Source organism: Semicossyphus pulcher, unplaced genomic scaffold, assembly GCF_022749685.1.
Source record: "Semicossyphus pulcher isolate SPU_LCO1_2020_fin unplaced genomic scaffold, fSemPul1.0.p SCAF_20, whole genome shotgun sequence".
NCBI lineage: Eukaryota > Metazoa > Chordata > Actinopteri > Labriformes > Labridae > Semicossyphus > Semicossyphus pulcher.
The window spans coordinates 7,542,529-7,686,161 of NW_027211694.1; the positions used below are offsets into that span (position 1 = coordinate 7,542,529).

Sequence of the window (143,633 nt, forward strand, 5' to 3'; positions counted from 1 at the left end):
AAACCAGACACCTTAAATGTCTTTTTACAGAGAAAATAAGTACATGACCATTCTTGAGACTTTTTGTTTGACATATTGCCCTTGATTAATGACTTTCAGCTCTACAGTCACCACGTTTATACCACACAAGGCAGCCACAGAATGATTATAAAATTAAAGGCGACTGCTCACTGCAGCTCAAAGAATATAGACTTAAGTGTTCTGTTTACAAGTGATTCTACATCTACTTGTAACTTCAATAGCTTCAGTTAAGATATTTAACCAGTAATAAAACCCCCCACTAATGACCACTTATGATCTTAATGACTGTGTAAATAAACCACAGACAGAAAACATGTTGAAATTACAGGGCAGTGTAGACAGTTAAACATGCAATATTTGACTGTGACTCCAATAAGGTTTATTAAAACTCTCACATGCATCTGTGTCTCTAAATGATTTAAATTTTATTTCACTCACAGTTTGTCCTCCAGGCAGACTTTGGGCCCCACCACACTGGCTGCTCCACTTACTATTTTGAAGGCAAAGTGTCCAACAGGACAAGCCTTCGACAGCCCACATTTGTACCTGATTGGTTTTGTTGCTGTGAATAGAAAACTCATTTTAGACACCAAGAGTCAGGTAGGACAATATCTCTGAGTCTGAACAAATAGCAGCGGTCCCACAGGAATCTAAATACAATGCGCCTTTCTATCATCTAGATAAACACAACACTTTACGACTTAGGCTAGGATTACCATTCTCATTCTGTTGACTGGTTTGAGATATTTTTAAAGAAAAGGAGGAAAATGTGTTTAAATAGATCAGTAATTTAGAAAACCAAAACCAAAACTGCAACAATAATAAATTAGGAATACTTACGGCCTTCATTCCCTTGCATCGATCCCGCTGGAAAGCAAAATTTATATAAATATATTTAGGAGTTTTTCAAACAAAACATCGTGCAAGCTGATAATGAGCAGTGCTGGATTGTTAACAGAATTACATGTTTGGTTTTCTTTCTTTGACAACAACCTACAGGACACAAAAAGGCAAGACCTTCTATCTATATTGCAAAATAATAATTAGCTTTACAAATACATTAAGCGTGATGTTTCTCCTACAACTGAAACTCTCACATTTCCTGCTCGGGGACATATCTCAAGCTGTATGATGAATTTAGTTTCCGCCACTTATACTCACAGATGACACTGCTCAGTTTAAAATCCAAGTTAATCTCAAAGAGTTGAAAAGCCAGAAGAACAGCGAGGAGGAATGCAAAGATGAGCACTGCCAACTTCAAAATACCTGAGAGACAGGTAAAACAGATAAACAGAAATGAGTCATTATTTCCCACTTTAATTCCGAACAATAAGATGAAGTATATCTTCTTTATATTCGTCAATGTTTTTCAAAGCTCCTGAACACATCGAAGTTGGAAGTTCCTTAAATGGGGCCAACCGAGAAGCACCTGAACGCAGCATTAAACTTGAAACGTATAGATTGTGGAGAATACACTTACCGCCAGCCCTGACCATCTTAGCGAACCCCCAGCTATTTTTTGCACAGCTTTCAACCTGTGGAGATAAAACACAATGATTTTCTCAGTTTGAAATATTAATCTGAGTCCCAGCGGTCCCAGAAAGGTAAAGAGGGGGGGTCTACAACAGCTAGCCAGTTTTTGTTCGCTGACGTTTCATTGCAAACATGTTAAATTAACACATCTTTATAGTAACTAAAACTGTTATTACTAGCCTGTATGTCGTTATGATACACATACTTTGCGAATGTTGATTATACAAGTTAATGTATAGCTTGGAGGCTACATTTTGAAAAGCTAACTAGCATTAACTCTAGCCTTAAAGCTGACGTTACGTTGTGACTTCCTTGTCTCTGTCCATATTCGCTAACTGACACCGAAAATTCAGGCGCAAATTAATTGGTAGTAATATTCTTTTTAAGGCAACTTTGAAGGTAAATTGTGGACGCACTTCCACACCTCACTTACCTGTTCTATTGCCACAGCAACCACCAAACCTGGCGTGGTTTATGATATCATAAATTGGTACAAGTGATTCCTGTGTTGACAGTTGAGCTGGTCAGCGGGGAATTAAAAGGTAAGAGGCTCCACTCTGTAGAAAAAAACTGAGACGAAATAGCAGGCTGAGACGAAACGACAAAGAGTATGATAGTATGTTAAAAAATGCAAATTCAACACACGGCTTAATTTTTTTTCTGTGAGACTGGTCAGATTTAACAAGTTAGTTATAAAAAATAGGTTTACGAAATCTAATCTTTACTTTAAATAATACATCTAATTTTGTCTCACTCATTGAAAAAAAAGTTTTTTTAGGGGTTATTTCACCTTTATTAAATTGATTTTGTAGGATTGTATTAGTTTTTTAGTTTGTAGGCTATTAAGTATCTTAAATTTACCAAATTATTGACAAAATGTAAGTACAGTAGGTAAAGCAAATCGAGTAGATGCATTTTTTTTCTGAGTAAGACATCACGTTAATATATTATCTTTGTGTTCGTCACCAACTTCCTCCTTTTTCTTCTTCTCTGTTCCATTCGACACAGATGCGACACGTTATAGCGCCACCAGTCTTGTGATGGAGAGATGCTTTATTTGAAAGTTTATTGCGCATTTAAACGGTTTGAGGCTTGTCTTCAACTATAACATACACAATAGAAACAATACAATAATATGGTCATTTTGCTGTTTAAGAAGAAACGCACATTTTCAGGTTTGTTTTGTTATCACATTGAACAGAAAGTAAAAAAGTGGTACAACACAGTCTAAAATTAAAATAAAACATACTGTACAAATAAAAGAGTTAGCAAAGTAAAGCCATGAAATGAAGTAAGGTCAATAAATAAAGACATTTCATGTATGTCATTAAAATCGTCATGAAGGCAGCTCCCATGTAGATATCAGGGGTAAGTCCATCAAGTCTTTTTCAGCACAGCTGGTTTCAACTGTGAAGGATTATTAAATCCATGAAATTGTATTATCCGTCATTCAAGAAGATCCTGTCAAAGGAAAGGAAATAATAGGACAATGCACATGACAAAATCAAACCATTTGAAAGATTTTGTAAATTCATTATAATACAAAAAAAAGGAACAGTGCTAAATAACTCTTACATCATCTGAGTCCTGTTGGCAGGCGGTGCCGTTGCTGCTGGTGGCGCTTTGAAGATCTGCTGTGATGCTGTTTTCATCATCCTGAAGCTGGAGGTTGGAGAAACGATACGCTGGCGTCCTGTATAGGGTGAGGTAAAAACCACAATCATCAGCTACTACTGATGATATTCACACAGCAGCCATTTTCCTCTGACGTCATGATCAGGGTAGGAAGCTCAAAAGCTGCCATGCTGGCGTACCGCTGTGTTTTAAGTTGAAAGTGGTATGAAATAAAGGTGTCTGATAAATTGTGACACTGTCATCGCTTCCAGATTATTAAGCAACTGAAAAGACATGTGAGGGAACATTTGGAGGGAAAGAAACAAAAGAAACAACATATTTGATAACCTGTTAGCTTTCGTTAGATGACAGCTAATTTTAACAGCTGTAACAGTAGCTAAAGGGTTTTTAATCATGGCCAGACTTCCCTCTGGATTTTAAGCTATTACTGTTAGCCAGGAAGTGGCTGTTAGCTTATATTACCATTTGGTATTATTACAGTTGGATAGGGGTAAATTTGTAGCTAACTTCTAGCTTTTTAGCTTAGCTAATGTAATGTTAGCTAGGAAATTGCTTTCTAGATAACATAAGGTTAGCTCATTTGTTGAAAAGCAATGAAAAAGCTAACATTTTGTTGCTCATTCATCTGGATTCTCTACATGTATACCTCTTATATCATGGGATACAGCAGTACGACATTATTACAGCATTTGAGCCTTCCACCTTGAGCCTGACGTTGGAGGAAATTGGCCGCCTTGTGTGTGAATATGGTGTATTGGTTTCAAGTGTACATGAGTCTTGCTAACCTGTTTCTGTAGACAACCCTCTTGACAGCCAGGACGGCGGAAACGATAGCTACCAGGACTATCAACCCTGCTCCTGCACACACCAGGATCAACACCAGCCGCTCGCGCTTCAAAATAAAGCAACATTCCTTAAAACTTGAACTTCTGAAGATACAGAAACGTACATTATTAAAGCAGAAATACCGACCGGTGTGTCAAAGTGTGTGACAGGAGACGAGGACCTGGCAGGTGGACCGGCGCTGGGTTTAACGCCGCAGGGTCTGATGACCGTCTGCATTGCTAGCTGAGGAGAGAATCCCCCCTCACACCTGTCACTCGGGACCTTACGATACCTAGAAACACAGTTATGAGTGTTTGGATTTGTACAGGGGGTGTGTCTCTTTGATTTTATTAATGGTGTAACTATTATTACCCTGCTGTGAGAAGCTCATCCTCCTCTCCGTTCAGACAGAGCTCCAGGGTTTTATTTGGAGCGCTGGATTGTCTCACACAGTCTGAGGTGTTGACATGACGATAGTAGCCGTAGTCGCTGTTGAAAAGGACAGATGTTTGTGGTTAGGTTAGACTATCCTCAAGGCTTCCTTTATAATCCTTGACACATGTCATACAAATTGACGTACCATAAGTAATCTTCTCTGGTGCACTGGCACGGGCTTTGCTTCTTGCTCACCACAAAGCCTTTCCCGTTCCTGCACACAGATTGTTTCTTCAGCCTCCTGTACGTCTCTTTGGCTCCCAGCACGCAACCGTTTCTCTCCAAGTCCTTTTCATCTGTAGAATGAGCCAACCACTCCTCATAGTCCTGGTCATTGCCTGTGAATAAGAGGACGAATAATCAGCACTAGAAACAAGACAAGGTGTGGAAGAACAGGAGCATCGAAGCATCTTGACTCACACTCTCTTGTAATGAGGCTCTGGAAATCAATGGTGACAGCCACCCACATGGGCTGGCCGTCTTCCTCTGGTCTGAACCCCCACACGCTGACGTTCATCGCCTTTGTCCCTGGCTCTGACGCCAAGCCGGCGAAGAAGAACGGCTGCTCGGTGAAGTTGTAAGACTTCCAGCACTGGCCCTCGTCTGTGGAGAACCTTGTGACGAGACATGAGAACAAACGTCTGGTGTCATTCGGAGCAAAGAAAGTTTAACCTCCATTGTTTCTGTAAGTAAAATGTCTGCTCAGTACTTTATAGTCTTGACTTGTCCTTCACGTTGGGCCTCCACAGCCACTATTAGACCCCCAGAGTCCAGTATGCTGTAGTGGTGCGTCCCCCTCAGTGTCCCTCTCCAGTTGTAACCTCCGTCTGAGGACACAAACACATCTGGGTGCTGCGATGAAGACAGAGAGTCGCCCACTGTACCTGGAGATAAGAGGAGATCACTTAAATAATCTTGTAATCATGATTACATTAGATTTAGGACGAGGGAATAAAAGGTGGCCGACAGTTACCATGGGCGATCACCAGACCGATAGCAGTGGGCTCGGACAGAGCCAGCATGGGGACGATGCGGTTGTTGCGACTGTGTTCTCCATGTATGTGAAGGTTGCACTGATGAAAAACAAACATGGTGCTTCAGTAACACTGAATAACTTAAACAATGTAATGTAAGGATGTAAATCTTTCTGGACATAACATACATTCTTGACTTGCTTTCCACATTCCACATTGTCCGGTTTGTTCAGCTGTCGCCACGATCCTCCTCTGTTGAAGGAAATGACGGATCTGATACGTCCATCTGCGAGAAAAACACCTTTTTTAGATTAATCGAGTAATGACCTGTTGATTAGATTATATATCATCATAGAAAATGTGCCTTTGTTTACGTATTTAATGGTTAAAGATTAGGCAGCAATTTCCTCAAATAGTTGGATGCTGTAGGTTTTAGCAAACGCGACTCAAACAGAAAGAACAATTGCATCTGTTGGGGACTATTTTCAGCGGTGGAATAATTCATATTTGGTGCCTTAGCTGGTTTTTATGGCAGCAGAACATGCCGTGTGCTTTTAACTTGATATAAACTACAATGTCCATGATCATCACAATAAAGGAACATGTCAGCGTAACAGCTTTAAGGCTCTATGTGACTTTGGATACACACACCATACATGTTAGCGGATCAATTCAATGGATGTTTCTTTTACAAATAGAAGAAAGAATATTAACTCAACATTTTCAGAGCTGATCGGACAGGAAATTGGGAGGCGGGGCTAATAGATTAGCTTGTAGCTCAGCTTTATGAACCTTGGTTAGGCTGCAACAGAACTTATCTACTACTGTTAAAATTCAACCCAGGACACGCAGCTTGAAATCTTACCCTCGTCTAGCTTGTTGGTGAGGTAGACTCCTCTCAGTGAGGTGATGTTGGTGAAGTCGCTCTTCCTGTGACCGTCAAACAGGTGGCGCTCCAGTGATTTGGAGAAAAGGATGCCTCGGTCATCTGACGTGTACATGGTCCCGAAGAAGGTGTCTGTGGGGAGACTATAAACATTATTACTCTTCTAATGTCAAGGGTCAAATTTAACCAGGAGTAAGTAGCATATTTTGTAATCTGATAGGAACATTCTAGTAGTTCTTGTAGCATATTTTATCATCGATACTAAATTAATATTGATATTACCAAGCAACCACTTCCTGGTGCAAACAGGAAGTATTGTTCTTTATCTACCTGTCTTTATATCAAATGCCAGAGTCAAATCTAAAGTTTTATTCGGAATCAAGCTGATTTTTTTTTAAAATCAAAAACAAACCGACTTTGTAAAGCTCACGTGCATCACTTTCAAAGAGAATCCGCACCTGGGAAAAACTTGAGTCACGCTGACACACACCTTTCAGCATCACCACAATACCAACACGTTACCATCAATCATATTTAAGCTGTGTGAAGCTCACACATGTGTCAGCTAAAGCCATGAAGGGCAAGTTTGCCAAGGCTAGATGATGGACAGGGTTAATGTTTTGTGTGTGTGTGTGTGTGTGCTTTTGTTACACCCTGATCCTCAGATATGTTTGTCAGCTTTTGCAGTGTAAACTAAATCTCCCTCCCCTCCAGCCAACAAAAGATAAAGCCCCTTTACCCCATATCTCCCCTATTTATCTCACAAGTGCAAAAGTCCCATCAGCTAACTAACGAGGGACAGAAATATAATAATAATAATGTGAGAAGAAAGTGAAGAGAAGGAGAAAGAAACGAGACGAGGGGGAGGGAGAGAGAGAGGGGAACAAAGCTGGATTTGCATGCGCAAACACTCAGTTTGATGGAATGATTTGTCAGCACCAAGAACTTGTGAAACCAGTCGGGCCTCCGCGGTTAAGCTTTTCCATTACAACAAAAGGGGCTGAGAGAGCTGTAAATTCTGCCATGCTTTCTTAACAACATGGGTCTGTGTGTGAATATGTGTCAGGCATGTTTTAAAGGTGTTACCTCCGGGGTTGTCCACGTGCATGAAGAGCATTTCTTCATCTCCGTCGAGGATGGAGTAAAACTGCAAACACACACACAAACCGAGAGAGGGGGGGGGGGACGTGTGGGCGAGAAAATCTGGGATTGCAAATGAAAAACAACTTTGTGATGACTAATTTAATCTTTGACATAATCCTCGTCTAATCGCCGTGAGAGAGAGCGCGTGTTTGTGCTGTCAACAAGATACAGTGGGTGTGTACGTGTAAGTGTAAATGTGAGTGCGGGGGTGTTTCAACAGATGAGCTGGTGTGGAAAAAATAACTGTTACCAGCCATGTTTTGACTTTTACTTCTTTAATCTTCAGCCACAAAAGCATTTGTGTGACTGTTTGTGTAACTGAAGGAATTTCCCAAACACAGGTTTTACTTGAAGTGTGAAAGACTCATGTAAAAAAAAAAGATATGAATGTATTTATATCTAGTGCAACGCTGGGTATACGTTGATGTTTATGTTACTGTTGTTTTGCAGTTGTGCTGTTGCAAGGTGTCCACCGTAGTGGGTTATTGGCTGAGAAGGGAGTTATTGTTATTAAGCTACTTTTAAGCAGGAGTCTGGGACGCATGTTAAGCCAGCGAGAGCTTAGCGAGAAAAATAGTTAGCCAACCTGTTTGTTTTTTCCGGGGACACCTCAACCTCGGGTTAGCCGTTGAGCTAGCAACGCACATCGCGTCTTCCTCGTTCTTCCTCCATCCGTCTAGCTAACCCGCAACGCTACAATACATATTTCCTTTAGGAATGTAATATTTCAAGACGAGTGCTAATACTAAACCTGTCAAAAGAAGCTTAAGAGCTCCAATAATAACAGAAGCAGCTGCACAAGAGGTTGCGTAATAAAAGTCTTAAATTGGCAGAATTTTGAATGAAGTCTGGTACGGTCTGATCAAAGATTAAGCGCCGTTTAATTTCTCATTAAAATCTTGCTTAGCTCTTGATACTCTGTTTTTTTATTTACTTTACTTCAAGTTTTCTATCCAAGCTTAGCCATTTTAAAATAACATGTAAACTCAACAATGTCACTCACCAACCAATTAAAAGACTAAAATTTCTGTTTTCAAGACGAATAGAAACGATGGACAAAATTACAAAAATAAAGCCCAACTTTGTAATTCACAAGAAGTTTTGAACCTCCTAAAAGTCTTCACATCTGACTCCATTCACAACAAGAACATGCTTTTATTATTATCATTAATAATATCATTATTAGAGGTGGGAATCACAGGGTAACCCACGATACGATATGCGATACGTGGCCTACGATAACGATAAATATCCCGATACAGCGATTGTGCGATAATTGATATATTGCAAGACAATCATATAATAATACATCACGATATCTGATTAACTGAAGAATACAAAATGCCCCTAAAAACGGTGACTCAAATAGTCAGCGAGATCTGTTAGAGCGCTTTTTATTTAAAATATCGCTATTTGGCGCCAACTCTGTACAGCAGTCTTCATTTTAAAAACATACATTTTGAACTTATTATATAATGTATGTTTCATGTTTTTATTGGTAATTTTTTATTATAATTTTTGGCTTTTGCAGTTTGCTTAGTTTGACTATTTCTGTCTCTTTATATGTCTTGCAGTGACCGTGATGTGAAGTGCAGCTATGAGGCTAAGTGGGCTCGAGGCTGTGACGCGTCCAAACAAAAAAAACACAATCCAAATGTCCAGGCGAGTTTTTATTAAACTGAAGGCTGAACTGAATTCTAATATAAAAAGCTTAATGTAACATAGCGTGAAATGTCTGAGCCTAACCCCCTCTTTGTCTGAACACCCACCACCCGACTTAACAGGTAAACAAAGGTGAAACCACACCCAGGTGCCAATGACAGGAAGGGATTAAACCATAAAAGCAGCGCAATGAAACAAAAGATAATCAACATCACTTTATGGCTCTTACAACATCTGATTCTCTTCTTCTATTATTCTGTCTGAGCCAGTCCTGACTGTGTTCCTCACCTGCTCAGTGGAGGCCGAAGGCAGCAGCGCTCTGCTGAAGGTGTCACCCTGGTCTGATGAGAAGTACATGACACGCGGGGATCTCTGGGAGCAAAATCAAAAGCATCACCGTGTCAACATGACGAGCAGATAGATATCTGGACACTTAAATGTGTGCGAAGAGGAAGCTTTGCGTTCATCCGTCTCACCGGATCTTCCATGACAGAGAAGAAGAGAAAAGCTCCGATGTAGCCGAAACTGAAGATGTCCTCGTGGATTATGGTGAAGGTCTTCCCGAGGTCTGTCGTCCTCTTCAGCACTAGATCTCCACGCTCTTCTGCTTCGACTATGGCCACAAAAACAAAACACACAAGACACTAAAAACTCTTTTTAAAGATTTACCTCTACTTAATTCAATAAAGCGTTTTTTACAACCACTTATTTTTGAGCGTATTTTGAGAAATGACAGGAAAGCCGAGGAAAGGAAGCCGATGATTCCGTCCTAGAATCAGTCCTGACCCTCTAACTCAGTTTTGATTAGCTGTTATAGAAATGTACATGCACAAAGGAGAAAATCAACTGGACAACTATGTGAACTTGGGCATGAAATTGTTGTTAAGCTAAGAAGAATACAGACCATTCCTTGCTTCAAAAGTTCGACATGCTTCTTCTGAAAACGAGCGGCTAAAAGCTACATTTTTCATTTATTTTCATGTGTCGATACTGATCTAAACTGCCCTGTGATTGGCTGGCGACCAGTCCAGGATGTACCCCACCTCTCGCCCAATGACAGCTAGGATAGGCTCCAACAGGATAAGCTGCATTTCTTCCAGCTTCTTACCTGCTTCTGTTCGACTGTAGCTGAAGAACAAATTAATGCCAGCGCCCCTGATGGAAAGAGGAAGGTAAAAATATGTCACAATTTCAATATAAACTGATTCCAAAGTCTGCCATTCTTCTCATGCAAAGCACTTTCACACAACATGTGCTTTGTGTTAGCCACACTCTGATTTGGTTCAGTTTCCTGTTGATGCTCACCATGAGAAAGAATGCACTCCATCGTGAACTTTTGTCCACTTGGCGCCAAAGTCCAGAGAGAGCCACAGACCGCCCTGCGAAGTCAGAGGAGATGTTTACCTTTACTTTAAGGTGTGTGCTCGGCGTGTGTGGGAATAATGCTGCAGGGTTTTAGCCCAGGATACGAAACAGAGCGAGGAAAACAGGCATTACCGTCAAAATGAAAAGAAAAAAGAGGACAGAGTGCGACTCACGTCGATGCTGAGGGCCACGAGGTAGTCCGGGTTGAGGAAGTGGTACGTGACTGGCTGAACCAGGTGGAAGGGCAGTTGGATGAACTTGAAGGTCGCGCCGGCGTCCGTGGAGGTGAAGATGATGCCGCCTCGGTGGTCCACGACGGGAATGTCTGCTGTCAGAATCACCTGAAGATGGAAAAAAAAAGAGATTATAATTATTTTTGGATGGAGAAGATGCTGTTTTTTATTTCAAATTGCTGCGTGTAGACGGATTTCTTTGGGTGTATTTTCACGAGGGCTTCAAAATAGAGAAAAGCAGAGTCTTCACACTACTGTGAGGCCACAACATCACACACAGAAGGAACAAGCAACAAAGATCCCCCACTCTGCTCTCTCCCTTCACAGACAACTTACAGAGCTGCCCGGTCCAACGCTGACCCCAAACTCCTCCCTGATGAATGTGTTGTTGATCCGGTCGGAAATGTCATGGAAGGATTTTCCATAATCGGTGCTGAAGAGAGAGGAGGAAAGAAGTTCTACGGCATGTTTGAGGTTGGGATGATCTAAACAAGATGCTTAAACTCACCTTCGATAAACTCGAGAGGAGCCTCCTTCTAGGAACGTGTCTATTGGAGCGCTGAATGTTGACAGCACCAGGACGACCTATACGAGAGCAGCAATGCGGTTGAAATTTCGACACGGGATATTTTTTGACCTTTTGTCTAGTCGGACTGAGATACTCACTCCTGTTCCATCGCCCACCCATGTGAGAATGACGTAGGAGCCGTCATCGCCGTTAAACCCTGTCTGGGAGGAAGAGAGAAGACAAACTCACACATGTGACAGCTTCGCCTCAATTTTTTTGGTGATGGCCAAAAACTTCTTGACCAAATGGGGTACATGAGGCAGATAACTAGATCATCAGTTGGCTAAATATAATAATCATGCTAATTTTGGGTTTTATAATCCAATTAGTCTCTGTTAAAGTGTCGCTTCTTCTTTTAACCTTTCTTAAATAATGCAAAAAGAAGATAAAGCAAGAAATAATCATCTCATAATAAAAGTTTATATGTTCAGAAATGTATTTTTAAAGTCTAATAAAGATCATTTCTGGAAGATTCTAAAGCTTAAATGACGTCTCTGGTGGACATCACCAAACCCTTCCCACCTCAGAACAAGCACTTGAACACACCTCACCTCATGCGTGTTGTCATCCAGAACCTCGTGCTCAGCCGGGGTGAGAGGGGTCCGGCAGGATGTGAAGGGGGGACCGTGAGAAGGCCTGGGGGTGCCTGAGGAGCTGGTGCTTGTGTCCCTCCTGGGGCGTGCGCGCGCTTCGCCCTGGCTCTCATCCTGCTGAGTCCGATGGAAAGTCACCGTCCTCCCCTCGTAGCTGCTGCCTTCAGCACCCAGCAGAAGAAGGACGCACAGCCCCCACAGGACCACCAGTCTCCAGGTCATAATCCGATAGGAAAATAAGAGAAGCTCAGTACAAATTTGAGACCCAGTGATCGAGATGTTTGCCGATACTGACTCACTTATTTGTGCTTCTATTGTGGTAAGTGGGGGTGGGACGTGCTCGGACGGGTCATTAACATAAAAAGTGCTGTGTGAAGTGGTGCGTCCTCCAGCAGGTGTTTCTGCCCGCATGCAGGTGACCTGAGCTGCGAGGTGGATTTACATTACAGGTATATTTGATGGTGACGCACCTTGTGGCCCATGCAAAGACAGCAGAAAGTGGGATTACGTTTAAAGAGGGCTGTGCAGATGCGAATTGTAGAAGAAAACGCGCGCAATAGCCAGAATGGAGAAGTTCCAGGAGGCGCGAATGCATCATAACAGTCTCACTAAGTTTAGTTGTAGTGCGCACAACTGATCGCAAGAGGGCGCCCTTACTCATCTGTAATGCTTCCAGCTGGGTGAAAAAGTCTCCTTCTCAATCCAGGTGCCAGTGTGTCAGGATAGACTCATTTTGACCATTAATCCTGCAGCACCATCTTTCAAATCAGTGAGTGACTGTTTGCAGTGGGCAGAACTGAACGCAAGAGGTCGTCGTGCACTCACCCTTTATGCCTCCAGCCGAGTGAGCAGGTCTCACGGTCAGTTAGGTACAGAAAAAGGGGGTCTATTGTGTGCTTTTACGCACGGCATTATTCCTGCTGTAGTTTTCATACCAATGCGCGAGTCTGCGCAGTTGCCACAACTGAACGCAAGAGGGCGTTACGTACTCACCTGTAATGATTACAGCTGGGCGCACATATCTCTTACTAGTCAGGTGCCAAAGTGCGACTGGATAGGCTGGATAGTTCCTGCACTATAGTCTTTCAGTGGAGTTAAATGAGCCGCCACTCTTTACCAAGAGATGTCAGACAGCCGTATGAGCTACACGTGGATGAAAAAGAGGCTCATCTGGAAACCAGCTGAGACAGCAAGACTCATCCCACTACATTGACAAATGAAAACACAGTTTGATGAACGTGTGTGCTGCAATTACAACACCCTGTGGTGTAAAAGGAGGACTAGAAAGGGACACCAGAAGAAGAAAGAGAGGCCTCTAAACCTTAAAACTGGAACACAGACTCTGCTGCATTTTACACATTTTAATTTAATCCAGATGTTTACTTTATGAGACTTTTACATGACATCCAAACAAGGTAATTACAACCTGGTGGTCATAGTGGCAACATGCTGACTAAGCGACTGGAAACCACACAGAATAAAAGGAGGTCAAATCAGGCGAGTAGAGATATGCAACTTTGTGGGAACTTGGGCGGTGCGCTGCATTAAAACATGAAACATAATGCACGTGTTATGACTCATTTCAGTTGGCTACCCTCCTTTCAGTGTGGGGTGTGTGTACGTGTAAATTCTCAACCCCTAATGCAGAAAATACCTCTGCTACACTCCCTCTCCCCCTGGGGCAGAGGGGTGAAATGTGTCCACTGGGAAGGGCTTAATTGGAGGATTAACTGTTGCTCGACTGATCTAATCCAACACATTGCCCTTTTAAAGGATTGTTCCTGTTATGGGTCAAGCTCGAATAATGCTGAATCATACACTTCCCATGATTCCTGCAGTTTGAAGCAGGCTTGTTTTCTGTCCCAAAGAGTCTTATAAAACATGCTGGAGTTCTGGAAAGCACAGGCCGGCTCTGAGAGTGGCACAGTAAGAGGAGACAATCAGGTTTACGTAAAAACAAAGTTATGTATTTACAAAAAAAGTATCTAAATTAATTGTAGGCCGAATTTGGATGAGCAGATCTAAAACCGGTTTAAGAAACAAGCAGGGACTCATCATGAATAGCCGATTTTGTCACCATGTTTGGAAAGCACCGAGCCAAATGGAAGCAAAATTGATTCAGGCCACATTTCTGAACATGTGACGATCAAGAGGGAAATTACTAATAAATTTGCCGAGTTCAGGGCCAGTTCGACATTTGAAAGTCACTGCGTAGCCTTTGCAGTTTCCTCATTTTCTCCATGCTAAGCGATCTAAGCTTCTAGTTCCGTTTATATTCAGTTACAGTTCACTTCCTGGTTGTTTCTGTGGCTTTTAATGTGTTTTAACCATCAAATGACAGGCAAGAGATCACATCAGTCATTACTCGAACTGCTGATTTAAATCGGTGCTATTGATGATTTATACACAGCTTGAAGATTCAGTTAAAAGGTTTGTTCCGAACACTTTGATCTGAGTAGTGGAGAATTAACCTTCCCGCAATCCCTCATCTTTTATTCAGACAAAAAAGACCAAGTTCGTACTTGCTTTGTCTGTTGTTGGCTGCTTCACTGTGAAAACACCTTGTGCGTCAACATAATGTTTTAAATCTTCCAAAATATGGGATTTTTTTGGCAATACTGTGATACTCTGTTAATAAGAAACTGACTTTCCCCTCGAAATTCTAACATCAAATGAGTCACCTTAGCTTGAAGCCATAAAAGGCTGCCAATAAAAAGACAGCTTATAATCTATGTCCTTATCTAAGAAGAGGTAGCAGTAGGCTCATTTCCAACACCATTCCTTTTATTATAAAAATTCACATTGAAAAATACACCAATAAAATGTTATTAAAAATCCCACTTTTAGTGCAAATTGTTGTTCAGTAGTGCTGTGACATTTCTCATCACATTTGTAGTTGCCTGTACAAACCTAGCTGCCAAAGTGGATTTGACAGAGCTGAACGAACATGCTGCGGGTCGAGCGCAGAGGCTTGACAAAATCCAGAACCTGTCGAGCAAGTCGGACAGACCAGTGCCATTAGAAAGTCTCAAAGCCGGTTGATTCATCGCCATAGTATCCAGCGTGTTCATGCGGCTGCCATGTCTCCCTCATGAGCCGATGTTTTTAGTCACAGACGATCCTCTTGGCTGGTTACTGGAGGAGAGCCGTCTCTGTGTGTGGTGGTCCATCCCCAAGACGTAGTCATGGTCCTGGACGTACATGAGGCCGCCAAAGGAGTCCATGATTCCATAAAAGACAGCGAGGACGCTCAGCGCTGTTCCGATAAAGTAAATCTTAAGGACGGCGGCCACCATGGCTCCTGAGGTTGAGGGCGACTGGCTGCAAAAGGATAAGAATAGGTTAGGTACAGTTCTGGTGTGTGCTTGTGTAGATTTTTGTAGGAGGAAAGCTTATCTTCAAGGAAGCGACAGTTATCAGATTACATCAACAGGAAGAACTGAATTATTGTTGCATTTACATGATGTCGGAAATATCAAAGTCAAAACAGAGATACAAAGATAGCTTCAAAGTGTGTGTGTGTGTGTGGGGGGGGGGGGGGGGGGGAGAGTAGGACATATTAAATATTGGTGTTTCAAACAGATGCATACGACTCCTTTGATTGTTTCTTTCCTACTCTGGCTTCAAAGCATCTAAAACTCTGTTACTCTTACAAAATAACAGACAGTTCACATCAGATTGGTTACAAAAGTTATTATGCTTACATCATCTAATTTCTATACTTTACCGGGTTGACAAATTCGACTTAAAACGTATGAAACTCAAATGTTGGCGCTGAAGAAAGGAGCCTGAATGCAGCAGCAAAACGTACCAAGACCACATGGCTTTGAGGAAACAAAACACGAGACCACACAGCGTGAATAAGCATTCATCTTTTCTTTCCCCCGTTTGTACAGCATTAAAACACGGACACTCTCATTCGTTAGTTGAACTTACCAGAAGCTCGTGTTATCGTCGGTGTCTCTCTTTTTTTCTGTACCTCTTGAAGCAAAAGGCTGGATCTTTCCGTCCACAAACAACGCACACACAGATTAATTAGCGGATATTTGACGGTTAATGACAATCACCGACGGCTTTCTCGTCTTTAAAGTTTAGAAAGTCTTCATCCCAGTGAAGCTCAAGTCACCCAGCTGCTGCCTGTCTCTCTCTCTGCTTCTGCTGTGTGAACTGCGCATAAAGCTGTTCTTCATTAAAATGCGTAATCGTGACATCACGTTGTGATCTGCAGCAAACCATTTCCTGAACCTTTCAAGTAGCACTTAGCCCGAGGGCTGTTCAGGGCTTTCCATGGGGTGGTTATGCTAATTTCATAGTTAGACAGAATTCAATTCAAGGACATTTAATTTGATCTAATTAGAAATAAGTGCAAATCAAAGATAATTTGATCAGATAAGTCTTTAAAATGTTTTAACTATTTCAACTGAATTTTATGTTCAGTTATAGTTTCTGTATTTAGGTCTTATTTCCTTAAAGTTTTCTTCTAAGACATTATCATACAAAAATGTAAACATGTTTAATATTTATCTATTAATTTGTCAAAGAATGAGTCCATTTTTGCCAGACCTAACCCAAAATGTAGGCTATTTTTTTTTACCATCAAATTTAAACACAGCAGTTAGCTCAAAGTCTAACCATAAACAACAGTACCTAGCTAGCTCTTCAGAGCAGCAGTGCTTAAGCTAATGCTTAAGCGAGCATGTTAACATGCTGATGTTAACAAGTAACCTTAGTTTAGTGTTGCCTTGCTAACAATGTCAAATTAGCACTAAACAAAGTTAAAGGGGGCCATATCTTTTAAAGGGATATTCTCATATTTTGCACAGGTTTCACATTTTTAGGTGTTTATTGTTCAAGGTGAAAAAGTGAAAACTGCATAATTCTGTTTTTCCAGAGTGACTTTTTTAAAAAGGTCGCCTCTGAAATGGGCTGTTCAGAACAGCTGCAGGTTTCTACGTAGAACCTTGCTTTCACTGAAATCGACCAATCGTCATTCTCCTCAGGCTGCCTTCGTCGTTTCAACTGACCATTCCGATACCTCCTGGCGGTTCTGGCTCGTACATTTAAGGCCGAATAACTGATCCCAGAGCAGCCATGTTTTCTACAACTTTGGAGTGACAGTGCGGTGCTGCGGCCGCTCCCCCATGTGGGGTCGCACACGTGGGGGAGGGGCTATGCGGTTGCTCCAAATACTGTCAGCCAATCGTGGCTAAGGTCTGACCTTTGAACGGCAAGACGGCTTGTTCATTTTAGGAGGAAGGAGAGGCTCCGTAAAATAATTAAATTAAATATGAACACTACCACTTACCAACGTGATTCAAAAACACATTACAATGATAGAAAAGAGATTGCATAGCTAAAATGTGTCCCCTTTGATTGTTTGACGTTAAAGAGGATTAGAGATTAGTCTACAGGTTTACCTGCCTTAAAGAGAAGGCTACTACTGCCTGTTGAAAAGGTAATATGTTTTAGAAAGCTTTTGTATTTCCAGAGATAAGTGCATAAGTCTTTCTTTGAATCTGCCCCATGTGATGTCACTTGAGGCAGTCTATGATCCGACGGTAGGAGGTTAAAAAGAAGTGAGTTCACCAAACCTCTGTCGCCCACTTCCTACTACTTGCTTGAGGGTAGCAGCTCGAGGCATCATTAACTGCTACGAGCATAACTCACTCAAATCTCAAACAGAACTCTCTGCGTTTTAGTTGCATTGTGGGTAACGTAGGCCCCAGGTTTTGCCAAGAAAGGAGAATGCATGGAATAAAAATGTTGTTGAGATAATTTCTTGCTGGACAAAAGGGGTAGACAGAATGATAAGCGAACTAACATTGCCACTCATATTACTGAGATAGTTATTGCCTCCTTAATGAAACCATATCATGCCTGCAAAGCTAATTGTTTCCAAGAGGGGAAGCACCATTAAGAGTGAGATGATATCTCATGGAATATATGTTTTCACTTCCTTATTTTGGCTCTGGCAACATGAGGTCTTTGTTTTAACCTTTACGTTATCATTTGAAGTTGTGGAATGTGTTGAGAAACGTATGTGATGTTCTTTTGAGTCATAGAATAAGTAGGATTAAGCATTTATAATGAATTTTCTACCCCCACACACACTGTGGGGAAACCTTAATGGACTCGTTCAGACCTGCTCTTCACTAACATACTTGTTAGATGAACTTGTTGTCTTGTGCCATTACTGAACTGAAGGGGTTTCCAGTGCCAGAATGGAAATTCCAGATTTCCACTATGGAAAATTCCCCATTCAGAAGAATAAGCAGAGAAAAACAGGAGTGAGTGCTGTAATTTTATTGGTCGTGTTTCACTTCCACTGAGGCCTGGCTGAGTTTTTGAGGAAACTCCAGCACAGAGAAAAATCACAAGAACATTTAACTGTTGGGAAAATAGCACAGACGTTGGCCTAACCCTTAAATAATCTGTTTTCTACTGTCTAAAAAGTGTGACATTATCTGACCGTTAAAGAGAATACAACTGCAAGACATGACTCAAAAATGTTAAACATGTTAAAATGTTTTACCGCAGACAAGCCTGAACAGCTGGAAATTAGGCTATTGTTAATGGTTCCTTTCCAAAGAATACAGTCTCGTGATTTCCTAAGAAAGAAACAAAAAGCACACATAGTTGTGTAAGCAGCTTTTAGAGTCTGGGACTTAAAGTTGAAACGCTGCACTTTTTACAAACTTCCTGAAATATCCTCTCCCTCAGCAGCCAAGTAAAAGCAGCCAAGAGTTCAGATTACTCATGTAAGCACACACACGACATCCTTTTCTTTTCTTTTCACTGCCTGGATTTAAACAACTGCCCCTGAAGGAGAAACAATGGTATAATTCATACCATTTAATCCTAGGCTATTTAACTATACAACTATGTAAACACTGAAAGGCTAGTCGAACAATGGGACAGAAAGATAGGCACACCTTGTTCTACTGTCTCTGGTCTTTTTCATATGAACTGCTGATAAGGTCCAGAGAATGGGGTCATGGCATGTCTGGAGTTTCCACATCCAGATTGTCTCCAACTGAACAAGGAATATAGAGCTACAACTTGACACAGTAGAATAGAGATGGGAGGTTGGACTTGAGTTTGTATGAGTCACTCACTAAAGGGAGTCGGGTTTTTGAGTCCCTCGAGTCAGTTACGCAGAGCTTGAAACCCCCACCGACCCAAGCCCCCGTAGAGCGCACTAGAGACTTCCGTCACCCGATCGGGCTATCTTCCAGCTCAGCACTCCACTAACATTAATGGAGATTAAATGTAATCGTGCAGCTCTTCTAGACCTTCTCATTGTTTTTGGGCCTCCATTATCCTCCGTCTATCCGGGGCCAGGTCACGGCGGCGGCAGGCTAAGCAAGGTGACTAAGGCGCGTCCCTCTCCCCAGCAACGTTTAACAGCTCCTCCTGGGGGATTTCTGGGCATACCCAGGCCAGACGGGATATAGAATCCCTGCAACGAGCTCTGGGTCTGCCCAGGAGTCTCCTCCCAGTTGAACGTGCCTGGAAAACCTCCAAAGGGAAGCGCCCACCAATCAGATGCCGCCTCAACTGGCTCCTTTTGATGTGAAGGAGTAGCTGCACTCCGAGCTCCCTCCGGATGTCTGAGCTCTTTACCTTATCTCTAAGGCTGAGTCCAGACACCCTTGAGGAAACTCATTTCAGCAGCTTGTATCTGCGATCTCATTCTTTTGGTCACTTCCCAAGGCTCATGACCATAGGTGAGGGTTGGTACGTAGATCGACTGGTAAATCGAAAGCTTTGCCTTTAGGCTGAGCTCCCTCTTCACCACGACTGTCCGATACAATGCCTGCATTACTGCTGACGCTGCACAGATCCATCTGTCAATCTCACAACCAATTTTACCCTCACTCTATTTTTGGACCTAACTGGTCAATTTCTGATAGTAAAGTGAGTCATTTCGCCGGGTTTGTGGCCCTCGTTTTCCCATGATTGTGTTCGAAAAAAGTTGGGAGAGCGGGGTACTGAGTGAATGATTTGTGTAACCCCTCGATCCCACAGGATCCGTCTCCGGCGCGTTCCTCCATGCGCGTTTCTGGCGCGAGCCCTCGCCCACAGGAAGCGTGTCTGGTCCACAGCGCAGCGGCGCGCTGGCCCAAGCAGCTGGTTTTGAGAGATCACAAGATCGCGGGACAACTACATTATTGCGCGAGAACTGAGAAATCACGCGATAACATCAATGTTAGCAGAGCAAATCATTCCGTGATTTTTGTGCTTCCACCATGGAGGACTACACTACTTAAATAAAAGTGTTCTTTTTTCCAGATTTCTGAGTGTTGATCTTAAAATAAACGAAAAACAAACAGGAGTCTGTACCGGTCTGAACATGGTGTTTTATTTTGAAATGACCGGATGCTGTATGCTGCTTTCGTGTGTGACGGAGACGGATCCTGTGGGTTCGAGGGGTCTCTCCATCAGACCTTCAGTTTCGGGCAGGGAGCAAGCTCCATGCGGCGAACTGTGTGAGTGAGAACCGAGTTGAAACAAGAGCCAAAGTGGTTGTTGCTCACAGGACTAGGCTTATACGGTGGTCGAATTCGCAGTTTGCAGTGGCTAATAGCAGGTAGGAGGGGCAAGTCTGTGAATGAGTTAGTGGAGGTGAGGACTTGTGACTCCTGAGTCAGTAAAGAGAGTGGTTACTTTCGATGGATTGACTCATGACTAGCATATCACCAGAGTGGAAAAATACAGTCATAATTGGGACCAGTCAGTAGCTTACCATCAATAATTATATCATTAAATAAGCATGAGTTACACCTACTTTGGCAAAACCAGAATAGCATCAGGGAGGTTCAATCTGTCAGTGAATGCTCTTGCAATGCAATGCAAAGGAAATTTCATAGGTCATAGTTTCAAATCCAAAATTTGATAGTGTCATCCAGCCCATTACGGTTTAAGGTAGTGAGGTACGGGATATAAGTTATCATAGTTTTACCTGTTGGGACAAACAGAATCTTTACATGCAGATACAGAGAAAAACACCAACATACAGGCCTATATGTGGAGCAGAATTAGGATACCCACTGATTATTAACATTCAAAAGAGAGCATTGAAATATTTCATCATCTTGTATCCAACACATGAGGCGACCTGCATTACAAAGCCGTCCAGACTCGAGCCACACCTGAAAAGGCAATTAGTGCTGAGGCAAACTGTCCCCTTTAAGACCAGCCTCACAAGAACCGTGCTCTCCAGTGACAGATCAGAGTAAACCAAATTATAACTCAATTTAAGGAAACTTGAAAAGAATCTGACGTTATTTGTCCCCAAAGTTCAACTCTATTATTTTGTATTACAAAGAGTCGGCTCCTCAAGTGTACAAGTATAAAAACACATTGAGTTGGTATTAAAGTTGCATATTTTAATATTGCGGTATTGCTGATATAGTATGATATGATGCTGTTTTTGTATTGTATTTTTTGTGCATAAATTTAAACGTTTTTGAACCAGAAACTTTCACGCCAATAAAGTTATTGAATTGGTTTAAATTGAATTGAGAAGGCTGTGAGTCTAAGGCAACTCTTTAAATATCAGACAGAATCTACCTGTGAGTTGTAAGATGATCAATAAAAGTACAGAAACTGGCAAAGTAATGGTTTCACAGAGGCTATTTAGGGACCGGCAACAAAGATTTCTCTTTTCTCTGCGAGAACAGGGTGAACAATTACATGTGCAGAGCAGTAAGAAAACTGAATCTCAAGAAATCCCTGACTCAGGAGAATATAATTATGTATTGTGTAATAAAACATCCCACCACTAGATGTCAGTGTAGAACAGTTGAGAACACTGGCACACATGCTTCAGGCATGCAGAGTCTTAGATTGCATCATTTACGTTAGACGCAAAACTGAACCCATTTAACACACGAGCTTTAGAACGCGGTTTACATTGTATTGTATTTACACTGTTTTATAATAGGCGTTTTCTTAGAAGGCTTTCCATTGTAGAAAACAGCACAGGCTTTACTGATAAGGATGGCTATGCTTTATTCAAGGGTCAAAGCAGGCGGCGGGGAAAACAGGACCCTGAAACTGAAGCAGCAAAATGGAACGATGCCTTTATTATTTTCTGTATTTTCACCTGTGCTTTTTTGGTGATGTGACGATAGTTCATTTTTAAAGAGGCCTATTGTATCGTGTTTTATAATAATATTATATTAAATGAAACTTAGCAGGTCTTAATAGAATATAAATTATAACATTCATGGCTGCATTCCATTTAGGTGCGTCAGTTTGAGGGTCCAGGTTTTGTCAATGGAACAAAGACATCCTTAACGATGTTCGGTTCACTTGTGCTTTTTCTGCTTTCACAACTAAGCAGCATAACACACATTTAGTGAACCTTCACTTTAGTTTTGGTCTCTCATATTGTGGTTTTCACCTTTTGAAATCTGTGTCCTGCATTATACTTTGTTTAATCAATTTTCCTCACGCACTGGAGCACCGGTTGGTCGTTGGAAATATCCTGAACAAGCTGCCATGTATGGTCTTTAGTGTTCTTTGTACCTTCTGTTTAATGTGTGTGACAGGGTACATACAATGAGGATAGGGGATGGTGTTTGGCAGAGATCAAACTCCAAATGATGACATCATATTTGTTCACACACTGCAATTACTGCTTCTTCTGCCCTGCTTTTGCAGATCCAAAATGGTGCATTTTATCATTATATAGTCTGTCTTCTTTCTACTTAAATGGACAGAAGTCGTATAAAAAAACAGGACACTTCATTTCAGTCTCTTAGCTGCAGTTTCAGTGTTGTATTGATTTAAAAGAGGCCTGCACTGTGTCAAATAAGTGTGACTCAATATTAATCACAGCTCTACTGTCTTTTCACATTATCTGAGAGATAGCATCTCCAGTATCTGATCATTAACACGCACACAGTAGGAGCGCTCTTTTGTTGGGAATGGTTCCCCTTGTGTTCAATCTCATGACTCTGATTTGTCTCAGCCGGTCAATGAGCGTCCACACTGTGCACATGACGTTCATTATGATTAGCGCAATCGAATGAGAGGAGGGGCCAAGCTCGACCTGAGGACACGCACGTGAGAATTTGCAAATGCATGAGACACATTTAAGGCCAACGGTAACATGATTTAAAGCGCAGAAATGCTCCGAGCTCGTCTCACAAATGTACATTCAGATCGTATTTCGGGTTGTGAGGGATGCTTCCTTGTTTGCTATCCTCATTGTGTGGTCGAGGGGTTTCCGTTACCATGTGTTCACGATGAATGCCAGTCGTAAGTGGGGAAACTTATGAAAGCCCAGAGCGCAGGCTAAGAGGATTTTCCAACTTAACGTCTCAACAACTGTCACAAACAGGCGGTCACCTGGAGGTGATCCCTTTTGAGTGCGTGGAGGGGAATCCTTCCCACTGTCTTAACAGTACACACAAAAACATGCGAGTCAAAACATACATTCAGTAAAGTGTTTGTAAGAATGCATGCAGACCATCAGTGACTATGTAACACTGTGACACTTTGGTGCAAGCTTCACTCAGCAGCGTCAAAGTACAAGTACGTGTTGTGTTAGATTGTGGGTCTAACCTCGGACTCTTCCTTTTTTAGGACGCCGAGTGGTTACACCAGAGCTCCATTTCATGTGCACTTATTTTCGGTGTGTAATTTGGTTTCAGTCGAGCCCCCTGAGACAAACAAACAGTCCGGTAATGAACTTGTGCTATTAAAATGTGCTGCTCTCTTTGCACAGCTTGTCTCTACTCCCGCTCATTCTAATTCTGAAATCCTCTTTGTGAAAGGGCCTCTAATAGAAAGCAGGATTAACCCATACACAGAGAGCTAGCAAGACATAAAGAGAGCTTCATGGAGCACCACTCAGTCCATTCTACTTGTGCAGAAACGCTCACGGCCATGGCCGCTTTATCCCACATGTAAGTACAGAACAGTGCAGGGCCGTGCCGTGCTAATCTACCCCCCGTCCATTACCCCTGTAAAAAATCCTCCTCCAACATTTCAAAGACATCAGCACAACAGCCTCTCCACAACAACGCTCCTCTGCTGGCATCATTTCCACAGCGACACCCTCTCAGTGGGAGAATCTCCAAGGTGACGCCCTCTACTGCTGACACGCCTAGAGGTGCTGGTGCCTTTTTGTAGGCAGGTACACCCTGAGCGGGAGGCATACGGAGTCGTCTGAATCTCGCCCCTTTTTTTTCCCTGTGGGAACACCTTGGCAGCGCCATATCTACTCTGGGAAGCGGACACTGGAATTCAGATAAGAAGTACTGAGAAAGGAGTTTGCATTTGTTTTCAAATTGTAACTTTCACAACAACTTGACGTTCATGTAAATCCAGTTTTCAGGAAGCTTGTTCCGACTGAAATGTTGCTGTCAGCTGGTTGGTATTGCCACTGACTTTACAAATTCAGTTTAAAATCAAGCAACTGGCTAAGGCTAAAGGGCCACTGGACTCAGAGACTGACCTTGTGCGGACGATGGAGGGGTACGGTTTGCAGCACTTTGCTGCAGATGGAGCGAGGGAGAGCCAGCAGGTGGATTATCGCAGAATAGTGGGAGACACTCAGCCCCCACGCAGCAGTGGTTCACCCTGGGAAGGGGCGATTTATGTCCAGCAAACCTCCCATGGACATGGACATGAAACTGCAGCTCAGCGGTACAGCGCCACGCGCATCCAGGCCGGTCTAGGCCCAGAGAGGTGAGGAAATATATGGAGAAAGAGACACATTTTAGGTTCAACTCAAGCAGCATTTGAGTTAAAATACTTCTATTTGTTTCATTATATTTGCTGTTTTGTTTTTTTAACTGCTGCAGAACTAATTTCTTACCATCAGGTGTGAGAATCCTGCAAAATCGAACAAAAGATCAAATTTGTAGACTGTAGATTTGTTGTAAAAAAAATGTGTTCAGTCTGCAGAAGTAGACAAATTCCAACAATATCCAATGTGAAATAAAGTGACTGTACTTTCACTGGCCAGGAAGGCAGTGCATGTAAATAAGAGTCATGCCGTTGGGTCAGCTTACACGTCCACACACATATGCATGTAGACCTGTTTGCAAATGCCAGTGAGGTTCAATCCCCTGCTTTGGATGCCACACTCCTATCTTTGTTTGAGGCTTTTAGATAATACTTCTGGCTCATGGAGTAGATGCCGAATCAACAGAAAACGTTTTATCTCAACTTGTCAGGTGCTATTTTTAACGCGGCCCCTCGTGTACGCCGAAGTCTCTGCGATGCAACACCAAGGCAGGAGCGACCGGCGCGCTGCGGGGAGGATAAACAAGGCTGAATCAAGCAGCTCAGAATAGCTCCAGTGCATTAAAAAGAACCACTGACCCATATCTGCAATGACCCACATTTAATTTGACACATACACAGAGTGGGAAACGGATCCCCCTGAGTCACCTTGGCAGACATATCTAGAAAGCTGAGATTAATATAGAACAAGGGAGGACTTAGACGCTTATTGGGTTACAGGAAAGACTAAGTGGTTCTTTATTTCATTCAACATCTAAAATGTCAGATACGTTTCTCTGCAGCCCCATGAATGGCACACATTAAATATTCTTTGCATCTGTAAACTTTACTTTGCAGGTTCAACATATATAAACAGTCTCTTATCTGGCACATGCATAGCTGACATATTGTGTGCCAAAGTTGAAGGTGGCAGCAAACTAAATAAACTCCATATTCCCAACTCTGAGTCATAATCCTTAACTTCTGACAGGTGTTTTAAGTGTGCCATCTTCAGCAGCTCCATTATAAATCCAATATAAACCATATATTTGGCTGAACTGCAAAGAATATCCGCGTCACATTGCAATTGGTTTAGTCCGAAATGCAGGATTATTTAGAGTGATATCTTCTGCTTCATGAAGCTGTGAAAGCGGCGATAAAAGTCACTGACGGTCATGGTTCTAGCGGTGAGAATGCAGCACTGAATTTCTGCCTGCGACTCGTGCCAACTGCGCGTCCCGTCGGCAGCTCGATGACGACAGCAGCGTGCTGATATTGTGTCAAGTAATGTGAATGTGTGTGCGCTGGAAAAAGACCGTGTGTGACTGTGTGTGCGGTTTTATGTTGCTTATCTTGGAAGCGACTGCCGGGAACTTACTGTATCTTCTGCAAGCATAAGGGGGAGTGCACTCAGCAATTTTATTTTGAAGGACTACAGCTGAAAAACTTTAGACTTCACAGTAAATTATTAAAGAGGCTATAAAAGATATGTTTTAATTTTGACATGTCATTCTCTTCAGTTCGGCCGTGTATTCTTGGTATAGCCTATAATAGAACTGCTTTGTACAACACACTGAAAGCAATGCTCGGGATGCACAATTTATGAGGCTATTTTATTGCTATATCAGCTTTTGTACTGTATATTTAGGCATTAGAACAAAAAGGGGTCATTAAATTTGATCCAAATCAAGACATTGTGTCACTCTGCATAAAAATAAGGAGCTATAGGATGGTAAGTTATAAGCTGCCTGAGCTACGGCGTGTTACTTGCTGCTTCTCTGCACACCGATCATGTGAATAAAACGTGGTTTCCCTTGGCTCTTCATTACACTTAATCCACTTTAGACGATTGGCATATGACCAAAACTCAGACAGTGCTGCTTTAAATCAGAAGTTTCTCATTAGTTAAGAAAAATTAAGACATGAAGGTTCTCAATGTAGGCTACCCATCTGCATTCGACAGTTGGTCTGATTGAGTTGCTTAGCCACAGGCAAACACATGGGGATGTATTATAAATAAGAAAAAAAATATATATAAATAAAAATATTATAAATATTAATATCATATAAAAAATCAATACCCTACATCCATTGACTATATAAAAAGCTATTCTGCAGTATACAAGTCCTATATTCAAAATGTTACTGGAGTTAAAGTACCAAATTATTATCAAGAGAAAGCACTTTACAGCTCCTGTGAGGGACTTTCAGTTTGTGTTGGCGCCCCCTGTGGACAAAGCCGTATCTCCAATCTCTTTGCTGATTTTGTCATGCACGGTGGTTTAAAAAAAATAATCTCATCAGGCTTTGTTTTAACAGTCACATGTATCACTCAATTTAGATTTTTGCCCTGGAAAATGTAAACAAAGGCAGCGTGCAGTTAATCACATCATCTGACACTAAACCCCCACCCACCCCCGACAGCTGATTCAGGCCCCACAGATAACTATATAGAAATAATCAATCTTGTTGCTGATGGTCTGGTTTGCTTTTGTAGGCCATATAGAGTAATCAGAATAAATTCCAGTCTGTTACATAAGCAGATAAAATCTCCTCACAGTAGCTTTTAAGTATGTAACATGCTATTTGAATTACAATATCATTGCAGCATTTTAATGTTGTTACAGTTACAGGGGACATATTGTAGCTACACAGACTGTTGGAAAATAGTATTTTATAACAAGGCAGAAGGGTTGGTACGTAATTCCCTAATCTGAAAAGTACTACTTAACTACTTAAGACAGTTTAATATGTGTAAAGTGGTAAAAAGCACAGCATATCCCCCTTTTAAATGTAAGATATAGAAGCATCAAGTCAAGTACCTCAAAACAGTACCTAAGCACAGTACAGTTCCTAGAGAACATTTACAAAGTCACTTTAAAACTAGATTGATAAATAGCTAAAAAAGGGAACCATCTTAACTCAAATAACCTTACCACATGGTGCCAAATATAGCCCATTGATTTGGAATGAGCTGTTTTTATAAACCGGTCTGCCAGCATTACAGTCATGAACTTTCACGTGAATCACACTTATTGCACACACAAGTAACCAATTTCGTTCCACAAATGGTCCTAAATATCACAGCAGCAAATCATAGGGTTAAACCCGCCTCTGTGAGGAGAGGGGATGTGACGCTGCTGGTACATAACACCAACACGCTCTGTCTGCTGCGACAGGCAATCACTTCTGACACACTTTGCTGCTGACCTGTACTTTATCATCTTGGAGCCACGAACGACCAGTGTTTTCATCCAGTTTCTTTTTCAAGGTAGAGGAAAATACTGTGTCTAGTCTATTCTCGTTGTTTTCATCCCGACGTCTGTAGACTCACAGCTGGAAAGTTGCTTCCCTTCAGCCAACGTGGGCATCAGCTCCCTAAGGTAGCTAGCTAACGTTACTTGGTACAGGAAAAGAGGTCGGAGTTTACGTTAGCCAAAAAGTTACATATTTTACATATTACGTATATAAGACTGGAAACGGTTGCTTTAAAGTCTGGTGAACGTTTTACATCGGTCGAGCTAAAAATAATCAAGCCGCTAATGCTAAATGCTAACATGCTTCCACATGGAAGTACAACGTTTACGTGGTCAGGACCCAGCTTATGTCTCATCTTCAGAAAGTTCAGTTACATGCAAGATCATCGGGTTATTAACACAGATAGAACAGTTTTATAGTAGAGTCTAAGGGACAGATGTAGCCTACTTATTTATCCTGATATCAAATTCGATGAAGTAAAATCACAATTGTATCTTAACTTAACCAAAACGACATAAGTAGCTTAAATTAATCTGAGAGCTTTAACGCACTGGAGCCCTTAGCGGACATGCATCCATACATTTTATTTACGAGTAATTTCTGAAATGTATAGATGCATGTCCGCTAAGGGCTTCCGTAATAAAGTATAACTATGAAGACTTGGATAAGGCAAACGTGTTCACTATGTAACATCTGTGCTTGTGAAAACATTGACACGTCTACACGAGGCCTTGGTTAACGTGCTTGTGAAATAATCATTTTACGTTACTTAACTGGATGCTGGTTTTGTGAGTACCAGCCATATTTTCAGTTGGCCGTTATACCGTGTCCTATCTTGTGACCAACGGTTATCTAACATTCATTTATTATTAGCCCAGGCTAATGGTGTTACATATTAAACTAGCTTGTCGTTATGGTGACTATGTAAACCTAAACCGATGCTGTGTGTAATGAGGTTAAATAATAATGAAATAATGTTTATTTCATCAAATTTAATGGCTGGTATTCTCCTTTAACGGCTGGAATTCTAAAAATAACGTACCATCATCTCTCCGTCTCGTTCCCAATGATGCTCATGGAACATAAATGTATGATGTAAATGTATGATACAATATCAACCTGCATGCACTCACATGCTGTTGGCATGACTCCGACCTGCAGCGGAAAGCAAAACCAAACTCGCTTTAAGTCTCTGCCAAAATAGTGTTGAAGAAATATGTTATACGTGATAAACAATATTCTAGATTCTGAGCTACATTAAAAGAACCACTCCTTAATTCGGCATATATTTAAGACTCTCATTGTTATAAAATATGCGATTTTATAATTGATTTAGCTATTATTCCCAAACTATTTCTCTAAATATATGTATAGGCTTGCTAAACTCTAATGTGTGGTGACTTTAAATATAAACAAATTTTTAAAATATAAATTTATGACCTCCGAGTGCTGCTTAGTGAAAGTATCTGCTTACGATTTACAGTGCGTTGACCAGATGCACTTGTGAGGCAAGAGATGTGGGACATGGATACTAGCACGGATAATGTTTCACGGATTACCAGCAGTGAGGATGCTGCGTTGTCGTTTGACTGCACAAACAACAAAGACAGGTCTGCTCTAAATTAACATTTTGTAGACTACGTACGTGCAGAGCAAGCTGCTAATGTTTGCTAGGTAGTGATAATGAAATGTAGGTCACGAGGCCAGTTACTAGACAGACTGATACGCTCGAGCCGAGGCAATACGATATTTTGAAGCTATTGTGCTCTTATTTAGACAAGGTTTTAATTAATATGCTCTTATAAACCTGTATCAACCCTTTATACAAATCGAAACTAGCATTAGCTTAGCTGCAGTGGTTCAGTTCTATGTTAGTGGGTCACGCGGCCATATTTTGCTTCACAGGCGGTCGTGTGAGGACTTCTGCACTGTTGTCATTTGCCATTATGCGCTCAATTTACGTGTTGAAAATATTATGGTTTAATTTTGTTGACATGCAGACACTGAATTTAGGCTCTGTTTCTTTACCTGCAAAACACGGATTAGGATTTATACAGTGACGTATACGTGTTTGTGGTTCTTTCAGTGTGGTAACGGTAGTTTTACCACGTGACATCGCAGAAGTTTTCACAGAATCAATGTCAGTTCAACATTGTTACTTATTTATTACTAGAATGATAAGAGCTTGTTTTTTAAAGCAGAGGAAGCAGTTGCATCTTGCACCTGCCACGCATGCGCACTGACCTATGTCTGGCAGAGACATGTTCATGTTGCTATGGTTATGTCTTCCTGTGAGAAGGTCACTTAATCTCTGCCTGCAGAGTGGATGTCTAGTGTTCTTGCAGAGCATCATTTTCCTGTTTCTAGGTAAACATCTGTAGCTGACTCTCAGGCTGCACAGTTAATTGAAGTTGCCTCTTATTGTCATTTGGCAGCATGGCGGATTACTTAATCAGTGGTGGTACAGGCTACGTGCCTGAGGATGGACTCTCAGCTCAGCAGCTCTTCTCGATTGGAGACGGCCTAACATACAAGTAAGTTTCCCTGCATCAAAACTTTGATTTATTTATCCGCAATCTCAGTAAAGTTATGAAATTAATTCAAAGTAAGGCTCCTGATTTTAAAGCCTCACCTGCGCGCTATAGTGGGTGAAGTGTACGCAGCAGTGCATAGTAATGGCCAACACATTTTGAACCAGCAGATCTGACCAACAGTGCGTTGTCTCCGATGGTCATACGGCTGAAGAGCTATGCTCTAAAGGAGATGGGTTGACTTACAAGTGAGTAAAACAGTCGTCTTTAAATCGTTTTGAATCTGTCCTGTTAAAAATCCTTTGTCTCTCCGATTAGGAAATTCATAAGGGGGAAGCAAATGGCTGTTCTTCTAAAGACACTTTACTATGACTGAACAAATTCATGCCAAAATCTCAATCTGATGTCATGAAAGGGCATGAATGCAGAAGATAAATGGAAGGCTTGTTTGAATGCTCTACCTGATCTTTGTCATGGGGATCAAATTTGCTTCCTGTGCTGCATAACTGCATTATTAACTTCATCTATCCATCTTAATGCACAGCCTGTCCTGTGAATGCAGCACGCATGACAGAACAGCTCGTGCTTTTTCTTATAAATACTCTTCTTTGATTAAAGTACTAATCATGCACTAATTTCTCACTATTTACTCAACCCAAATCAACTCTAAACATCTTTTAGTGCTTGAACTCATCACTGAGATGACTTTCTTTACTTCTCCACGAAATCATCCTTTAATTTTCTCATTTATAAATGAAAAGCTAAGCATTGTGCACCTCTGTTGTAATGGTTGTTGGACACAGAGAAGCTTTTTCTCTTCTAAAACTTCCTCCTTAATCCATCACAGTCTTTTACCTCTCAGCCAAAATTCCTAACAACCACTACAATCAATGCTTAACATGCCATGCTTTCTAACCCGCTTCATCGTCTGCACAACAAAACCACATTTTCATGTAATGACTCAACCTCAGCTGGAAGAAATTGCCTGTTAAAAAAGCACAAATTCATGACCTCTAACCATGCTGTTCCTGCTTAACACAAGCTAATCGAATAGAGAACGTGATTGAGTGTGTCCGCGTGTGATTGAATAACCTTTCCAACAGCGTAATGAAGGGCATCACGGTCAAAGGAAAGTTTGCGCACATGATAGCCTGCACTGACATCATGTGGGTTTCAGGATGAATTGGGGTGGATGGGGTTTAGTTTGAGGACTTAAGAGATTAGCATTACAAATTTTAAGCCATTTATTCTCTGTCCTAACCCGTTAACTTAGTGTGATGGCAGAAAATAGCGATTGGGTTTCACTTATTGCTAGATTTCTTATGAGCAGATGTAAGTTTCTGGCCACTTTTTCAGCTTAAAAATCTATACATTACCAAATCGTCTTGATCAAAACACCTCTACTGTACAGTTTATCTCTGTGCTTTTGTCAGTTAGAGATAAGCCACCAAGAGAAAATGAAAAACAGACACAGGAAGACGGCTTCCTGCGCTATTGACATTGTCACCTTCAACCAGGTGCAGAAATCATGTCCTGGGCATGAACATGAACTTCTGTTTTTTACCTTACACTTCTGGTAACGTTCAGAAAATGTCTCTAAAGTGCACCAGAGTACAGAAAAAAATGTCTCGGAGATTTCTTAGCTGTTAACTAGGATGAACTGCATTTTCTACACGTAGACACCTGTACAAAAAGGTGTGTGTAATCAAAGAGTGGGCCACTTTCTCATCAAACAGGTTTGACCTTTTTAAAACCTTAAAGGCAAACTCCTTGACAAACATTAAACAACTGTTTTTTAATCATAATTAAAGTTAACTACTCCAGACACAGGGCTGGGTAAGTGCAGATATTTGCGCATATGACAGAGCTTCTCGTAGCATTTCTGCTGCTCACTGTAGTTTAATGATAATCTTTTGTCTAGACGTACCAATGAAAGTGATGCGAGTCAGACTTACAAATGTTTGTCATTGACAGTCATACTGTTTCAGTTGCACCTTCAATTATAAATCACATGGTGCCACACCCGTAGAAGCTTTAATGTGAAGTCCATGCACAGACGGGTATCTGCACAAGCAGAGGAAGACCAGTCGCGGCCTTGAAACACTCCCGCTCGGCATCACCTATTTGGCTACATTTAACATTCAAATTAAAACCATAATAATGCATCAACAAACCAGAGTGTTTTTCTTAACAATTCAAACCAGCACAATGAGCTCTGGTGCAGTCAGTAGATCCAGCCTGCGCGCTGCAGCCGTGGTTTGTGGCTGCCGCTAATTGCTAGCAGATGTCTGCGCGGCTCCCTGATTGTGTTTTATGTTGATGTTTGTGGGTGTTTGGGCTCCGAAGTGAGGGGAAAACCAACTGGACTCCTCCTTCGTCTGTGTCCTGCGCAGAGTAACTATTTCAGTGCTTTTATACACCCACACTGAGGCAGCAACGTTTGTTGACTTGCCAGCGCTCCAATTCTCATTTTAACCTGAAGTGATCAATATAAACCTGTTTCACATGTTCTCATTCTGTACTTTCCCCTGCAGTTTTCCCCGACAGGGCATACAAAGCTCCCCTTATTCGTCCATGTCTCACTCAGTCTTCTCCCCTTTCCTGTTTTTTTTACACCCATCTGCGAAAAACCACAAAATACTTAAAGGCTCTGGTTGGAAAACGAGCGCACCATTCCTGTGTCTAGCTCTGCTTCGCCGCACATTTTGTTTAACCTCTCGTGAAAGGGAGCTGAAGAAATGCGACTGTATCTTTTTTCCAAGTACAGAACACACCCAGCTCTTCCCAGTGTCAGGCACTTGGAAATATTCTGGGAAACATGAGGGGACAGTAAAGTGTATCTAACAATAGGCTGCAGGCTCTAAACTGTGACATTGTTTAAACTGTTAAACAGAGAAAGTTATCCTGAAGTCATCAACAAACGTTTTTTAATATTCTAAATCAATGTTTTCTGCACCTGTCTCACCTTTGCTCGCCCAGTTATCTTGCACAGAAGATCTCCGAATTGATTGCGTTTCAAATCTCCACACGCATGACATATGAACATTTGTATGCTCTGTTTTTCTTGGAGATAAATTACAGTTTTGGGTAACTGTTAAGGTCCTGGTATTTATATGCAGTGTGTGTGTGGATGCTTTAAACATTTAAACAAGTTGCTTTAGCCCCTAACTCTGCATCTTCTTTATGTCTTTCAGTGACTTCCTGATTTTACCTGGCTTCATCGACTTTACCTCAGACGAAGTGGTGAGTATTGCCATGTGCATTGAAATATTAAAGACACAATTTAGAGTAGAAAAGTGCAGGAAGCTCTATACTGCTTAAAGGGCCAGTTTGCTGATTTTCAACCTCAGTCCTATCATGCTATTAAGGGGAGCTAATGCCATTATGCTAGGACTTTTTTTTTCGCTCTGTGGCTTTGGGGGACGCTATCTGCTTCTCCAAAGACCAGAGACGCCCGCCGCCGATGTCATGTGTCGTTCAAAATCGTCAGGTTTGAAATGTAGACTGCAGACCTGAAGATTTTTTAGACGATCCCCCGGTATGTTCTCGTCATATTTCGGATTCTGTCCCGCTCTGAGCCGTTGCCTGCAGCGAAAAACGGTAGTATTTCACTCCAGCGTCTCTCGCTTGGCCTGTTCTTTCAGAGGGAGGGGCGTAATGCACCCTGGGTGTTGTAGGAATGTAGAATGGGCTAAACCACAAGCTGCTTGGACAAATTTCTCCACATCTATGGCGCCGATTTCCAATATTATTGCTTCTATCGATTACAGAGAACACCAGCTTTGACTGACAGTGGCTTTTCTGGGCCGTTGGTTTAGCTCAGTTGGTAGAGCAGGCGTCCCATTTAGAAGAGTCCTCAATGCATTGATTGCAGGTTTGACTCCCGTTCTGCTGATCATTTGGTGCACGTCATTCCCCACTCTCTACTCCCCACATTTCCCGTCTCTCTTCAGCTTTCCTATCAAATAAAGGCAAAAAATAGCTTCACTTAAGTGTCACATTTTAGGAGCTTTGCTCGGTATTTTGTGCGACAAGCCAATCAGCCACTCAGATTGATGAAAATTGTAACATCCCCGTGTCTTCATCCCTCCCACTTTCTCAACCACCAGCTTTACAACAGAGTCTTACAAACTACTCGACTCCAGACCTCAGCGTCATTTCATAACCACGTCTTGTACCGAAATAGTCTTGTTTGTGCCCGTTGAAAACAGTCTGCATCACTTCTTCTCCCCTTCGCTGCGCTGCTATTTTTGCCCGATGTGGTCACCCACCGGCTGCTCCCTCGCCCCTCGTGTTTACTTTTGTGTCTGCTCGGTTGCTCATCCAGCTCTCCTAACAGATGACGGGAGAGTTAATCCCTTGGCTTTGGATGAAATCCCTCTTTTCTGCTCTGTCCTTCTTTAATTTAATTGATATCTGTAATCTCTCTCTGTTGCCTTTAGTGTTACGGAGTGAGATGCTTGTCTGCTTCATCGTGTTGTCATGGGTTAGTTGTCTCCACAGAGTCTTGCTGCCCTACTTTTTCACTGCATAGTGAGCGTATTCAAGCTTGAATAACGCAAATGCTTCCACATTTGGCCCGAGTGGCGACTCTGAATGAAACACAGTCGTTTGTGCTGATCACTTTCTAGCTTCCCTGTACCGTGTAAGGTGTTAGAAACACAAAGTGTGCGTCGAGCCGTTGTGGGAAATTCTTCGGGCGCGTGATGTTTTCGCTCTTTCCTAACTCTCAGTTGAATTTAGCAGGTGAGTGCAGAAGTGATGTAAGCACCTTCTTCTTCTTGTACCTTCACCGTGAACCCCTCCTGAGAAAACGTCCCTAGTTTATGTCTGTCTCAGATAAAGGAGGAAAAGCTTGGACACTGCAGAGCTCGTTTGCTAGTTTCCCATGTGCAAGGAATGTCTTTATTTTCACACACAGGGGGAGATAGCAGAATCTGGCGCTGGCTGTTGTGGGAAACAGTGAGATGTGAGTGTTAAATGTGGTTGTTGGAGATACAGTAGTACGGCTCATTTCCATTTTAAAGATAGGGTTCGGTTTCTGTCCCTGAGAGGAAGCAGCGTGTCTCTGATGGACTATGTGTTTTAATAAAAGGAGCATAACACAATAACCTTTGAACCCTACTAAATTTAGCTTCCTCTCATTCGAGGTTTGTCCTTTTTAGTGTCAATAAAAAAGACCAAGGTATTTTACACTTGGCATACATATCTGCACAGCATCTCCCAGGTTCAGTCTGCCCCCTGGTGGTGCATGTGGAAAATAACAGACACAAATTCCTCTTCAAACTGGCCTTCTCCTCTCTCAGGACCTGACATCAGCGCTGACCAGGAAGATCACATTAAAGACCCCTCTCATCTCCTCCCCCATGGACACCGTCACAGAGTCGGCCATGGCAATCGCAATGGCGGTAAGACGCACTTCTTTGCCTCAAGTGAACTATTACTGATTTAAAATTTTTAATAATTCTAACTTATTGTTGAATTCTGCAGCTAATGGGAGGCATTGGCATCATTCACCACAACTGCACGCCGGAGTTTCAAGCAAATGAAGTTCGTAAGGTCAAGGTAAGCTGTCTTTATGCTACAAACTTCTAAAGTATTCATGTTGGCTGCAGTAGTAGTAGCAACAGTAGTAGTAGTAGTGTTCTAATTGTCTTGTTGTCATGATTGTTCTTTACACAATTAAAGGATTAAAGTGTTAGCCTAACAAAACCGGATTAATCTCCTACATCAGCCACACCTTTGACGTGTCCTCTCATCCTGTCCCCGTTTAGGTCCTGGTAATTGTCTTCCATCTGTGTGTGTTTTCTTTGTAACCTGTGTTTTGTTGTGTGTGCGCTTATTAATGTGTATTCATCATCGTGTGAGGGTTTTGCACGGCTTCTGCTGCTTTTGCACAAAGAGAGGGAAAGACATAAGTAATGACTCGGTTCGGTGTGGTTCGTCTCGGTTTTTCAGAGGTTCGAGCAAGGCTTCATCACGGACCCGGTCGTGATGAGTCCGCGCCACACGGTCGGCGACGTGTTCGAGGCCAAAGTAAGACACGGCTTCTCCGGTATTCCTGTCACAGAGACGGGCAAGATGGGCAGCAAGCTGGTGGGCATCGTGACCTCCAGAGATATTGACTTCCTGTCCGAAAAAGACCACGGCAGACCTCTGGAGGAGGTCCGTATTTCTTTGCGTTTTTAAGAAACCATACATCCAAAATGACTTATTGTTTGCAACATTAATCTAGATTTTTATCTCCAGGCTATGACAAAGAGGGACGAGTTGGTCGTGGCTCCAGCCGGTGTTACACTAAAAGAAGCCAATGATATCCTGCAGCGCAGTAAAAAAGGTGAATATAATACAGTATATCATGTGTCACAGCAGCCTTTTTGTCTCTCTTTGTCATTTCTAAACCTCACTCTCACTTCCTCTGTGACCAGGCAAGCTTCCCATTGTAAATAACAACGACGAGCTGGTGGCCATCATCGCCAGGACGGATTTAAAGAAGAACAGGGACTATCCGCTGGCCTCTAAAGACTCACGCAAACAGCTGCTGTGTGGAGCCGCCATCGGCACCAGGGAGGACGACAAATACAGACTGGACCTGTTAGTGCAGGCTGGGGTGGATGTGGTCGTACTGGTGGGTACCATCTTGATAGCTGAAATGTGCTTGTTCGTATACCGTGCACTAAATACTGTTTTTAAATGGTAATATTAAAGCTCATGTGAGGAGTTTTTTACTCCTGAAACAGACTGAAATTAATTCTGATGACTCTTTATGAGCTACAAAAGCAAACCAGCCCATCAGCGACAAGATTGGTTATTTCTTTATAGTTATTTTTAATGCCTGAAACTGCTGCCTTTGTTTACATTTTCCAGGGCAAGATTTTAAGTGACTGATACATATGACTGTAAAAGAAAGCAGGATGAGATTTCTAATAAAAACCATCACTCAAGCATGTACAAGACGAACCGAAAGTTCCTCAGAGTAGCTTTAAATATCAACCGAAAGCACCAATAAATTACCATCTAAATGTTTGTCTTTATTTTATATACACTGTGTGCAATGCTTTGACTGTATCATCTGTTTAGTCTGCTGAGTTTTGAATCCAATGCCATTGTACTGAAATCGTGTCTGCTTTTGCATCTGCAGGACTCTTCACAAGGAAACTCGGTGTATCAAATCAACATGATAAATTATATTAAACAGAAGTATCCAGAATTGCAAGTGGCGGGAGGAAATGGTGAGTTTGCTGAAACAGGAAACACTTTAGAATGCTGGGGGTTTTTTAATCACTTAAAGATCTCAGTTTTGTTTTCATTGGCGGCTCCTATGGCGATAAACGGTAATTGCGGGAGCACACTTCCCAGATATCCGGACAGTGCTGCATGTGTGACGTCCACGGTTGGCTCCGGTTGTAACTCTTGATTTTCCTCGCTGACGGTCGCTTTCCTTTTTAGACTGTTTGCTTCATCTGAGCGTTGAGTTTGTTTCTTTTTCTTTGGATTTTCACTTATTGTTGAAGTTGTATCTGTAGTCATCCATCTTTTCTTTGTTTGTTCAGCCATAGTAGATTACTGTTTACTCGCTTTAACTGGGCACAGAGACCCAGTCTGTAATACTGCAAATGCAAAGCCTTCATTCGGCGATAGATAGTGACTTAACAGACATTTATTTAAATGATTATTACTTTAATGTATCAGTGGAAATGTAGTTTTGTCAGCAGAATTAGATTTTTTACACAAACCATTTCCCTGCTCTTTTTTTGTCAATTGAATTTAACACGTTGAACATAATTGCTGACTGTTTCTATCCTCTCCCTCGCCTGCAGTTGTGACAGCAGCCCAGGCAAAGAACCTGATCGATGCTGGTGTCGATGCTCTGAGAGTCGGGATGGGCTGCGGGTCCATTTGCATCACACAGGAAGGTACTGAAGGCGCTGTTGTTTTTCTCCTGAACACAGTTAATTTATACACAGGGAAGAGAATTAATTAGGATTAGGGAGCACAAATCCGAGTACGAGTTCTATATCTGGCTACAAACTACAGCAAGATGAAAAAGGTTATCAGTTGCTAATGGTAACAGATACCCTGAGACCCCATTCTGTGTTGCCATGGTGACCGGGCTCTCATCCTCCGACTGGGTCACGTTCACCGACAGAAACATGAGAGTGAAGCTGCAGCGAAAAGGACACAAATCTAATAATATCTGTGTTAGTTAACAAAGACACAAACCCTGCTTTTTTTTATAAGCTCATTTCTGTTTCTCTGATGTTTTGACATGTTGCCTAGGATACCTGTTTTTTTTTTTTTTTTGTACCTGACTGTTTCCATGGCAGTCATGTCAAATATCTTTTCCACTGTCTAGTCATGGCGTGCGGGCGGCCCCAGGGGACCTCGGTGTACAAGGTAGCAGAGTACGCCAGGCGTTTCGGTGTGCCCGTCATCGCTGACGGCGGCATCCAGACTGTGGGTCACGTGGTGAAGGCTCTGTCTCTCGGAGCGTCGACTGGTGAGAAATCAAAGATCATGACACATATAATGTAGAAAGCATCCAGCTTGTTAATCATAGAAACATCCAGGCTTCTTTACAACACAGCTGTGAGGAGGTTAGATTGGATAATACAATCATAATTCTCCTCCGTCTCCCTCTCCAGTTATGATGGGCTCTTTGCTAGCGGCTACCACAGAAGCGCCCGGGGAGTACTTCTTCTCAGACGGTGTGCGGCTGAAAAAGTACCGCGGCATGGGCTCCCTGGACGCCATGGAGAAGAGCACAAGCAGCCAGAAACGCTATTTTAGGTATGCAGGAGTGAAAAGCCACGCTCTCAGAGAATGCTGTGATACAATTGGAGGAAAATTGACTGATGTGTTTCCACAGTGAGGGCGACAAGGTGAAAGTAGCCCAGGGTGTGTCGGGCTCGGTCCAGGACAAGGGCTCCATCCACAAGTTTGTACCCTACCTGATAGCCGGCATCCAGCACGGCTGTCAGGACATCGGGGCAAAGAGTCTGTCTGTCCTCCGGTGAGTTGTGTTTGTGTGTGAAGTAAAAGTCTGAAAGAGCAGCTCCAGTCATGTTTTAAGACATATAAAATGCTCTGCTTGAAATAATAAATGTTCATCATATGTTTATGTTGCATCTCCTCCTTCTGTCATCTTGTTGAAACTTAGCTAGCTTGTTAGCTAGCTAGTAACGTTAACGTTAGTAGTCAGCAGTGAGTTTGCAAAAATTACAATGATGGTTACAGCTGGCTCGTGCACCGCCGAAGTGGTTGCCATAGGTTACACATAATGATATGAATAGCGTCACCCCTTCCAGTAACGGGATTGGCACCTTAGGTTTGTGACATCACAAACCTGCCAATCTGAAAACGTGTCGTTCAGCCCGTCCTTGGTACACTGCAGTTTAAAAGCAGACAGGCCCAGCCATGGAGATGGATATGTCTTGTAGCACATTAAGAACACCACATGGAGGTTAAACACTTGATGTTCACTGGAGGGGGTCTTTAATACAGATTTCAGCTGTTATTTTGTAACATAATATCAAATGTTTTCCTCAGCTCCATGATGTACTCGGGAGAGCTGAAGTTTGAAAAGCGCACCATGTCTGCACAGGTGGAGGGAGGAGTTCATGGTCTCCATTCGTAAGTACAAAAACGCACCAAAAGGCTTCTTTGCTGCTTGACATCGTTTGATTTATCGTGCCAAAAACTTTAGAGTTTGCTTTATTCTGGGAAAGAAACAACTTGTGATCTAATTTTATAGTGTTTATAAATATGAATCTTTACTTTGTCCTCTGTAGGAATCATGCACAAAGATGTATGACTTAAAAGTTTATTCACTACAATCAAAATTGCAATATTCTGTGTTGTTCCCAGTCGCACAAAAACAATTATAGTGTGTTTTTACACTGAGGGTAGGTTATGTTAACTGCCAGTGTCTTACGCAGAAATGGGAACTCTAAAATGTGGTTTTTTTTGTTTACGCTCATGTATGATTTCATCATTGCGTTGCTTAGAAACAGCTTGGCTCCTATATTGCTCTATTTCCTGTTGACACTGGCAAAGCCTACATTGGAAGATAAACCTGTCTACTGTTGCAAGAAAGTTGCAAGAAAGAGGGTTTGACAACCAGCAAGATTAGTGTTGTCTCTCTTGCATGTCTCTTACACAAATGCAAGCTATGACCTTTATGCCAAACGCATGCTGTAAACAAGTTGATGCAATTTTCTGAGGTAAAATGAGTCGTTTGCGTAGTTGTTGCAGCATGTTTACTCATTTCTGCAAAAGCAAGCGCTTAATTACGTTCAATTCTTCTTCTCTACAGTTTCGAGAAGCGGCTTTACTGAACGGGGGGGACGAAGTGCACACCATCGATGCACGTGACACACCCAATCTAACAGTGACCAAATGTTTAAATCGCCACTAAAAAAGAAACCGCACCACCCACTACACCCTCTCTGCCCTCCCCTGCATCTGCCCTCCGTTACCCTCTCTCTGATCCAAGCCGGCTGCGTTGGGGAGGACAGAGGCCACGTAGTGAAGTGAGAACCTTCAAACTGACACCCGACTTTCTGAACGCCTGGGATTTTGCACACAAGAAGCGGCGCATCAGGGTTTTCAGAACGACACACCTGTATCTTGAGTATGCAGCCGATCTCATTGTTTGCGCGTGTATGTTGATGGAAGTGAGAGAATGAACTGCGTGCATGTTTGGTGAGTTGAGTGTGTCTGAAGTAGTTAAAAATGTGTTTGGGGACAAGCAAAGTGAAGGTGCACTGGGTTCTTCACCCTGTTGTTAGTAGTGAATCTAAAGAAGCCTCGATGCAGATCCTGTCCGCATATTTCTTTGGTTGTTTGGGGGATCCATTCTTGCCAGCTTGCTCGTAAGCCTCTCACAACCCCAATCTTAAACACGCACGCACGTATGTGCAGAATACAAGACAAAACACTTGTTTTATGTGCAGTGTGTTGGTGTATCATGGCAATCTTAGTTTTTGCATTTAAATTCACAGGTTTAAGCTACTGAATAAGCTGTAGCTGTTTTTATTTCAGCGCATATTGTTTACTTCCTGTATTGTGGATCCTGAGGTACGAAATCTTGCCATGCCGATTATCCAGATGACTTTGCATCCTGAACCCCACGGTCTTTACCGCTGTGGACGATCATTTTCCCTTCAGACATCTTGAGCCAAATATTTAGTGTCCCATCTCAGTGCATTGTGTTCATATGCTGAGCATGGAGGGGACCAAAAGCTGAAGATCAGGTATGTTCAGAAGAAAAACAAAAAAAACTAAAATGCATCAAATCAATCAAGAAAAGTTCGCAATGAGAAGGACTTCTCTGCCCGTAATTTGAATACTTTTAGATAAGACTTTATATTAAACCTGTATAGTCTTGTGGGGGCTTCAAATTGAGCATGAAGTGTTTTTGATATGCATGTTTGTTTTTTCACTTAGCCAAACATGGCTGTATTTATATTCTGCTTCAGTGTAATTGCATACATACTGCCAAGTGTTTTTACACTGTCTCCGACACTCTTCTTTTGTAATTTCAAAACCAAATTTGCCGCAACAAGTCGCCTGTTACCTTGTTCATTCCTGCGTCTTTTGTGTGGCATCAGTTCTCTTCTGTTTATTTTCTTTCACGTTTTGTTTTTTTCTTTTTACCAGAGATATGCCTTGAAACTCGGACGGATAAAAGCTGCGCATGACAGCTCAGTGAAAATGCAAAATGCTACACGCCCTGTCGCCTCCTTTTCTTACTTTTAAATTCGCTATGTTTGTTATCATTCGGCTTATGTAGGAGTACGCTTTTTCTAACATTTTCATACTGGATGTCCTTTTTTTTTGCCAGATGTAATTTTTTTTTTGTAATAAAAAGTCCCAGATTGTAAATTGCTTTCTATTGTGCTTATACTAGTACTTTGCCCTGCACATGGTTCACTTGACTAACAAAAGCCTTGCAATTGGACTAAATTGCAAGATAATGTACATGGAAAATATATGGAGAAATACTATATGCCTATATTCGGTTGAAAATGATTGGTTGTTTTCAGTTCCCCATCTAACGAGAGAATTCAGGTTAAAATGTCTTATTTGTAAAGTACTGAGTCCTGTCAGTCCATCTAAAACGCCTTGACATAGTGTTACACGGGAGATTAGGTTTACAGGTTTGTTTTTATAGTGTTGCGCTTTTCTTTATGGTTTTTTGCTGCAGTATGTTGCAGAGCAGCTTCAGTTGCCTGATCACAGTGGTAGCTTTTGCAACCAACAATCAAAACCTTAAAAAAAAAAAAGGCTTTTTAGATGGACGGAAAAGACTCGGTGTTCAATAAATCCATTTCGGAGTTTTGAGTCATGTGATTTCAAAACATGTTTACAGTAAGACACTCAACAGAGGAAATGTTGCTTTTGCTGTTCAATATGGTAAAGAAAAATAAATAAAACTGTGTATGGACTCGTGTTTCATTGACTGATTTCACAGAAAGGACGCCAAGTGTTATAAAACAAACTTTATTAAACATTTTGAGTAAAGTTATGTATGAACATAAATAAATTAGTAAGCCTTTTCATAGGAGATGCTGTCAGTGTGAGTAGAAGCACAGTCCATTGGTGATTAATGTAGGAGTGGGTAACAATGTGCTTTTTACCAGTAGAGGGCACCGCTGTACCATAACTGCAAGTAAGTAAGTAAGTGTGGCATGTTATAGAGTTGACAAACTTAATCCTAATAGCATTTATCCAACATGAGGTTTAATGACAATAATTTTGGCAGAGTTTGAAAGTCTATGTCTTCAGTAGTATTTAATAAGTGCTTAATTTAGTCACAGTACTATCTATTGGAATGTTTGAATGCAATAAAAACATTTATACAAATAATTTCCTCTTATCTCCACTCTGTAAAATGTTACAATTCTTGACTGTATCAAACTTCACCAGCCTTTATCAAACATGTAAAAGTTACAAATTACCTTTTGGCTTTTGACATTCTTGGCACTTTTACCTTAATTGACATTCAATAATGACCATTTAGAAAAGCTCATCAAACCTCAAAAACTTTAATTTGGCAGCAAAAAGCTTTCATGCCCTATCCAAAAACCCTGACAGTCAGCTTGCTGTACAAAGCATCCTCCTTAACAAGTCTTCAGTGTAACCCTTGTTTGACCAGACTTTCCTTTATAAATCAATAGTCTCACTGCAGATGCTCAAAGCATCGATTTGTCTGCAAACACTGATGAACTCCTCCTGCACGGATCGGTCTGCTTCGGACGACATGTCCAGGTCAAGGCTCTCCTGTGAGGCTGCGCCCAGTGTTTGATAGTTCCTCTGTGGGTCAGCATGACTATGGTGGCCAGAGGACGGCACATGGCCTGTAACCCCTTGCTGCTGAAGCTGAAGAGCATGTCTTTCTGGGCTCGGGCAGAGGACCAGCGAGGAGCCGCCAAGAGAGGCTCGGTAGAGGGAACAGGAGGAAGAGCTGCCCCTCCAACGTTCAGGAGAGGAACAGCTGGAGGATGAGGACAGGGAGGGAGATGGTGGAGCACCTACAACAGTGTCTCCTTGAGATTGGATGCAAGGGGGTTGGGGTATAGGAGTCATCTCCACACAGGAAGAGGTCCGGTACAGGCCAGGGTCAGACGACAGAGGATCGCAGAGGCCGTTGCTGGGAAGTGCACAGTGGTTATTCATGGATAGATCACTGCATCGAATTGGCCTGGTAGGGCTGAAGAGGCTCATGGGAAAGAGGGAATCACTGAAGAGTGCCTCGTCTATGCTGCGACGCAGGTTGATGGGCGACGGTGGCCGTAGGTCTGTTGTAGAGTCACTGGTAAACGAAGATCCTCCTGAGGGCTCTCCGCCTCCTCCATCCTCAGGTTTTGTTGCACCCTGTAAGTCCAAATCCAAGTCCAAGTCTCTGTATGCCAAGGCCCTGTTGCTGTGGTAAAGAAGGTCAAGGCCGTTCAGACTGCAACCAAGCCTCTCATCCATCAGAGTGTAAAGAGGAAGGCTTTCTGTCTCTCCAAGACCAACAGAATCGACGATAGCGAGCTTCTCGTGCTGGCTCATGTTCCACTGGTAGGTCCCGGGTAGGATGGGCGACTTAGTTGCCAGCAGTTCTGTCCAGCAGCTCCCTGCAGCCGGAAGGTGGTCAGAGCAATAGACCGGTTGTGCAACCACCAAGGCTAAGGTGAGACAAACCCCGAGCTCACAAAGCCTGCAGCTAAACTGAAAAGCCCACCAGGGCCAAGGGTGGAAGACCTCCTCTCCACCCGCAACCCCCAGAGCATTGAGAATTGCATACAACTGCAGTCCTGCACATGCTAAAGAAAACAAAGCTGAAAGGCAAACAGTTACAGCTGCACGGTCCCAGTCCCGGCTCTCAGCAAAGGGGCAGCGGTTGTAGCGCTCAGCAGGTGTCGGAGACGTGTTGTTCAGGTGGTAGATGTGCTTTGAGTCTGCGCGCACGTAGATGTAGAACACAAAATAGGCAGTAGATAAAAATGTGGCCAGTGCTACAAATGCTCCACGGGAGAGGAGTGAAAGAAAGAGGCAAAGGGGAGGCTTTTGCTGGTAGAGCTTCAGTAGTGTCACGGGTCCGAATGCCGCACCAAAATGCAGGACAACTAGGCAGGCCAGGAAACACGGTCTCTGGAAGGCAGAGTAGGACAGCTGCATTCTTGAGCGCATGGAGAGGAGAAGGAAAACCAGGCCAAAAGCTGCAGTCAAGCAGGGAAACGGTGCTTCGTAGAGCATCAGTGAGGCTTCAGTGGAGGGTAAGCGGTCCTGGTGGCCATAAGCATCGTACAGGAGCGAGAAAGACCTGGTACAACCAGCAGCTAGTAGAAAAAGGCTAACCAGGGCAAAGTAGCCACATCCGGATGGGCATCTTAGTGGCAAACAGAGCAGATTGAGGGCTGAGGCTAGCGTTAGCATTGCAAAGGCGCAACCGGCGCCGTAAACATGTGCCTCCCAGGCCAGGCCCCAAGCTGCCATGGCACTGTTCCAGTCAGTATACAGTGGCACCAACATGGGTGGAGCTGGGATCAGAAAGGGGTTGATTGATTGGTTTGCCGCAGTGGTGTTTTGTGTGGCCTTAACATCTGAGAGAGTTGTGGAGTCCCAGGTGTCGGAGAGGTTGCAGACCCCGGTGCGCTCTTTATTGCAGTCTGGGAGGAAGGTGATGTCACCGTCCGTCAGGGTGGACATCCAGTCTTCAGTGTATAGAGGAATATGGGCCGTTTCTTCGGGAACGCCTGGAAAGAAATCAGAAATTTAGTTTGATGAAAAAAGCTGGAGTAAACGAGATTAACATTTGAATAACTAATTGAAGAAGGAAATCCCAAAACTTGGAAATGGCCATAGCTGTTAACATCTACTTTTATATCACTTAAAAGCACACTGATGGTTCACTCATGAGAAAACACAGAAACGTTTAATCAGCGTTCAAATTATCTGAGCCAGAGAACATCTTGGATCAGGTCCAGGATGGTGAAAGCGTGCTTTCCTCCTAATGTGCTAATCCTTTTAAAAAGCTTGTAAGAAGCCAACTTCAAACTGAGCTGCGCCTAAAAGAAGAGGCAGTGGTGTGTGTATTAAAATCAGCCCACTCAGAACCACAGAGCTAGTTTCTCTTGCGTTACGTAAGCCATCTGGAGTTTCCATGCAAGAACAGTTAATTACGATTGTGTTGTACATGTTTTAGCACTGCAAAGGAAATGGGTTGGCTTTGGAAATTTAGGAGTAACCATGTGTTTCTGTGAACATTGCAGAGCCGCCTGTAAACCACATTTGTACCAAACATATTTACGTAGTTCAATTACCAGTGGATAACTTGAATAGGATGTAGCTAAAGACACTTCACGCAGCATAAGATGCTTGCATATATGGAAGAGAAGCAGCCTCTAATTGCATCTCTGTCATTAGCACACACACACACAGGCTCATCAGTCATTTTTGCTGCAGGCTTATCAGAGACAATCACTCCTCCATAAAGAGCCAGGTGTTATAATGGACTACAGAGACAGGAACAAATGAACAGGATAAACTGACAGCTCAGTAAATCACACAGCAGGCAGGTTTAGTGAAGTATGAGCTCATAATATACGACCTACACCAAGGAGGTTATGTTTTCCGTCCCTGTTTGTTTGTCAGCGGAATTATCGACAAACTACCGGCCCGATTTTCATGAAACTTGGTGGAAGGGTGTAGCTTGGGCTTGACAACAATTAGAAACACAATCCTCACACATATATCGTGGTTGTATTTGCACATTTGCATGTCTTAGAGCATTGGATTATTGGCTCTTGCAGTAGTCTACAGTGCTCTTGAGATAAGAGACATATTTTATGTTTGAGATGCCGTCTAATACAGCCAAAAAGGGAGTTTGAATACCCCGCTATGCCTGGTGAATACATTACATTAGGTGGTCATATAATGTGCCATTTTAAGAGCATAAATTTGCAGACATCAATACCGCAAAAACCCTTAAATCTTTGCGTATACATTCAAGATTTCTAAAGCGTTTCCTAAGTCGAACTATAAGTGGAATTCATGTGGTTTAGCATTTTACGTCTTTCTCGTCTGCTTTTCAGTGTACTTTTATGGGCTGTGCTCTTATGCTTCCCATCCCGCCCCGTCCTGGTCCCCTAATTTGCTCTTTTGTTTATGATTTCTTCTCAACACCCGCCTTCAAAGAGTGGAAACTCCCATAGGTGGGTTTGTTATTTTTAAACTGTGACAGTTTTCTGTTCTGTTCTTTGACTGCCCTGATTTCTTTTACAAGTCTCTTCCCAGGCTTTATGTTTTTTCTGCGTCTGCTGCTGTCTGCTTTTTCCAGAATTGTATAGATCCAGTGCATGGGAGCTGCTACTCTCATTATGTTTTACACAGGAAATGGTTGACATCGTCTGTCTGCTTTTAACTCTCTAACACTACAGCCTGCAGCCCTTTTAGTTGCATTAATCTTAATGTGTTTCTTGTACAAGTTGTGCTGTACTCAAGTACCCTTTGTGAACAAAGCCATGCTCTTTTCTTGCCTTCGTTCTCAAGAGTAGTGGAGGATTGTCAAAAGTGCTTTGGTTTCAGCTGTGGAAGTGCTGTCTGCCTGTTGCTGACAAAGTCTTTATCACTTCGCCTCATTCAACTTCCTGACCCCAGAGCTCAATCACTGTCACAGGATGTGATGAAAACGTCAAGCTCAAGGAAATATGACCCCGCTGCCAGGTGCTGGTGTATCTCTTCCTGTCGCTCTACACAGCAGTTTTCTTTAAGGCATCCTGACGTTTCGTTAAAGCTTAATCAACGGGAGGGGAACACATGCATCGATTAGATTTTGAAAGGCTTTGTTTTATCTCTGATGCACTGTTTTTTTAATTAAACCTTGATGAATATTTAATAGAAAAAAGTGAAATGGCTCCCTAATGCATCATTCCCATAATGATTTTTTAGCTTCACACAGGGCTATATTGTTAAGAGCAAAGTTGGCAGGGAAGAGAACGAGACAGATGTGTGAATGCCATGCTACATTCAAATGTGCCACACGTTGACACACTGCTCTATGTTCTGCCAGGAAAGAAAGAGCAATACAGCCATGAGGTCAGTTTGGCAACAGAAGCAAACATCCTGTTTCATAGTGCTGTGTAATTTGCCAGCAGGGAATGATTGAAATATAACCACACTTGATTTAGAATTACTGATGTGTCCAACAGATTCATAAAAATATTTTCTTATTTGACTGCAAAAAGCCATATATGTATGTGTGTATATATATGTATATATGTGTGTATATATATATATATATGTGTGTGTATATATGTATGTATATATGTGTATACATGTGTATATATATGTGTATACATGTGTATATATATGTGTATATATGTATATATGTGTATGTGTATATATGTGTATATATGTGTGTATACATGTGTATATATGTATATATGTGTTTATATATGTGTATATATGTATATATGTGTGTATATATGTGTATATATATGTATATATGTGTTTATATATGTATATATGTGTGTGTATATATATATGTATACATGTGTGTATATATATATATATATGTGTGTGTGTATATATGTATATATGTGTGTATACATGTGTATATATATGTATATATGTGTTTATATATGTGTATATATATGTATATATGTGTGTGTATATATATATGTATACATGTGTGTATATATATATATGTGTGTGTGTGTATATATATATGTGTATAAATATATATATATTATTTTTTAAATTTTGACAGTTAATCAAACGAATTAAGGCTAATGCTGTACTTCAAGTTAAATGCTAACACTAGCAACATGCTCACAGTGACAATGCTAACATGTACATTTATACATGGATGTATTGATATATGCTTTATGTATTAAGATACACTTATGGATGCTTAGCAGGCCATAGCTAGCAAGTTCACCATGTAGTTAAGCCTGTTAGCTTGCTAATTTTTGCTAATTAGCACTTCAAAAAAAGTATAGCAATTGCTTATAAGAATTTTTTTATCATAAATCCAACTCATTGAAAAAAATACAATGAATGTCAGTTCACAATTATGTGACTAACCATTAAATAGTTTAGACTTTAGAAGTACTCAAAACCACTAATAATAACCTCAAGGAGGGGCCTGATGTAGAATCAGGGCAAAATGAATGAAAGCCATGTCACTGATACTCAGGTGTCTTGTTAAGAAAATACAGAGGAGCTATTTTAATCTTGTTAAAGTTTAAACAAGGGCGTCAAATATGCCCTTGCAGTTCCACTGTATGACTGCACTGACAATGTCACCCTAACAAAACAGACATTAGCCGTGTCGGAAATGTGGTTGGAGTGTAAAACAAACACACAGCTGCAGGCGCTTTTGAATGTGGGGGCCGCTGATAAAGTAGGTAATGGTTCATTACGGTGTTATGCCAATGACCGGTCCGTCCATTTGTTTACTTTCCAGGGCGATGTTGATGCCCCTGAGTCAGGCCGAGTGGAAAACGTGACGGGTATTGAATTAGCGCTGTGTTTTGTTTCCCCGCTCATGTCGATAAATGTCACATCAGAGCTGTCGGGCCAGCCAAGCGGCCCGGACAGGGTTTGGTATGTGGTGGCTACAGTACAAGGATGGATCAGAGCGTTGCGTTCCACTGCATACTGCGCGGTCATCTGACACATTCCTGTGGGAACAAGTCTCTCATGGTAGGGACAGTAGACACAGACACGGCCTGAAAGCTGAAGTGCTTGTGGACATGAACAGAGAGGTTATTTAAGCTTCTTAAACGTATATTATTCAATCTACAGACTAGGAAAAGGCATTCGAGTGACTGTACACCTGCTTAGCAACAGCAGCTTGACACAGTTAGCCACTAGCTAACGGGCATGTTGGATTATTTAGAAGCTAATGATTCAAACATTTCCCTCAGAGGTTGGAGACTGAAAAGAGTGAATACTGGCCATACTGGTGATAAACAGGACTCAGAATGATTGTTAATGTTCTGAGGGATGTGTAAAAAAGCAACCCGCTAGCTAACAGTTTGCTAGTAGCTTAAAGGGTGGTATAATATGTCAGTTTTATGTTCACAACTTGATTCAAATCAGTTATTTTATGTTAAAAACTAGAATAAATCTACACTAGCTGTGCTTAATGCTAAATGCTAACACTAGCATTGCAACATTATCACAATTGCAATGCTACATTACAGCTACAGTCTTATATTTAGGCAGTATAAATTAATTGCAATGTTGGCCATCTTAGTTTAGCTTGTTAGCATGCTAACACTTACAAAATAGCAATAAACAGAAATTAGCCTACAGCTAAGGGCATTTTAGGATATTTAAGCCTGGATTAAAGTGATGAACTGAATGACCTAAAGACAACAGATATTCCTAGCATGCTAGGCTACGATAGCATGGCTAAAGCAGTTGATGTTTCATTTGATTTAGCAAACCAATATGACAAAGCTTGCAGATTAGTTTTTTTCAAAGATAGCTTCATTTAGGCATCAGTAGAAAAACTATAAGTGTGCAGGGATTTTATCCGTGTCTTAATTTCCTTGTAAAAATCTCCCAAGGTCTCACCTGACATACCTTAACCTGTATACCAGCAAAGGTAATGAGAGAGTGAACACCCCCAACCCCCGCCCAAACACACGTTTAATTGGCTGCGTGTTGACTCTACATTATAAACCGAGAGCTCCATGTAGTTTGCATTTGATTGCCTTCCATTTCAATTTGGCTCACTTCAGAAAAAGCAATTTAGCTCGTGGAGAAGTTCGATCATGCATACTGACGAGGAGCCGCTTGTGTGTGAGGCGGCTTCTGAAACAGTTGCACTTAACTCAAAAAAACACCTGCTGTGGGTCCATTAAAACAAATGGTATAGCCTGTATGATAAATTTGTTTACATGTAGTCATTGTTTGCAACAACAGGTCTTCGCTTTGGGGATTCAAACGGCAGACAGACAGATTCCTAACATTATTGTCTCAATCACTCACTCGTGACACACCGAGCTACAGAGCCCCGTAGCGTCTTGTCATGAGCGACTGGCACATTTGACAGGTCTATTTTTGAAAATCACTTGACAACATCTGCTATTCTTGGCGAGGTAATGTGGGTTACATCTGCTCCTGTGAACTGGGATGAGAGGGAGTCTTTTAATGAGCGTAATTCACCGGAAGTCAAGGTCATAATGAAGGACTTGTATATGTAATCCACTCATAAGGAGTTTTATGCTTTGTATCAGAATGTATATTTTCCTTATTGTCATTATATCCCAGGACAGGGCCAGAAAGCAACAGTGCATCATGGGTACTGTAGTTTATTTTCTCACTAGAGCACCAACAATGTATTTATGAAAGTAGTCCCCCACCAATGCACTTCTTGCATGTGCATAGAAGTGGACTCCCAAGGGAGCTTAAGCTGCTGCCCTTTTGCCCTTAGATTGAAGTGTCCTCTGGTTGCTGTTAATTGTTTCAGTATTATTATTTTACAATTACTATATTGAGGAAAAAGGACACCTGGAACAACATAAAAATATACTCCTTCTCCAAACTAGGCTAGCCTGGCTACTGTACTCTATTTTGCCCTCACGCTGGTGTTAAGGTGGAAAAAGGACCCTAGGAAAACCAAGTACCTTTGTACAGCCATATTGGGGCAAAAGGAGTGTATAATCCACTTAGAAAAGGTCTATATTTTCTGTTCCATCATCTGATATTTATCATATATACCTCCATATGTCTGATACTTGAAATACAGTTTTATATCGTCCTCAAAAAAGACGAAAAAAAACCGTCTGGCTCTTCTACAAATTCAGGAACAGATGTCAAATTTGTGGCTGTGGCTCAGCGGTAGAGTCAGTTGCCTTTCAGTTGGAAGGTTGGTGGTTCGATCCCAAGCTCCCTCATTCTAAGTCCACTGAACCGGTGGCGTTCAGCGGTGTGTGAATGTGATGACAGTTGAGCTTTTCACATAGCAGCCTCTGCTATCCATGTGTGAAAGGATGAGTGTGACATGTGGTGTAAAAGCGCTTTGAGTGGTTGTAAGACTAGAAAAGCGCTATATAAGTACAGTCCATTTACCATGTACGTATTTAATAGTGGACATAATGAATGGCCGCCACATTACAGTGGTAATAGAAAATGTTTTGGGCGGGGTGGGTGTCCCTTTTTCCCTTGAGCCCTTGCCCCACAAATGTCTGTGCACGTCCCTGCTATCTTCTGTTTGAGCTCACTGGATCCCTGTGCCGCTTCATGTACGTTATGATTGATTCGCTTAGTCTGTTTCAATCGCACTTTGTTTGCTTTTCACTTTTATTTGCACTCCGACTTATTGGAACGTTTGCCTTCTTCAATTTGAAGTTCTCTGCTGTTGTCGGTCAGCACTTAATCAATATTTGTGTCTCAGTTTGAGTGTTAAAGTCAGCAGATCGATGATTATTTGTTTGACAGAAAGTAGAGGGAAGATCTGTTTATTGTGTGGGCATTGTTCCCCGTCTCCTCTGTTCTCAGGAGTTCTCCAACAGCTTGAAAGAGCGAGTTTTCTCATCCCGTTGGAAGCAATTAGAGGCTCCAGGCGAGGCATGCAGGGGTAATTGTTTTTCCCCAGTCCTCTGACAGATTTACTGATATTGAAACAGCTACAGGACTGTTTATGAAACAAACAGCGTGCAGTTCTTTTTGGTTATCCTGCTAGCAATATGGCAGTGCAAACACATGCTTGAAACAGATGGGATTTTACACAGTTTGTTTGGATTTAAAGGGAGTTGTTTGCTCACCTGTGCTCAGCGGCGTGGACGGTGTTAGCAGCTTAGCGGACGGCGCGGAATCGTCTGCCGACTCTGTGTCGCCGTCCCCGTCTCCCGAAGGAACCCCACCTTCCTCGTCATCCTCTTTATCCTCTTTGCCTGGAGAGACACATGCAGCGTAACCTCTGAGTGATCTCAAAGGAATACAATTTAAAGGAGACAACACTGCAGCTCTAAGCAGCCGGAGAAAAACAGATTAGCGAATCCGGAGCCTGCCAAGAGAAAGTTTTAACCTCTCTGTTCTCTGATCAGAGCATATCTGAGAGTTCACACTGCAGAAGAAGTAGGGACTATGTATCTTAACCCAGTTCTGTCAAATGGATCGGCCTATCTTCCACTTAGTTGCAGCCAGTCATCCATAGCACAGTCGTCTGGCCCTCTGTAGTCTAATTACATTGACATCCGGATGTGTGTGTGCATCCGGGTCCATCGCAAATCCAGACCTTTAGTTCAATCATGTGTCCCCGTCTGACAAAGTGGAGGAAAACAAGGACAAGCTTTTCATGCAGACAGAATCTGAAAGTACTGACTTCATCTCCTCTCCCTTTGGTGCACTCACAAAATATGTTATCACAGTCAGCTCTCCCTGCAACAGATTTGTGCAGCAGTTATGCATGAATGATGAGATTTGGGACAAAATTCAATGTAGGGGAAAAACTGATTATCCGACTGCGTGATGAAGCCAGGGGTGCCAGGTACAGTGTTAGTTTATAGCTTCGGAATTAGTATTAATAAAAGACACAGAGGCAGAAGACTGGAGGGAGGAATAATGAGCTAGAAAGAAAATCACAACGGCTACGAGGTGATTCAAGCTACTTTAATCTAGGTCATGCTCGCAGCACCTGAGCTAATTGTATGTTTTAAAAGTCTCCAAAGAAAGATTTGCGCGTCGCTTTATTGCACTGTTGTCTTCCACACAGCAGGAGAGCTGTCTCAGCTAAATGAGAAAGAGAATGATGAGTAACAGAAACAAATACTGCTCATGCATACACCCGGGGCCCTGTGCGAACATGACGTGCAAGGCCCTGCTCACTGGCAAGCATGCCTGCTAGCTTTGGACACCTGTTCAGCCGCATCTCTGCACATCTCTGGAAGTGTTGACAAGTTTATCCAGCGATCCTCGCAGTGACTCTTCCTTTTTTAAGATTCTTTTCCTTTTCTCAGCACCCGTCTCGTGTTTACGAAATCTGTCGGGCTCTCGTGCGGCCAATGTCGTTTCTCCTTCTCCTTCGTCCTTGCAGTGAGCTTGAGATGGAGCTCGCGCTACGCTACGACGCATTATCGAAAAATGTAAAAAAATGTATTTGTTAGGTTAGATTTTGGAGTATCCATAAAGGAATTGACAAACGGGAAAATATTATATCCAGTAAAAAACAAATGCAGGATGCGAAGCCTGGGTTGCCTGGTCCATGGTTTTCCCATGCATCTCCATCTGCTCTCATTGTGCAAAATTCATGCCAAAATAGCCCCCGTGACGGGCGCTGCCATCTTGAGATGGTGACATCATTTGAAGCCAGTTCTGCAGTAGAGATCGGCGGGTAGAGCCGTAGCCACCGCTAACCAAAACACACGTAAATTACCGAAAAACCTGCCAGCATGCCGGCTTTGTTTATGTTGGTCTGAAGCATGACTGTAGTGATTGTTTTAGTTACATCTCCTCCCGCCGTTCGTCCTCTTCTCTGCAAATCCGGTACAGATCGGCTGCAGGAGCCGGATTTGTCAACAGAGCTGTCAATCATCCTTTTTACAGCATCAAATAACTAATTTAAAAAATAAACTTGTCAGAAAAATGAACACTTGGACATAAATCAGCATGATAAGAACTAACTATACTGACAGAAAATGTATTTAACGTGTATTTAGATTTGATAGTTTGACTCATGTCCTATCTGTTAACATGGAGGAGGCGGGCTTTACTGCAGCCAGGCAGCAGGGGGCGACAGAGATGCTGTGGCTTCACTTTTAGGGAGCTGTCATGTCGTCCATGTTTTTACAGTCTGTGTGCAGACCCTGTGCGAGGCCCCTCAGAGGCGCGAGGCCCTGTGCGGTTGCGACAGTCCATGCGACGGCTCTGCACACACCTGCACATACGACAAGTGAATGTAGCCTCCTGGTTTCAAAAGTGAAGCCAATTCAGAAGTTCACTAAACCTGCATACTTTGTAATGCATGTTATTGTTTTAGTTCGGACTGAAAACAATTGAATTCTGACTTAAAAAAACATTTAATTGAATGTTCCCTTCCTTCCCTTCCTCGTTGTTTTTACAGTGCAGCTGTTGTTTGTCGAGCGAATCACGCGTAATGAAAGGAGACACACAGCATCTTAGATCTACACTCTGATCTAAATTCAATTATAACAGCTAACAAGATCTGCCACAAATGAGATATAAGGATGGCAAACATGTGCAGTCAACCACTCAGCCACAAACAGTGCAACTCATAAGGACATCACAGGCGTAATACTGATGACCAGCTATTTACAGAGACTCTGCTGACTGTGTTAAATCAAAGCAAAGGGGGATGAAAGAGAGAGAGGCATTTTACTTTAACAGCTCATCACTAAACATGTGCTGAAGTATGATTTTACTAATTAGTATGCCACCTTAAAGTATGGTCTTCTATCCATTGTTTCTAAATTAAAGAAGAATACTTGCGGCTGGATGTAAACCAAAGATAAAGCCTGAATTGAATTGAAAGTAGCGCCCTCAGTGGGCAAACTCTCCGAGGCAATCTTGTCCATTTTGGTGCGGTAGTTATTTTCAGAGGCTCCTCATTATCGTCTGCCTCCAGAAATAATAAACAAACCATGATGTTGCACTCCATTACACTCTGCTTTATCTGCGCGAGCCCCCGAGAGAGTTGCCGAGAGAATACATGTGTGGGTTTGCTGCAAACACGCCGAGCTCAGGGTGATAAGAAAGAAGAGGGAGCGCGTAAAAACGGGATATCATGACCGAGATATCTCATCTTTAATGCACTTGCACAAAATTGCGTCATGCTGCTAATTTCGCTCCTTCACTAAGCGAAGCCTTGCTTTTAAAACAGTCTGAATGAGATTGTTTTTAAATTGCGTGCTTGCTTTCGTTCCCGTAATATCGCCTGAAAGCTGTGGGTCAAATCCGAAAAGCAAACAGGCCTCTAATCCTCCCGTTTTCTTAAAACACACGCACTCTTTGTGGTTAAGGAAGTCATTATGAGAAGATTAGCATAATATTAAAGCCACCGTAGTGTTCTCTATTTGCATTAAAGCCTCTATACAAACGCATGAAATATTCATGTCACGCTGTGCTTTTAAATCCATCCCCATAATCAATTAATCTACCAATGGCCGTGCATTAGCTGTTCGGTATAGCGCTCTGATCACAATTTATCCTTAATGGAGGGTGTTAAGGGTCTAGTCTCTCTGCTGCCTGTTAGTACAGCATACAGTAATGGAAAAGGTGGAGGAGGGGAAGAAGGCGCCGGATGGAGGAAAGCATTTTGGTGGAAAACGTACATTTACATCCCCCATATCTCATCAGTTCTCACCCCCTCATTTTCCCGCCCTTTCTTCTCATAATTGCCCTTGCTATCAGTCACTGGAGTGTCCTTTAACAGAGGCTTTGACACGTGCAAACCAGTTTTGTTTTTTTATACACGACAGCCTCCTCAAGGGCAACGCCACAAACGCTCTCTCGATCGATGAAAATCCGCCCGTGTGTGTGGCTACCTCCAGTCGGGAAAGGATTCAACCTGCTGCTTTAAAATACATCCCTGCTCCTAGATAGATTCCTCACACAGAGATAATGTATGATAATGCAATGGTGCAGTGCTTTCATTTTCATATTAGTCACCTCCTGTGTGTCCTTCGGCAAGGCGTGATTATTTAACAGCGCAATACTACACCGTGCAGATACTGTATTGGCTGTCATGTCTCCGTGAAGGACTACAAGCTCCCCCTCATCCCAGTGAAGACATTTTCAGCCTTTAAAGCAGCCGTAGCTGACATGTCTGTCCGTGGCAAGAAGTGACAGGGATTTTTGTTTGTACAGGGGGGGAAAAAAAGATTGGAGGGATGAGGGGGCGGGGGGCTAAATGGCAAGAAGCATGTTCAGCATCCATGAACAGCAACCGGCGAGCGGATGGTCCCACAGGAGAGGTGGTGGATTCGCTGAGTGTGCGTTTGGAATACTGATACGTGGCCACAGCAGCTACCCACACCCAGGCCAAGCCCCCCCAACAATCTATTCTGTACACCGCAACACGTTGCCAGCTGAAAACAAGTGCAGACACAACACAGGACGCTGTACACTGAACACAACATATCACCTGCTTCAATGCACACAATGTTGGAGATGCACGATCTGGAGTTGTTGCATTCTAACACGACATTGAACTCCACTTTACACCTTTATTTCCCAACTCTAAATGAGCTGATCGACATTGTGCAGACTGTATTGAAATCAATCAAGAGCCTATAGCTTCTCAAGGTCCGTTTTTGTCCTTTGGAACAGCAGCTTGCAAAACAATTTTCTTCTCAGGGTTCTTTTAGTGGCTGTTCTCAAGCTTTCGATTGTGTTACTCATGAAAAGAAGTCCTTAAAACAAGCACAAGTACAATTCTGTTGCAAACCTCTGCAGCTCAAGCACAGCTGCTAAAATGTCCTCAAGGTTTTTTTCCGACAACAACCTCAAAGTACAACCTTGGATTGCCAATGGTTTGTGTAATTGTCAAATCGCTAAGGTTCATAAATTCAGTTAAAAATGAATTTGTACTGTTATTAATGGTAGCATTAAAATATGCTATAAATCAATACGCTCAAGTAGAATATCATTATGTCCCACACATGCAAAACGTGTGCATACATCCATTGAACAATCCTGCTTCTATCAACTGGACATCGAATCTCCACGACTGAGAATAATCGACTCATCATTTTCCCAGCCCGACCTTTGCCCCCTGCATGATGAATGTGTCTGTACCTGGTGGAGGATGTCCTTCTGAAGGCTCATTAACCATACAGACGCCAGACTGCCACCAGTGTTGGGGGATGGGCTTTGAAGAAGGAGGAGGTACTGGCTCAATGTCAAAGCCTCCTGAAACCTACAAGCTACCAGAAGCTGGAGAACAAAACCTTCATTTGTTCAATCCAATGGTCCTTCCATTCAATGAGGTAATACACTATTGGAGTGGGATAAGATGTTAAGATGAATTACTCACTGGGAGTGATTGTGAAATGCAGAATGAACTTAGGGTACTGATCGGGCCGGAACAACAACACATCATCCACAACAGATTGCACAAAAGCTTTTGATGCTTTTTTTCTCCGTTCTCTGTGTCATGGAACTGTTTTATTGGACGGTTCAAAGTCTGTGGGAGACAAGCATTGGAAACACAATAAAGATGTTTCATTCTTTTGTAGATGGATTCGATGATTGTAATGTGGAACAAATCCCATTTCTGAAAAACTCTCACGCTGCTGAAATGTGTTTGTCCAGACGATCGGTAGCTTGGCCTCCAACCACCACTGAGTAATACCAAATTACTCTCTGAGCAAAGTGAACAGAGATTCCAACGCAACATAAATCCTGAAAATAATGTATGTTCGAGACTTGACAGGGTTTCAACAAGATCTGGATGTATGCTAATGTCTGCCCTTTGACTACTTACCATGTCAGAAATGTCATCGATCACGCCGAACTGTCTGCAGCCTTCTGACAGCCACCTATTGAACACTTAAGACCTGCCTGCACATGATTGATCGCATCTTTTGAGTCAATCCAGCTGCTATTGATTTGGTAAAGTTTGCTTACCTCCTGCTATTGAGAAGTTAACCCTTTGGCTCCGAGTTGCGCTTGTTATGGATTCCGGCACTAGTTCTGCATTGATCCCCATGGCAGTGGTGATTATCCCCTGCTGTTCCTCCACAGGCCCCGATCTTGCCTCGGAGAAGCCCAGGTCGGCCTCAGTCTGAGTGGGGTGAGTTTCTGTCATTGTGGCCTCCTCAGCATGAAGGGTAACACTAACAGTGGAGTCTTGTGGTTTTCTGACAAACGTGGCTTCTGAGGACATAGGGGTAGTAACATGTCCCAACGGGTGTCTGCTGGCCAGTGTGGTTTCAACAAGTCCTGGGATTGTTGTTGTGGTTTGGGCTGCTGCCCATGTCAAGGCAGTGGGAACTGTCGTTTCTGGTGCTATCGTCGAGGAGATCTTTTCTGCAAAGTCTTCAGCCTCCTCTTTATCAGTGTGTTCCTCTGGGAGGTGTTGTGTAGAGGCACCCATGCTGGGTCCGGCTGCGCTTGTGGTGCCTTGTGGTGGGTGGGTATGTGTTGCATTTTGCTCAGGAGCGCTTGCGATTGTGGGACTGTTGGTGAACAAAATGTTTCTGATAGAACTGCTCATGAGAGAGTAGGAGTCTGAAACAAGAGTATCATTGTCGCTTTGCGCAGTGTTGCTGCGTGGAGAATCTGATGTCCCCGTGGGAAGTGACTCTGTTCTTATCTGTGTCACGCTGGTGAGGAACTCCGGAGTTGAAGTGGAGGCCGGTTCAGAGGCTTCAGAAATGCTCCCTTCCCCTGAACCCGAGTCCTCTTGTAAGCGCTCAATTGGTTCTGTCAGACCTTTTGCGGTTGTGGTCAACGCAGCAGCCTCGTCATCTGAGCTGCTATAAAAGGGTATGCGAAACGGTAGTGAGGGAAGGGAAGGTAGCTTCGGCAGCCTTGGTTTCCACCAGTAAGAGCTTTGTTTATTCTCAGGTGGATTTTCTCTTGATGGCGTTGGTCCCCAGAGGGCCTCCTCATCAGCCACAGCCTGCCTGTGAAGCAGCAAAAAACACCAGAAGCAGAAAGCCAAGGTCCGGAGGAGGCGAAGCATGCTGTCGACAGTGGCGTACGGTCCGGTCACATGTTGTTCTCCATTCTCCTTCTCCCTGAGGCGGGTTTGGCTGGCTCTCCGGCAGAATGGCCTAAAAGAAAAGAACACACAGGACACCGAGTGACACACTTTTCATGCACTCTTGGACAGCTAAATTTAAGTTGACGAAAACTTGATGATATGAGCATCTGTTCAATTTTCTTTTCATCAAACATTTTTGGAAGGCCGGACTTCGGTTTCTTAGAGTGTGACCTGCTTTTGAGCTCCTTTTCCAGACTGTAAATAAATCAAGTATAGAATCTATGCAACCCATTACAAGACTGCTGAAGTTTGCAGGCTAAAAAAACATGTCACCCACCACAAATCACAACAAGAGCTTAAGTATCATGGACAACCCGTATTTAGTGGTGTCCCGTTAGATGTGGTGGTCAGTATTTATGCCATGCTGATGCTGACATGCATGCTGTGTCGCAGTGGTTGGGCGGCTACCCGGACTGACCAATTAGAGCTCTTAAACCTAAAGAACTGCTATCCATATGTAATCTATTCAGTGAGGAGTGGTCAAGAAATAAAGTGGGCGAGAGAAGGGTTGGGGGGAGGTTTGTGAAGAATTAGAGTCCGGGTTGCCAACATAAGAATAGAGGGACCTCTTTTTCTTTTGTGGAGCGCCGAGTGGTTCAAAGTCACTAGCCTGTTGCCTCAGTGAAAAGACTGGAGCACCAAAGGAATTTCCCCTGTGAGAACAACAACCTGTATGCTTTAGCGGTACTTAACTCCCCACTAAATTCCCCCCCCTCCTTACCCCCCCAACCCACCCTCTAGCTTTGGCCTTGCTCGCTTTCAATCTCAGATTTATTTGTTCTTGAAAGCGGAAAGAGAAGGATCTTACCATGAAGGATCAGTTTGTGTAGGAGTGGAAAAAACATCAATATTCACAGAAATGCTCCATCACAGCTCCCTATTATGCTCTCTATCTCTTTATGACTATTATTTCACACTTTTTCTTCATTGTCAGCCTCTTTCTTTCTCCCTGACAAGTGTATTTACAACTTTCCTCCCTTAATCCCTGCCTCTCTACTCGTACGATCACACTAGATCAATCCGCCACTAGCATAAAAGTCCAAGGCTGGTTCCCTGATCAGGACTTGACCTGCCATCTCCCCCTCAGTTCTTGCCCGCAGGGATAAAACCAACCTATATACACTTTGAGAAGCTGACATATAAAGACTCACTACCAAGGAGGGTCGAATATAGAGCTTCCCACACACTCCCTCGTTTTAGCATTTTGACAGAACAGCATGAAAATCAGTTTCCAATGAGGTGGAGATGTTTTTAGATGCCTGCTATGCTCAAGCTTGCACCAACCAACCCACACACGGCCACATTCGATGCGTGCCGAGATATCATTGTAGATGCATTCTTATCTGATTCTGCATGTTAGTGCGATCGTGTTCTTGTTCGCCCACTCGTGCTGTTGTTGTAGGTACATACACCCACACTTTTCTAAAGGTGTACAAATGGTCATTAAACCAATTAATGCTCCCTAAAAGAGTTAAAAGAAGATGTCTTTTTTATTATAGAAACATTTTAATTAGTTGTGACGTGATGCTTGGGGCAAATTATCTTCCACCCCTGATTGCCTTTTTGTTTATGTCAGGCACAACTGATCAATTATTTAGACAGCTGGGAATATGTATAATTTAGTTTGGCATTGGCAACACTCTCACATTACATGTCAGTATCACTTTCACTCAGTATCACCTAATGTGGTTAAAGAACTTATGCAAAGCGTAAAGCTCTTAACTTCACCGTACATCTTACAGAGTAGATCCTCTTTTTCTTTTCAATCACTTATGTAAGTAGAGGATTTACAATTCTTATACTTCATTGATGTGACCGAAGAAATGTCGTCCTGTTATGTCATTGAATGCGTCTTTATACCTATTGTCCTGTTGTGTAGTCCGACTGTGTCGTTATACCTGTCGTCCTGTTGTGTTGTCTGACTGTGTCGTTATACCTATTGTCCTGTTGTGTAGTCCGACTGTGTCGTTATACCTATTGTCCTGTTGTGTAGTCCGACTGTGTCTTTATACCTATTGTCCTGTTGTGTTGTCTGACTGCGTCGTTATACCTGTCGTCCTGTTGTGTAGTCCGACTGTGTCATTATACCTGTCGTCCTGTTGTGTTGTCTGACTGCGTTGTTATACCTGTCGTCCTGTTGTGTTGTCTGACTGCGTCATTATACCTGTCGTCCTGTTGTGTTGTCTGACTGCGTCATTATACCTGTCGTCCTGTTGTGTAGTCCGACTGTGTCATTATACCTGTCGTCCTGATGTGTCGTCTTACTGCGTCATTACACCTGTTGTCCTGTTGTGTCAACTGACTGCTTCGTTACACCTGTCGTCCTGCTGTGTCGTCTGACTGCGTCGTTATACCTGTCGTCCTGCTGTGTCATCTGACTGCGTCATTATACCTGTCGTCCTGCTGTGTCGCCTGACTGCGTCGTTATATCTGTCGTCCTGCTGTGTCGTCTGACTGCGTCGTTATACCTGTCGTCCTGCTGTGTCGTCCTGCTGTGTCTTCTGACTGCGTCGTTATACCTGTCGTCTTGCTGTGTCAACTGACTGCTTTGTTACACCTGTCGTCCTGATGTGTCGTCTGACTGCGACGTTACACCTGTCGTCCTGCTGTGTCGTCCTGTTGTGTCGTCCGACTGCGTCGTTACACCTGTCGTCCTGTTGTGTCGTCTGACTGCGACGTTACACCTGTCGTCCTGTTGTGTCGTCTGACTGCGACGTTACACCTGTCGTCCTGTTGTGTCGTCCTGTTGTGTCGTCTGACTGCGTCGTTACACCTGTCGTCCTGTTGTGTTGTCTGACTGCTTCGTTACACCTGTCGTCCTGTTGTGTCGTCTGACTGCGTCGTTACACCAGTCGTCCTGTTGTGTCATCTGACTGCTTCGTTACACCTGTCGTCCTGTTGTGTCGTCCTGTTGTGTCGTCTGACTGCGTCGTTACACCTGTCGTCCTGATGTGTCGTCTGACTGCGTAATTATACCTGTCGTCCTGTTATGTCATCTGACTGCTTCGTTACACCTGTCGTCCTGCTGTGTCGTCTGACTGCATCGTTATACCTGTCGTCCTGATGTGTTGTCTGACTGCATCGTTATACCTGTCATCCTGTTGTGTCAACTGACTGCGTCGTTATACCTGTCGTCCTGCTGTGTCGTCTGACTGCGTCATTATACCTGTCGTCCTGTTGTGTCATCTGACTGTTTTGTTACACCTGTCGTCCTGCTGTGTCGTCTAACTGCGTCGTTTCACCTGTCGTCCTGTTGTGTTTGGTACTGGATAGGGAGTTAGAGGTTTTTGCTGAACACAGCTGCCTGTCCAGCTGAAACATGGGAGCAGTGCATAACAACATTAAAGTTCAGGGTGCTGGTTTAGCTCAGTCAGTGAAGCAGGCGCTCCATGTCCATTCGACTCCCGGTCGGTGATCATTTGGTGCATGTCATCCCCCTCTCTCTACTCCCCACATTTCCTGTCTCTCATCAGCTGTCCTATTTAATAAAGGCAAAGCCAGAAAACAACCCAAAACAATGAGCTTAAAGACACTAAAACGCTGCATAGAAATGCAGGGAACATGCAGAGCTAGGTGATAAATCTTTGCAGGACTAACCTTAGGGTTAGCTAATCTTAATCCAAAATACAATTGTACTACTTTCCTATAATTCCAGATTGGGGCTTTGACTTTCTTGTCACCCTGCATCACCGCATAAGATACATGCCTGTTAGTGAAGGCATTGTCTGGTTTGACAGGCAGCAGAGTAAGTGGAAAGGAACTATAAAAAGTGTCTGTGGGGAATTTACAAGTCCCTTCTATTATTTTGCTGGCGTTTTGTCTCGCTGCTCCTGACAAAGACGGGGCCTGCCACTGTAGTGTGCTCAATGGAGCAGAGACGGAGAAAAGAGAAGGAGAAGGCAGGGCAGAGAGCAGAAGACAAGGGCGGCAGAGGAGAAAGAGAGAGAGACACAAAGACACCATATTGACATTCTGTTGTGGCAGTCGTACTCCGGGAGAGTAAACTCTGCAGCAGCTTCTCTAATGCTCAATTTAGTCTCTTGCAGAGCCTCTTTCATTAACTCTGTAAACAGACTCCTGTCTTTCAATTTACCCTGTGTGTACGTGTTCAGGAGAAGCCCCCCACTCGCTTTCTTCTCTCAGGACCATCAGCCATCTTGATCTCAATCTGCTTTCAACCTGCTGTGCCATATTTCTCCATGGAAACTCCTTGATTCTAGATTAATCTGACAGCAGTATTCGGGTATAACAAGCCCCTCTGCGGTCATAAAAAGCCCACTGTGATGAAGAAAACAATGCGAGAAGATGACAAGGGGCGGAGAGAGTAAGAAGAAAGGTATGAAATAAGAGGTAAAATTGAAATACAGTGACTGAATTCGAGGTCCTGAGTGATTAAAATCGAGGCCCTACACTGATGGGAGTCGAAACTGGAGATGAATTGACTGCTGCCAATGTCATTACTATTTAACAAACCCACTACAAGCACTGAAGGGCCTGAGGATCAATGACACAGAGCAGGGTAATGGAGTAATTTACCTCCCTGCAAATGGCTACTATTGTGGGTGAAAGATGTTTTTCTACTGCTGTGTGGGCGTGCATATTTACAAGCACTAGTTTTCTCCCTAGTATAATTTCTTGGGCTATATGTTGCACTAGCGTTTTCACACGCATCCTCCCACGTACGTTTAGGTTCTGTATTTTCTATTTCAGCTCTTTAAAATCACAGGCGTCCCCCGTCTAAGGAGTTAACTTATGGCTTTTTCCTGTTGTCCTCTCCTGACTTTGTCGCCACGCAGGGATGTCAATACTGCACGGATTCAATCGGACTGGCCGCTTTAAGCCAGCAGGGATTTATTCTGCAAAAAGCAGAACATTGTAAGGGCTTTATGAAGTGCAAGAGAGCTTAACGTAGCAAACAAGTGTCTGATTATGCTCCTGTCAATCTATGTAGTTCACATTCAGGTTATGGTGTATTCTTGTGACCGCTTGGGGAGGGATAAACAGGACAAAAAAGACATATATTTTAGGTGATTCATTTCCTTATTTCACACTCACACACCAAAATATTAACTCTTTAAGACCTCATTTATCTTCGTCCAAGTTCCAGGATTCTTTTTGTGGTTGGCTCGTTTCATCGTTAAGAACAACAAAACAATATCAGTGAAATTGATATATATTATGCCGAATCAACACTGTGATTTAAAATGAATCAGTCAAGTTATTGGTAATATTATGTGCAGTTACAGAACATGGCACTTCCCAGCTTATTGAACAGAGGTGGAAGTAATGAACTACAAGTACTCACGTTACTGTAATTGAGCTGTTTCGTGGACTATTTCCTATTTTTCAAAGTCAGCCAGTAAAGTAATTCACTACATTTGTACATCTATCCGTTACCGAGTAACATATTTATCTTAGGATATTGCGACTTCGACCAGACACCGCTCAAATGCATCGTGACAAATCAGAATCGCCGAAATGAAGAAGGAGAGCTGGGCTGCAACCACCCGGGTCCGACGCATGACGCAAGTGAACCAATGAATGAGACACAAGAGAGTTTGGATGAAACACCACCTTAGACACAGACTGAAGGAAGTTTTTGTTAATGCCACCAGAACACAGGACTTGCTGGTCTACCGCTGCCTCTTTATGCCTCGTAACGCGTTTGTTGGGAACCGAACTAACCCTTTAAAAGACCGCACAATAACACAAACTATCTAACCGATGAATAAGAAGAAAAATGTGTCCATTTCAGTGGATGCACATTTTATACAAATTCTAGGAAATACATTTATTCAATCACTTGCCAAAGACAGAGGAGAAGATCTGTACCACTCTTCTATTTGTCAGTTAACATGCGGCTATAACCAGGGGAAAAAGAGAGGGAAACCAGTAGTCTGGCTCTGTCTTGGAGTCGCTGCTTCTAACACAGAAATGGTCCCAGAGCATAATCGCCGTAAACTCACTTTTGTACAAATTAAAGAAACACAATAGAACGTTTTAGCTAGTTAGCTTTAAAAGGAGCTGGTAGGCAGATTTTGTTTGCTATGACGAGGACAAGGCTTTCCAGTCTTTATGCTGAGCTAAGCTTATTGGCTTTTTAGTTCACCTGAGGACCCGTGAATTCACTACTATCAGTACTTCAACGATGACCGTTAACTCTTTAATTTCTCGTCTGACATCCTTTTCCAGTTGATTCTCCACCGTCACTCACTAACGTTTGCGTTGTGATGGACAGATCAACAGTTAGAAATGGTTCAACCAGCTGCTGTCAATTGTCCCTGGACATTATTGGACATTATTGACCATAATGAAAGCTGCTGTCATGTCCGGGAACGGCCGAACCTCTGATGATGTGTCGAGATGAGCAGCATGACAGGCAGCTACTCTAACAGGTTATGTATGTCCTGCAGGATTTACAACCAAACACTACCCTGACTCATGCTACTTACAAACAAGATTAATGCCTATTGGGTGTTCTTATCCGGGGGGTTTTGTCTGGTTTTGCCGTCCAACAAACCCAATTCCGACAAGCAGAATCGCTTTCACAATTATTACCTCATGTGGATTTAATTTTTCTAGAAAAAAACTTGTTGATTCACTCAAATCTCATTCTGACTTTTCCTGCAATCTTCCATTCCTCTCATACCCGACCTCTTAAAACCCCCCACTTTGACCCCTACTGAAACATATCCCCCATGCTCGAGAACAACATTAATTGTGCCCGTCTAATGCCTGTGTTAGCCCTGCAGCGGATGAATGCAGTGAAACCTGCCATCTAAAAGGGACGGCTCTCAAACACACACACACACACAAGCGTTCCGCCGGCTGCCTTTGCCATGGTGACAGCTGAAGCCAAAGACGTCTCGCTAATCCGGCGGATTTGAGCACCTTTTCGACTCGGCTGTTCCGCTTGTGGGAGCATGCTGCACTCACATGCAAATGGCCAGTCACACACACACACACACACACACACACACACACACAACAGCCCATGCTTACAAGAGCATTTGCTGATTTGCTTACATGAAAACACACAGACATGCATTCATACATTCTGTGCATCCTTATGCTTAAATGGAATGACTAACACGGATATTATTACATAATCAAAGCCAGATATGCATGACAAATTCATATGTTAACATCCTTATATATCAGGCTTACCACTCATACATAAAAACACTCATCCACTAAATGATTCCCTCTAGTCTCAGAAACCCTTAACCAAGAGCCCTCTTCCACCTATTAAAGGAAATACAGTATGTTTCTGTCAGTGTGTTTACCTACAGCTGCAGCTACACTGTGTGTAACAGCATGCATACTGGAGTCAGACCCACACATCCCTGTTCCTAGCTGCAAAACAGCTGATTAACACACAAGAGAGAGAGCTATGAGTACAGACAGGTGAAAACATATCAGCAGCTTACCTTCAGATTTATGGAATAAGATGGAGAATCCACATCCAGCTGTGTGTGTGTGTGTGTGTATGTGTGTGTGCTGCAGGAGAGAGCGTCTTTCTGAGCCTCTGTAGGTTCGTCTGTGTGAAATAGAGTTCCACTCTCCCTCCCTCCCACTCTCTCTCTCCCTCTCCCTCTCCCTCTCCCTCTCTCTCTCTTCAGTCGACTCTATCTCTCTCGCTCACTGCATCAGTAGTCCACTGTGTGGCTCCCATCACAATGCCTGTGGTCACACCTCAGCGAGCAAATTGTTCATTAGAAGAGATCAGCCGGTGCTGCGGACACTGGGAAACAGAGTTAGGCATCGGGATACAATCCCTTATGCAAACACACATGCTGAATGTTGCATGCGCAGCTTTTACACACCTGCATGTGCACGCAAACACAAGCTGGGTGGTGGTCATTTGAATGCAGCGCTATATTTAGACCTAATATAACAAGTATGCTGATGTTGGATCTTTGCAAACAAACCAACCAATCCTGAGAAAAGTCTTACTTTGCAAATCCAGAATCTACTATTTTGGTGAATGTCTGGTTACGTTGAAGCACGAAAACAACTTGGTGTGGTAGGGAGAGCTGACGGTTTAGGTTAAAATAACCAACAATTGTGGTAATGGTTCAAAGAAACCAATGTTGACTTGTCTGAAGTAAACAGGAAGCCTGTTGCCGTGCCAACAAACCGACCTTCTTTTTAACGACTGATGGTGTCTTTTTCTTGCGAGTATACTCTTATATTGGAACATGGTGACAATCCAACAAACATGAGCACAAGAGCACCGGAGTGGTTAGCAAGCCAAAGGATTAGCCGGATTATGACTTCATTTGGATGTACGATAAAACCGTGGCAAGCAGGATAAGTCAAAGTTGAAGCAGGACGTTGGTACATCAACTGTTATGTATTGTTCCAATGCATAGTTTGGGTAACACTTTGGAACACCCAGGTCCAACAGTCCAACACCCAATTGGACTGTTTTTATTAGAAGTGACCACATTCTCAGACCTCCACATGTAATCTAGTCAAACTAGTCAAAATAATTTGCCATCTGCAACTATGTCTGAGTTAAAATAAAGGACATTTTTTGGGGTATGGTTAATCTCTGTTAACAGATTCTGCATTTGGATACAGAATCTTTAAGTGTGGGACTAGTTTTTTGTGTCGGAAGCGTTCTGGTTACAGAATGTCGTCCAACTAGCGTTCCAACGAGCATTAGCTATAAGTAGGAAAACAGTCTATGTGGAGCGCAAAAGAGACGGAACACATCTGCTGAAATACAGTAAAGAAACCAATTTGCTTAAATCTCACGACGATTTTTCGTCTTTTAAAGTTGTAATCTCGAAGATCTCAGTTTCGTTCTCTTTGGCGGCACCTATGGCGATAAATGGTAATTGCGGGAGCACTCTTCCCAGATATCCAGACAGTGTTGCATGTGTGACGTCCTCGGTTGGCTCCGGTTGGAACTCTTGGTGATGTTTTCCGCAAAAGTTCGCACCAGGCACCCAGTCCATAATTCTGCAAATGCAAAGGCTTTCATCAGTGGGCCATAGGCTCAATCACCAGTGTGTTACCTCATTTGGTGATTGATAGTGACTAAACAGACATTTATTTAAATGAAAATCTTCGACATCATTACTTAAGCACCAACTAAATTCTCGCATCTCAATTGCAGTTGGACTGTATACACTGATGAGCGCAGGGAGATGTAGTTTTTGGCCTGGAAATCCCTAATCACTTAGGGGAATAACCGTAGGCTACCCCTGAAAACTGTACCTTTATCGTCATCTGATGAAAGCCAGTGGGTTCCAAAATAAGGTTAAGATCATGGTAATGGTAAATATAAATGCAAAAGTTCATAGCAGGTTTTTGACGGGAGATTAACGAAAGTATCCTGGTTGGAAGTAGCGGTGCGCCCATCTAACTTTCCACAATGCTACGAATTGTGTTGGCAATAAACAATGACATTTGACATTAATTGCGAGTTACACAATTGTCCAATATAATGGGAACTCTTTGGGATACTTGGCTGCCAGAACGACAAAAACAAACCAAACAGTACGTTCATGAAACATCTGCTTTATGAGTTTCCATCCAAGCACAGAACTACTCACGCCATGTCCTACAAAGTTTACATGAGGTTGATGAGACTCACCTTTAACACAGATTGAAACATTACTTTGTCAATGACTTATCTTTGTTTACATCTTGGGTGTCCAGTCGATGGAGGGTGTTACTGTAGTGCACCAGCTTCCCCCATTCCCTTGCCTCTATGATCCCCAGGAATTTCCCAAATATAGAAACAATCAGCACAAGGAAACGTAATTTCCTGACCGGCGTTGAAGCGGTCCTGCCTGTGATGAAGCCCCCTCCCCAGCTCGGCTCAGTCCCGCCGGCGCAGGCAAGATCGCCTTAATATCATGTGTGACCTTGACTCTACTTGCTATTCTTACCACCTTTACTTTTACCCTGGCGAGATAAAAGAGTCGTTTCCTCGCTACATGGCCCCTTCTTCTGCTTTGAATTCAACATTTTCTTGTGTTTTTGTGTAAAATAATTGGATTCAGATTGGACACTGTCTGCAGATGTATGTCCTCAACACCTGGAATGCACACTCTATTATTCTGACCTTCAAAAGTAGTCAAGACAGCTGTATGCTAATAGCCTTAATACAAAGAGACTGACACTGAATGCATCCTTCATACTGAACTGAGAAGGCACAGACCCAGTCCTTTAGAGTTTTGACATATAATCATAAAGAATGTACACTTTTTTGTTAAAATGTGTGAAAATGTTTGACACAATATTTATTGTACAATGTTTATTTAAAGCCTAGTTTCATTCCAGCTTGCAGGCTTCCTGTAACAGGAGTAAGGGATATGAAAGGTACAATTCCTAAAGATCGTAAGATGATATCACATATTTCAAATACTTAACTTATATACTTATATTATTAATAGTTTATATGAAGAAGAAAAGGGACAATGTACATTTATCAACATTCAAACAAAATGTAAATGCACCCGAGTTAGCCGAAAGGCTATGTTTTATTGGTAGTCCCTTTTGCCAGATGTTATTGGCATCCTAAAACAACAAAAACAAAAGTTCAAATTACACTACTTTGAGAAAAAAAAATATTAGTATACTATCCATATTATCATGATCTGTACGCAGGCATTTCTACAGTGCATCAGATAACTCTTCAAATGTAACTCTTCAGCGGTTAAGGGCCTGTGTCCACTAACACAGGCCCTAAATCGGTGGCCCTTGTACGATGCTACAGTCCTCCCTATTTTGACACTCAGTTTGTCATTTTTCATACAAAAATGGTTCACAGTCTGTCAATTATCAGGCACCCCTACTTTTCTCTGTTTTATCTAGTTATAAATGAAAGACATCGTGAAGGAAATCGTGATGGTTTTTTATTTCAAATCGAGTAGTAGTGAAAATAATTAGTTGATTAACTGATTTAGAAAATAAGCTGTCTTTTTTTTCCTTCGGCTGTGAGGGTTTTTTTTCTCTCTACTGCGGCTCATCAAAGCAGCTCCTGTATTCACTGTATTTCTGGAAACACTGCCAATTAAATATAACCTCCGCTGACTGCATCCTGCCCTTTTACTGATATTCCTGTGTTATCAGTGTGACTAATAGCAGTGGTGTTAAAGTGTTAAAGGGACTTCTTGTGCTTTCTCAGGTCTATCTGGCGTCTTGAGGACACCAAATTTGATTGAGTGTGTGTGTGTGCGTGTGGGACTTAATACTGATGTCCTCTGCTTGTACAGTCTGCTGGCTCCAGCGTACGGAAAGTGCCAGACAATGGCAGATTGTGAAGGTTTCTTTGTCTTCGAAAAAAACAATGGACTCTATCAATAGTCTATTGGCTCTGCCATCTATATGTACCCGGCCCATGGCCCATTTTGCTGTCTTTTTATAGTCGCAGTGAGGTCATGACCCCAAATGTCCAAAGAACTTCAGCTGCAAAAGCAATTAGTCATCTAACTCTAGTTTTTTTAAAAGCTACTGTGTGCATGTCTGTCTGTAGAGTGGAGTTACGTAGAAGCCTGTCTGCCATATGTGAACATCTATAAATAGTTGTTAATGATGTTCACATTTTATATACAGACTGAGGCATGTCATTATTCCAAGGTCTTTATGTATGAGACAGCAGCAGTCATAGAGCACGCCCTTTGAAAAAAATCTATAAGGACAATCTGACTCGAAGACAAATCCAATACACACTTGGTAAGTGTGTATGTCTGTGTGTTAGTTGTAGTGTGTTTTTGTGAATGTGTGCCCACACAGCTTTCCCTGCATATTGGATATGGCTGATTATGGCTGTTAGATGAGGATCAGAGATGACCTTGGTGGACGAATCACCTGCATTTACTTGAGAGATACAGAGAGGCTGTGCCAGCATGTTTGCTATCACCATAGCTACTTGCAATACTAAATTTTAACTCTATTGTAAGATTATTTTATGTAGCATTTCAGGCTTTGATTGTTGAGAGTATGACATTTGTTGCAATACTGTACAAGTATCCACAATGCCTTGGATACAGCTGAAAATGCTATCAGCAATTCTTCCATCTATGCACCAATACTAGAATGTATTAGCCCCCCACAAAAAAAGTACTTGTTTTTCTTTCAAAACTGTACCCTACACAGCTAAAACAGACATTATGGCAGCAACTATTGCTTTAGAGCGGCAATGAATAATTGTTTTTAGGTAAATTATTGTGTAGGGACAGAAAACAACAAGATGGTGCTAGCATAGAGTGTAACGCTAGTCAAAGCTAGCTAAAATGTCAGCGTTTAGTGTTTTCCAATCACATATTTAAAGGCTGTTACTTTGTATTTAAATTAAATATAATTAAACAATTAAAAATAAAGAGTTTCATGGTTTCCCCAACGCTTTTCGTCAGGAGGGGGCAGTTAGCCGAGGTGCGGCTAATGTTGTCTTTGCTTCTTGTTAGCTTGTTTGCTTGTGGTTAGCTTGTTTTCAGGTTAGGAGCACTTGAGTGCACTTAGCCAGGGCTTACAACAATTAGAGCAATCATGTCAAATATATACAGGGTTAGTTTTTACAGCTGTTATTATAATATTTACTTCTCGCACTGGTTCCCGCACACCTGTTGGTATGTTGCTATGGCTAAAATGTTAGCAAACAACAGCCTACTGACACTCCCTGCAGACACTGAACAACATTAGCATTTATTTGGGGTTATATTACAGACGGCTTGACAAATCTAGTGAATTATTAACTGTGTTTAATGTCTGTTTATGGACCACTTTATGTCTAGATTTGTCTTTTAGTAGCTTATTGCTCCCCTACATTTACTGTTCACTAGTTAGCGTTTAGCATGTAGTGTACAGTGGGTTTATGCTAAAAACAAATGCCAAGAGACTGAAACAAATAACCTACATGCCCATAGGTTTTTACCAGATACCTGACAACCAATCAGAAGTATTTCCAGTCTCCATGGTAAACCATCTAAATTAACAATATGGCTGATTGTTTCAAACGCTCAATGACAGCTTGAGGTTTCTGATGGGATTTTGATGCAGGTGTTGCAGGTGTCCGCTGAGATGTGGGCCTGCCATCTGTAATCAATGACTGAATGTTTAATACATTAGCTTCTTGCACCTACTGGGGATTTGACATGGTTTCCATACCAATAAGGAAGATTGATGTGTTAAAAAAAAAAAGCTCCTCCCTCTGATGACAGGTGTCACATTTAAGATACAACAACCTCTAAACATGATATGACTGCAAATCACGGACCCCACATGGAGAAGTGTGAAACATGGAGGCAGGTGGATGGGGGAGGGAGAGTGATGGAAAAGATAATAGTAGGAGAACATGGCTGGTGTTGTGTTAGCATTAATGCTGCATCCTTGCTTTGAGATGTTGAAAGCTGCTGTATTTTTATATTAAGAGTAAATTTATTTATTATGCACTTCCCTACATTGTTCTAGGAATGTAGAATGGGCGAAACAACGAGCTGTGTGTACGACTTTCTCCGCAGCTATGGCGCCAATTTCAAATGTTATTGCTTCTATTGATTACAGAGAACACCAGCTTTGAGCGACAGTGGCTTTTTCCCAGGGGCAAATTGCTCCTATAAGATGTAAAGAGCTGGATATAACCCTGAGGAGGTGGTGGAGACCAAACCAGAGGTAAAAGGGGATGTTGGGCCTTGATGGCCAGACACATCACTCAAAACTCATATGACTATACAGTGTAAATATAGCTTAAATTTACCGTAAAGTTTTCATTTGGATGAGCCAAGGACACATGTGATTTCACTAGTGAATACTATTGAAGAACACATGAGGACAACCGCTGGATTAAAGCACAACTCCAGACTGTTTCTCTCACGCTTCATTTACCATTTGCTACACTTTCCAAGCGTGAGTAACCATCAAATTGCATATTGCAACGTGTTTCCTGTAGTTTGTTCCGGTTATAATGCTGTAATTGGCAGTTTAAAAAAGCAACAATCTCTTTGGTGTTGTTGTACTCATTTAGCTTTACCTGGCATTGTTGCCACATTATCCTTCAAACTGAAGTAAAAAAGTAATTCATTAATTTATTTTTAGCACTTCAGGCATGCTTGGTGTAATTCCACTACATGCGTAAAGAGTTAGGAAGGCACATGATTCCAGGAGAACAAATGACAGATGAGTGAGACGGGTAAAAGAGGAAAGACTGCGAGAAGAAGCAGGAAGCTGCAACGGAATTTCCACACCCTGATGTGGGTGGAGAAAAGAGAGAGCCCATTCTCTCTCTTTCCCCTCCTCCCCTCTTTTTCTTCTCTGCCTCCCCTCACTCCTAACTTTCTCTTTTTGCTCGGACAATAGGGGCCACGCTGAAACAATGCAAAAGGGAAAGGCCGGGGAGGTTGTGTGGCAGCAATAGGGGGGTGGTCGGAGGTTCTGAGAGGGGACGACGGGTGAGAGGGCCTTGGAGCTTTACAGGGTGGTCAGAGGACAGAGATGGAGGCTTTCTTTTCCGTACAGGGGGAGTTTTGATGAGGGGGGGATGTATAGAAAAACAGCAGGGAGGAGGGGAGTTGTTTGAGAGGTTGACGTAAGATTGGAAAAGGGATGTGGGGTAGAGATGAGGGTAACACAGGCACATGGCCCAGGGGCCGGGGGTTATGTTTTTGTGGGGCTCAAACATTTTTCCGCCTGACTGAGCCTGAAAGTGATCATGCTGAGCAAGGCAGAGAAAATCCTCAGGCTTTTTCTGTCGCACACACACGCACACTGAAAATCTGTGAGTCAACTTGACCACGTTACTTTTACATTACGGCTGGATTCTAAGATCTAAACAGCCCCTCTGCTTTGTGATTTTGTTACTCATAAGTACAAGGTAAAAGTAACACCATAGCACCCACTCAAAGCCCAAACTTCTCGTTGGTAGTGGGTGATGCTAACTCCCACGCTGGTTACATTTTCAATCCGGTGAATTTTAGTGAGTATTGGAAGTTTTGTAGCATCTCTCATCTCATTGTTTAACAAAGTTCACAACATTTATATAAAACTATGCCTAAACTTAGCTGTATCAAAGGTAAACGCAAAGCTAGGGAGCGTAATGTAGCAGTTAGCATTTCAAGAGCAAGCTATAGCCTTTTGGGAGTTGGTAGAGACAGACCGAGAGCTGAAAGAAGAATGAATATTGGGCTTACATTCATCAGAAACATGACTCTTGAATTCCTATGTTGCTCTGTGTGCGCAGGATTTAAACTAAGCCAACCAGTTGCTAACCTGTTAGCCCTAACATGCTAACTAACTCATCAGTATTGTGTTGCAGACTGTTCTAATGCCCCTAAGTAACCAATTCTTGCTTTTATAGACTATACGTTAAGGATGCATGTGTTGTATTTTTCACTACTGTATATGACTTCCCCATCTTCAAAGCTTGGTTGCATTGTTAATCATTGTATATTTTGTACCATATCTTAATGCTATTGCTAGATAAGGATACACTTGGAAGAACAACAGACAGGGGTCCGAAATAATGTTTACATGCAACAGTAGGTCTATCCCAGTTTGTGTCAGAGAAGAGAGAGCAGGTTTTCAGAGCTGAGCTAGAGACAAAGACAAGCTTCTTTTACAGCTTTCCAATACAAGGACACTCTAATTACATGTTACGCAAATGACAAGGATACCAAAAATACTGGTGCACCTGGGATGTTAATCAGCATGTAAATACACTCCTTGAATTCAAACAACCTCCCAAATGTATCTTAATATAAAACTACTTGCACTAAAATGAAGGTCAAACATAAAAGACAAGTACTGGAAAATACAAGGTATGTGTCTGTGGGGAAAGGTGCAAATGACTGCGGAAAAATAGATCCAGTGAAAAAGAAAAAAAGAAAAAAGAAAAATCATGTGATGACCTAAAACTGCCTCTGCTGCCGGTGTGTGAAAGAATGGAAAGACCTGATCACAACTGTACAGCCGTTTTGCAGTCACCTACTGTCATACAAAACACTGTAATGACAACCACAGCTCACTTTTAGAGCACTCACATGAACTGATGGTGAGGTCAGTGGTTTTAAAGCCACATTGAAAAACCCTAACATGTATTTAAGCTTAATGCAAAAACAGACAGGTTTAAGATTATAATATATGTTAAACCCCACTGAGAAAACAATTAGAAAGTACTGTACACTTGTACAATTTAATGCTACCTTATGCTCTTAAAATTATCTAAGCTCGCCTATGATTTATGACTTAAACTATTAACCACAATTCCTTACTGGCTGTATTAGTCTCTGGCTCCATCTTGTGGTACTCACGTGTCCTGCAGTTACTTGATTTGTAGGTCAGCGCAAACATGCTTCCTGACCTTCTAATGTTTCCCTATTTGATGAAGAGGCGGGTCAATGTCATGACATTATCGAGTTATCGTCATGGAACGCCACGAGGTTCTTTGAACTATAAATAACAGATCCAGATAACCCCCGTTTAAACTGCTGTAGAGGGTATCAGCTATATCACTATCTAACCTTAATCTATTATTACTCTTTATCAGTTGTTAATAAAATTATTAAATAAATTATATTTTGTTATTATATAGGTATTATTATTGCTAGTGTCATATTGTTCGTGCTGGTGATATTTTAAAACAATTTAAAAGCATTATTGTAGTGTTTAGTTTGACGGGAGTGAGCATGCGCAGTCACAGAGAATAGCGGAAGCGCCGGGGAAAATAACAGGTTTGGGTTTCAAGGTTATTTTTTATTCATTTTATGAATCATAAGTCTCACGGTACTAGACTGTATCGAACTCAAAGGTTTTTGTGCGCACCCCGTTGCAGATGGTGGCGCTAAGTCGTCATTTCCTTGTCTGCACACTACCGAAATTAACACCACGAAGAAGAAAAGGAGCTGAAGTTGCTGCTGCTGCGAGAAGCCGACGCCGTGGCACAATTTTTCAACCTTTTTCCAGGAGGACTCTGTTCGTTTCAGCCTCTCAGAATGGGAAACAGGCAGCCCACCACCGGGTAACAGTATAATGCAGTTCTATGTGTGTGACGTGTCTTGCGGAACATGAATATGAATATTGAAAAAAGGGTAGTGTGATGCTGTTCCGCATCCTCCTGAGAACCGATAAGGGGTTTCTCATGAATTCAATTTTTAATACGCAAGAGACGAGACTATACAGATCTACTTTCACTGCCATAAAGGGGACATGAATGACATTAACCTTTTAATAGCATTGAGAAACGTGTTTTTACACAGGACACGGTTGACATGAAAACCAAAAATCCGTGTCAGTTTCATTGTAAGCTGGATTTATAGAATGAGTGTACCTTATATTTTTAAAAGGCAATAAACATGACCAAAATTTAAGTTGTAGCCATATAGTTGCAAGTTTAATTAGGTTAAGAAATTGAACATTAAAAATGAAAACAGGCAGAGAGGAAGGACAGACAATGTCCTGGTGTCAAATCATATACCATAAAAAGTACATTTTAAAATAATATGCATTCTCCAAACTTTCATTCTGGGTCTCAGAAGGATATGTAAAATAGTGAAATATTCCGTAAAATACATTCCTTATCAACCTTTTCAATTCTCTGTTAGAGTGTGAGAATGACTCATTTTTAAATCTGCCTTTGTTTTCTCATCTGCTCCAGCGTCTGCAGGACTGACTCAACCATGTCTGAATCTGTGAATGGAGAAAGGTTTACAACCAGGAGAATCAGAAGTCGCATGACGTATTATTACACTCCATCTGCAGGGTCAGGGGTCAAGACATTATGCTCTGCCAGAGACTCTGAAACACCTCTCTCCCCCATCTCAGCCCCATCTCAGCCCCTCAGCGATTCTTCCATCTCTCCTTTGTTGTCAGATTCACCTTCACACACAGCTGTCTCCTCCAACAGCCAATCAGATCCTTCCACCACTGCCCGTCCTCTTCTTCTTTTCTTCTCCTGGCTCGGTGCCCAGCCAGGTGCGGTGGCCAAATACAGGGACCTTTACCTGCAACGCGGCATGGATGTCCTCCTGGTCCAGAGCAGTGTAATGCACTTCCTTTGGCCCAGATGGGGGCTTGAATACGGGTTGGAGGTTTTGAAAGTGCTTGAGGACCCTCAGTTCTTAGACAGGCCTGTGCTTGTTCACTCCGCCTCCATCGGTGGCTACACCTTCACCCAGATACTCACCCACATAGCTCAAGAACCGGAAAAACATGCAGGCCTAGCACGGAGGGTGGTGGGACACATCTATGACAGCTTGGTGGTTGGGACTCTGGAGCACATGGCGATAGGTGAGTGACAGCGATCCAGCTCAGGTTACTTTTGTGTGTGTCAGATCTTCAAATAATTCATTAGCCATTTGACCCAATGCTCCAGTTTGACAGGAGTCCAAAGACTTCTTATGTCCTACAAGGCAAATGAGGGAATTGTAGTTCCAAAGCTAGGGGCATCATCGTATAAAAGCAAAGAATATTTACAGGAGTTGCAAAATATGATAATTTATTTGGGAGGATGGGAGGTTCTTACTTGTAAAATCTCAAGCATCTGCCTCTTGTTGTTCAGGCCTTGGCAAGACTCTGGTGCCACGTTTAGAGAGCCTCGTCAAAAACGCCGCCATGCTCTACTTCTGGCTCTTCAAAAGCCAAACTGCAGACTTCTACAACCGCAGCATCCAGGTGTTCCACAACAGCCCGATTACTGCGCCAGCCCTCTTCTTCTTCAGCGAAAACGACGCGCTGTGCAACCCAGTCGCCATGGAAAACTGCATCGACCTCTGGAGGAAAAGGGGCGTGGCTGTGGAGAGCAGGAAGTGGAAGGAGTCGAAACACGCGGCCCACATGAGATGCCACCCTGAAGACTACCTGTCTGCCTTACAGAAATACTTGAACTCGCTGCACGTTCAGTCCCTCAAAGCAAAAATGTGAACTGTTGAGGGAGTAAAATCTCAGTTTGACTCAATATTTAAATTGTAAGATGCTTTAATATTTTAAAGAAAAAACACTTCAATTATTTAATCTTGCAACTTCGGCATATTTAACAGTTTAATGTAACAAAGACATTATTTCTTTCCTTTTGTGCATTCTTATTTGTTTGACTAGTGATTTTAACCAAGTCACTGTGTATTAAAGTTATATCCCTTATTTATTAGAAATACTGAAGAGGTACTCGCCTGTGATGCTTGTTTTGCACAGGAGATGTTCGCTGATGAACTGTTTTTGCACGTGATACCAGAGATATCTGGTAAAAATATGTAAAATAAAACTTGAAGAGCTCCAGCGTGAATTGCATTGTTTCTATGTTTTATGACTTATTCAGAAGAAAAGCACACAAGTATTTAAATGCTAGACAAATGATTTACATACATTTGCATTGTGTGTGTGTTTTCCTGATGGTGAGCAGTTGTAGGCAGCAAGCAATTTTGAACAGGCATGATGTAGGGCACCTCATGGCAGGTTCCCCCTGAAGCGACAAGTAAAGACGGGTATCCAGTGCAGAATCCTAAATTATTAATGTTATTTTTTTTAATTTTAGATAAACGAGGCAGTACACAGTCACAATGACGCACGTTTTGTTGCAAATGTTTAATTGTTTCACGGCATTTAATCCAGTTAAAATGGCGACATCTGCTGGCCAAACCGTTGGTTTCAGCTGCGCATGAACGGACTGAATCTACAACCGTCGTTTTTTAATATCAAAGTTAATTCTTAAAATAAACGGTAATTTATATAAGTTAGGTATAAATTACAAAAGTGACAATGAAATTATACTAAATAAGGTTGTGAGTTGTTGAGCTAATTATGTTAAACAAAAATACTTTTTTTTTGTAAATGATGGAGAAACAAAAGTTCAGTCAGACCTAATATCATTGGCAGTTTTAGAGAATGGACTGCTTCTAACTTTATTTTTAATTTTTAATTGAATGCCTTTTATTTTGATGAGTTTCCGGTGGAGGAAGCGATTCCATAGTACGTTATATATAACTCGTTTTGATTTTAACCGAGTTTATTTTGTAGATTACCCTAATTTTTACATGTGTCACTGAAAGATCGCATGATATTTAAAAACATATTAACATTATTTTTTAAGAAAGGGAACTAGCTAACACGGTGCACTTTGCCTGAAACGTTATTGTGGTAAAGATTGGCGGAGTGTTATCATTTATGACTGTGCGGTGGTGTAAATGGCATTTGTTGTCAGTGTTCAGTCGTCCTACGGCCTAGAAGATAATTGAAGTTTTACCGAGTAACACACGGTAGAAGTTGTTGTATAAAAGTCGTACTCTTTCTTTACCACGTCCATTTGTTCGTTTTAATTCAGTAAAAGTTAATAGCTAGGAGAAACCAGCGTTAATATAGCAGAAAACATGATACACACATGCACTCACGCTTGAAAGTAACGTATGTAGGCTATTTATCCTACAATTCGGCCCTTATAAACTCTGCCGTTACATACTTAAACAAAAATAGAACCACATACATAAACTGTATTCCTCTGCCACAACACGTGATATAGCTTCTTTAATAGTCACAGATGACATTGGATTACTTTTTCAGCCATTCTCTTTTCTATTTTCACATAATATTAATTAGATCTTCTCATGTCTGTTTGGTAAATATAGGTTTATTTCCCGTGATTTGAGCTAAGTGTGGAAAAAGTGTATTCAAAGGTCTCTGAAAATGCAAGGTTTCAAAAGCAATTTGCATTTTAAAAGTAGGGGAGATGTCCCGTCTCGGGCCGCTTTGTTCACTTTTGTGCTAAGCCGGAGGTAATGAATCATGGGCCACACTACAGGAAACACACACAAAAAGAGAAACTTTTTTATCCATACTATTATGTATTCTTCTCATGAGATTTTATTGTATATTTTAACTTAGATTCTTGAGCACTTCTTCAATTTTCTATAACCTTTTGTTAAGATCTTATTTCCTCGGTACTCTTAAAACTTACATGTGAACAAATTTAGAATTTGATCTCAGTAAATTAAATACTTTCTATTTTATGTCCTTCGTTATACACTTAATAAAGTAAATCAAAGTTTTTATTTACACAGTATTTTGTGTCTATAAAACAAAAAAACTCAACCTTTGACAACTTTTAAATTCTGTGGGTGGTTTATAGTTTTATGCCTTTAAAAGCAAACGTCAATGTTATTTATACAGGCCAAAATCACAAAACAACCATTTGCCTCAGAGAGCTTTAAGACCTATTCAGTATACAAAACCATGCATATGAAGACCCTCAGCGCGGATGAGTCAGTCACCTCTGTAAGTCTAATGGAAGGGTGATGCATTCAGTGTCCCGTAATACCTAAAAGCTGTGTACGTGTCACGGGGCCGCTCTGAATGATCATGTTCTTCTTGGTGTGTTTTTATCTGAGTCAACTACATTCTTGTGCTTTTCTCAATCAGCCAAAGTGTTAAACATCTACAGTCGCCTTTTATGATTCATGAAGTATTTAGTCAGTGTTCTTGTTCTTTTTATGTTGTCATCAATGAAGCTTTTATCTGTTGCTCACTTAAAAAATTAATGAAAAAGGTCAATAGATTTTAAAGCATTTTTATATAATGTATACATTGTAAACATAATAAATTAATTAAAGTGTGCAGTCTATGAAATACATTTTTTAAACTGTCTCCAATTAATTTAAACTTTTACTAATGCTTTGGTTGAATACAGTCAACATGAAAGTGCAAAATATTAATTAAATATTACCACCTTTAAAACAGGAAACTTAAGTTTATGTCACTATAATAATCATAACATTATTATTATAATTATTGCATACATATTTATGGTGTCACTCTGCCATGATAGTAACATAAGCCTTATTTTATAAACATTAAAGTTTGACTATTTCAATGTTGTGTTTAACATATTTCTTGTCTTTCTGTAAAGTACACATCACATGCGACAATAATTCTTTTATTATTCTATATGCATGAAATCAAAGACTGAAAGGAATTTTAATCAGTCAATATAAGAAAAGTGTTCAATCTGGAAGAACATAAAGGAATATAATTTTATAAAAACATACTTTAAATGAGCTATTTCTGTTTCTCTAGAGGTGTAATGGCAGGTTTTACCAATTTTTAATAACTTCAAAATAAAACACAAGTGATTTCATGCTATAAATCGGCCGGTAATTTTTGAACAGAAAAAACGGCTTTGACAAACAACAAATATTGACTTAAATTTTTATTGCAAAGTTCAATTTAACAAATAAGATTATAGCTTAATGCTCCCACATTCTTTTTTCTATAAGCTTAATGTTTCTGCTCAATAAAATACTTAAAATCATGAACCATTATCATTGCACATTCATTAGATACTTTGTCATACTTTTCCAGCACATGATAGTATACCATTATACCAACATCCAAACATATTTCAAATAATAAACTATGCTTCAAGAAACACATTGCTTATTCCATTCAATATTATAACAAATTAAATATCATTCCAAACGTATAAATAATTGTAGCTACAGAAATATTTTTTTTGTGCGTAAACGTGCATAAAAAACTACCAAAAATGTTTAGCAGCCAGACCTAATCATAATTGCTTAAGTATTCAAATGATTTGAAAATACTTTCTGCATGCAAGTCCAGTAAATAAAATGTGAAATAGTATGTGCAAAGACAAGCTACATTCATGACTATACTGTGCTGTTTGTGCAAAAAGCGTCTGTATATTTCCTGTACCTTAGGGCAAGATTTGGCGTACTGTATGTGTGATATATGTGTGGATTTCTCAGCAGACCTTAAGTTTGTCCTTGTGCAGAATTAAGTTATCCAGGTAGAGCTTCACCTTCATCAGCGTCTCATGATGGTGACTGTCGGGGAACGAGTTGTCTCTGGTCTGTCCTTGCGGTTTGGCCTGGATGGGACAGTCCATCGTCTCGGCAAAGGAGCGCACCCGTCCCTCCAAACTGGAGACGTCGGCCTGGATCTGACTAAGCAGCTCTGTGAAGGGGCTCTGCAGTTCATTATCCAAAAGTGCGAGGTCATGAGTGATGCTGGTTAGTCCATCGATGGAAGGGGTGCTGACTTCTATCTGTGGAGCCACCGGCAGCTGAGGACAAGAAAAACAGGTAAGCATATCAGGTGATTTTGTGACTTTGAAGTGTAACCTATTCTTGCAAAGCAGATAACAGTTATAATGATTTCTCCCTTTTTTAAAATTATGCTGGGAAAGAAAACACATCCAACATTTTTATTAAAGCACACTGATTAGATTCCCCTCTGAAAAACTGCCTTTTCATACCTTCGTCCTTACTTTCTTAATGTGCTCCAGGGTTATCTCAGCGATGTTTATTATGGTCTTCACAGTTCTTTTGATCAGTTCTCCTTTTGTAGGAGGACTTGACCACCCCGGAGCTGCAACAAGAGAGACACAGAGAAGGGCCTGGAGGATGTGCATCCTAAAAAAAAAAAAAAGAAAATTACAAAAATCTACATAATTCTTATAGGAATTTTGCAACAGTACAAATGACTCCCGTTAAATATGTTAAGTTTGAAAGAATGTTATTTATATCTCCAATATAATGGTGCCCTTTATTGTAAAACAATATATTATAGTCTTACCTGTCTCTTTGGACTTGCGGCTGCGCTCCTGTAACACTGAATGACAGAGAGATCACACATGCCTCTTTGCATGTTCGCCCCATTTAAATAGCCGGCTCTGGACTCGCTGGGGTTCCCTCCTCTCTCCTCCCCTCACTCAAACCCAAGCTTGACCCCTCCAGGTCAGCTTATCAACATGCTCCTATAATGCAGGAAATTCATACATATTTTATGGAAAAATATGTGACATAATTCTGACTCAGTTTCTTTGGGGTTTTTTTTGTATTTCCTGTAAGAGGATTTGATGTTTTGCAGGCCTGTTGGCTAGTGAAAGCCCTTTTCTTTTTTTTTGTTTACTTTCAAGCACAGGAAAATGCGTAGGTAGATGGTAGCGTTAACTGGCATCATGCTGCGCAAACCCATGTGTACGACCAAACATTAAGCAACAGATAATAAGGTACAGATAAAAAGGAATGTGAGATATATAATTACATGTGATTCATAGGTAAAATCAATGCAACATCACACATCATGTTGCCATTTTATAATATAGAATAGAGGCAGTGAGTTATCATCTTGTTACGTACCAGCTTTAAAAGTCCACCGTGGATTTTCTTTACACTCATCTTTTAAAGCATTGATCTTTTTCCTTATGGATTTAAGTACTGTAGCAACAATTGTCTTCCCTGGAACATCGTGCTCATGACGTTTTCCACCTGATTTTATTTCGTTAGTGAAAGTCAGAGACATGAAGTTAAAAATAGAAAATAATAACTACACACACAGTTTGTAGAATGTGGTGGATTTCTGGAGGTGTTTTCGAGTGCCGTCGGAAGGCCTTATGCTTTTACCAACAGGTATTTTTTGGTGTGTAGGCTATGTAGTGTATTTAGCATATGAGAAGAAGATGGTGATGCATACTACAGGAATGTTCCTCTTTGTCGGTCACCAATGGGAGTTCCGTTGTTGCAAACAATAGTGACACAATGGTAACCTCGACATGTGCTGACTAGGACTCTCTTACAGAAGTGTACTTTAGCTATTAACTCAGTACAGTCAGAACAGCATCTATCCTCAAGTGAGCCTATCATTGGAATACCATTTTTCTTTTGCATGTGTTCAACATTTTTTTTAGGAAAACACTTAACGTTGAGGGTTTTTTTTTTGTTTTTATAGCTAGCAGTAGCTTGCTACCTGAACCCACTAGGCTACTTCTCAAGCCTAAGTCTAGCATATGCAGCGCCTTTAGCTTGTTTTCTAACCTTTATTAGTCAAGCTAGCAAAAGAAAGTCTAGAAAATATCTTATTAGTATGTCATCTAAACTGAATACAGGTGCTCATAGTCTGGCTTTTTTAGTTAGTTACCTGAGTACTACATATTTTAACTAACCTGCGTACTTGTTGTCTAGCTAACATGTTTCTGGCTTGGTAACTGACCTGAGTACTTGATGTCTAGCTAACATGTTTCTGGCTTGGTAACTAACCTGAGTACTTGTTGTCTAGCTAACGTGTTTTTGGCTTGATAATTAACCTGCGTACTTGTTGTCTAGCTAACATGCTTTTGGCTCGTTAACTAACCTGAGTACTTGTTGTCTAGCTAGCATGTATTTGGCTTGATAATTAACCCGAGTACTTGTTGTCTAGCTAGCATGTTTTTGGCACGTTAACTAACCTGTGTACTTGCTGTCTAGCTAGCATGTTTTTGGCATGTTAACTAACCCGCGTACTTGCTGTCTAGCTAGCATGTTTTTGGCATGTTAACTAACCTGCCTACTTGTTGTCTAGCTAGCATGTTTTTGGCATGTTAACTAACCTGCGTACTTGTTGTCTAGCTAGCATGTTTTCGGCATGTTAACTAACCTGCGTACTTGTTGTCTAGCTAGCATATTTTTGGGTCGGTAACTAACCTGAGTACTTGTTGTCTAGATAGCATGTTTTTGGCATGTTAACTAACCTGCATACTTGCTGTCTAGCTAATATGTTTTTGGCCCGTTAACTAACCTGAGTAGTTGTTGTCTAGCTAGCATGTTTTTGGCATGTTAACTAACCTGCATACTTGCTGTCTAGCTTATATGTTTTTGGCCCGTTAACTAACCTGAGTAGTTGTTGTCTAGCTAGCATGTTTTTGGCATGTTAACTAACCGGCATACTTGCTGTCTAGCTAACATGTTTTTGGCTTCCTAACTAGGCGAGGTTCTTGTTGTTTAGCTAACAACCTAACAAAATACTCATAATCTAGCCAACAAGTTGTTAGCTTAGTACTTCACTTGAATGCTATTAGTTGTTTTCTTGGCAGCTAACCCAAAACTTGCTGTCCAGCTAACATTATGTTATCTTGTCACCTAACCTGAAAACCCATAGTCTAGTCAACATGTTGTTAGCTAGGTTCCTAACCCAAATACTCATAGTTTAGCTATGATGTTATTAGCTTGATACCTAACCTGAATACTAATAGCCTATGTTGTTAGCTTGTTACCTGAACTGAAAACTAATGCTATAGAATAAAGTCACACGTATTGCAATTGGTCGCAAGGTTAAATTTATTTTATTGTGTCTCCTCCTTTTCACTCACTATAATGATCCTTAAATGGAGCAAGCTGAAGGCTGAAAAGGCTGCTTAATGCTTGTGTCATATGCAAAGCCTCTCCGGCCTCTCTAGCAGACCAGCCCATGCGCACATCGTATGCGTGAAGGCTAAAAATCATTCCACAAAGAAGGCTAAATGGGTCATAGTCTGTTGAATACACATTTGCTTGTGTTTAATCTTAAATCCACCATTAGATGCAGAAATGTTTAGCTTTGCTAGGTCTCATCAATTGCTTTTTCAGACTTTGGGTTCTTATAAATTACTCTTAATATACTGAACTTTGTTTCAGGTTGGTTTACTGAACAGATGGAACCATTGGCTCTATTTTAAAGCTGCAAGTGTAAAAAAAAAAGGTAATAGACAGTGAAAGACTAAGAAAAAGTATTAAGTAAGGAGCTTATTTGCTTTATATAAGTAGGAGAAAATATGCAGAATAACAAAGTCATTTTTCAGACAGGGCAGTTAAGGAATATTCATCAGTCACTGAGGCATGAACTTTTCCACTTCCACTTCATCTGTCATGTCCGCGTTGTTGTCTATCACCTTCCTTCTGATCTCCGCTCTAACTGAGAATAATTTCCGTATTTGGTGACACAGAGGCCCAAGATTCCTGGAAGAAATTAATGGCGAGAGTTTTGTTGAGAGAGCTTTAATTCCTGTAATAAATCTTGCCAAAACAAGCCGTCGACCATTCAGTCATGTGTTCTGCTATCATTGCTCTTTTTTGTCGGAGGAATAACAGGACACAGATGGAATTATTTTGTCCCTGAAGTAGACGATAGGCTACAGAGGGATAAAAGGGGGTGGGGGAATTTATTGGAACGCCAGCTTTGGTCTTTTCCAGTAAGCTTCTAGGGCTCCGGGCCAAGTTTCGACCCCAACCCCCTCTGTCTTGGCACGAACGAACCCCCTTTCTGTTTCAACTGTTTCTCAGTGTAGACGATGACTCGTCTGCTCAGGAAATAGCTGTGATTTCGCTCTCATGAGTAAGCAGGGAGAATCATTGAACAGTAGAAGTAAGACTTCAGGAGGATTCAGACGGACAAGATTAGTTAGAGAGGGTTGAAATTTGCGTCTCCTGTTGTAGATGTTTTGTCACTTGGCGGCTAATTTCAATAAATAACAAAAACTGCTCTTCATCATCAACTTTTTAAACGTACCGAATTTGACTCCACAGTACTTACCTCTAAAGATGACAATATTTAAAAAACAACTGGATGGTTTGCTATGAATGTTTTTGTGCTGACATACACCATTCAGCCATAACATTATGACCACCTGCCTAATATTGTGTAGGTCCCCCTTTTGCCGGCAAAACAGCCCTGACTCGTCGAGGCATGGACTCCAATAGACCTCTGAAGGTGTGCTGTTTTATCTGGTTCCAAGACGTGAAGTCCTGTAAGTAGCGAGGTGGGGCCTCCATGAATCGGACTTGTTTGACCGGTCTGCAGCTACACAGCCCCATACAAAACAAATTGCGATGCACTGTGTGTCTTTCTGTTGGCCGTTTTTAGCCTTCACTCCCTATGCGCATCAATGAGCCTTGACCTCCCATGACTCTGCTGCTGGATCACCAGTTTTCCATCTTTGGACCACTTTTAGTTGGACTGCAGACTGGGAACACCCCACAAGAGCTGCAGTTTTAGAGACTCTCTGACCCAATCGTCTAGCCGTCACAGTTGTGCCCTTGTCTAAATCGCTCACATCCTAATGCTTGCCCATTGTTCCTTCTTCCGACATGTCAACTTTGAGGACAAAATGTTCACTTGCTGCCTAACATATCCCACCCGCTGCCAGGTGCCATTTTAACAAGTCTATCAATGTTATTCACTTCACCTGTTGGTGGTCATAATGTTATGGCTAATTGGTGTACATCATCCCTTTAGCCTTACTCCTAATCCTAACTTTGGTGATCTTTGACCTCTACTTTAGCACCACCACTATTTTTTTTTTTACATGTTTTTAGTGAAATAACTTTTATTGGATGGATTGTTCAGTGTATCAAGCTGCCCAATAATTAGCTTAAGGACCAATTAGCTACAAAGCTAACAACACTCCCTTTAGCCTCAGCTGTTCTTGTGTTTACTGCTAATTAGCAAAGTAAGCATGCTAACAGGCTAAGCTAAGATGGCGAACCTGCTTAATATAACTTGCTAAACCCTTGAGCACTTAAGTATTGTCGTTAGCATGCTGAATGTAGCATTAGCTTGGTTTAACTGCTTAAATATAAGCTAATAAAAGCTTGCTCTTTGCCTGAGTTAGCATTAGCTTGCCCCCAATACATGTTTCCCCTTTGATGTTTCAAAGAGGTTCTACAGTGAAGAAATACAGACTTTTAAAATGGTGACTGTAACCTGCATTATTTCTCTTTTTTACAGAGATAAATCTAGATCCTGCCCAGTTTTCTTGCATGTAACTGAGCGTTTGTTTTTAAAGTAATGGAACACTACCAGAACTTCTCAGCATTTCTGATTCCCTGTTTTTGCGTCATCTCCACTGACCTGGATGAAAACACAATGTTGTTGCCAGTCCTGCCAGCAGCATCACTGACTGGAACAAGATTTATTTTTCTGCCCAGTCCACTCAAGTAGCGTCAAATCTGCTTTATGTAAAGGCTTTTGGCAATTAAATTCAATCACATCACTGGGTTGAAACAAAATACTTGACACATCTTGGAAAAACAGTTCTTGGAAAAACACCTAAGGAGGTGGAGTGTACGTCACGGGGAGGAGACTACCGGTCAGAATTTCTTAATATAACTAAATAAACCTGCTGTTAACTCGTTTATTTTCCGTTCGTGAAAACTTTACCGGAACACTTCTTGAACCATCTCCTGTTTCTCTTCATGATGGAGTTGAACAGTACGTCCTTGGTTGCAGTTCTCAGAACGTCCTCTGGAGAGCTACACTTGCCCAGAGATTTAATGGAGCATCATTTCACTGCTCCTCTCAGAATTCATGCATATAAGGCCTTTAGTTTTTGTGGATAATAATGGATCTTTAGTAAGTATTTTTATGTGGTGTTTGATCTTATTTGATCTTATTGCAACAGCTCTGTTTTCAGCTGATTTGATCACTATTCTTTATTAGTGATATTCTTACACTAATCTGGTCTCTTGCTGATTTGCTTCTTCATGGCAAAGGGTTATCCTTCCATTTATCTTTAGTCTTTTTGCTTATGTGTCACTGCCAAATTGGCTTCCTTTACACATTTAATTTTGCATCAAATACCTCCAAACCACAGATTCTGAATATAGAAAATGTAAAGTCACATTGCCTGTGGTTACAAATGTAATTTTCTTCCCTTACAGAGAGAGAGAGGACTAAATGTGCATCCACCAACCCCTCGTCCCCATCTGATGACATGCATGAAGCGCTGCCCTATTTCCCCCGGCGGTGTGTGACACACAAACTGTGAGCCGCCGTTGTGACTTCACTGGGAATCTCTGGCTCCCAATCCGAAGGTCAGTCTGAGATTTGGTGATTGTCAATTATTGAATTGCAGAAGCCTGAATGTGTCTCTGGTTTTAGTTAGCGTTGTTGTTGGGCTGTCAAACCCACAAGGTATTTGTACTTGTACAACAGGCAAACAAAAGAGACTAAAACAACAAGGAAAGTTCATACCTGTGTAGTATATTGGACAGAAAACAAGACAATACAGTCATTTATATTAACTTTATTTAATCTTTATTGAACAAGTCATAACACGCCTTTAAAGAGAAGGTATAATACAGACAGAGAGAGAGTGTAAAAAGACTGAACAGACGACGCTACTCATCTGTATAATCACGCACTGTTCTGCATACAGTATATCCACGTGTATGTAAACACTCCTGAGCAGTCACGCGGTTAGTGTAAGAGAAACGTCCTCGTCAGCGCACACACACACACACACACAGCCTCAGGTTGTGACGTATAAAGCACATTGTGAAGGCTCAGGGGTTTGGATAAATAATGACGTTTATGTAACACACAGTGCGTCAAAGGCTCAGAGCTACATTTTCCTTCGGCTCATTTCACTCTGTACATCCTGTTTCCAAAGGTTATTCACATTCGACTGATGTTCTTATTTTTCATGAAACAGTTACTGTATGACATGTTGTATTTCTAACATTATAGCCTGACATGTTTGTCGTAGATTGATGCAGTTAGAGCAGGGTGTCCCTCAAAGTGTGGGGTGTGTAAGTAGCAGCATGCAGGGACAAAGTCGACATCAAACAAGTCACAGGCCAGAGATGGTGCAACATCATAGAAAATATCAAACACAGTGTACACTCATCTGCATGAAGACAACATTTTAAAAGCAGATTTTTACACAACAGTTAGGCGACAAAAATAAGGCGACTGGTCCTACAAAACATGTTATTTTAGCCCCCCCAAAAAGAAATATTAGACTTTTATAATAATAAAAATAGTGTAATAAAATTAATGTCTTAATAGATTCCTCAGTAAAATATGTCTCCCTATATTTTGTACTGTAGATTTCAATCTTTCCGTGCGGGCTGGATGATTATCCTCTCGCGAGTCACAGTGGACAACGTACCGACACTTCCTGGAAAAAAATGTAAATAAATTTAATAAAATAATAATAATAAATAATTTTTGTTAAATAATGATGGTCATTTCTCAATTTCACTTTTTGAAGTGTAGCATTCCACTTTTCAGTCTGACGTCGGGGCGAGTAAATCTGCCGTCTGTTTTCAACTATAATAAGACTCTTTGCAGATTTTTCTCAGGTTTCCTGATGCTTCTGCCTAATCCTGCATTATGCTTCTAAAAGTCCCAAAACACCCAACTTTTTGGGCGCTGTTTTAGCTCACATGGTCCCATGTACAGACGTGCTGCATGCTATCCTCCTCTCTCTCATCCCCACATGCCTCTCTTCAGTTGTCCTATCTAACAAAGGCAAACAGAGCTACACCTAAGTTTTGGCCAAGCCGTACTCACCGCGACCCAAAGCGCCGTCAGGGGAAAAACTAAAAGGAGACGTCTGGTTCTGATGCCAGAATCCAGTGCAGATACTTTTTGGGGTAAGGGCTTCCTGGCTACTGCCTTTGGAACAGCAAGCCCAGACCGCAAAAAGACCCACAAAGGACAGAAATGTGACTCCGTCGTCTTTTGGGGTTTCCTCAGCATCTAAAGAAGGAAAAAGAGCCATCAGCACATTCCTAAAGAGGGGAGGGTTAAACATGGGTGGAAAATCCCCTTAATAAGACTCCATACAGCTGTTACAGTCCCTAAGATGAGCTATGAATTATATTTAAAGTGGGTAAGTCAAGGTCAGCATCCAAATCCTCTCATAAACAACTTTTGCTTCCTTGGTCAAACATCTGTTGCCTACTCGAGCTCCTGATACTCTTCTAAACCCCCCATTCTTGACTCACTTTATGAGTTCCTTCTGTCCAGAAAAGCTTCAACTTTTTCTCCCTTTAAACACGATTTTTCTATAATTTACTCTGAGCCCAGCCGGCCTAATCCACACCGCACCTCTTACTGTTTTTTCCTAGGAAGTAGACCTACAGCAACCCAAAGCAGGATCTTTAAAAAATATTGTCTTACAGGTTTAATTGCGTGTGATGAATTCTCTAAATTTGAGATGCGTGTTTGTTATCGCTGCATGGCTGAGGGAGACGGCCCCTGAGGGAGACGGCCCCTGAGTGCAACGACGCTGAACGAGAGGTGGAGGACGACAGAGATTTACAGATCCTGTCTGGACTGCTACATGTGGAGAAACATATGGAATATGGTGTGAACTGTAGCAGATTAAATGTATCATAAGCCACAACATTTTGATTATAACTCCATCAAAACACATTGTATGGTCTCATCATGAGATCCTTGTAAATCTGATCTCTGTTCAGCACCTCAGAAGCAACATGGTGTACAAACGGAGTCATTCTGGACCGAGAAGCTACATTTAGGAGGTTTAGATCAGTGTCACATTTAAAGTGTGATATTCTTTGCCAGGTACAAATCTTTGGAGACCGTATCCAAGTACAAAATACAAACATTTGATTCGTTATCCTGAAAAAGATTCCAACCGCCGATGAGGTCCACCAAGTAGGTGTAATACTGCAAATACAGTTGTTGGTGCTTGAATAGAATAAGATGAAACAAATCATTTGATCCTTTTTTTACATGATCATACATGTAACAAACATTGTCTCCATCTGCAGCCAGAAAAACAGCAGTGGCTGGAGGACCACCATAACCTCTAATGAAGCACACACACCCTTTTCCACCTTGTTTGGACACCAAAGAAACCAGGGCTCTCCTAGAATTCCTGATGTTCCGTCGACCCCAACATCCAGGTTTGACCAGCAACCGTTCGAAATGTGTCGAAGACCTTAGAACAACATCTTGTGGAAAAATGTAGAGGATGAAACAACCTGTGCTGTCGGCATGTTCGCCTCATTGTTTCGACAGATGAGACGAATCCTCAGTGTCGGACAGGAGTACCAACTTCTTCTTCCTGACCCCAGTGTTCTCTAAATGTCAGCGAGCTGCTACAGTCCAGACCTTAGAAGGGTAAGGTGTTCTCTCTTTCTCTCACTTTAATATCTGCCCTCCACCATCACCACATACAAGATCTTCAGCTGTCATTGACTCCGCACTGGTCATGGTCTCACTGTGGGGGGCTCTGTGGTACAAAACAGCTCATCTTTTAGATTCCTCTGAAGGAACACGACCACCAGCTAACAGGATATCTGAATGGGGTAAACTAATATTGCTCGAATATCGTCTTCATTCCATCAATTACATGCCTCTATCTACTTGACAATCTGAAACACACTATCCATTCATAGCTTTAATGAAATATTGTGTAAAAGCAAGAAAATCGTACACAAGATATTCTCACTTTTTGAAATTGAGGAGCTAAACTGAATTGTTATTCTACTGCCACTTACCTAGCAACATTGGCGACACGTTGCAAGAACTGTAGGAAGTGTTTTTAAAATTCCCGCTGTTGATTTTTAAACACTTTTTGGACAAATACTCCTTTTTCCAACGCCAAGTACACAAGTACAAAGTTAAAAGAAGACGCCTGAGCAGAGGCAATAAATCTCAGAAATGCAGCACAGATGTTTCAAAACCGTGTCCGAGATGAAAGACCACGTTACGTCTTCATAAACGCTCTAAAATGTACAATACATTTAACCCTAGACAGAACATCCTAAGTCACACCCCGTGGAGCGTTACAATACCTGTTACATTTAGCATGAACACTTAAGATACACAATGTCTCACATGAGTACTGAATGATTTGTTTCCCATCTCCTGCAGGGAATGCAGGAAGTACAGAGCTTCCATGAACACAACCCTGCCCACCATCAGGAGCCAGCCGCCATTAAAAGCTGAGCACCACCCTGCATGAGAAAGACACCACCAAAAAAAATAACGGACTACAAATCCACAAGATGACTACAACTACGATGCTGGGCATTGCACAAAAAACTTTCCATCCAGTCTTGTAAGCTTCGTTGTGTCTTCATCCTCTCAGAAACAGCATTTGTAAAAACACAATACAGTATAATAATCTTTTATGACATGTCCAGGTCATTGTTGCGATTAAGGTTTGACCGTTGCAGCTTGAGTGTAGATCACATCATAGCTGAGGTACTGCCATATTGCAATTTAGGTGTAACTCAACGTAAGATCTTTCTTTTATCATTTATTAATAGTGAGCGCTTAATTTGGTTCCTTTAAATTTCAGCTGATGAAATTAATTTGCAGTGATGCCTTCTGTAGAGGAGGGAGGGTAAGAATGAAACGAATATCCCTCCCAGACAATCTTGAATTACAACCTGCAGCAATCCTCTTTACACCAAATATCTTGAGAGTTGTGTTTGCGACTATAAAAATATAAAAAATCTGCTGGAATTCTGGGAATTAGCGTCTTAACTGAGCATCCAGCTGAACTCGAATCTGGAAAAAAAGGGGGTAAAATCCTGCACCAAACACCAGCTTCAAACTGCGTGTGTAAATCCATTCAATGTGCAGGCCTACATCATGAAATTTCATGCTCCAGTAAAGAACAAGTTCATAAAAGAAGAGCTTTAAAAAGAGCTTTTGTGGTGTGTGTTGAGGAGGCGTGCACTGCACACGACCACATCTGGATGAAGGGGGCCTTTATGCCTGTATATGGCTGTTACGTCAAGCCCAGGGCGGATAGGGACCAGCAGACTGGACCATCTGCACACGTAGGCATCTGCCACACTTACCTCACCACATGCGTCATATGTGGGGGGAAAAAGTGTCACATCCCCTACTGCTCTTTCTCTAAATCTGGCCCATATTCGGCTCACTTTGTTGCCACTCATGAAATACAGTGTGTTTTCATTCTATAGAAGGAATAACGGACTCAAAGGGGCTCCAATTATCTAATTTCCTACAGGCCCCTAACCAGTGTGAGCTCCCCAGCCTTCTAGAAGTTTCTGATGTAGGTCCACCTTCACAGAAAAGCATGATGAGTCCAGTGTTTAGAGAATGGCACCTGCTCATCGGCCTTTAAAACGATGGATGCAAAAGGGGGGAGCGCTCTCCGTGGTCCTGAAATACACCGAGAGCTGTCCGTGGTGCTGAAACCCTCTCTGAGCTCTGCGTGGTGAACGCCCTGCACGGGGAGCCCAGATTGTGGAAAGAGGGGAAAGTAGAGTTGATAAAAATAAAGAAAAATGTTTAAACGATCAAAAAAATAAATACAAAAATAGCGGGAACAATCACAAGTTGCTGTGTGGATTGATCGTGCATGAATTGGCACTTGTTGCCGTTGAAAGCCTTGCCGAGTGGGCAATATGTGTTGCGTGCGTGTGCGCGCGTGCTCCCGGTTAAATCTTCGCTATTGTACGCTAAAAGAAGTAACGTTACTTCTTCTGGATTCCACGCGCACGACTGCCCCCCCATCACACACAAACACACACACACACGCAAACACACACCACCCCGGCTGTAAAAAGTAGCCTCTTGGAAAATTACGATCAAGCAGCTTCGTTTCTATAGATAGCTCCGTGTTAATGACACTCACATTTACATTTAATATCTGCAATTGTAAGCTAATGAGTGATTGGCGTTGCAATTAGACGATATTGCTAACAAATATCGCTTCTTTCTGTCACGTTTTTTCAATTATTTCAGATAAATTGAAGCTCGTGCGGAGAAATTTCACAATAAAATGCTCTTCCCTTCAGCGAACACTCTGTCTCAGCGGTTAATATATATCGATGGATGCAGAATTTGTATTGCCTCGGTGTAACGGGGCTGTAGACTGAGCACGTCCTCCGCTGCGGTTAATGATAAAGAATTGCGATCAACTCAGCGGAAGTCAACACGAAGACACTTTTATTCTTTCATTTTTTTTCTCCTTCTCTCATCCCGCATCAACACGTCTCTCCGGAGGAAGAAAAAAAACACACACACACCGGCCGCTCTCACGCTTCACCGTCAAGTCAAAACTCGGGGCTGAATTTCTCAATGGCTCTCTATATGGCAACACACAGTCTATATAAGCACGAAAACAGAATGGCAGGCAGGTTGTTGTTTCACTCACTTCAACAATAAGCAAAGAGGAAATAATAAGAATAGAATGGGCTCACCCAGTCATCACGGATCCGAGGAAGCGTGCATCATTTTTCTCTTCCCCCCCTCTTTTTTCCCTCCAATAATCCCTGGGAATTTGAACGGCACCCATTGATATGCAGCAGTAGGGTCCCCCCCTTCCACCTCACCCCCCCTCAACCACCACCACCACCCCTCCACCTCCACCCTCTCACCCTCCCTCCATCCTCTCTCTCTCGCTCTCTCTTCTTCCCAGACGTCAGTCGCATTGCCTCCCATTCATTCCGCGTCTATATTTATTTTATTTCCTGTGCATTTTCTTAATCTTAATCCATTTCGTCCTCCTCCCTCCTCTCCGGAAAATGCTGCAAAACCTCTAATGGAAGCCACTCAATTCCTCCAGTCTGCTTCTTGCTGGTGACCTGCATTGACGTCATTGCGTCATTAGGTTTCCCCTGGAAACACGGGAGAGCCAAAAATAGAAACACATTAATTCAAACCCCAGGCTGGGGGGGAGGAGAGGAGGGGGGGCTGGGGTAGAGGGGTAGAAGGGGGCTGTTTTTGGCGACTATTTCTTTCTATCAATCTATAATCTTCTGACCAATCCCTCCTCACCCCCCCACCCTGGAGACACACATACAAACACACACACACACCCCTCTCTCTTTGGTTTCCCTTCGCCATCTCAGCACACACACCATCACGAAATATCCCTTTGTCATAGTGTTAGAGTGTATTATATGACACTTAATTATTCTGTATTACATTAAGTTAAGTTTATGCTGTTTTAGCATCATTATGCTCTTTATTGTACAGCTTTTGTTATGCTTTTGTTGTCTTATTGTGCCTTATATCATAATATCCTTATAATCATAATGTAGTAGTCTCTTTATTTGTTATTAAAATGTGTCATCATAATAAAAATAGGGACTTAAATGATTTCATATTGAAGTATTAACACATTTGTCTATCACACTTTTTGACGCCATTTAAATCAACTGCGTTTTTTATCTTGCAATTATTATAATAGTATAATAGTTTATGTTTTTATGGCTGTATTTAGATTAAATTCATCAGCCTTTATAGTCCATCTTATGGGAGATGCTCACATAAAGCACTAAAGGTTTATAATAAGCTGAATCCCTTTCCCTGCATGGCCGGGTTTACCTGCTAGGTGGCCCAGGGGCAGAGAAGGCGCATGTGGCCCCCTTTAGCCCCCGTTCCTTCCGTGATCTGTGCATCTTTCACTCCTACCTGTGCCATAGCTTTGCTGTGTGGTGACTGGATCAAACCTAATTTTATTTAGGGAATATTTAAAACGGAAATAATAAAATTTTTAAAACAAGAATTTGACACAGGGAGTCAACGACTCATGATTAGGAAAGCAGGACCTACCGCTACAGCTAGCTCTAGGGTGTTACCGCTTTGTACGATAGCTCATCTGTACTGTGTTAGGGCCCGATCAGACAGAACACGTTTTAGGAGTTGGGGGGTGGATTTTTTGTCATTGTTTTCAATAAGAGGGACGCTTTTTGCGCGCTGCTTTTGAGTTGCAGAGCGCCTCAAGTTAAAAAAAACTTGAAGTCAAAGCAGAAAAGCACCTGACGTCATGGCCGTTTTTTCTGTTTGTCCAATTGGATAAAAGGAGAGACGGGCCTTCTGTCAGTTTACAATATAACGGTTATGTTAATAACTAATGATTCGGTTGTTGCCTTAACAACAGTAAAAAAAAAAAGGCGCAGCGAGCTGCTCTTTTTTTGACCATAGGTTTCAACAAAAAAGGCAATGCAGTGCGCCTCGCGTTTTACAGCCTGCAAAACGCGCTCTGTCTGATCTGTCTGATCCCTTATGCTGCTAATTACGGAAGCCCAAAGCGGACATGCTTCCATAAATTTGATTTACTCCGTTGTTTTCTGGAGACCTCGACTTTTTTATCTCGTTACCTCGAGATAACAATGCTGCACCATCGTGACGTCAGATGATCGGGATCATGGGAAAATGGAGTAAATAAAATGTATGAATGCATGTCCACATAGGGCTTCCGTAGAATAGAAAGCAGAGAGGTTCTTTTCTCCATCTAATTATTAAGGGTTTTTTTTGCTTCCCACGACACTCGCTGTTGTTTGTAACCATACCTACCTGTTGGAATGGCAAAATATAAAAATATATATATATTAATAATATAGATATATGCCACAAATGTAAAGGCCCTTTAAATCTCTTTCTGGCACAAACAGCATAAAAAGACAGCAAACAAAGATAGATAAATATGTGACATAGTTTTTAGTGATGAATAAGTAATGCCCACCCTCAGGCTGAGCTTTCAGTAAGAAACAAACAAATTAACGGCATTCTCGGATATTCTAAATCAAAGATAAGGAATTAGTGGGATCGTAGAATCGCTCCCAGAAAGATAATCTAACACTGTTTCTAAATACTCTGCGTGTAAGATCTTTATACAAAGCCTACTGTGATAGCATCAATAATAAACATAAGAGGGATTATTTGTTTTCATATGCAGATATGCAGACACATTTGCAGATTTCTTGCAAATTATGTCCAACACTCATATGAATATATAAATACATATATTAAACATTACCCTAAGTAGATAATTATTATAAAGTATTATAAAGTATCCCCATATAGGCTTATAGACATAATTGTAAGACTACTTTCTGTATCTTTCCCCCCAATAACTTTATTAGTAAATATTTAAACATACTATATAGTTGTATCCTCTTCATTCATTGTTCTTTCATTCATGCAGTCATTCATGTACTTCTTAATCCATTCACATAACCAGGGCAGCCACCTTTCTGTGACGTAAAGCCCTCCTCACATTTAATCGCTTTAGCTTCATCTATCTGCTCTGATGTTCCAGATCAAGTGACATACGACGCCGCGTGCGACCCCCCCTTCTTCACCCACCACCGCGACCGTGCACCACCGCTCACACACAAAGCACGTGCACACGCTGCCGCCTCGTGACACAAGACTCGGGTGGAGGCACGCGCACTGGCACATGAGTGGTGATGCTGCATTCACGCTGTGGCCTTAAAGAAAGGAAGAAAAAAAAGGAAGAAGAAGAAAGGGAAAACTGTCAGCATCGCGAGATTATAACGGACTACAATGGCAAACTGCCAATCGTTGTCAAGGTGATTTCCCTAAACAAGTGATTCTACCACCCACAAACAGTGTTGTGTGTGTGTTCACGTTTAATATGTTGGTTATTGTTTGCTTATATTATTACTCAAGGCTTCCATTTCTGCATAAATCCACAGCGCAACAGTTCTTGCTAAATTTAGCTTCTCCTGTAAAACAAGGCTACAAAAACATCCTCTTGAGAGTTGCTGCTATCGTCCATCTCTGTCACATATTTCACTCATTAGTCTTGTTATTTTGTTATGACCTATAAAATCAAATTTCAAAATGATCATAAAATATTATGCATAACCAAGCAATTATGTACCTGTTAATAAATTGTCAATAGCACACGTTATTGGATATACTTGTTCAGTCTTCACATGTTCCATCCATCCTGTCTTCACAGGTGTATAAACAAAGCAACCTTTCTGCCCTCCCCATGGAGCCGCAGTGCCCTCTCTGGATAACATTCAAGTACTTTTGCTCAAGGGAAAAAAACAAGTCATTTCCCCCCAAAGACTTTTGTTGTTTGTTGGCTGGCCTGTCTGATTTGTAATGGGATATGTTTCTCTCACTGCACTGTTGTGGCGCACTGTAAGGTTCATCATGATGTGCGCAAGGACTAGCCAATGACACGCTGTACCTTGACCAGTTTTCATGTTTAGGAATTTCTGCTTTAGTGTGAAAATTAGAAATTCTAGGATGGCTTGGCCCACAACTAGCCGAGGATAGTGCTGGGAATTACGACTATTTGAAGGGAGTCGGAATTTATGGCTCAATTCCTTTCATCGTTCGCAAATGTCACAACACTACGAGGTAGAGAGTGGTCAGACTCGCAAACATGCCTGCTCTATATTCTCCCATGTCAACACAAACGCATATTTAAAATTCCACGCTTTTAAAATTTAAAAGGAAACAGGAACAATAATCAACGTCATTGATTTGCCAATAATTTATGTCAACAAAAAAACAAACTTTGAGGAGGGTTTTAATGTTGCTCACCGTCAGCACTATGTTGTGGTGACATGAATTGCTACACAAGACCTAGTTTAGTGGAGTTGCAGTTGAAAAAAGCTGCCTGTGGTAATTTGGCATGAAGGGGAGTGGCTCTAGGGCAGGCAGTGAAATTTGGGCACAACTATATAAAGAACACCTCTCGCCTATGACTCGGTTCCCGTCGTTCGCACCAGAGAGCCGTTCAAAAGAATCGGATCGTTTGCGACACCAGCCTAGGATAAGCGAATAGCAAGGATAATGCTGCCATAATAAAAACCATTAATAATATTTCTATAACCTACACCTTTACGAATTGGCCATCTTAAATACAGCAAAAATTAATCTGCTAACATGTCTGGCTGCATACATGGTTACAGTATGTCCATGGGACACCTCATGCTCTTTTTTTTTTTTTTTAAACCAAAGTAAAAGAAAATACAGAAATTGACTACTTAATTTATTAAAGTCATTTTAATATTACAGAGCTTTAAGGTAAGCATGAACTGGTGAGTGTAAATGATGTGATAGAAAGGATGTTAATTGCTTAATTGTTGATGCATTACACCTGTGTAGAAGCATCTGCTTTAGTAGGCTATAGTAGTAGTAAGGCATCTCCAGTAGTGTAATTTTAAACTTTTCCCTTTTAATTTGTCCCCTGTCTGTATCTGCAAGGCGTCATACTGTACCACCAAAGGAATGTGAGTTTTTCCTTTTCATTTGAGTGAAGTTACCCTTTAAGCCACGTTTTGTGAGGGCCTAATGGGTGTAACGGTACATTCAGCAACAAAACTACAAGTATTGACGGTGAAAAATAATGATTGAGCTCATGTTACAATAAGACGAACGGTCAAGCATGGTTATGTGGTACCTTTGCCACAAAGAGTGAGCTTATAACTAAGTAAGCCTAACTATAACGGTCTGGCACGTGGGGTTTTAAATGATATGCTATGGAGAAGCTTTGCTGCTCAGTAGCATGTAACGTTAGGTTCGAACTTCGACCGTTAGCGTCCTTCCAAACGTTTCCTAGACCCGTTAGCCAAGCTAGCGTTAGCATATAACGTAAGCTACTGTAACGCCGTTCTAAACAAGAGCTTACTGTTGGCGACAAATGAATGCTCGTCGCAGGCTAACCGCTAGCCGCACGAGAGCTTTATGACGCAGGTGCTGCAGGCCAAACGTCAATTGAACCTGTTGAATGAGCAAGTATAACTCTTGTGCTAGTTTATGAAGGTGTCAACGCAAGGCCAGCCGGCTAAACATGCAACGTTAATGGCATTTTTAAAACATATTTATTTATCTTAGGTGATGGCATCTTTATAATTGACTGGAATGGAATGGTGGAAGTGGATGGACTCTGCAAGACGCCTGCAGCCCCAGAGCAGAGACTCAACCTGGAGCATGCATCAGAGCAACCCTGCAGTTCATGGAGGACCTGCCCTGCAAAACGTGGACATTTCAGGTATGAAGATTATGTTTACATATTTACACTGTTAATTTATTATGCATGACCCTTGGATATGAGTGCATTTTTGTTGAGACTGTCAGACAGGAGCTGTGGTCATTTGTGAGGCTGAAGTTTGAGAGGATGTTGTGTTAGGAATAGACTGAATTTACACTCTGTGCATGGTCATTTGGCCTGATGGTTTAATGACATTTTACCTGCATGAGTTGCATTATTATAATCCTGCATACAATTGGCATCCCTGCTGTGCCTTTCAAGTAGCCTAGAGAAAGTGAAGCATCCAAGTTTATTGTTTTTGCTTAGAGTACATTGAGCTTTCGTAAACTTATGACATTAAGAAACCATAAACTGATGGAATGATCAGATTGCTTTTAATACATTGCTGGTCTTGTCTGTGACAAGAATTGGCAAAATATTGCACAATACATATTAAGTGTCAATATGTGTTTTGAGAGGAACTTCTTTGTCAGCGTTTGTGTTCGGCAACTGTTTATTTTGTATCTCAAATGCTGATTCCCGGCTGATTGAAGAGTCTTAGCTCTGTGGTTGTGACAGTTATAATGACAGTGATGACTGTCAAGATGACTAGATGATATAGCCTACTTTTTGTGTGTGTGTTCCCGGGACTTCTCTTTGTTTTGGAGCCAAAGACGGCATGAGATGACAGTTTTTTTTTTTGGCAGATCCAGGATTGGATAGTTAGCTCTTCAGTTAAATCGTTTTGTGTTGTTTTCTTCTGATCTTGGGCCATTTTTTATAGTTTAATTTACCCTAAAGATGAGATATAAAACCATTGTTCTTGACCAAAGAAGGGTTTGTGGGGCATTAAGAATTCTACAGCTACACAGTTGTAATAATTCTTATAGTGTCATTTGTCATGATGATACTGTCCATAGTTCAAAGATAAAATACCCTATTTTTTTCTACAACAAGCTGTGTTAGTCCCTCTAGATAAAACCCCAGTTAGCAAAATGCATTTTTTTCTCACCTCACCCCGCTGCCTCAGTCAATATCTAATCTTCTTCTTCCCCTTTGTGATGTTTCTATTGATTCCCCAGACAAGTTTTACCATGCTCCTTAGCATGTGTATTAATGATCTCTCGCTTTCCTCTCTTTTTTTTTCAAACACACACAAGCAACTGGTGTTCTGCGAGGTCGAAAAACACTTTGACAGGGATGTGTGTGCGTGTGAGTGCAAGTGTGTGGGAGGGTTAGCAGTTGCAGGGACTGAAATACCAAGAGGGACTGATGAAGATGGAGTGAAATGAGTCCAGTTGTGCTTAAAGTGTATGAGTTTGTAATGTGTTCTGGAGCTAAAGTTGTCTGGTGACAGTAGATTGTTTCCTCACTGACCCAGGGACAGGCAACATTAGGGTGGTAGCACTGCACCACAGCACACTGCGCTAACTGCTTATGCCATCTGCTGGCTAAAAGCAAAAACTGCAGTCACAGTGATAACTCAGATCAGTCAGATCAAATACCTGTTCTGTCGGCTTTGTCAAGCATCTTTTATGCTTTGATAATCCTTCAATGCATCTCTATTTTAGTCTACCCTCACACATCACTTTTCCTGCACTGAATTGCTGTGCTTAACAAAAGTGTGCAGCGGTTCAGATAGGATTAAACAAACAGATTTGTCCACAAGCACGAGAGAAGGATGAGAGAGAAAAATGTAACAGGCTTCTTGCAGCGCTGGCCTATCGGCGCGCTTCAAATTTGGGCTAAATTATCCTTGCCACTGGCAAATCAAACATCTCTCTGATGGCAGCATTCAAAGCCTGACATCAAGCATGTGAAATGTCTTGCAAATGAAACACAATTAGCTTGAAGAGTATTATGAAATGATGTCTGCTCTCTCTGTAATTCAAGATCTAAAATCCCAGTCGCTGCATTTATGAATGAATGAGCTTCACCACCTCTCAGTATTTTTATTTTTTTTCTCGCTTCTTTGGAATTTAAATGAATGCAAAGATCAAAGCCCCCCTTCAGGAGGAAGAGGTGGTGCAATAAGCAGAAACCCCCAGACTATTCGCACAGCGGTCCCTCTTCTACTGTAACTCAGTCGCAGCCTTCATCACTCAGTCAGAGGTGCTGCTGCAAACCGCCACCAGGGGGCAGGAGTGCTCAGGAGTGTTTTTTTTTTCTCCCTCTCTCCCTCCCTCATGCCTTCTTTTCAGTTTGTCTGTCTGCTCACAGCGGATATAGTTACACACATGCATGTGTATGTACACCGAACTACATATGAATTGTGAATATTAATTTCCTTGGGGAGAAACTAGCTGTTTACACACAGTTGTAAATAACAAAAATGCCCGTGCGGATATCACATCACAGTTCTCTCCCGAGCCTGGGATGACATTGCAGTTTCTCTCTGATCACAAGACCACATTACGCTTGCATGTGGCCCCGAAGTGACTTCACAAGGTCACAACCGCCTTGTTTCCCCCACCACCCCCTCGCTCCGTCGCTCAATCGCTGCGCTGCATCATCAAGTTTCAGTTGCATCACACATCCCTTCAAAGCTGCACATCTACAGACTCCCTGTTTGTACCAGATTGTTAATGGCTACTTTTATTAATTTCACAGGGAGGCAATCAAACAAAGCCCTTCTCTGGGGGGTTGCAGCAGATGTCTGCTGTAACCTTCAAAGTTTTTTTCAGATGGACCCTTAACAGGCAGGCCGCAACCTTGCTGTTTGGAGGATGAAACAAGGGGAAAGAGCGACACAGAGAGAGGGGGAGGAAAAGGAGATAAGAGGAAGGAAGTTGCACGCAAAGATAGTTAGGAAAACAGCGGGAAAGAAAACATAGAAGAAGAGAGGAGGGAGTGAGAGCGAGTGACGGAGGGCGGCCCGATATCAAAGGGGCCTTTGTTCGAGCCTCCTCCAGTAGCTGTGTGAGGATCAGAGCCAGAGAGCAGTGGACCTTGAGGACCTTGAGAGGGGGAATTGAATGCTTACGGTGCAGAACTCTATCTTCAAGGCTCTCTGCCCTCAACTTTTTCATTTTTTATCATTAATTATTTTCCCGCTAATTGCCAGGATTAGAAAAAGAGGGAGAATGAAAGGGCGCTCTGGGTCTCTGGAGCCTTAGACCAGTGTGTGCGTGTGTGTGTGTGTGTAGTATGCGTACATATACACTCCTGCCCCGTATATATAAAGAAAAAGAACAAGGGGAAGAGGCACAAATTGAACATTCTTGGTCAGCAAGGTTGTTAGCACTCTGCAGCTGATTGTGCTTGTTGAACCATACAGCTATTTCCATTAAGTTTAAGAAGATGGTCATAGCCGAGCAGCGTCCTTGTACGCCGGTTAACACTGGAGGTGATTGGGTTTGATTTTTCTCCCACTTGCCTTTTCTGTTAAAGTATTCTTACTCGTGTTTGACAGAAGCGTTAATTTAGTTTACTTGTGACATTGTATTAAAACTTGAGGTTATGGCTTTAATGTTGACATTTAACAAATGTATCCAGAGATAAAAAGTTAATATCGCTGACATTTATAGTGAGGCAGCAACCAAGACATGAAAGCAAATCTCTCAATTTACTTGATTATTTTAACCCTTGTTAAAGGGCCAGTTCGCCGATCTTAAACCTCAGTCCTTTCATGCTATTATGGGGAGCTAATGCCATTATAGCCCTTTTCCCACTGGTCAAAAAACCTGCTAACACCTGTTAACACTCTGCTTTTTTGCTTAGTGGGAAAGGTTACAATCAGCATTCAGACCCGGGTCGAATGACTCTGCAATAAACCCGGGTAATTATCACCTCGGCTCCGATCAGCAATGATGGGAGCACAAAACCCGGATCAACACGCTAATCGCTGCCCCCTCTCCGACTCCTTGTGATCTCAGCTACAAATTCAGCCTGTCTCCGTCCGAGCGGCGCTCGAACATCGTTCCAATTTTGTCGGCGCCAAATTTGATAAACACACTGAATAAGTAATAGATACAATAAAGACCTAACCACTGTAACATCTTCACTTTTTACTAACCCTGTTTTGGGCGCGTTTTTGACGTCAGACGGTGACGCAGCAGAAAAGAGACCGACACGAGTATACTCCACTGGCAATGGGAAAAGAGACAATCAGCATTTATTAGCGGGCCTTCCCGGATCTGAAAAACCTGCATCAGTACGCTAATTTTGGTGGGAAAAGGGGATATGGTACGAAAAATGCTAACCGCCTTTCCAATGGGCCCTGGAAAACCTGGGGAGCTTGCTAAACTACACTTCCTCAATCTAGGACGCTGGCCTCCGATGTCATGTCTCGTTCAAAATTGTCAAGTTTGAAATGCAGACTGCAGACCTGAAGATTTTGTAGGTGATCCACCGGTATATTCTCCCCGTATTTCGGATTCTGTACCGCTTTGAGTCATTGCTTGCAACAATCAATGTCCTTGACTGGTAAACGGTAGTATTTCACTCCAGCGTCTCTCGCTTGGCTGTTCCTTTCAGAGGGAGGGGCGCAATGCACGCTGGGTGTTGTAGGAATGTAGAATGGGCAAAACCACAAAATGCTTGTACAACTTTCTCCACAGCTGTGGCGCCAATTTCAAATATTATTGCTTCTATCGATTACAGAGAACACCAGCTTTGACTGACAGTGGCTTTTTCCAGGGGCGAACTGCTCCTTTAATTTCAGCAAATAAAGAGGCATGAATCCAGTGATTTACAAATAACAGCATGTACTTTTAATACACTCAAAATATGTATAAATTCCAGTACTTCCAAAGATTCATGAAGGCTTAATGTTGTCTTAGATGGTTGCAAAGTGTTTTCATACCTGTGAGACAGCCGTTTCTTCCGTTCCTTTCAGCATGGCAGCAAGACTAACTCAGACAGACTTTAAACTTCCCTCGGCTAGGTAATCCATTACTGCAGTGTCTTGTTTTATTTTTGTCAAGGGGACCTTATCAATGATGCTTTTAAAGGTGCAAACTTAATGGAAAAGTCTGCTGCTGACACTTGTCTCTGTCTTCAGGTAAACGGCTTAAAAATCAGAGACATATTTAGCTTGTTGAGGCATTTTCAAGATATGTTTGTACTGACATGTTAATTATGCAGCTCCATGGAGTAAATACTGGCCAGGCAATACTACAGTTAAACTGTTTGTGAGCATACAAGAGAAGCAGCCTGTGAGGGAGAGTTGTTTAGCTGAATCATGCGCGGCCTAATGAGTTCTTAATGTTCTTGGGCAGGACGAACATATTTTGGTGCATTTTGATGAACTCTCTGGATATCGCCTCTCTCAGGAAAGCTGTTGTCCAAAATGGCTCACATATCACACACTCTTAGCCAAGATCAAAGCAGGCAGCATCTCTTTGCCCAGAACGATTCTTCCAAGCGTTCATAAAAAACACAAGAGGATGTGGTTTCTGAATGTCTGCGATTGAAGACGACACCAGTCAGCATTGTAATGGATCCGCAGCTCCGTCCTCAAACCCGGTGTGAAATCACAGTCTGCACCCGCGCCGCCTTTGATAACCCGCGCCACATTCAGCGGCGATCCCAGAACAATCGCTTTGTCCCTCTCAGGAGGAACCACCTGAAGAGGCCCGACCAGTCTGGGCTCTGTGCCTGAAGCTCCACTTGCCAACCACAGAGCTCACCAGTGTCGGGGAAGTTTCCAGAGCTGTGCTGCAAACGCATTAATCATTTCTCTGTACCACAGTGCTGTCATGGGACATCAGTCCTGCCAGATGTAAAGTAATAAGACGGAGGACAGGGAGAGTTTACAGCATGGCCAGAGCCACATTATGTGCGACTGTGCCGCCCACAATGGCATTTATCTTTAAACAGGGAAGCCTTTCTAATCGCAGATCAGACTGTCTTTACACGTTAGTCATTTCACAGGTTTTGAAATGAGATGTTACTAATCAATTGGTTAATCAGTGCTAATTCTTTAATTGTTTTTTTATCTTCATTGCGATGTTAACATCCCAAATTAACACATTGCAGAAGGTAGATAATAAAATGTGCCATGAAGTCACGCTCTGCGTATCAACATTTCACTTATCAGATGGAGCTCCGGACACATGGGCCATGCATAAAGCCCCAGCATGGCGTCCACTGTACTCAGATTAGTTGGTGTCAATTTAGTGGCAACGGTGAGTAGGGATGTAGTTAAAAACAGATACATATAAATGACGAGTCAAATCAAAATACTATTTTTTAAACAGCAGAGGGCGCTATCTGCTTTTGGCTTCTCCTGTTCGACGTCATCACGTCCTTTGCGTCTGTAGCTGAATGAAGGAAAAAATAAATAGATTATCCGTCGCAATTGTGATGTGCGCCTGTGCAATTGGTTTTCCACGACACGAGCCAGAAAAGGAAAAGTCAGCTGTGTCCCAATCCAAACCTGCATGAAAACTTTAAGCACTTGCTGCTGCTGCTGTCCCGCAACGTCGGCTAGGTTGCGCGTTCAGGGCTTTTCAGTTACGCGAGGCAGCTTCTCAGTGAGCGTATTCCCGTTATCAGCGACACCTCGCCCTGCTGTCGGTTAACGCTGCGCCCACATAAACGGACCGAGTGTTTACTTGTAGCGGCTGCACACAAGGCGCGAGGTTGTGTGTCGACAGGAAGTAGGAGACGTGAGCCTTCGCTTTCCAAAAGTTATCGTCACCAGGCTTCTCGCGCTGATTAAACATACATTTGACAAGGAAGTGTGCTACCGCAATTACCGTTTATCGCCATAGGTGTCGCCAATGAGAGCGAAACAGATCTTCGAGATTACCACTTCTTGTTCATGCTAATAAAAACTGTCCTGCCGTCGTAACAGTAGCTGTCTTTTTGGTTTCCCTCAAATAATCCAAAGTATTGCAGTTAAGCGGCACTTCTAAATATAGCACCTGTTGACGTAGCACTCATTCAGCAAAAGAATATTTTGGTTACCTTTAACCACAGCTGCTGAACAGAAGGAAAACCCTACATTTCCCATATTGAGCAGCTGATGGGCCCCCAGAGCCCCGTAAGTATGAATGGCCTCGCCCTGATGGCCCCGCGCACATGCTTGCAATTCCTCACATCACCAGAGAAACCAGACAAGTCGCCTCGGTTCTCTGCCCGCGGAGTCCCATAAGAAGCTCGAGCTCGTGTAAAATCAAACCCTTGTTTTCATGAATGTATCGCCGCCTCTGCTCGCATCCCCCATTCATCACATTTTAGATCAATTCACCCTGCACATTATCCACCTTCCAAATGAGCCGGGCTTTATTTCGTATCAGCTGATAATAAAAGTCGTTGTTGACAGCAGAGCGCGCACGCCTGGCTCCGGACCAGGTCCCATGGCTTTTGTTATTTCACCTTGTTGTGATGGATGAGACTGCCTTGCTGCTGCTTCTTGTTGTGTTTTACAGCTCACCTGATGCCTTCCTCCTGTGTTCAAGTTCAGCGCGGGTACTTAAAGTGCAGCTCGAGCAGCTAAAATGCTAATGTGTCTTGATTGGCACCCACTGACTGGCACTAATGCCACAGTTTTAAGCACTAATGTCACGTAAGCTAATTGATTAGATTAGCAATGGACACTGACATACAGTAGCTTAAAACATGATTCATACTTGAAGCACAAAATAGTTTGGGCGTTAATTTCTGACATTCTTACATAAGAAGCAATGTCTGCGTTTGTCTTTATCACAGCTGTTTCCAGGACACTGAAGCTAAGCTGTACTTTTGTCTCGCTTGTAACCCCTCCTCTTTCTTAGCCCCACTTGCTCCAGTTCGTCTCTTTCCTGCTCCCCTAACAGTGCTCTGACATTTCAGCATTAGTGCTTCTGCCAGAGTGTGAAAGAATCACTCGCACTGTCCCCTCCGTAGCGGCCCGGGATGGCCGACCGTCTGATGTGTGTTTTGTGTATTCGCCACACCAAGTGATTCTGTTTTCGAGTTAATACTGCGGCCCGCTGTGCATCAGTGGGACCGAAAGAACGCCGTAGCCTTTCAGCCCCTGTAAATCCACCCGAGATGATTCTATAACAGAGTGTCAGAGTTCAAAACATACAATATTCTCACTCAATCCCTCCATAAAACCACCGGCCTGTTCAATCACATCACTTTGCAGCCATTCAAACTCTGTCGCCCTGTCGTCTCATGTGCCGGACTGTGGGCTTGAACCTTGTGGGTCATATGCAGAACACAGGGAGCTGTGCTTATAGCATTCATCTTTATCATATAGGGCCAATTTGAGAGGTTTCAATACCATTTTTTTCCTGGATTTGAGTATTGGGCGATACAGATTACCGTAAAATCCTGAATAAAAGTCGTATTCAATTTTATTTGTCCTGTTTACGGAACCTGCCACAGGAGGTCTGCTGATCGCCTTCTCTGCTTGTTTTTAGCTTTTGGTGCTAGCAATGCCTGTGTGCGTCGACTATTAACTCCAGTACTCACAGTTAAAGGTTTAATACGAAGGATTTTTTCTTGCATTTTGTCAACAACACCTTCAAACTGGGCCCCTCCTCCTGGGCTCTCCGTCACCAGATGCTCACTCTCTCTCACACGCCCACCCTGCCGAGCTAACACCGACAGCATCACATTTACCTTTGCGCTAACATGCAAACCGCCGGTTACCTTTACACTAGCATGCAAACCGCCGGTTAGCTTTGCGCTAGCATGCTAACTGCCAGTTAGCTTGTCCTACCCGGTTTGAGGTACCTACCTGTCCCACAGAAGGAAGGCCAACTCTGCATCGCTCTTTCGCCATGTTCGCCAGTCTGAATGGGGCCCAGTTGCTAATCTGAAACACGCTGATTAGCAACTGGTGATTGGTTCAGGGAACCACAACAGCGCCCCTCCTGATAATGTCACGTGCAAAGCAAAACAACAGAACAGATGCAGAGGGAAGGGTCTCACAAGGGTCTGCACACACACTCACCAACACACATGTATAGAGGCCCATAAGTGATGATGTTTATTATATTTGTAAAAGTCTACATTTTATTTTTCTAGGAAAATCCTGCTTATTATACCTTTAAATACCTCATTAAAGGAAGATATCCAGCACCTGAAGCCTGGCAGCCTACAGTAACGTTGATTGTTGTGAGTGTGGCGGCTGCCATGGCGATCATTTTACGGAAACCCTTAGACACCAGACATATACATAATATTGGTGGAAAAACATTGATTACTCTTTAGTTCATAATTTATGCTAGCACCACGCTGTTGTTGTTTGTTATTGTCACATGATAATTAACCAGAAACAAGTTGATTTTGTGGCTAATCGGTTAAAGTATTGCATCATAGTGATTGCATACCTGAAGTTCATCCTCTTACTACATAGGCTAACTACCTGAGAACATGTGGGGACACATTTGTGCAATCTCACAGCGCAGCAGACGAGGATGTGTGCACACTTTCATTCCGGATCATCAGGGGGCATTGTTCTTGCGTCAGGTGTGATAAAATTAACGTGTTTTTGTTTGAGCGTTAGATCGAGAGGAGTGTAATGTGTTTGGGCGCGTGGCCCTGCCTGCCTGCTGCGCTTAGCGTCAGGATACAGTGTAACTGCAGAGAGAAAGCTGGCGTGGCTGGGCATGCCCCCTGCTCCCCCACGGGGGATTTGAAAAGTGCACATCTTACCAAAATGTCACTTTAGCTACAGCGAGCCACCCTAAACACCCCTTTCTCCCGCTCACCTCTTTTGCCCTCTTTCACTAATTCTCCCTCGCTCACCTGAATCATCCTCCTGAGGAAAATACGAATGCCAAGCAACTCTCATGTACTTTAATTAACTGCTCTCTGACTGTGCATGTGCACGCTGCATGTGTGCAGCAAAACTCTTACAGAAAATGTCCACTTGAGAGGACGAATTTTGCGCACGACTGGAGCTCAGTAATCGCCGTCTATGTTAATGATGAGACGAGGCATATATTGCCTCAATTCTACATCTCAAATGCTATATGCATAGTTATGCAATTATGATAATAAGCATTTTACAAGCTGCAAAAGAGGCGCCAGGGGCCAAATGGGGAGATGAGGGAAAAGTTACTTAGGTCCTGAAAATAATTTGACGGTAGTTATTACAGGCTTATTGCCGCGGATGACATCTATTTCTCTGGTTTCTGACAGCACATCATCCTGACTCTCCTATAATAGCTTTGGTTGGCAGATCAGCGCTGGTGAGAATAAATTAGAAATGATTCCTAGAGCGCAGCATTAGGGGCTTTTTTTAAATAGTGGCACTTTTATGAAAAAAAAAATAAAGTGCCATGTAATCACTCAGGCTAGACTTTGATTAAGCGGTAAAGTGAGCTGGTGAAAGTGTGGATTTCGTGGTGACAGAGCTTATTTGGTTTTGACAGTTCATCCTCAAAGTCTCTCCCTAAATCCAACCTTCCCCTCGCCCACCCCGTTACGACAGATGCCTTTCATGTTGGATCCCATTCTTCATCTCTGTGCTCGTGTCACTTCCTCGTGTCCTCATGCTGTTATCACACGCATTGATTTGTACCATCCTTTTTACTGTCTCTTTTGCTTTAAAGTGATAATTTAGAAGATTTTCATTTAAATAAAAGTCTGTTCAGTCTCTATCTATCGCCAAATGAGGTAACATAATGGTGATTGAGCCTATGGCCCACTGATGAAAGCCTTTGCATTTGCAGTATTACAGACTGGGTGTCTGGTTCGACTTTAGTGGAAAAAATCACAAGCAGCGCCCAGTTAGTGACGCGTTTTCCATCAGCCAGCAGTGGTTGGTCTGCCAGAGAGGGTAGGCGGAGCTAAGCGGCTGCTTTTCCGGTCTCTGCAAGTGTTGCGAGTAAACAGTAATCTATAGGCATGGGTATCGATAAGATTTTAATGATATTACTCTTTTCGATACTGCTTAAAGATCTGGTACTTTAACAGTATTTTTATCGGTTCTTTTTTGCAAAAGAAACAACAATGTTTAGAACAAATCACTATTATAGACTCCAATTTCGTGATGATGGAAATTTAATACAAATAAATAAACAATTATTTCCTGCAAAAGCAAATACAGTGGTATAGAGCAACACGGGTGGGGCATGCAGGCAGGCTGCTAACGTACATACCTGACATATATGGGCCAACGAGAGATGAACTACGAGCTCGGGAGTCAAACAGTGCATTTCTCTGCCTGTATGTTTTTAGCCTGTATGTGTTTCCACCCTTACAAGCAAAAGAGTTGTTGCACTTGTGGCAACGAGCATCGTCGGCATCGACTCCGGTGAAGTTTAAACACACTTTTGATCGTTTAGTTCTCTAACGAGCCGGATCTGTCATGTGCACGTGCGCCCGCGTCTGTGTCTGTGTGCGCTGCAGCGCGTGTGAGAGAGAGAGCTGCACCGCCCCCTGCGCATAGGTCTCCGCGAGAGATTTGGATTGGGAATGTGCATCAGTGTGTGATTATTATTGCAAATTAGAAACGTTTGGTGACATTAAATGTGCAAGATTTTTTTGTAGCAATAAGAGGAAGTAAATCTTAAAGCGGCAGCGTTAGCGTAAGGAGCTTATCACTACTCCGGTATTTCTTAATATGGCCCAGGGCCCATTTAATACTGGGTTTCAGTACCTAACCATAGTAATCTACTATGGCTGAACAAACAAAGAAAAGATCGATGACTACAGATACAACCGTGGACGTCACACATGCAGCACTGTCTGGATATCTGGGAAGTGTGCTCCTGCAATTACCATTTATCGCCACAGGTGGCGCCAATGAGAACCAAACTAGAGATTATCACTCTAAAATTACAAAAGCTATTAAACCAGAAGGTCCTGGTTTATTCCAGTGGAGGCATTTCTTTGCAGAGTAGTGATTGTCATTATGGGTTTGCTGCAGCGCTCCATGGTAATGGCATCCAGAGACATGCTGTGCCTCTCATAAGAACTACATGCTAATACAGTGCTAAACAGTATGTACCCTGCAGAAACCCGCTCTCCTCTTCAGACTGCACTTTAATGCATGCATGTAACAATGTGTTGAAGGTCATTTGTTACAGCTTCTTCAAATTCTAATGAGACAAAGAGCATTATAACAAACACCACCTTCAGACTGAGACATTTAGCAAGATTGATACTTGGTCAGAAACTTTTAATAAACAGAAATTGATTGCCACGGTGTACCGGCTTTGCAAGCCCAGCTGAATCTACCTTTGTACGTATGAGGAGAAAATATCTATATTCAGGGTCACACAGGATCACAGCGCTTTGATGCGGTTCAGAGATATTGATTCGTTAAAGACCAAAGTTCTTCATTTCTTCATTGAAGAGCCGAGGCGTGCGTCGGTTCCGCTGGTGCAGCTGCAGCTTTACTGTAACAGTTCCCAGTAGATTCACTGAACTGTGGCACAGTGTGAAGTGTGTTCAAGGTTATACCGGCTGCCGTCAGAGTGCTTAACATTTTCTATACCAGCCTCGGTTCAAAGCGCGTGTGTGAAATGATAATCTTTGCTTGAAGTGATTGATCTCTTGTTTTTAAATTCAAATTGCCCCCCCGTGTTGCCTTTTAGTGTCTCTCCTCTCCGTGTGTGCGTCGGCGTTCGTGTTCTGCACTAAAGTAGCAAGGCATCACTTTGGTTTCTACCGTGTGTGTGTGTGTGTGTGTGTGTGTGCACTTTATGTGTCAGTGACGGGTTTGGTAGAGGTCTAACTCGCGCTGGAACGTGTGTGTGGGTGCGTGTGACCTCTCCGCATAAATCCCCCACTTGACTGCGTTTGATCTTTTATCTCCAAAACACAAAGATTGAATAATACAGTACGTGCCGACTATGAGGAGATTAGCTGGGAGCTCAGAACATATTGATCAAGATTATATTTGGAGAGCCGATCTGCCAGAACTGCCAAAGCACGTTCATTAGTTGTGTGTGGGGGGGAGGCGCATTTAAATTGTAATTACTCTACAATGTCAACTCCTATTACACCGCTCAAATCTGCACGAGTCTCTGAAGGTGGAGCTGCACTTATAATGCTTTTAGAAATCCTTCAGAGGAAGAAACACACTGGTTCTTCAGGCTGATGAAAGAAGCAAACATACAACATTTAACACCCCGGTAGGCCCGAAAGAAGGCCTCTGATTGCATGATATAAAACTAGGCCAACACGCAGACTACAGGCATTAGCATTTGAAACGACAATGAGCGTTTGAGCTCGGATAAAAATACATCTGCGCTACGTGGATCTTGCAACAATTGTGCACTTTGTCTGACAATGCAAAGGTACTCTAAAGGCTGCTGTCTTAAAGTGGTTATCTCAAAGATCTCAGTTTGGTTCTCTTTGGCGGCACCTGTGGCGATAAACGGTAATTGCAGGAGCACACTTCCAGATAACCAGACAGTGTTGCATGTGTGACGTCCACGGTTGGCTCCGGTTGTAACTCTTGATTTTCCTTGCTGACGGTCGCTTTCCTCTTTAGACTGTTTGCCTTCATCTGAGCGTCGAATTTGTTTCTTTTTCTTTGGATTTTCACTTATTTTTGAAGTTGTATCTGTAGTCATCCATCTTTTCTTTGTTTGTTCAGCCATAGTAGATTACTGTTTACTAGAGATAGACCGATATGGTTTTTTCAGGGCCGATACCAATTATTAGTAGTCAAGGAGGCCGATAACCGATATTTGAAGCCGATATTCATTTGCAGTAAAAGTGAAAATATTGGTGTCAAAATTTTGAATAATACAAACTCCAACACTTAACTTTGTTTAAAATAAATAAATGAATAAATAAATTAAAAAGAGGCCGATGCCGATATGCGTCAAAATGCTGAATATCGGCCCGGCCGATAATCGGTCTATCCCTACTGTTTACTTGCAACACTTGCAGCCACTTAGCTCCGCCTACCCTCTCTGGCAGACCAACCACTGCTGGGTGATGGAAAACGCGTCACTAACTGGTAGCACCAGACACCCAGTCTGTAATACTGCAAAGGCAAAGGCTTTCATCAATCACCATTGTGTTACCTCATTCGGCGATAGATAGTGACTTAACAGACATTTATTTAAATACAAATCTATCACTTTAAAGAAGCTAGGTGTAACTTTCATTTTGTGTTGATTTGGCGACCCCTGTGGACAAAGTGGAATTTAACTGGCCAACGTTTAACTCTGTGAAACTTTCCTGGTTAACTTGTAAACATAAGCTCCTTCCACCTGCATGCAGACAGGCATTGATTGAAAAGAGACATATATATTTAAATAGACTACTTCTTTTATTTTTTTGCCATTTTTGCCTGTATTGAAGAAGAGAGAGAGAGAGGGGTTTACATGCTGCAAAGGGCCGAGGACGGGAGCCGAACCTGCGGCTGCCGTGTCGAGGGCTGCAGCCTTTATACATGAGGCACCAGCTCGACCCACCGAGCTAAACCAGCGCCCCAAAAAAACCCTAATATTATGTTTACTTTATGACAGAATATTTAATATTATAAACCGATTCTGGTGCGGACCTCCATCTGCTCTGCTTAATGCTCTGCCACAAGTGCTGCAGGCAGTGCTGAGAGTATTGTAAATGCTATAGTCAGAGTTTGCCCTGCTGGATAAACCTCATAGTGATTGTTTTCTGCATTAAATGTTCTATAGAAAAGGTTCCATATTGGCCAACACAGATATATCTGTGTCCGACCCGTATCGGCCTATATTCTGTCCAGCTGATATCTTTGTCGGGCTGTCGTCTAAACGGCTCCAACATGATATCAGACAATAATAACACTGATGCAGTTACAACCACTGCCTCTTTGCACATTTTCAGCCCCATGGATTAAATCCCGTTTATGCACATTTAACTGCTGCAGGATTAGAATTATCGCTCTCGTCCAATTACTCTTTTCCCAGTTCCATTTGCATCCTCGCTCTCTTCCCTTCTCTCCAGCCTCCTTTTAACTTCTTAAATATATTTTTTTAACATTTCTCGCTTGTTCTCTCCTTCCCCTCATTTGCAAGGTTATAGAGAGGTAATTAAATGAATCGTAAGATAGAGAGTAATCACATCTCTCTCTGAGCTGTGTGATCGACTCCTGCGTCTGACCACAGCTCCGCCAAAATCAAAGGAAACAAACTGCTACCTCCGTCTCCTCTGTCTGTCCTTCTCCCTCTCACCCCCTCACTAATGATCAATACGTCCTGATGTTTCAGACTCGCCTAAGTCCCACTTATCTCTTCTCTATTAATATGCAAACACAATTACACACAGAGGCAGGGCCGTAGTAACAGAGAGGAGGCAGTTAATTTTCCTCTAGCTGCAGGCGAGCATCTGGAAACGGCGTGAAGAAGCATGTAGCGAGAAAGAGGAAGAAAGACGAGCGGACGAGAGGAGGTTCGAAGGGGTAGAGATGGTGAGAGAAAACAGCTGGTGAGGTCTAGCAGTGCTGTGTTTGCAGAAAACGCAGGCAGCTGGTGACCCAGAAACATCCTCTCTTCTCCCCAACACCCGAGCATCGCTGCAATCACCGCAGCGAGGGAGGGAGTCAGAGCATTCGGCCTCAGCTCATAATACAGCGGTTAATTACCATAACGAAACACTGATAACAAACAGAGAAAGCGGCCAAAGAACACAGAGTTAAACTCACACTGTGCTTATGCAACTTCTTCTTCTGTTCTAGCATCCACAGAAGTCTTCTCCAAGTGAGGAAAGAAAAAAAAGCAGTGGAGGCATGCATGTAGAGAAGCCCCTGCAGCTGTTTATTTAGTATACTAGTTTATTTATGCAGAAAAAGAAGCACTTTCCTTCTTTTAATATGCTGCTTAATTGCAAAATCAGAGGTAAACAAAAGGATGAATTATACGTCTGAGCCTGTGAGGGATTAACGGTGTCTCATCTCGGCATTAGAATATTATACACCAGGATTGTTTACTTGTGATTTATTCATTAAAACTCACCTTAAAGGAGCAGTTCTCCCTCCGTCAGTCAAAGCTGGTGTTCTCTGTAATCGATATAAGCAATAATGTTTGAAATTGGCACCATAGCTGTGGAGAAAGTCGTACAAACAGCTCGTGGTTTCGCCCATTCTGCATTCCTACAACAAAGAACTGCACCACAAATGCAACCAGTGTGGGCCTCATCAAGTTTCAAGAATGTAACTGTAGCTGGGATTATCCAATCAGTGGATACATGGAGTGTGACTAAACGTGAAGTCATACGAAAACCATGTCCTTCAAAATAAAAGCGCAGCATTGACTTTTTGCCACAACTTTTTTATGTTTTTCCTCGCACATATCCACGACCCGCTAAAAACAGCTCTGCGACCCACTTTTGGGTCCCGACCCACCAGTTGAGAACCGTGGGTTTAGCATGATAAAGCAGTTCACCGGGAAGTTATTTATTTATTTATTTTAAGATTATTTTGGGGGCTTTTGGCTTTATTTATAGGACAGCTGAAGATAGACAGGAAATGGGAGTAGAGAGTGGGGGACATGCATCAAATGATCAGCAGACCGGGAATCGAACCTGCGATCAGTGCGATGAGGACTGCAGCCTCTGTACATGGGGCGCCCGCTCTACCAACTGAGCTAAACCAGCGCCCCTGTGCACCGGGAAGTTCAAACGAAAAATGTAGACATATGGCAACAACTTCAGGTAATATCCATCCATTATCTGTACCGCTTATCCTGTTCAGGGTCGCAGGGGGCTGGAGACTATCTCAGCTGTCATTGGGCGAGAGGCGGGGAACACCCTGGACTGGTCACCAGTCAATCACAGGGCTGACACACAGAGACAGACAAATTTTCACACTCTCACCTATGAACCTAACGAGCATGTCTTTGGACTGTGGGAGGAAGCCGGAGACCCCGGAGAGAACCCACGCTTGCACACGGAGAACATGCAAACTCCACACAGAAAGGCTGACTTTGTCCAAACTGGGGTTTGAACCAGTGACCTTTTAGCTGTGAGGCAACAGCGCTAACCACTGCACCACCATAAAATGCTGTATTACAGTATTTAAACTACCATAACTGTAGTTTAGTGAGCTCCCTGGGCTCCGCCTGATGACGCGTTTCAGTAGCCTCCATCGCTTCCTCCAAAGCATTTTTTTCCTACCATAATGGCATTAGCTCCCCGTAACAGCCTGATAGGACTGAAGCTGAAAATCGGTGAACTGGCCCTTTAAGATCAGGGTAAGGCTTATTTATAAGTCACACTTAATTAGGAGTTATGAAGGCATTCATTCTCTGGCTTCACTTCTCAGTCTGTATTTGGTGTAATTCTGCAGCAGGATGTGCAGCGATTATGTCATTAGTGCACATTGGGATGATAATACTGTACAGTGAGCAATTACTTGCCTGATTGACTGGCCCAAAACAACATTAGCTGAAGCTTTTGATGCCTTGAATAATCGACACAAATGAAGAGGCTAAGTGTTTAATTTGAAGCTTTATTGCATGATTTAATAACTTTTCATTGATCCCCTATGGATCTGCTTACAGTGTGGCTCCATCATGAATAATGCTTCCCCTGTCTAGTCACAGTCAGTGTATTATCTGCGGAATGGCATTCCACTTCTGATTACCCAAAGAGTGATGAATCTGAAGAGAAACTTTGACTTCATTCGTTTACTGTGAAAGCACACTTTCCATTTAGCAATTAGTTTGCCTTGATGAGCTGCCGGCGGGGACGCGCACGCACACACACACAGGCGCGAGAAGTGGCTTGGATCGGGATGACGGCGCCTGACATTAAAAAAACAGAGCGAGAGAATTCATTCGAGATTATAAATTGCTGAAATTCTCATGAATTTATATGCACGCAGTCACACTTAGCCACTAGTGTATCTATTACCATGGCAACGCTCTGTTACTCGCCGCTCTCCAGAAGCGATTTGCAAATGTCCTCCTTTCCCCTTTTTTTTTTTTTCCTGTCGTCTTCTCTGACACTGTTTTTCTTCTCTGTCCGTTTCTTCTTTAGCCAGCGGTGCAGCAGCAGCTCAGGAGGCAGGCGCGCTGTGATACTGTGGTTAATAATAAAAAGCCTCATAGGTGGGATTAAATTATTATCCACAGAGAAGAAGACGCTGCATACTTCATATACCTGCCTGTGCCTTCATCTGCTCTGCTGCTGCTCTGCTTTTCCACACCATTTCGAGCTAATTCCTCTCTTCCTTTGTGCCCTTTTCTCTCCGCTCCGTCACTTCTTCTTAGAAGCTTTCATCTTGATGTCTTTCTCTGCTCTGACCTCGCTTCTTTCATTTCCGTCTCCAAACTTTTCTTAAACCCCCCCCGCCCCCCCCTTTACATTTTTTTGCTCTCCCAGCATCTTTGGTGTTCGGGCAGTATCTCCCCCATACATAGAGAAGTATCTCTTCCTGTTATTTTGTATGCTCCTCTTTTCTCACTCCCTCTGTGTAGGAGGAGCACACTCTTTTTCAGCTCAAGTCCTTATCAAGCGTGACTCACAATTCAACTATTTCTACAGCGGAGCTCGTCCTCTGGAGTCTTGCTCTTTTTCTCTGTCTTCTTACATATTTTATCTCTTTTTGGCTCTTCCTCCAATTTTCTCTCCCTGGCTTTTTATTCCACCTAATCTTACCTCTTATTATCTCCCAAAACCGCATAGTCTCCCCCTTCTCTCTTCGCTCTTTCTCACGCCACCGTCCCCTCCTGCTCTCCCCTCCAGTTCTGTAAACATAAACATTTTGGGTGTCTGCCATCGGAGATATCCAGGCCGAGTCTGTCACCAGAATCATTTCAATGCTAATTTCCCTGGCATCTGTGATAAATAAATTCACTCTGACAAACACACAGTCATCAGCTTCAGAGGGATTGGACCCGTTCGTGTTTTATCCTTGCCTCCCTGACTCCCTCCCTCTCTGGGACTTCAGGATCTGAAGCCAGCCGCATTCAATAAACACACAGAGACACGCGTACACAGAAACTTATTTACTCTCAACAGAGGAAACATGCAAATAGTGTATGCATACAAAACACTGCATATACTGCACACAAAACAAAGCGGCAGCATGCACACATGCTGTACACACATAAATCTAAACATAAACATACAGGACAAACACGTGCATAAACATCCAGACTCTGCAGGAGGCTGCACACGTTCATGCATAATCGTTTTTGTGGTTGTATTTGTGCAGATGCCGCCTCTATTTATATTCATTATAATTCCTAACCCATATTATTCAGTTAAAAACACATTTTCACGAGTGCAAGGTCGTGCGCACTGATGGAAAGATTCCTCTCGTGCGCACCTGAATGTCCGTTTGTCTCTGCTCATAAAGCACACACAAAGGGAGGAAGAGTGTGTGAAGGCCAGAGACAAAGGATGTTTGACAGAGAGCATCTTTAATGTCTCCGCTCGGTACGGAGTGGAGGGATTTCAGGGGGAATCCTCCGCATTGCAGCAGCGTAGTGGGGAGTGAGCCCCCATCGACCTCAGATGCAAGCATATAGATATTCAAATAGAACAGTTATATTCCTGCTGCAGCCGCAATGCGCGCCACACGAAAAGCGATGCACTCGTGTCATGATTGCAAAGCCGTAAATAAAAGGAAAGAGGTCTTGACACACTCCCTCAGCAGCATGTACAATATGTATAGTTATTTTACATATTAATAGGCCCTCTTCAATATCTATAAGTATGCAAATTTAAATCTGCTGCCTTAATTTACCGGCGTCGGCGCTGACAACTCATGCGCTTGCACACACACGAAGAATCAAACCAAAGCCCTCTTTATGTACAAACTCTACAACATATGCTTGATCATGGCTCTTTATGCATCAGCCAACTCCTTTCAGTGCTCACCCACTTGTGAAAGCTGATGATAACATGCGCAGTCAAGGCACGTAAAAACACCAAAGACGTGCTGTGTGATGAGAGTGGGAGTTTGAAGCCCCGTTCAAATAATGTAATGCCTGTAAATGACTGTTTGTTTGTAATTACGTGCTGTTGTGCGACCCAGCTGTTGGTTTTAGCTGAGTGCTGCAGTGCTGCTAACCTTATTTATAAGTAGGGATGCACAATATTATCGGCGCGTTATCAGATATGTCATTTTTCTGCCGATATTTTCCGCCGACAGCGCTTTAATTCTGCCTAAATGCTCCATGATTCCCTAAAAAAGCTTGACACAATGCTAAATTAACTCGACGCGAGTGTGCGCGTGCACTGCCTGCGCAAAGTTATCAACAATATACAAATGAAGACTAAAAAGTCACAGAAACTCGAGCCAATGAATAAACAACTTTCACAACTCTTAACTAGCTAACAGTTAGCTCACATTCTCGTCATTTTACCGGACTTAACATCAAACACGTCGAAAATACACTCGCGGCCAAAGCCGACGCTAACAGAGTGTAACATAAACATCAGTGCAAAATAATAACTTACATATTCATGGACGCACACACGATAAAAAGAGTCCGTCAGTGATCACTGATGTCTCCGTAGTAGGTGCAGTAATGTAGCTGATTAATGTAACAACACGGAGGTCCCGACCTTTGTACAACACGGCAACTGTGTGCTTCACACAACAGAGTCAACTGCAGCCCATTACCCAATCATTCAAAATCCTTCAAAATAAAAGCACCAAATCTACACTTGTTGGTGAAGAGTGTCCCACTGTGCACACATTCGCTTGACAACTTAGTGCAGAGAAAGCCAGCGGCCTGTGATGGAAGTTTATGAAGCTTAGCAGGACAGAACTCCTGGAACTCTTTCAGCTGTGCCACACGCTTGGTGCTGTTTTTGAAATGGTCACACACATCCCTGCATAAATCTGAACTGTTAATGTGGGTTTCTTTGAAAGGGCAAAATTATCGTACTTTTTTAGCATTATTGATCGTACATCGTACAGAGGGCAAAATTATCGTACAAACACGCAAAACTAACTTACATATTAATGGACGCACACGCGATAAAAAGAGTCCGTCCGCGATCACTGATGTCTCCGTAGTAGGTGCAGTAAACAAGTCCGGGCATGTCTCCTTCACTGCCGTGTTTCGGGGGGATGCTGCATTCAGGTACGCTCAGAAACGTGAGCAATCAGACACGCTTCTTCCGTCAAGACTGAAGAAGGGTGCAAGATGTCTGCTTCACGGCAGGTTTTAGCCACGACAATAAGAGTAGGCGTGATATCAATTCCACTACAGGGGAGACTTGATGTTCTCTGCTGTTAGGTGGAAAAAAACATGCGCCTAATATATCGGTATAGAAAGTCGGCAATCGGCAAAAAGAGTTGGAAAATATCGGCAAAAATCTGATATTGTGCATCCCTATATATAAGCACTGTATTTAGTGAAAACTAAACATGTACTGTGTCTCGTCTTGTCAATCCAACAACCATCAACTTTAAATGCCGTGGAATCGACACCTGAAGGAGGAAGGAGCGATCAGAGTGGAAACAAACGTGCACATGCACACACTGAAACAAGCTGATGTCTAGGAACACAGTTCAGCTGCGCTCCAGGCGTGCACATTCACTGGAAACACACGTACGTGCGTGCACGCACATGCTTTTCCTTTCACTTTCTCTCACATTCAGCACAGACGCACACACTTTCCCTTCATACAGCCGTGTTTATCTACCTTTCCCTCCCCCTCCTCTGCCTCTTACACTATGCCTCTAAGACCTTTGTCTTCCCTGTCTCATTCTTTTTCCATCATTACTCTCCCTCTCCACACTTTTTGCCATCATTTTTTTTTTTTTAGCTCACTTGTCTCACTATCTCCTGTTTTCACGTTTCTCTCTCTTCCCCTGGAGGGTCCGTCTCCACCACAGGGATCAGGGGGCCAGGCACTCAATATCTCCCACCTTGTCATGCCGCGAGGAGGCCACCACCCTGGCTTTGTTGTGTTGACACATTGATCCTCTCTACCATGCCACATAGAATTCGGAGTGTGTGACCACCTGACCTCCGTGTGTGTGTGTGTGTGTCGGCATGTGTACAGGTACACGAATCAATGGTGTTTGTTGTTTGATGAGCATGTGTTCCTCTTGTTCACAGTGTAGTGTACTGTGTGTGGATTCTTTTTGTTGCCATGCTTCTGAGAAACTGTTTGAGCTTTAGTTAAAACATTTGTGGATTTTTTTCAAGGGCCTTTGAAGGTAAAGGTCTTGAACCTGAAATCTGTAATATTTTTAGACATGTTAGAAGCTGTGGGGATGAGGCCATGAAACTTTGCACACACTTTCATATGCTTTGGTGAGCATAAGGTCTAATTATAGTTTGACTTGTCCTTTTTTTGATCATGAGTCTGCAGTCTGTGTGAAGTGCTAACAAAGGTTAGCATGCTAAATGGAAGTCTTTCTAGTCTTCTGAGCACCCACGATGGTTTATGCTACATGTCAGCATTCCCCCTTTTATACACACTTTTGTACTCTACTTTACTGCCATATAAGGCAACTGTTCAACTAATCATTCACAAACATTCACACGCTGCAGGCTTTGCCAACGGGAGCAATTTTAGGTTCAGTATATGGTGACCTCTGACCTTCCGATTGGAGGGCGCCACAGCCACCTGCATGCTAACATAATGAACTAAGCTGGTGAATGTAGTAAACACAATGACTGTATATATAGATGGACGAAGCGTCTCCATCTGCTCTCTTTGTACGAAATTGATGCCAAAATTACCCTTGCGATCGTGACGTCATTTGGAGCCAGAGCTGCGCAGTAGAGATCGGCGGGTGGAGCTGCTGTAGCCACTTCACACAGCAAAGATCCCGCACGGCGGCGTGTTTAACAGCAGAACAGCTTCTTGTGTTGGTCTGAAGCAGATGTTCACAGATATGGAAACTTCAATGATTGTAGTGATTGTTTTAGTTACGTCTCCTCTCGCCGTTCCTCCCTCTACAGATCAGCTGCAGGAGCCCGGATTTGTCAACAGAGCTGTCAATCATCCTTTTTACAGCATCAAATAACTAATTAAAACTAAACTTGTCAGAAAAATGAACACTTGGACGTAAATCAGCATGATAAGAACTAACTATAATAACAGAAACCATGTTTGAGAAACAGTTATTTGGCGTGTATTTAGATTTTATAGTTTGACTCATGTCCCATCTGTTAACATGGAGGAGGCGGGCTTTATGAGCTATACTGCAGCCAGTCAGCAGGGGGCACTGGAAAAGTTTTGGCTTCACTTTTAGGGAGCTGACATGTCGTCCATCTTTTTATGCAGTCTATGGTAACGACACCAAGGTCAAATATTTGATAGTCTTCATGTGCACGTGTTGAAGATAAAGGTTAAAAATGGTGTAGTGAGGCTTAAAGTTTGGATGAGGACTCAGATAACGTGTGCAGTCTGTGGAAGTGCATCAATAAAGTAGAACTGCTTCTTCACAGTATTTACAGGAGCGCTGTTCCAGGTGCTGCGACAGCAGGACTCCTGTAGCGACAGTAAATCATCACATACTGGGAGGCTCGTGTCAGTATGCTTTATAATTCATACAGTATTTATTCACTCAAAAGTGCAACTGTGCGAACACCGTGCTTCATCAGGTTCACTTGTCAGTGAAAGTGTACTCACGAGTAGAGTTAGACTGCGGTGTTTGTTTGTGTGTTTTATCTCCGCTGCTTTGAACAGTGAGCTTTGTCTGCAGCCCCAGCCTGTTCATTTAGGAGACTGTTTGCGCAGGAGTGAGGGCAGCTCTACTGGGGAACGTGAGCTGCTCGCAGCACAGGAGAGTGTGTTTGGACTCATTCAACAGGGCAACCACTCCCTCAACCCGTCCGACCTCCTCCTCCACCTACCAAAACCCTCCTGTGCCCCTCAGAGAAATCCAATGCGCCTCGTATGTGGTCAAATCCTGCGTCCACGCTGCCAGCTGGGATCAGGGCTCAGGCGCAGGGTGCCCCCCTCCCTCACTAAGAGTGTGATCAAGAACATGTGCAGGCAAAACATCTGGTCAGGAAAGGTGACGGCAATAACACGACTGAGAAAAAGGGCGTGCTGCAGAGCAATAATCAATGTCTTTGAATGCATCTGTGGGTGAGATGAGCCAGAAAAGTGTGTGCACAATGGACATGAAGGCCACAGAGTCAATACGCACTAGCCGTGCTAAAGCCAGTTATGAGAACACTGACGGAACAGACTGTGTTGTCCCCGCCTGCTGAAAGCTCACCAGGGAGTACAGCCGGGCTCCACTCTGTGAACTTTATCACTCCTCACAGGTTTGCAGTTAGCCGGGCAGCACTTTACAAAGGTACATTTTGTTCCCCTCTTCTAACATGCCATTTGATGGAAAAAATGAAACCTTCAGTTGAAGGGAAAGTACTGAAAAGTTATGGACTGAGGGAAGAACATTTCATTTCTGACAAAATGTCAGCACAAATTAGAAGTCAATGGACTGTTATGCATGTGTATAAAAATGTATTGAGGGTTATTCAGCGTTTATTCAGGCTGCACTTGTACGGGGAAAAAGAGTCGTACGTTTGTTGAGGTAAATGCAAGTGAAATCTTTCCACAGTCAAGTTAGGAGGGATATATAAGAGAGGAAGTGTTACTCATAAGGGCTGCATATCAGGACATATTTATGTAACATTCAGGGACACATTCGCACAGACGTCCACCCAACACCACACACCTGCCCTCTCCTCCTCCAAGGTCACTTCACATCGCCTGTCTCTCTCCCTCCTCTCCCTTTTTCTCACCTTAACTTCTTAATCAACCTTAATTAATTACACATCACTTTGGGTTACTTCTCTTAGCAAGGAAAGCATTGAAGACGGTGCGACGTTGGCCCTCCTTTGGTGTGGACTTTTCATTTTTACTCGATTGGCTTAAAAAAACAAGGCGCAACCTCAAGGTTGAGTTAGATGTTTGTGCTCTTTGGATTTCTGCTATCTGATTTTCTTGCCATTAGCTGCTCACGTTGTTGCTTTCCTGTTCCTCCCTGTGACTGTGGTGTTAGATGTGCCCTTCGATGCTTTTAGCTTCTCTCTACTCTCCCCAGCTGAGTGTGCATCTGTCCTCTACACTTTTAGCACAACTTCCTGTGACAGTGTTTGTACAGTGTGTGTGTGTTTGTCACTGTGTCCTCTAACTGTGCTCTCCATGTAGAAAGCAGAGTGATGCAGGATGCTGCTCTAGCAGGAATGTGGCTGCAGGCTTTCAATGCCATACATTGTCATTGTTAAGACGCCTAAATTTGTGTGTGCACAAACAAACAACTTTGACACACAAGTACACAACAGTGTGTTTTGTGCAGTCCACAAGGCCAACTTTTCAGCCTTACTCCTGCAGCACCGAGCTTTGTCCTTTTCACCTCTCGCTGTCTGACTTGCACCTTCGTGCATTAAGAGGACCCACGACAGAATCCGAGTTAGAGAGTGGACACAAATCTGACAAGACACATCTGAAGGTCTAACTATGAGTCTCTCTGGAGAATCTTTCATTCCATTAGCACGCTCCATCAAAGCTTTCGTACAAACCTCCTGCAGACAGACTCAAAGACATTTTGTTCCTCTAAAATCTGTACTGCTCCTCTGAACCGAATCAGTTCACCTGCTTATATCCACTAATGGCATGAAATGTGGCAGTTTAGGGGTTAATACTCTTCAGATCTTTTAAGACACCTGCCGCTACATGTCTCATTATACTCATAAGATACCTCTGATTGTTTTAGGCAGTGCACATGGGAATATCTTCGTCTCATACTAAGAAGACCAGAGGAACTTACAGGTCTTCAGGAGCGCTGCTGCATGTGCAACCAAAGTTGTACTAAGCCCTTTGTATCTCCAGAGGAAGCTCTATAAAGTCAGGTTAATTGCCTCAAATGATGTAAGGGTAACCGCAATACCGCTGTCATGTGACACCAACCGTGGGGTAGACCCAGTGATTGTCACCACCGCCATGGGGGAATAGAGACAGACTTGGCTATTGGATATTGGCTTGGATATTGTGTCACATCATGTGTCAACCAATGACTGTATATATAGATGGACGAAGCGTCGCCATCTGCTCTCATTGTAAAGAATTGACGCCTAAAATAGCCCCCGTGATAGGCGCCATTTGGAGTCAGAGTTGCGCAGTAGACATCGGCAGGTGACGCCGCCGTAGCCACTTCGGCTGCAGGAGCCGCATTGGTCAACAGAGCTGTCAATCATCATTTTTACAACATTAAATAACTAATTAAAAATAAACTTTTAAAATAAACACTTGGACGTAAATCAGTATGATAAGAACTAACTATAATGACAGAAACCATGTTTGAGAAATATTTTTGATTTTATAGTTTGACTCATGTCCCATCTGTTAACATGGAGGAGGCAGGCTTTATGAGCTATACTGCAGCCAGTCAGCAGGGGGCGCTCCAAACGTTTTGGCTTCACTTTTAGGGAGCTGTCATGTCGTCCATCTTTTAATACAGCCTGTGGTAGCAACAGACAGTCGCTGTCCTCACTGCATCTGTCAAATGTACACTTCAACATGTAAGCAAACCACATGGGTAGTAGCTCTGTGATGGAGACCAGAGGGGTGTGCTACGAAGCGAGATTAGAGGGTGAGCCCGGTATGCTTATAGAGGCCGTAAACCTGTCAGTCACCTCTGGTACCTGTGACAGCGATCTGTGCAACATATCACGCCAACATTTGACTGGTTTAATTGGTGATGCAGTTTCAGAAGACATGGGTCAACGCACAGTATCGCCATCCCTTTAAACCTGTACGTGCAGCTGTTTTGGACATACTATGGTTTAAAGAAGAGTTATTTTGCAAAGCAGGTGGGACAAGAGAAGAAGTTGCAACCTCTCTTAGACTCCTGGATTCCTCCAGGAATCCCGGCCTGCCCATCAATAAACCTCTTGCCTCCCCCTTGTGAAACTGTTCCTGCACTTACCTAAAAACAGCCACCATCAGTCCAGCCAGTGCCTGATCACTGAAGCAGCTTCCTCTGCTGTGCAGAAAAAAAACCTTCCCACACCTGGAGGGCTGTAATTGCCTGTCTGGACCCCAAAAGGTTCAGCGGTGTGTGGCCTACTGAGATCTCCAGCAGACTGTCGAGCTCTACGCTGCTTGAAAACCCAGCTGATGTGTCCTAATTGACCCTCGAGCGCTCTGGCCGGGTGCCAGCAGACCACACTGCAGCTCGATTGTCAGCCGCCAATGCACATGCACGGCGCCCCAGGAACGGCGATTCATCATGCAGTATTATGCTAATAGCATGTTCCAAGGTCTTCTGAGCATGATTACCATAATTCTCATATCTTAAGATAGTGAGGTCCCTGAACAGTCGTAGTTTATTACTATATGACGTGATTTTCCTCCTCATTGACTTGAGTTGGTTGAACACTGATTTACTCACTCTTTGTTGTATCAGCCTTCATTTCTTAAGTGTCTGGAGCTCTCAAAGCCAATACCTGAGAATAGCATCAATGTGTAAGGTGTATAGGTTACACTGCAACAGGTTATTCGACATGATTCATAGTTTGATTGATATTCCACCAGAAGACGCTTTTAGAGGTCACCTGAAACATGACAGCATCCTGTTTTTTCAACTTTCCTCATCTCGTCTTCTTTCAACTCCCTCCATCTGTTCTGGCAGGAGAAACGGGAGAGGTGTAACAAAGAGCAATAAAAGTTGACTTGCAAACCCTCTTCTGACACTGACAAACCCTGTAAAGGACAGGTGGAGGGGGGGAGAGAGAGGAGGAGTTCTTTGTTTCGACTTCAGTGCTCAAAAGATCAATATGGTCCCTCGAGGACGGGAGATAAGGAGAGTAATATACAGCAGTAATGTGTCAGCATCACTTACCATCTGATTACAGCCTCTGTTGTAACCAATAAACATCATCGCTTTTTCAATTATTTATGACACTGGCAGATTGTTTTCTTCATTCTCTGTGGAAGGAAGGGGAAGGAGACTTTTCTGTCCAACAGGGAGTTGTGCTGCTTTTAGTGAACATTTTGAGGACACGATTGCGCGGCTCTTAATTTCCGTCTAGCCCCAGTAGCCAGACGATCTTCTAGGTAGCTGCATGACTGTAGCTGTGTCCCGATCAAGGGGCTGCATCCTTCGAAGGAGGCCGTCTACGGAGGACGCTTTGAGTTGAAAAAACTTCAACTCAAAGCAGAAAAGCGCTCGACGTCATTGGCGTTTTTTCTCATTGTCCAATCGGATGATTGGAGAGGCGGGCCTTCTGTGGGGGTGACGACATCGAGTGATCGCCGTGATCTCTCATCTTTCTGAGGGTCTCATGTACCTGCACGGACCTCTGTGTCCCTGTGTTTAATGTATTTGGGAACAGCCTGAAGCAAGTGCCCTCCATCTGACCATTTTTTACCGAGACATAACTAATCTATTGAACACAAAGTAAAGTATTTTAGCTAGGCAATATAAATGGGAACAGTAACAGTTAGATTGACAGCTTATGATTCGGTGGTTGTCACCCAAGCGCGACGTAGGCTTCAACAGAAGAGGCAGTGCAGTGCGCCTCGTGTTTTACAGCCTGCAAAATGCGCTCTGTCTGATCGGGCCCTTACCCTCGCATCACCAAATGCCGCTCCTGTCGCCGAGCAACAGGCAGCTAGTGGGCTAACTAGCTAGGATAACTAATGCCTATTACTTTAAAGATCATTTTGTTTGTGTGTAACGCTAGCTATTTGAGTTGACACCCAAAACGCCGCGAGAGACTGCACCATCTCATTTGAATTGGCGCACATTGAATCCCGGGATACGTTGGCCCTTGAAAGGATGTACCCGGGGAAAAAGAGGCTGCATTTGTCATCCGCATCTGAAGGAGCATTCGAATCAGGACAGCCCTCGACGCGTCTCTGTGACGCAATCAGCCTTCAAATATGGCCTTCGAAGGCTGCAGCCCCTGGATCGGGACACATCTTATGTCCTTTGATTATTTCTGTACATTGAAAGCATTTTGAACTGGAGCTATGTTGCCTTACTTTGCCTTATCATCGCACATTTTTTTCCCTAGAGCAGATCATATAGACTAGATTCAGCAGCCACCTGACGCCAACACACGTGCTGCAAATTGGGAGAATGTGAGAGGAAGTGACTACATAGTCTGTATCTGTACGCAGCAGGCAAGAGGATATCCATTGCTAACAATAATATCCTTTTAATGTGTGTTATCAAATACAGCAGTGTGTGGTTTTGGGTTTGTGGGAGCAGACGCTCGAAGAAAGAAAAGCTGCTGTAAATAGTGTTGATGAGCAGTGAAACCGCTTCTGATTGCCCGCTGTTTTCTTCATGTTTCAGGACTGTTAGCGAGCCAGACTTGTAAACACTATAATTGGGTCATCAAAGTGTGGACTAACCTGAACTCACCCTTTTTATACTTCCCTGCACCACGACGAAACCAAAGACATCCGTTTATTATGTTTCACTTTGAACAGTTCTCTCTGTGTTATTGTATTTCTGGCCATTATGCTGTTTGCTGCACCAAAAAATATTGCTCTCGCTGAGATAAATAGATTGTAAATTTCCACTGAGGCTGGCTTTAAAGAATCCCTTTTCTTTCCTGAAAGAATATTTTGTGTTTCTCTCTCTATAGTTTGGCTTAGACATGAGGAATTGTTCTGTTATTTACAACCATTCAGAGCTGTTTCTTTAATTAAGTAAATATATGTTTGGTTTTGTGATTCAGGGAGGCACGATATTATCGGCCGTTATCGGTATCTGCAGATAATGGCTTGAAAATGACGTATGAGCAACGTCAGTTATGTCATTATGATATTACGATATTTTCCACATTAACTCGGTGCAACTGTGCGTGCACTGCCTGCACAAAGTTATCAACAATATACAAATAAAGACTAAAAAGTTGCAGAAACTCAAGCCAATGAATAGAAGTTAAACAACTTTCACAACTAGCTAACAGTTAGCTCACGTTCTCGTCATTTTACCGACTTAACATCATCAAACACTGCAGAAAATACACTCACGGCCAAAGCCGACGCTAACAGAGTGTCACATAAACATCAGTGCAAAACTAACTTACATATTCATGGACGCACACACCATAAAAAGAGTCCGTCGGCGATCACTGATGTCTCCGTAGTAGGTACAGTAAACAAGTCCGGGCATGTCTCCCTCACTGCCATGTTTCGGGGGGGATGCTGCTTTCAGGTGCATTCAGGAACGTGAGCGACCTTTTGAACAACGCCTCTTCCGTCAAGTGTGAAGATGGGTGCAAGATGTCTGCTTTATGGCAGTTTTTGGCCACTACAATAAGAGTAGGGGTGATATCAATTCCACTACAGGGAAGACTTGATGTTCTCTGCAGTTAGGTGGAAAAAAACATCGAAATCGGCAAAAAATCCAATATCGTGCATCCCTAGAATTAATTTGAAGCTTTTTCATACCATTCTTCTACATATCTAAGTCTATCAACATTGACATAATGTTGTATTTACACTTATAGATACGTATAGAACACTTGTTTTATTGCCACAAAGCAGATTTCCTTCCACCAGTCTTTTTATTCCCTTTCTGCAAGTTGTTTAAATATGTTTGATGTAACAAATCCGACATGACTCTGGGGTAAGTGCTCATCACTGTGTGTAAGTGTGCTGGTGTAAACACTTGCAGAATTAAATCAACCCAGAAGATTTTCTGTCTTTGACTTTCTCGAGCACTGAACCTCCTCTCCCCGGCTTTCTGCGTCCTTTCCCCCCGCGTTCGCCCCGCTTCAACACTTCATTTTAATTTAGTTTACACACTCGTGTGTCAGCCTCAATACTTCCTGACCTTGGTGCGTCCCTCTCTGCTGTGTGACAGCCTACAGTGTCTTTAGGCCCTCAAGCATGGCAAACAGTCAAAACCTTGCCCATCATTACATTAAACAGCTAATGCAATAACAGTTAGGTGCAGGAAGTGTGCCAGCAAGCCCACTGCAGGCGACAAGGGTCCTATCTCTGCATGTACGTTTTTGTGCTTGTCTTTGCATTTGTGCTGTATGTGTGTTTGTGCACCTGCGCGTTTAGAGGGGCTGAGGGTGTTTGTATGTGTGTGTCTGTATATGTGTGAGAGTTTAATGAAGCACTCTTAACTCAGCACATTTCCCCAGGCATGGGCGACTCAGGGGCAAGGCTGTCAGAGTTAGCATGAGCCAAAAGATTTCCTTAGTTCCACACTGTAATGCTGAAGCAAAGAGAGAGGACATCGCTTCACTCGCCAGTCTGATTCCCATAATCCCAGTGTTATTGGGGGGCTTGATACTGCGCTCACACAGGCACCTCATGACTCCTTCAAGTTTGACCGGCGTGCTCAGCCAAGTGTGACTGGATGCGTTGTTACTTCACGAGGCCCAACCAATACCCTTCCCATCCCACTTCAAAATTGCCTTTTTATTTTCACAGTAACACAGCAGACAGCTTTTAGCTCGCACTTGTCACTCAAAGCAGCCACGCCCTTAATAACCCATAATATTAAGCCTCAAACAGTTTAAAGGGCGAGTATAAAGAAATGTAACTCCTTACAGTTGTCTTGAATTGGGAAATTTGCTTAAGAGACCAAACACGTTTTTAGTACCAGGCAGTAAACATTCGTATATGTGGTGTAAAGTTGGGCGTTTAAACATGGGGCCTAATCTAAAATGTAGAATCTGCAGGCAGGAAGTGTTCTGGTTTCTGTTTATAGTACGCTTGTAGTCCGAGTAGTATTGACAATCATGTATCAGCAGGCTGCGGCGTATGCAGAAAGATGGCGGGACGTAATCCGCCCTAATGACATCCCGACTCCCATCAGCGTCATCCGATGACAATTTATTGTCTCGTTAATCTCTATGAACAGGCATCTGCATGCTAACAGCTAACAATCCGTTCTAGATCAAAAATGTTCAGCCTTAAGATTTCCCGACTTTCTTGAATGCATCAGAAATGATCGATCCCGACCTCCGTTCAACGAACGAGCATTTTAAAAGTAGTTTTCTTCTCCTCTTGCCCTGATAAAGCTTCAATTCAACGATTTACGAATCTGCATCATGATGTCGAAATTTCAGCAAACTTAAGAGCTCTTAGTTAAAGTCAATCACGAGAAAAAATGGTTCTTTTTCGGGTTCATACCGCTGAAGTACGCCAGAGTGCAGCCTCTGAGTAACTTACTTTTCACAGTGAAACTTAAACTCACCAGAAACCCATAAACGGGCGCTTCCCCGGGGATGTAATGAACCATAAAATAACAGCGTTTATTTACCGTAAAACCTGGAATATAAGACGCAGTCTGTTTTTGGGGGTATCCCACAGGGAAAAAGGTTTTCTATCGCCATGTAATAACAAAAACGTGTATAGAAGTTATTTCAACATTTGAAACACATTCAAACACACAAATTACAGCCTACCATCTGTTGTCACCATGTCGAGTTTGCAATACTCGATGCTGTAGCTAGCGGTAGCTGGCAGCTTACGCTAACGTTTATTGTTGTGAGGGTGACGGTTAAACGCTTAAAACAGAGAGGAAAACACAAAACAGCACTGCAGCATATTGTATATAGGAGACGTTGTAGCGGCTCGGACCCGCAAACAGTTAAATGCGAAGATATGACTTCACCATTTAACAACCGACAAGTTTAGCCAGTTTATATTGCCATCGTCTTTGTCGCACTGGTATATCAGACGCAGCCCACTTTTTAAATGAAAAAAAAGTATTAAAAGTGCTTCGTATACACTGAATTTTACTGTAGCTGACATACTTGGAGGGACGAAATTTGCTGTACTTTTGATCTGAACACGGTCGCTTCTCAAGTTGGTAACTGGACTGTAAACGCATGGAACAGGAAGTCTTGGCTGGAAGTTGTTTATCGCTAACCACTGGCTAAACCGGACATGCCTGACATGTTTAGCGTTGTCCGCAGAGGCTGTATCGTCGTCGTAAGACAGCCGATGGGCTTCGAGATTGAGATGTGGCCTAATAAGGATTCCCTCGCGTTTGAGACAGCCTCAAGTGGCCACTGAAGGATCTGCAGTTTTTGCCACATAGGTTGGTTTCATTTTCCAGCCCACACTGTTTCTGCTTAGTGATCTCCAATGTTAGGACATGTTATGGCTGCTTGTAAAGTTGTAAAAGAAATCAGACACTTAATTCAGAAAATCTTCATAAAACAATGTTCTTCCTCTCTGCTTCTGATTCTCATCCCACCCAACAAGCAGCAGACTGACTTGATTTTGAGTGTTTGTCACCGTCTCTGCCGTTTCATAGATTTTCCTCAGTGGCTCCCAGTTTTCATTTGCATGATGAAGCTGTCAAACAGTCCCTCTTCCACCTTGACTTAGAGGACGGCTTTACCGAGGCTGTCACGCGAATCCGACTGAAGTATGGACAAAGTGTCTTTGAGGTAAATAGAGTGAGCAGAGGCAGCGTGCAGCAGGGAGCGTGTGCACGGGACAAAGATCAAAGCGAGACTGCGTTATTTGTTGAATACCGATAGGTAGACTCGTGCGAAAGACAGCGTGTGTGTAGCTGCTGGATTAAATTGTGTTTGTGCTCATGTTTAAGGAGACAAATATTCTTTATCCAGCGTTAAAGTTTAGCACGTATTTTTGATTGGAGTAGGAGCAGAATGTGGTCCCAACAAGGATAGACAAACGTCTGTATGTGTCTTTATGTGCTTGAGCTTCTGCCTGTATCCGCTCATTATGCAGAAATCCCAATCAAACACTGCTGAGCTCTCACCACCTGCACCCGGTTGCCAGACAGCCGGCTTTAATTGTGTGTCTGCCGGCGTCTCTTATTTTATCACAAGTGCGTTTCTGATTTGTGCTTGATCTGTAATGTAACAGCCACTTTTATCCAAAGTGATTTAACAAAACAGAGAGTGCAACGAGAGGCGGCTTCGCAAACACGCCGAGCGCGGCTCGGATCTAATCGTTTTACGAGGCAGCCGCGTGGACCCGAAAGCTCAAACTCTTCTTATTAATCCGTTGATGAATCTGCCATCTTGGAAGGTCAGCTGGCGAAGAGGAAGTCCTCACTGGATTGAAATCACTTAAATGAGCTTTGTTCTGTTTGCTGCAGAATTCAGCTCTCAGACATTAGTTATTGTCACAGTTCCACTCAGGGAACGGCGGCGTTTCTGAAACCGTCGGGGGCCCACTGCCGTGCCTTCACGTTTTGCCACCGGCAGCTAGAAGCCCACTTTAGCTTTTTGTTCAGCCAAGTGAGCGACAGCCATGTTTTAACCAGCAGCACAGTCCTGGCGATGCGTAGTTAGCTCGGTAAACATCAGAAGCTATTCCGTCAGATATAATTGGACTCTTCAGGGAGGGAGAATGATTCATCAAAGTCGCAGAGAAGGGAAAGCATCCATTCTGGGATGAGTCAAAGAACAGGGAAGTGTTGTGAGAAATAATGGTGAGACAGGGGGTTTGGGATGCAGAGAGAAAAAAGGGGGAGGGCGAGAACAGAGACCAGGGGAAATGGCACAAAATGAGAAAAACTGTGAATGATAAATGGAGGGAGGGCGAGTTCTGGAGAGCAGGGGATACGAGGAGGTGTTGTGTAGCATTTATTCATGCATGCATGTGCGTCTGGGAATGTGGGTGCATGCGCGCGCCAACCAGGAAGTGTCTGGGGGCCTTGTGTGTGCATACGTGTGTCCTAATCGATTCTCTCTGTGCAATCTTCAAGCCCTCCTCCCTCCACCCCTGCCTCAGGGATATTTGTGTTTGCCTGCAGTGTGCTACTTAAAAGGAGCGCTGAAAAAACACAAAAAATGTGCAGGAGACGCGCGCGCAGGCGGGCGGCGTACCTCACACAGAATAGAAAATCAGCAGCATTTCTCACATCTATCACTCTCTCTCTCTCTGTCTCCCTCTTCAAGGGATGTTCTTGCAGCAAGCCAAAGCACAGCAAGTACCCAGCGACTTAGGAGGAGCCTCGGTGCCAGTTTGGCAGCACCGTGGCCCCGAGGCAACGCTGTATCGCTGCATTGTCCACTATTCAACTCACTTTGAGAGATCAAGGCGAAATCACAGGCTTGCACTTCTGACGCTTCTGAGAGTGGGTCAAATGCTTGACTCAGATAGTTGTTGGCAGTTCCCTTACTGGTTATCAGGAGGCCTCTAAATGGTCCCGTAATAACTCTAATAGAGGTCCCCAGAGGATTAAAAAAATGATCTGTTGCGCATCTTTTGTCTTTTCTTTCTTTAATATTAAATCTTGATCAACAGAAAATTATAAACACAACGTTTCAAAGGATTTAGACGATGGCTAAATTATTAAAGGGGCATAAAAGCCCACAAACAAAACACTGACTCGGGCTTCTTAAATGTTAATAGTCAGTCTTCTATAATAAGAAATTAAACATCTCTAGTAAGACAAAACAAGCAGTTAAATTTTTTACAATCTGGACTTTCTCTTGTGGTTTTTCTGATCAACCAAACAATCAAATAATCAAGGGAAAAATGTGGCTTTAAATAATTGATGACTATGTTAGCTGTAGCCCTGCTCAAGTGAAGACAGGAAACTAACTAAAAACGAAAAATCTAATGTAATCCAACACACCAGCTCAGACATAAGATTTGCTTTCATGTTGCCTGTAATGTACAGGCTGTTTTCTAAGCGGTCATAGACGTGTTAATTCAATGATATTTCAGCATCAAGTTCATAATTGGTGGTGGGGCTGTACTGAGGTGTTTCTAATACTCTGGCCCGCTCATGTATGTTAACAGGGAGGACCACAAATTAGAGACGCATCTCAATATAATTGAGTTCAGTACAACACCACCTTTAACTACCCTCAGTAATAAACATCATTGCATTTACACACTTCTGACTCTCTATAAAAACTAAACTTCATAAAAGCAGAATCCACGGCAGTGCTGTTGAACTGCATTAGATTTCTCAGGTGTACCTAATAAAGTGACCACCTTGCTAGTAGAGGGTTGGACCCCCGTTTGCCGTCAGAACTGCCTTCATTCTTCGTGGCATAGAGTAACAAGGTGCTGGAAACACCTCAGAGCTTTAGCTTCATACTGACCTGATAGCATCACGCAGTTGCTGCAGGTTTGTCGGCTGCACATCCACGATAGGAATCTCCCGTTCTACCACATCCCGAAGGTGCTCTGTTGCAGGGGTTCTCAAACTTTTTCGGGCCAGGGACCCCTTAAAGTTTCCAAGGACCCCCTCATAATTGTAACACCGATTAAGCATATGCTTACTACCATTTGCCCTCTTAGATGCCATTGGAACTATTTGTTTTGTTCACCTTATCAACCTACATACTTCAGACCTGTTTCACACAATTTGTTACAATGTTACGATTTCATTTAGCAGACGCTTTTGTCCAAAGCGGCGTACATCTGAGAGTTAATACAACACGAGCAACGATCAAGACAGGAGGGAACGAAGTCAGTGAGAGCTGACAAACAGCTTCAAGTGCGTCCGGACGTCGGTCCCGACAGGCAGTGCACAGGGCGTTATTTTTGGTTTTGTTTGTTTGTTCATCATAATCAGCAGCAGCATCAACAAGGTCAATGAAGTCATCATCATCATCATGAATATCATAATCAACATCAACAACATCCTCAATGTCATCATCATCAGTAGCATCAATATCATTAAGTGCAGAGGTGTTCATAAAGAGCGGCAACTTTAGCTTCTTCTTAAAGGTGAAAGGGACCGGATTTAGTTTGGTAGCTCATTCCACCACCGAGGCTACTGAGGAGAAGAGTCTAGTGAGCGACTTAGGGCCCTGTTGTGATGGGAGCACCAGACGCCTTAGTGATAAACAGAAAAACATTGCAAATTGAATCATGTTAATATCACTTATATACTTTAAAATAGAGGCTCATTTTATTTAAACTGCTTGTGGACTCAACTGGATAGCATTTATACTCCAGGAACGCTTCATGTCAGTTTCTATGTTGGTTAGGGTGCGAGTGTAGGTGGGAGTAATTCACACAATATGCTTGTATCATTGGCACGAATGGTCCTCATCGGTAGACATGCAGTTTTAATGATACAGCACAATTTTATAATTTATTATTTATCAAATGTATTATAATTATTTCGCAGACCCCCAGGCTATTGTTCGCGGAGCCCCAGAGGACCCTTCTTTGAGAACCACTGCTCTGTTGGATTGAGATGTGGTGACACGGCGCGTTATCCTGCTGGAGGTAGCCATCAGACGATGGGCACACTGTTGTCATGAAGGGATGGACGTCGTCAGCAGCAACACTCAGGTAGGCTGTGGCATTTAAAGGATGCTCAATTGGTAATAAGGGCCTAAAGTGTGCCACGAAACATCCCCTACACTGTTACACCACCAGCAGCAGCCTGAACTGTTGATACAAGGCAGGATGGATCCATGCTTTCATGTTGTTTACGCTACATTCTGACGCTACCATCCGAATGTCGCGGCAGAGTTTGGAAGTTACAAAGGAAAAGGCAACTTTATTGTGAGTGTATTCAATATGCAAAAGATTTTTACCGCCTTAAAAAACTTGCTCCCATATAAAGAAATATTTCTGTGTATCAGTAACAAGCAAATATCAGCTGATATCACCGCCTGATGACATATCGTTCACGCTCTAGTAGGGACTCAATGAATAATCAAATAAGCTTGTATCCTGCGAGCAACTTTCATTTCCCCCTGTTTTTAGTTGTCGTTCATGTCTCCTTAGGCACACCTCTGTGTGTGTGTCTGTGTGTGCGCGAGATGTCAGATTCCCCCTCAGCCTTCAGCTTATGCCCTCCGTGTTAAGCGCTGCTGTGGGATGTTTCTGCGGTTGGGAGGTGAAACCGTGTCAGCGCACTGCCCCAAGGCTTTCGGGGCGGGGGTGGGGGGCTCGTCAAAGTTAAGCCTGTTATCTGTCTGTGACGTCACCGTCGCGAGCTGCACAGACAACTCGGCCTCGCGCACACGCAGACAAACGCACACAACCAGACAAACAAAACAGGCGTTATATAAGCGTACACCATGACATGGCGCTTGTCCCGCAGAAATCCCCCTCTGGAGAGAGGAAGCAGGGATGGGCGCGCTAGCAAAAAAGAGACAGTAAAAGCAGAGGCAGCGGGAAACGGGAGGAGAGGAAGAGATGCAGGAAGGTAGAATTAGAATATAACTGTTTGTTTTTGTGTGCCTACCTGAGAGAGGGCGTGAGAAGGAGTAGAAAGAGAAAGATGTGAGGTGGGAGAACTGCAAGCTGTCAGAGCTGGAGGTATTGACTGACTGATGAAGGCTCTAAAGCCGTATACACTGCACCAAAGACATAAACAAGCGCATAAGTAGGCCTGAAAGTCTCCCTCCTCCTTTATCCCACATACATATATTCACACACTGTCCATCCACTCCTTTACTCATCCCTCTGGGAGCCATGAAACAGCCTCCTCCTCTCTGACTCCGCTTCTTAAACCTTAAAAAACCCTAAAGTCCTCAACTGTTCCTGCTTCCTTAAACATGCTTTACTAGGGATGCACGATATTATCGGCACGTTATTGGTATCTGCAGACATGTTTTTGTTCTGCCGATATTTTCTGCCAATTAAACGCCGCTTAAATTCTGCCTAAATGCTTGATGATTCCCTACTAAAGCTTGACGTAATGCTACGACATTAACTCGCCTGCTCAAAGTTCTGAACTATATACAAATGGGGTGACGCCTGCGAGCTAGTTCAGGCAGACAGCTCCAGCTGCACTGACAACACTTCCTCCCAATTGGCAGTCTATTTAAGCTGCAAGATTTCCGGTTGCTCTGTCACTGCCATCGCTGCCCTGCACCAGTACTGTGCTCTTACTTTCAGCCCCACCACCACCCCAGCATCCACCTGCAGGCTCCGAATAAGGGGTTTAAGATATTATCTCATTACTCCTCAATTTCTGCATGTAAATAAGATATTATCTCATCACTCCTCAATTTCTACATGTAAAATAAATCTGCATAGGAGTGATGAGGTCGGAGCCGAGACACCAAACACAAGCTATGTTCTGCTGCTGCAGTAAACATTTCAAACTATAACAATGTGAGTTTTCTGACTGAAATAAATCACAGAAAGTCAAGCCAATGAATAGAAGTTAAACAACTTTCACAACTCTTAAAACAGTTAGCTTACATTCTCTCATTTTACCAGACTTAACATCAAACAAGGCGAAAATACACTCAGTAACATAAACATCAGTGCAAAACTAACTTACATATTCATGGACGCACACACGATAAAAAGAGTCCGTCTGTGATCACTGATGTCTCCGTAGTAGGCGCAGGAAACAAGTCTGGGCATGTCTCCCTCACTGCCGTGTTTCGGGGGGATGCTGCATTCAGGTACGCTCAGACATGTGACCTTTTGTACAACGCCTCTTCCATCAAGCATGAAGAAGGGTACAAGATGTCTGCGGTATGGCAGTTTTTGGCCACTACAATAAGAGTAGGCATGATACCAATTCCACTACAGGGGGAGACTTGATGTTCTCTGCAGTTAGGTGTAAAAATGTGCCTAATATATCGGTATCGAAATCTGCAATTGGCAAAAAAGGTTTGAAAATATCAGCATATATCTGCAAAAAATCCAATATCGTGCATCCCTATGCTTTACCTAACTCTTCCTCCAGACTCTTGTCAACAGTGGAGGATGAGGGGGCCTCAGATCGCAGCAGCAGCTGCTGCTGTTGCTGGTGGCGAGGGTATTGGAGTTGTGCAGTCTCTCCCCTCCTCTCTCTGTCTCTGCTGTGCCCAGCGGATGTTTATCCAGGCCCTGAGCTCGCAGCTCTCGGTGGACTGGGCCTTCCACCAGTCATACTCAGCTTGAAGCCAAGCAGATTGTGCGAAACCACGCAGGGGAGAGAGACAGAACTCGCGTGGGTGTGTGTGTGTGTGTGTGTTTTGTGAGAGTTACGGGTTGTGTACGTTCTCTGTGTGTTTTCGTATTAAAGCATCAACATTTTGTCAGTTTGATGCCTGTGTGCCTCTTCTAGGCCTCCTGCCCTGTAGCAGAGACATGATGGCTGCTTGCTATAGCTTAATTTAAATTGCTCATAAATGCCTCCGAGGTATTTTTGCTGCTGATTCAACTCCTGTTGCTGCATCTCATTTTCTGTACATGGCAGCTGAACAGCTAAATCAAGAAGGGTTTGTTGACTGCACTAACTAAAGTTGTCCTCACTGCAGTATGTGAATATAGCGTCTGCTGATGTGTTATATTGTCTTGATACTGTGTTTGATCCTCGCAGCGTGCTGGAGTTCAGACACTCTGATTGGCAGCTTCCTCTGTCGCGCAGTTTCCGGGTCCGTTTGATGTCTTCAACGTGTTACATCTGTGTTATCTGGCGACGTCTTCCCTGACATTGTTCGGGCTCTGTGATGCAAGGTTGCTGTTTTTCTAATCTGCGCTCGGTACACAAGGAGATTGGTATTTGCATGTGAATTGCTTTTCGGTTGCCTCTGATGTGGGGCACGATAGCATGCTGTAAGAGTGCCCGATGGGAGAGGAGAATTTCTGCTTTTTTTTTTTCATCTTTGTCTCATTTGAGGCGAAAAATAAAACTAGCTGGAACAGAGGGACTCCTGCTGCAATGCTGCGGTAAAAAAATGATTAAGTGTGGAAGCAGGGTAAAAAGGATGATAGTGTTTGAGACTTGGGATAGACCTCCTCGCATCCCTTCATCCTCCCTGCTTCTTCTATCATCAGCCATCTCTCCTCCTCATCCCCGCCGATGCCTCCCAACTTCCACACTTTCTTCCCTCTTTTTAAAATGTTTTTTTTTTGTATCTCTCCATCTCCCTCGCTCCTCCCCCCGTTTCGGAGCCAGCTGTGTAACTCTGCTAATGACGCTGAGAAAGCATGCTGTCAGCACATCCTCCGAAGCCGCCGGGGCACGGTTACATAAGCTGGTTAACAGAGCAGGCCCACTGCCATGTCAACCCCTCATCATTATTAGGGGGGGGGGGGGGGGGGGGATGAGAGAAGATGAAGATGAAGAAAGAGTAAGGGGACAAATGTGAAGAGAACATATGCTCAGTCACTTCTTTCTCTCTCCCACACACACACACACACACACAGATCCAACCCCCCACATACTTGGCAACAAATCCCCACATTCCAATAAATTCCCGCTCCTCCTTTGCTCCTCGTACACTCATAAACAAACACACATATAGCAGAGCCAGGAGTCTTCTTATGACTCTGTCAGGGCGTTCAGGAGGGTCGCTGCTCTCTTACTATCAAGGGCCCTAATTAGAGCCATCAGGTAATTAAGCACAATTAGGGGATTAACTACTATGTTGGAATAAAAACCAAAGACCTCCCACTACTTCTTGCCCAAGGCTTACAAAAAGAAAAGCACACACACACCAGGCCCTCCTCTCTCTTCCCTTTCCTCTCATCTCCCAATACTACTGTGGCTCAGCTTTAATGTATCTTTTAAGACCGTTCTTTTCTCTTTGGCATCCCTGCTTAAAAACCGTATATTCTCTTTAACAACCTAAATCCCCCCCGGTTGTATTCTTTCCCCCCCCAGTCTAATCTCTAATCTCCAACTCAGCCGCAGAAAGCAAGGTCATATGGGACAGCAAGAAAAGAAAGGATACGAGGGGAGAGAGAGACGCAGCCGGTCGAGCAAAACAAAGTCATCTGACTTCTAACATTATTAGCCTGCTAACAAAGAGAAATGAGCTGTTTATGTGTACAAATTGGAGCACCACCTAAACCAAATGAAGCCTCACAAAAACACAAACTCCCACCGACCAAGGTCTGACAAACATGGCAATCCATCTTTCATATGTGTATCTGAACGATGCCCTCATAATGCACCGGGTTTCTGGTCTCTTATACCCCTTTCCCACTAAAATTAGCGTGTTGATGTGTGTTGTTTAGACCCGGGATGACCCGCTTATAAATGCCGATTGTCTCTTTTCCCATTGCCAGTGGAGTATACTCCTTTTGGTCTCTTTTCTGCTGCGTCACCGTCTGACGCAGCCGGAAACAGGTGACAGATTTGGACATATGTTCGAGCGCTGCAGGGACGGAGACGGGCGCGATTTGTAGCTGAGATGACAAGGAGTCGCATAAGTTACCGACGGAGCACAGCATCGCGCCGGAAAGGGGGCGGAGATTATTGACAGGTTTTGTGTTCCCATCAATGCTGAGGCGACAATTACCCGGGTCTGAATGCCGATTGTAACCTTTCCCATGAAGCAAAAAGCCGGGTGTTAGCGGGTGTTAGCGGGTTTTTCGACCAGTGGGAAAGGGGCTTTATTGTGGACAGCAGAAAGTCTTTGAGGGTTATTTAATCTTTGTATGAAATAAATTACAAATTTATTATAAATGCGTTCATTTATATCGCCTGAAAACAAATATATCTTGATTTCGTTTGTGTCTTTCGGCCCTCTAGCTCAGTTTGAATAATGGCAGCTTTGGCAGAATAAAGTTAGGGACTCTGTTGTGTGTGTGTGTGCGAGTGTGTGAGTGTATTTCGCCATCAATTATGAATGCACAAGCTTTACCCACACCCTGGAGCCTGGTATGTAAACTTTGCTTTGATGTTAATCGCATACTGCATTGATTTAAATTGTGCAAGAAACAGGAAAAGAATTTGGATTTGCTTGTTTTGTAGTTATTTGTGTGTGTGTGTGTATTTTAGTGTGCATCTGTGCGTGAGTAATGGCTGTGTGTGTGTGGGGGATGATGATGGGGTAAGGGGATTGAAGAAATAAGCGGAGAAGTAGAAGGCGAGAGAGGGAGACGTAAAGAGAGCGTGGATGCACATGCACAAGCCTCTCTGTACTTTTTTGTCCGCAATATTATGTAATAAAAAGAACTGGCACAGAGGGGTAGCAGCAAAAAGCTAACAGGAAGGAGGGAAAGCTAAAGAGAGGAAAGAAAAGCTGAGGGAGACAAACCTAAATATTCAGAAATGCATTGCATTAATGGAATATGCTTCACTACAATATAGTGCGCAGCCATTTAGGGATCTG

The 143,633-nt window shown here is 42.6% G+C and overlaps 6 protein-coding genes and 1 long non-coding RNA gene across 10 annotated transcripts in view; 2 read left to right on the plus strand and 5 right to left on the minus strand.

Annotated features, from left to right (window-relative positions):
- fam3c (FAM3 metabolism regulating signaling molecule C) overlaps positions 1-2,075 on the minus strand; it is a 6,607-nt gene extending 4,532 nt beyond the window's left edge. Inside the window, exons 1-5 of the mRNA XM_069671161.1 lie at positions 1,988-2,075; positions 1,502-1,556; positions 1,183-1,287; positions 862-888; positions 460-583 (exon numbers count right to left, since the gene is read on the minus strand). Coding sequence (XP_069527262.1) covers positions 460-583; positions 862-888; positions 1,183-1,287; positions 1,502-1,517 — 272 coding nt within the window. The 5' untranslated portion in view covers positions 1,518-1,556; positions 1,988-2,075. The remainder of the gene's footprint in view (positions 1-459; positions 584-861; positions 889-1,182; positions 1,288-1,501; positions 1,557-1,987) is intronic.
- A 536-nt stretch (positions 2,076-2,611) lies between these two features.
- Positions 2,612-12,095, minus strand: LOC138599818 (sortilin). Its single transcript, XM_069671574.1, has 21 exons — positions 11,832-12,095; positions 11,379-11,441; positions 11,221-11,297; positions 11,049-11,145; positions 10,653-10,820; positions 10,420-10,493; positions 10,223-10,269; positions 9,591-9,727; positions 9,403-9,486; positions 7,396-7,456; positions 6,289-6,441; positions 5,612-5,709; positions 5,423-5,522; positions 5,159-5,333; positions 4,870-5,063; positions 4,595-4,787; positions 4,387-4,503; positions 4,162-4,306; positions 3,975-4,081; positions 3,130-3,247; positions 2,612-3,015 (listed from the first exon to the last, which is right to left on the minus strand). The coding sequence occupies exons 1-21, from the start codon at positions 12,093-12,095 to the stop codon at positions 3,001-3,003; spliced, it is 2,487 nt and encodes an 828-aa protein (XP_069527675.1). The 3' UTR covers positions 2,612-3,000.
- Positions 12,096-14,639: 2,544 nt separating this feature from the next.
- LOC138599648 (uncharacterized) lies at positions 14,640-16,030 on the minus strand. The gene is made up of 2 exons (XR_011308724.1): positions 15,810-16,030; positions 14,640-15,194 (listed from the first exon to the last, which is right to left on the minus strand). It is a non-coding gene; the product is annotated as an uncharacterized lncRNA (long non-coding RNA).
- An 11,767-nt stretch (positions 16,031-27,797) lies between these two features.
- On the plus strand, positions 27,798-42,851 carry LOC138599335 (inosine-5'-monophosphate dehydrogenase 1b). Of its 4 annotated transcripts, XM_069670948.1 has the most exons (17): positions 27,946-27,997; positions 29,356-29,482; positions 30,308-30,406; positions 30,574-30,651; positions 33,598-33,646; positions 35,710-35,811; positions 35,894-35,968; positions 36,362-36,568; positions 36,653-36,740; positions 36,832-37,031; positions 37,545-37,635; positions 38,224-38,319; positions 38,760-38,903; positions 39,049-39,193; positions 39,273-39,416; positions 39,953-40,036; positions 40,719-42,851. In XM_069670948.1, exons 2-17 carry the CDS (start codon positions 29,388-29,390, stop codon positions 40,738-40,740), a joined length of 1,719 nt encoding a protein of 572 aa, XP_069527049.1. In that variant the 5' UTR covers positions 27,946-27,997; positions 29,356-29,387; the 3' UTR covers positions 40,741-42,851. The 4 variants fall into 4 exon arrangements, with proteins under 4 accessions (XP_069527051.1, XP_069527053.1, XP_069527049.1 ...); XM_069670950.1 differs by lacking the exons at positions 27,946-27,997; positions 29,356-29,482 and adding an exon at positions 27,798-27,885 and having other exon boundaries at positions 30,571-30,651; XM_069670952.1 differs by lacking the exon at positions 29,356-29,482 and having other exon boundaries at positions 27,933-27,997; positions 30,571-30,651.
- A 328-nt stretch (positions 42,852-43,179) lies between these two features.
- prrt4b (proline rich transmembrane protein 4b) lies at positions 43,180-61,967 on the minus strand. Its single transcript, XM_069671238.1, has 4 exons — positions 61,953-61,967; positions 58,496-59,646; positions 52,675-52,803; positions 43,180-45,648 (listed from the first exon to the last, which is right to left on the minus strand). Exons 2-4 carry the CDS (start codon positions 59,553-59,555, stop codon positions 43,571-43,573), a joined length of 3,267 nt encoding a protein of 1,088 aa, XP_069527339.1. The 5' UTR covers positions 59,556-59,646; positions 61,953-61,967; the 3' UTR covers positions 43,180-43,570.
- A 14,520-nt stretch (positions 61,968-76,487) lies between these two features.
- Positions 76,488-78,858, plus strand: LOC138599643 (transmembrane protein 53-like). The gene is made up of 3 exons (XM_069671394.1): positions 76,488-76,605; positions 77,242-77,873; positions 78,145-78,858. Exons 1-3 carry the CDS (start codon positions 76,580-76,582, stop codon positions 78,504-78,506), a joined length of 1,020 nt encoding a protein of 339 aa, XP_069527495.1. The 5' UTR covers positions 76,488-76,579; the 3' UTR covers positions 78,507-78,858.
- A 3,474-nt stretch (positions 78,859-82,332) lies between these two features.
- LOC138599772 (leptin-B-like) lies at positions 82,333-83,019 on the minus strand. The gene is made up of 2 exons (XM_069671529.1): positions 82,846-83,019; positions 82,333-82,653 (listed from the first exon to the last, which is right to left on the minus strand). Exons 1-2 carry the CDS (start codon positions 82,999-83,001, stop codon positions 82,333-82,335), a joined length of 477 nt encoding a protein of 158 aa, XP_069527630.1. The 5' UTR covers positions 83,002-83,019.
- Between the last annotated feature and the right edge of the window lie 60,614 nt (positions 83,020-143,633).

Bases quoted from the DNA above. Each gene is read 5' to 3' on its own strand.
- LOC138599818 (XM_069671574.1), bottom strand. From the start codon at position 12,095: ATGACCTGGAGACTGGTGGTCCTGTGGGGGCTGTGCGTCCTTCTTCTG. The intron at 5,523-5,611 runs GTATGTTATGTC...GTTTTTCATCAG, and splicing joins GTGGAAAGCAAGTCAAGAAT to TGCAACCTTCACATACATGG. The intron at 3,248-3,974 runs GTTAGCAAGACT...CACCCTATACAG, and splicing joins AGGGTTGTCTACAGAAACAG to GACGCCAGCGTATCGTTTCT.
- prrt4b (XM_069671238.1), bottom strand. From the start codon at position 59,555: ATGCTTCGCCTCCTCCGGACCTTGGCTTTCTGCTTCTGGTGTTTTTTG. The intron at 52,804-58,495 runs GTAAGCAAACTT...GTGTCTCTCCAG, and splicing joins TAACTTCTCAATAGCAGGAG to GCAAAGAGGATAAAGAGGAT. The intron at 45,649-52,674 runs GTGAGCAAACAA...ATTTCTTTCCAG, and splicing joins GTCCACGCCGCTGAGCACAG to GCGTTCCCGAAGAAACGGCC.
- LOC138599335 (XM_069670948.1), top strand. From the start codon at position 29,388: ATGTGGGACATGGATACTAGCACGGATAATGTTTCACGGATTACCAGC. The intron at 37,032-37,544 runs GTGGGTACCATC...TTGCATCTGCAG, and splicing joins GGGTGGATGTGGTCGTACTG to GACTCTTCACAAGGAAACTC. The intron at 38,320-38,759 runs GTACTGAAGGCG...TCCACTGTCTAG, and splicing joins CATTTGCATCACACAGGAAG to TCATGGCGTGCGGGCGGCCC.
- LOC138599643 (XM_069671394.1), top strand. From the start codon at position 76,580: ATGGGAAACAGGCAGCCCACCACCGG. The intron at 76,606-77,241 runs GTAACAGTATAA...CATCTGCTCCAG, and splicing joins AACAGGCAGCCCACCACCGG to CGTCTGCAGGACTGACTCAA. The intron at 77,874-78,144 runs GTGAGTGACAGC...CTTGTTGTTCAG, and splicing joins TCTGGAGCACATGGCGATAG to GCCTTGGCAAGACTCTGGTG.
- LOC138599772 (XM_069671529.1), bottom strand. From the start codon at position 83,001: ATGCACATCCTCCAGGCCCTTCTCTGTGTCTCTCTTGTTGCAGCTCCG. The intron at 82,654-82,845 runs GTATGAAAAGGC...TCTTGTCCTCAG, and splicing joins TTAAGAAAGTAAGGACGAAG to CTGCCGGTGGCTCCACAGAT.